The 102805-nt window shown below is 44.4% G+C and overlaps 2 protein-coding genes and 1 long non-coding RNA gene across 8 annotated transcripts; 1 reads left to right on the forward strand and 2 right to left on the reverse strand.

Annotated features, from left to right (window-relative positions):
• Positions 1-4192: 4192 nt before the first annotated feature.
• On the reverse strand, positions 4193-8032 carry LOC148685360 (uncharacterized). Its single transcript, XR_015950330.1, has 2 exons — positions 7458-8032; positions 4193-4828 (listed from the first exon to the last, which is right to left on the reverse strand). It is a non-coding gene; the product is annotated as an uncharacterized LOC148685360 (long non-coding RNA).
• A 10462-nt stretch (positions 8033-18494) lies between these two features.
• NCDN (neurochondrin) lies at positions 18495-36421 on the reverse strand. Of its 5 annotated transcripts, none has more exons than XM_088671086.1 (8): positions 36166-36421; positions 29777-29863; positions 29083-29218; positions 27706-28683; positions 26874-27115; positions 22545-22769; positions 21913-22055; positions 18495-20189 (listed from the first exon to the last, which is right to left on the reverse strand). In XM_088671086.1, the coding sequence occupies exons 3-8, from the start codon at positions 29206-29208 to the stop codon at positions 19753-19755; spliced, it is 2151 nt and encodes a 716-aa protein (XP_088527212.1). In that variant the 5' UTR covers positions 29209-29218; positions 29777-29863; positions 36166-36421; the 3' UTR covers positions 18495-19752. The 5 variants fall into 5 exon arrangements, with proteins under 5 accessions (XP_088527212.1, XP_034976864.3, XP_034976865.3 ...); XM_035120973.3 differs by lacking the exon at positions 36166-36421 and adding an exon at positions 35305-35660; XM_035120974.3 differs by lacking the exon at positions 36166-36421 and adding an exon at positions 34988-35650.
• On the forward strand, positions 35733-91869 carry KIAA0319L (KIAA0319 like). Of its 2 annotated transcripts, none has more exons than XM_035120970.3 (21): positions 35733-36148; positions 42080-42248; positions 52632-53326; positions 60117-60390; positions 63128-63229; positions 64969-65066; positions 65592-65679; positions 67523-67615; positions 68614-68746; positions 72314-72542; positions 74280-74403; positions 76887-77019; positions 77980-78128; positions 79697-79848; positions 80763-80901; positions 82453-82612; positions 84338-84483; positions 86489-86611; positions 88281-88371; positions 88526-88617; positions 89883-91869. In XM_035120970.3, exons 2-21 carry the CDS (start codon positions 42107-42109, stop codon positions 90068-90070), a joined length of 3351 nt encoding a protein of 1116 aa, XP_034976861.3. In that variant the 5' UTR covers positions 35733-36148; positions 42080-42106; the 3' UTR covers positions 90071-91869. The 2 variants fall into 2 exon arrangements, with proteins under 2 accessions (XP_034976861.3, XP_060131797.2); XM_060275814.2 differs by lacking the exon at positions 35733-36148 and adding an exon at positions 36349-36549.
• The last annotated feature ends 10936 nt before the right edge of the window (positions 91870-102805 follow it).

Below are 102805 nucleotides of genomic sequence, written 5' to 3' on the forward strand. Positions count from 1 at the left end.
ACTTGTATAGGCTTGCCCTGCTAGTAGATCTGCTTATCTCTGGGCACAACTGTTTGCCAGAAATTCAAATTCTGCTTTGATTGTTGATCTTAGCTTTTATTCCCACCTCCATGGGGGGGGGGATTTATATTTAATAAAAGGTGAAACTTCAATACTTGTCTATTCTCGCTACACATCCCTTCCAATCCCACTTCATGCAAACTCCTAAAACATCTGGATGTGTAAAAGTGCCGCTTTCACAAATGGCCAATGTTTCTTCCTCGAGGAGAAGGGGCATTTTATGTTATTACTGTATTGTCTTTTTAATGACAATACTGCGGGTTGTATCCTACCCAGAGCGGTCCCATTGAAACCAATGAGCATCACTAAGTTAGGTCCATTAATATCGGTGGCTGTCCTCTTGAGTATATTTGGTTGGTTACAACTTCAAATCCACTTCTGCATTTGTAAGGGGTTTGGCGACTTCTCCTTAAACTTCAAAGGAGCGACTGTGAAAGAGCGGGATGGATGGGAGAGAAGGACCCGAGCCCCACTAGAGCCTGCTGTGTCCCGGGTGGGCCGACATCTGGGGAACGCGCAGGGCAGAAGAGCGGCGTCCCCAAGACTCTCTTCTGGCTGTTGGTGGACGGGTGGGGAGAGCGGCGGCTTTCTACGTACAGCTCTTAGCTTTAATTTTATTAGGCCCAACAAGGTGATAATTCTGCCCCCACCTCCCCGCTCCCTTCCTGCTGCTTCTTCCGTATCAAAGACAGCAAGGAAAGCGAAGGCCCCGCAGCGATGGAAAAACATCGATCCGCCCAGCTAGCTCGCAGAAACTCTCAAGCGAAGCGCGACTTCCGCGGCTGCTGAAATGGACAAGGGCTTTGCTGCGCTTGGGAAAGCGCTCCAGTTTAGGACGCGTAGTAAGAGAGGTTGGGGGGGGGGGGAGTTGGAGCCTATTTATATTTATTTAAGGAAGGTTGGCTCCCTCTTGAAAACGAAGGGCGTTGGATAAACGGCATCCCGAGGAGAGAGAAGGGAGTTACCCTCCACTTTTAATCCACCCTGAAGTTGCTGCTGTTGGGTGGGTGTGTTTTAATCAGGCCATATTCCCTTTCACAGTCGTCCCCCCACAGCCAAAAGTTTGAAAAATTAACTCTCATCGCTGTTTTAATCGCATTGCACGTGGGAGCCAAGGCAACTGTTTTTCACGTGACGCGTTTTCAGTCCAGGGATTCAGTCACGCAGACTCAAGCGCGCTATCCGCTAAGTTCAGTGTAATTAAGCAAAGGCTGGAGCTGCTGGGGGTATTTAGGATCGGAGCCTTGCAGCAAGTTTACTCGGAAGTAAATCCCGCGGGGTCAGTCCCCGGGGAAACGACCCATACACACGCAATTCAAGGCCCCAATTTGGATACTGAGACGCTCCTGCTATAGGATTGTGATGGGCTTAAACCTAGGGGCGCGCCTCCTTCTCCCGTCCTCTCCACTTTCGGAAATGAATTTTAACATCGTTTCTTTCTCAGGTGGGTGCGAAGGAAAGGGGTGAGGGGGAGGATTGGGGTGGGCAGTTAAGGGTGGGAGGGGGACTGGAGTCTTTGCACATTAATACAAAAAGCGACTGTGACAATTTAAGTGCTGTATGTAGGGTTTGCCTCTGGAATCTGTGCCCGCAGGATGACACCCTTACAGTGCAACATCTTCACTCAGAAGGAAGTCCCATTGAATTCAGTGGCACTTGCTCCCAAGTGAGTGTGCGCTGGATTGCAGCCTTAAGATTTTTCTTCATTGAGTCCGGATCTTGTCCTGTTTGCGCCATATATACAAAGGCAGGTTGTTTTGAAAAGCTGCCCATCCAGAGAGTTCCGAAACGGTGCTTACATTTCTGACCGGAAGAACAAAATCGATGCTAGAATAACATTGGAAGCGCAGTTCCCTGGACGCTCTTCGCCAGCCGGGCGCCCTCCAGATGTTGGCTGAGGCTGATGGGCATGGGCGTAGCCAAGGGGGGAAAGAGGGGCAGCTACCCCCTCCCCAAATCAAGTAAATCAATAAAAATACTTAACTAACTGAGGTTCTGCTCCCCTTAACATGAAGCCTGCCCCCACCACACATAAGTCCTGGCTACGCCCATGCTGATGTGAATTGTAGTCCAAAATATCTGGAGGCCGCCACGCTGGCGAGGTCGTCCTTAGTTCCCGAGGACAAATCTGGGGGAAGGCCCACGATGATTATTTCTTAAGGACCAAAAGAAAACAGGAGGGAGTCCCAGTAGATCCCCGCCTTCCGTTGCAGGTGGCTTGATTGGCCAGCTCATTTTTCAATCTTGCAAATACCTGAGAAAGCCCAACTAGCAAACAGAGCATTTCCCCGCGCGCTGGTTAAGAGTGTCTGCCTGAAATATCACTACCGGTAGTATCAAAGACGTATCGCAGCATGCAGAAATTATCTCCGCACAGAGCAGCTGGAGCCCGAATCCCAGAATCCTTGGAGACATCCCACCCTCTGTAGAATCTATGACGCTTCAGCTAGATACAAACGTGTTTTTGCACGCACACACCCGCACGGGGGACGCTCACAACGTTTTAGGAGTGCGCAAGCTGTGTACCTGTGCGTTCAAGAAGTGTCATGTACAGTCTGTGTGCCTAATAGCTAAGTGTGCAAATGTACAATTTCACACAAGCGCCTGCACACAGGTAGACAGCTTGTACCTCGTGTTTCGTGTAACGTGCGAACACGCTGCGTATGTAACTGAACGCACGCGTAACTCGCTGGTTAACAGCCGCCCTAATACAGCGTACCCAAGAGGCGAGTGCCTCAGCTCACACTCGCTCCTGAGTAAAACACCACCGAAGATAGAGGAGCTTACCATTGAGTAAACGTGAATGGGATCCCGCTTCACATGTACTTCAAAGAGACACAAACCTGTATTCTCTGTCCAGAAAAAAACTATTTGTGACTATGTAGGAATGAACGTGTTAACCAGGCATTATAGAGGGGCGCGAGGGAGAGAGCGCCACAATTAAGCTATACAATATTCAGAAGGAACCTGAAGTATACTACAGTGCGTGCAAATAATCTTCCCAGCGACCTGGCCCTTCAAAGGTCCCCCTCGTTACTATCTGTCTTCTTTTCTGTGCAAGATCCCGTTCTGATGTGCGCACAATTTGCTTATCTACTCATCTATTGTATAAGCTGAGACTGTGATGTGTCATTTCACTGGAGAACTGCCTAGCGCCTTCTTCAAGCCCATCCACCTCGCCCTCCGTTTAGTCTCCTCATCAACACACGCCCTGCTCCCTGGCCGGCCAGGCACCCATAGGTGCCTCCAGGAGGCGCAGAAAGTTAGTCTCCTTCAGCACCAAGTCTTTACATACCTCAACACACGCGTTAAAAAGTACGAGCACGAGTGAAAGGCGAACGAGCCTCTCTCCACAAGAGCCACCTTCGCAGGATGAGACCCAAAACCCATTGAGTGGAAAAGCAAGGGCGTTCGTTGCAAGAGCGGCCCGTTCCTGGCACTCGCGCACCATACATGTAAAGCACCTCCCTGTCCCCTCAAAAAGAATCATGGGAACTATAGTTTGCTCCCCACAGAGCACCCTTAAACTACATTTCCCAGGATAATTTTGAGATGTATGCTTTTAATGTGCGATATGGTGTGTGCACAAAGGAGGTGATGGGCAGTCGTGGCCTTCCTTGTCGTTTTGCCTCAGCAGCCTCCGACATTCAGAGGTATACTGGTCCTGTACATGCAGGCTCCATTGAGCTATCATAGTTTAACAGTCTTGATAGACTTCTGTATAAATCAGGGCTTCTCAGGTTAAGCATGTGCAGACTACCCTGGGACTAAGCCTCCTTGAACATAGCAGGATTTGCTTCTTGGTAAGCACGCTGAAAAGTTGGCGCTGTTGACTCACGCGTCTCTTCCCACTAAAAGAAAAAGCTGCAAATGTGACGATCTGAAGCGCAAGTCTTTCCTCGGCTAAAGGATGGTGTTCCGGCCCTTTGAACGTTTCTTCCCCACCCCTTTTCTGAAATTCCCCCCAAGATCTACAATATCCTCTCTGTCTCTTTTTGTGCTTTCTTTCAAAAACAAAGTGAAGAGGACCCCGGGATTTGTGGACAGTTGGAAGCAATCCGAAAAGACCTGGAGTCGACTCCACCCGCCTCCCTTTGAGCTGGAACAATGGAAACAACATCTGAAGGCGATGTTCAGATACTGCCACCGTTTATTTGGAAGTTCAAAGAGGAAAAGAGGAGAGCATAACTAGGCCGTGTGTCGCCGATTTGGAGGAGGAACACTGGACTGATACTCGCTTTTTATTCAGGTCTGCGAAAACAAGCTGAGGTGGAAGGATAGCATTTTAGGACCAGCTTATATTTGCGGATTTGTTTTCCACCACCGGCGTGGACAGAGCAATGAAGGGCTCGTCCTAAAGCCGGACAGGGAAAAGCAACTTTTCAAAAGGGAAAAAGGAAGTGGGGCGCACAGTTCTCTACATGTCCCTGCGAAGACTCGCTGACTCCAAAACTTCTCTGGACACGTTCCATCCCAAGGCGACCGCTTTGAAATCTCAACCATGTCATGGTGGGAGAAGCGGAGGCTGGCGATACAGGTTTCCTTGGGAGTGAGCCTCCGGTTGAAGAACCCATGCGAAGATTTGCTTCTTCTGACTAGGGAGGAAGAGGCCTGCTCAGGACAGCGCGGGGAAGAGCGCGAGGGGGATTCTGCTGTCGAAACCAAACAGGACTAGGCGAGCGAGTTTTTGCGCGTCGAAGGAACTGCAGCAGAGTGAAAGGGGGTCGTCTTGTAGCGCCTGCATGCTTTCTTGGAAGTACCGTAAGTCCTGTGCAAACGGAAGGAAACTTTCTCCTTGGTTGCTGTTATTTATTTATTTGCAAAGGTGCTTAATATATTTATTTGATAAGATTTATATACCGCTTATTTTTTGGGGGGAGAACCAAGCGGTTTGCAAAAAAGCATCTGTGTGTGTGAGAGAGAGAGAGAGAGAGGAGAGAGAGAGAGAGAGAGAGAATGAATGAATATCCCTGGGGCCGCAGGCGCATAATCTAATATCGACTTCCTGGCAATCATGTACAGGATGGGGCTGAACCCGCGCTGCACTGTGGATTGAATTGCGCCCACGCATACCCAATGGAGATACCTATTTGTATCTTTAAAAGGAGGGAGGCGGGAAAAAGAAACAGAAAAACACAGCAAGCGGCTCCTGCAGCAGGAACATAACACACACCCTCCCCGCTTCTTCCTCTGCCAGTTGCCACTCCCGCCACTTAAAGTGGGCTTCATTCATTTGATGTGGCTTCTGAATCTCTTAGAGACCGTTTCAATAAATCACTGCGAAGCCTTAGGACATGGTCGCGTGGCATTTCTTACAGCTGGTTCCTTTTATTTGGGCGAGGGGGTGGGGGAGAGATAGGGGCAGGTGCAGGGGAAGGGAGGGGAGACAGGGGGAGAGCCTTCAAGGGGGGAGGGGAGGAGAAGAAATAACAACCACCACCACCACCACCACCACAGGCTCCAGTCAAATTTAGAAACACTCATAGCTAAGGTGCAATGCTCAGCAAACTTGCTTAGAAAATGTGGAAGCCCCAGGGATTTTCGCTTTAGTGCACGAGGCTAGGATCAGGCACCAGGTCCCATGAATTTCACCCGGCTGCAATTTTAGGCATACTTACCTGGGACTAGGACGCACTCAGCACAGGAGGGAATTATTTCCAAGTAAGCAAAGATAGGCTCAGGAATAGGATGGGGGAAAGGAAGCCGGAGTTTGGCTGGATCATGGCCATAAATGACAAGAAAACGGCAATAAACAAACAAACCATATTTGTTCCAGGAGCCGGTGCTGCCTTCGAAGCCTTAAGGAAGCTAAATGGAGAGGTACAACTTTAAATAAACACTAAACTAAAAATAAAAAATAAAAATACAATGTATTCTTTTAGCATTTCGATCAGGGTTTTTCAGTAGGGGAATATTTTTCGATTTTTTAATATGTGCGTTTGGCTATTGCTTTAATTGTGATGAATGCCAAGACAGAGAATCTATAGTCTTTTTATTATTATTAATGGTTCGCTCTGCAGGCAAATCAGCGTCACGAGACCACTAATATAGACGAGGACAACGATACCCCTCTAGAAGACAACCAGCGAGGGAACGTTTTTTGCATGGGGAACTCACAATTCGGATTACCAGGGCTTGGGGTGGGTTGTTGGCGGTCAGGAGGAAATGTATCCTGCTCTGATTGAAGTCGGTTGCTTTTAGGTGAAATATTGAAAGGGAAGAGACTTAAGAGGTCTTAAAAGGACTGCCGGAGGGAAAGGAAAGTTCAGGAGTCCTCATCCGGTTCGCTTTCCCATCCCTGAGCTTGCTCCTAGTTGACGTGCAAAGGAATTCCTCTAGAGTAAAAGGCACGATCCAGGCAAGGCACTGGTCTTCTAAGGGAGCTCCACTGATCTCACTGGGAGATGTGAGCTTTTCCCTAGATGCCTTCCATTGAGTTCCCTCCGTGGAGCTGGTGTCTAACTTGTGCTGGATCGAGGCCTTTAAAGGGACGCCGTTTTGCGTCTGATAGCTGCAGCATTTCCATAGTTCAGCTCCAGCAACCCAAATACTTCCCGCGCACCATCTCATGATCTTAGCCCTGCAAATATTATGATGTCCAGGTTACAGATGGGGGGCTGAAGCAGAGAGAGTTTGGCCCGGCACCCCTTGGCAACTTACAGCGCCACGCACACCAGCTGTCTTATTAGTTCAATGGAAATAATTACTGAGCAAATAAAAATAAAACACTGTTTTAGCAACTTACATTAATTACGAATAAATACAATAAAATACATTTTTGTAACTCTATTCAATATCTCCCTCGATGCTTTGGGCTCACTTAAATTTAAGCGCCAGTGACTCTCGAGGAAGTCCATGGCAGGTTGCCGGGCCTCCATCCTTCATCCTATGCCCACTTACTTGTCAGAAAGTCCCCTTGAGCTCAGTGGACTTACTTCCGAGGAATCGTGCACAGGATCTGGAGCAGCAACCTGAGCCTGTGCATGTTTCCTCGGAAGTAAGTCCGTCTGACCTTAAGGGAATTTACTCCCGAGGGGTCGTGCCTACGCGTTGGCATCCTTACGTGGAAATAACCACCGCGAACATACGTGGAGCTGACTCCCAAGCAAAAACTCAGGGAAGAAACAGGAAAGCGAGCGTTAAATGAGAACGCCGCTGCAAAAAGAAGGAAAACCGCCAGCCTTAACAGCCACGATCCTCTGCTGCAGGTTTGCGCGGATACAAAGCCGACTTGCGTGCAGCGGCGCTTCCGAGGAAGCACGCGCACCTTATTTGCGAGGAAGCAGCTCACCTCTCGCACCGGCCGCTGGCGCGCTTGCCTGACATGTCCAGCCAGCGTGGCTGAGCTAGGCAAGGGAGGGCTTTGGACCCAGCCAGGATGCGTCCTGCTTGCTTACCTGCAGGTAGTAGCGCTCCTCTTTGATGTTGCCCGACTTCCAATGCATCCCTGCGGTGCAAAGGTGCGAAGCCAAAGCGGTGGAGACAGGACACCCCCGAGCCCAGCTCTCCTCTGCCTCCTTCCTTCCGTCTTGCCACTCCTGTGAGATTCAGGCGAGTGTCTCTCTCTCTCTCTCTCTCTCTCTCTCTCTCTCTCTCTCTCTCTCTCTCTCTCTGCGTGTGTGTCTGAGTGGGCAGGAAAGTTGCACCTTGGAGGCGATTCGGAGCAGCCCCCCACGAAAGGGGCTCAGAGTCCAAGAGGCTGCGCGGAGCCCTGAGGGGGCAGCAGCTGCTCTGGCACATCGGAGGCTTCTTCTTCTTAAGCCCTTCTTCCTGGGTGCTGCGGGGGGATATTTGCTCTTCCAGCCCAGCCAGCCGCCCCCCTCCCCAATTCGGAGCGACACTTGCGAGAGAGATTTATGGCTGCAAGGAGCAGAGAGACGAGTCGGCCTTCGTGGGGATCGTGCAATCCAGACTTTTCGCTCTCCTTACAATACCCTTTCTCTTGGGCTGTTGAGGCTGCTGTGGCTGCTGCTGCTGTGGAAGTTGAAAACAAACCCTAACAAAGCGAAGAGGAAGCCAAGAGGCTAGGAGTAGATGTATTGGGCGGTGGGGGTGGGCTTAGGTGGGTTTAGGTGCCTTCCAGGGGCCTTGTGCAAAAATGAGCAGAGCAATACATCTGAGTTCCCTAAGAGCAGGGGTCAGCAAACTTTTTCAGCAGGGGGCCGGTCCACTGTCCCTCAGACCTTGTGGGGGCCGGACTATATTTTGGGGGGAAAATATGAACAAATTCCTATGCCCCACAAATAACCCAGAGATGCATTTTAAATAAAAGGACAGATTCTACTCATGTAAAAACATGCTGATTCCCGGACCGTCCGTGGGCCGGATTTAGAAGGCGATTGGGCCGCATCCGGCCCCCGGGCCTTAGTTTGGGGACCCCTGCCTAAGAGCACAAGAAGAGCCTGCTGGGTCAAGCCAATGGCCCATCCAATCCAGCGTCCTGTTCTCACAGTGGCTGAACAGTCACCTGTGGGAAAAACGCAAGCAGGATTCGAACACAAGAGCCTCTATCCCCTGCTGTGGTTTCCAGCAACTGGTATTCAGAAGCATTGCTGTGCATGGCTGGTAGCCTTCGAAAGCCCCATGGGCGTAGCCAAGGGGGGCAGGGGAGCAGCTGCCCTTCCTAAATCAAGTAAATAAATATAACTAACTAACTGAGGTTCTGTTCCTCCCCACCCACCGAACATAAAGCCTCCTCCTCTGCTCCTTTCATGTTTGTATACTAGGCTAGTTTTGTTCACACTCCAGGGGTAATTGCGCAAGCAGTATCACAGGTTCCAAGGACACATTGCAGCAAGGCAACAATGCTCAAGGAGGGTGCAAGGCAGGACTGGGGAGGGATGTAGTTCTGTAGCTGCTGTGGCCTCCGCAGAGCCCTGAGGGCTAGATGGAGAGGCTTGGCTCCCTGCCTGTAGCTTCCCCATCTCTGCTATAGTGGTTGCTTAGAGAACAGCCCTCACTAGGGAAGCAGAGCTGACTCAGAATGGTCCGGAAGACACACCCACTAACTTCTTAGCCCCGCCTACAAATCCCAGACATAGAATCATAAATGGTAGAGTTGGAAGGGACCACGAGAGGATCATCTAGTCGTCCAGCCCCCTGCAATGCAGGAATCTTTTGCCCAGTGTTTCATCCCTAAATAAATAAATCCCTAAATAAATGTTCAAACCCGTGACCCTGTGATTAAGAGTCTCACACTCTACAAACTGAGCTACATGTGGATGACGTGTGCATACCAGCAGCAGTTCAACTTGCATTTTCAATTGACTGTAACCACCAGCGAGAGAGAGCAGAGACGTCTTCATCCGATGCACACCACCAGGGCTGGCCCCCTCAAGTATTTTATGGGGGGGGGGCTGAAGTGACATCGGACCCTAGGAGTTGGCTCCTATGCACACTACAGTACTGTACTTGCTCTGTTTGCCTGTGCCAAACTTCTGTTCAGTGAAGCTGTTATCTGCGCATGTGCAACAGCTGCAAGAAATGTACACACCTCATCTTAACCGTGCCAGAAACTGGGCAGAGGGCCAGTATTTCCATCAGTAGCAATCGTCAAGAAACTACAGCAATACTTAGGGATGGTACCGGTAGCTAGCAATCAAACAGAGCACCGGCAGTGGAATAAATGGTAAATGTGTCCACAGCCTTTGAATATGCTCAGAAGCACTCTTGCCTCTTCCAGAGATGTAGGCAATGCTAGTCTGCTGCAGCACTGTTCTGACACTCTAATAACTGTGCCACACTGTTTCTCTCTCTCTATGACCTAAATTAAATAAGGTGGATTGCTAAACTTCAATATCATTGATTGGAAGAAGCTGGGAGTGGGGCTAGATCAAGCATTTGCTCCCCCTTATGACCAGCTAAGGGACGCGGGTGGCACTGTGGTCTAAACCACAGAGCCTAGGGCTTGCCGATCAGAAGGTCAGCGGTTCAAATCTCCGCGACGGGGTGAGCTCCCATTGTTCGGTCCCAGCTCCTGCCAACCTAGCAGTTCAAAAGCACGTCAAAGTGCAAGTAGATAAATAGGTACCGCTCCGGCGGGAAGGCAAACGGCATTTCCATGCGCTGCTCTGGTTCACCAGAAGCAGCTTAGTCATACTGGCCACATGACCCGGAAGCTGTCTGCGGACAAACGCCTATAGAGCAAGATGAGCGCCACAACCCCAGAATCGTCCACGACTGGACCTAACAGTCAGGGGTACCTTATGACCAGCTAAATGCTGGCTGTTACAGTGCCCAGGCAGCTCAATGGACAAGACTAGGAATAGCATAAGCAGTCAGCTACTAGGATTGTATGCTGCCCTCCCCCAAGCTATATTGACACAATGATATAAATATAATACTAGTCATAATAAGTATTTGCTAGATTCCCAGCTCCACCACAATGTTTGCATGCCATCTTTACCAGGTGTTTCCCATTGGTCATAATTATCGCCAGTTCCCTTTCCTCCCACCTTTTCATCTTGTGTTTGTGTTTTGGTGGTAGTGATACAATATTTGGGGGTACAGTAAGGGTTCCATGGGATACAGACTCCAATGGAAGTAGCAACAGGAAAGTATCACCAAGAGGATTTTCTAAGGATTTTCAAGATGAGTCCACTTTAGGATTTGCATGGCTCTTATAAGATTACCTCTACAAGTCTACATGTACTCTGATCGGGATTTTTTTTTAAAAAAAAAAATCTGCAGCAAGAAAAACTGAATTCTGCAACCTTTTGCAAATTAGATAAATCTGTATAACCATAGTTCACATTATGTATTCTGTTTCTGCTCGTTACAGGAAGGGAGAAGGAACTATGCAGGCCACTTGTTGACCACCGGAAAATTACTCAACTCTGTGGTTTTTGAGATTTAGCCAAGCATTGTCCATACACTCTCAAGCATATTATTGCAACCATGAGAGCTAGCTGGTTTTAAAAAGAAAAGAGCAAAAGCAGGAATTTTGCTCAGGAATTTCATACTGAATATGTGCTTGTGTGGAATGGGAACATCTACACAGCCTAGCCAAAAGCATACTTCCGCTGAAATTCTGATAACTGCAGCTTTCAATGGCTATGTTTTGCTTCTCATGTTGTTTTGGAAAGTGCAGATTTGATACATTCCACTTAAAATGCGAATATATGGTAATTTCCACACCATCCCTATTGGTGGGAGATGGGAGTCCAGCAGCACCAGAACCCACCATGTTTTGTGGACTTCTCTTTACACTACAGCAGATGTGGGGGGATCTATGGCCCTACAGTTGTTGCTGGACCCCAACTCTCTGCCAGCATGGCCGGTGGCCAAGGATGATGGGAGTTGTAGCCTAAGTCTAATAGGATCTGGAGGACCAAAGGTTCCCCAGCTCTGGTTTATAACAACAGCATGCCAAACTAGAGAGCTGATCAGAAATACTGATGCTTCTGAGAAATAATTGCAAGTGGTCTGAAACACTAGGAGTGGGGAGCCTTCCTAAAATAGTGCCACTTGCTACACAACTAAGGTCCATTAAAAATTACTCAGGTGTGGTCAAGAGATCAGTGCTCTCTTTCTAGGCCTCTCTGACTTCTGTTTTTTTGGGCAGGAGCTGCTGTTATACTAGCCTGTCCACTTCATTCCAGAAATCTGCCTGCTTGAAAAATGGGAGGGTGGGTCATTTGCGTGTGAAGAGAGTTGGGAGGGAGGAAACACTTTAGCTTAAACTGTAATACACTATGATGTGTGATAGACATTAACAAACAGAATCCCACATTAAATTTAATTTCATTCCACTCTTCCTGCCCGGAGCGATTGTTCCCTTCATTTTCATTTTTCCTCTGAATTCCCACAACTCAGGCCTCTTTGAATTCCAGGTTTAATTAACAATGCTCATTAAATGAATTTTTATTCCTTTCTTTTAATATTACTCTGCCACCTGTCTTTAGACATTGAGGGCTGACTGTTTATTCTAATTTATTTCTATTAAATATGGCATTAAAAGGAGCAATGAAAGCAGGGCGGGGGAGAGGCAGGGAAGGGGGGGAGGTAGAAGTGAAACCAGAGGAGCTATTCCTCCCTCCCTCCCCGGTTCCTGCTCTCTGCTCTGTCTCTAACAAAGACAACCCAAAATGAATTTCAAGGACACAGTGCCTGAAAGTTCTGTGGGATTGCATTTGTTTTCCACCAGATCTGTTTCATTTGCTAAAATTGGATCAGACATGCTATATTTTGTAGGGATTTTCCACCTAATTCTTAAAGCCCATTGCTCATCTAGTAGTCTGTGTATGATTCCAATTCTCTTTTTACAGGGAAAGAGTCAGAACAATGCAGTGGGGGCATAGCTGTCAACTTTTCCCTTTTCTCACGAGGAAGCCTATTCAGCATAAGGGAATTTCCCTAAAAAAAAGGGAGAACTTGACAGCTATGAGTGGGGAGGGTGTGGCAACTGTGGAGAAAGAAAGGTTGTGGAGATGTAGCAATGTGGTTTGTTTTGTTTAAAAAGCCAGAGGTGGACCATGAGAAGGAACAAAAGCTAATACTGTTCTCGGCTCATCCTGATTTGTCACCACTGCCCCCACTTGCAATGGATCTTCCATATACAGGGGGAGGATATCGCTGAACTGGGATGAACAACAGGAAGATGTTTTTGTTGTCGTCATCACCATCACCATCACCATCACCATCACCATCACCATCACCATTTATTATTTATACCCCACCCATCTGGCTGGGTTTCTTCAGCCATTCTGGGCAGCTTCCAATAAAATATAAAAAATACAATAAAACATCAAACATAAAAAACTTCCTCATACAGGACTGCCTTCAGATGTCTTCTAAAAAGTCTGGTAGTTGTTTTTCTCTTTGACATCTGGTGGGAGGGCGTTCCACAGGGCCGGTGCCACTACCGAGAAGGCCCTCTGCCTGGTTCCCTGTAACTTTGCTTCTCGCAGTGAGGGAACTGTCAGAAGGCCCTCGGAGCTGGACCTCAGTGTCCAGGGCAGAACAATGGGGGTGGAGACGCTCAACTTCATGTCCTACTTGTAAGTTTACAGAGACTGCTTGCTGACAGAAACTCAGTATTGGACTAGAATGATCTGTTGTTGTGTTCCATCTGAATACAGTGTTACAAAACATACTAGTGGAAAAGATGAGAAGCAGGATGATCCCATTAGTTCAACTAGTAGACTAGCTCCTCCTCTCCCAAACCCATTTCTATTTCAGTCATTCATTCATACATACATAGAGTAACTCTCATGTAATTTAAAGGATTGGTGCCTGAGTTGGCTCCCCCCCCTTCCTCTCTACCTCCTTTCCTTTTGTGTCATTTCCTTCAGGCTGTAAGCCAGCAGACAGGAAACTGTCTTCTTTGAATTAATTGCATGCAAGCCATTCTTGGAGCCTTTTGGCCTAAGGAGTAAGATTAAATATGCTCTTAACAAACATTCTTGGGGATGGCCCAGTCACATATTTCTAATAGGAGACAGGATTGGGTATTTGTTGCGCATGCTTATATAGCACATCTTCCAAATGCCCCACACTGAGCAAATCCTTCCCATGTAGTCTGTGCAGAGGTGGAGCTAGCTGCTCCGACACATGGAGCGGCGCACATGCTGCACACCCGGGGGCGGGGCTAGCCGCTCGTGGGGGCGGGGCTAGCATCCCAGGGGGGCACTGCCCGCAGCTAGTGGCAAGCGTCCCAGGAGGGCACTGCCCATGGCGAGCATCCCAGGGGGGCAGGAGGGTGATGTCAACCCCCCGGAATGACACTCGGGGCAGACCGCACCCCCGGCACCCCCTTCCTCCGCCAGTGAGTCTGTGACAACCACCAGTGCATCTGCCATACAAGTGTGTCCCATGGCAGTCTTGTGTTAACAGGGGTTAATGCTTTGCCACCTCAGCCATGATGTCCCCCCCCTTTCCTGACTGTGTTCATAAATGTAGCTGGGTGGCTGGGAGGCTTGTGCAGTTTCCCATGTAAGCGTCCATGTAAACATGTAAGCTGCTTTACAGAGAATCAGACAACTGCCTCAGGTGGACCATTGCTTTGAATCATTGAATCATAGAGTTGGTAAGGAGGAGCCCAACTGCCTGCAATGCAGGAATCTTTCACCCAACGTGGGGCTCGAACCCACAACCCTGAGATTAAGAGTATCAGGCTCCACCGACTGAGCTATAAGAAGCTTCAGGCAGAAACTCTCTACAGCCTGTCAGGAATAGAATTGGAGGTACTGATTCTGGTGAAACATGTGAGCTTTCTATATAATAATAATAATAATAATAATAATAATAATAATAATAATAATAATTGCCAGCAGTGCCCTTCAGCTCTCTATATTGGACAAAAGGGCCAAACCCTATGCCGAAGGATAAATGGACATAAATCTAACATCAGGAATCACAAGACAGAGAAACCAGTAGGTTTCAATCTCCCAGGACATTCAATACAGGATCTCAAAGCAGCTGTCTTATTACAAAAGAATTTCAATATAGACTTGAAAGAGAAGTTGCTGAATTACAACTTATTACTAAACTGGAAACTATGGAGAGACTTGGTCTGAATAGAGATATTGGATTATTGTCTCATTACACATGCTAAAGCTATTTTTGGTCATCTGCATACTGTACCTTGCTTTTTCCTGTAGGACTAATTGCAGTCTTTAACAGTCCTCTACAGGTTTACCATATCCATTGAGTCAATCACCCATCTCCTACTACCCTTCTGGGGGAAAACCCACCCCACTCTCCCACTATATATAAGGGTCTGGTGACTTCTGTTTCAGTGTATATAAAGAAGTGTGGATGCACATGAAAGCTTATACTTAGAACAAACTTAGTTGGTCTCTAAGGTGCTACTGGACAATTTTTTAATGTATTTCAATTTGTTGTTGTTGTTGTTGTTGTTGTTGTTGTTGTTGTTGTTGTTGTTGTTGTTATACCACCCTTCATCCATAGATCCCAACTTGAATATATGAGCAGGCAGGTTGCCCATCTAAATCATGAACTTGAGAGAAAAAATTCCTCAGGGAGGGCAAGCCCTTTTTTAACATAAGAGTGACCCCTAGTGGCACACCCTAAGAAGTACCCTATGTTTTCTTTCTCTACTGCCCAGCAGCACAATGCACCAACTATTCAGAGTAAAGCTTCTCTCTCTATGTCTCTCTGTCTCTATCTCTGTCCTTACCTGGGACTTAGCACCACAGAATTCAACAAGACTTAATTCCAAGCGGGGGATATGGGGGAATTCGATTCAGTTCACAGTTAAAGGCAAACCTATCAAATTTGTACTTTCCAAAAACAATTTCTTTTGAAATTGGCACTTTGCTTGACTGGAGAGCTGTGCTTCCACATTTTGCCATTTGTGCAAAAATGCATATATTGGGGTAAAGAGTGGATATGAATGCATTATATTAGCAGGCATGGCTTGCGAAAATGTGTGTATTTGTCAAAATACAAAAATGTGCTTATTAGAAGAAATGCACACTAAAATGTTGACAAATTGTAATAAAGCGTTGTTGTTTTCTTAAGGCAGATTGCCGCAGAAATGTGGAGAACTGAATTTAAGACTGGAGAAATGAGAGAACCACAGACGGACAGATTCATCTATCCCTGCTTCTGAGCAGACCTGGTTAGGATTTCCCTGTTAAGTTTCCTTAACCTACTTGCTCTCACTCTGCTCTTCCCATTCCTCCTCATTATTAAAGTACTGTCCTACTCATGTGAAAATACTTCATGTGAAATACTCATCTCTGGTAACAGCTCTAGGGTGACTTGCCCAAGAGAACAAGAAAATAAGATGCGGAGAAATTATACTGTCAATGAGAAATGCCTTTAGTCCCAGAAATGTCTATAGCCGCAAACATTGACTGACATTGTGGCAGTGAGATGTCCTATGGAGAGATAGTGGGGGGCAAAAGAAGACAGCCTGAGACAGCAAAAATGTAAAGCAGGGATGGGGAACTTGTGCGCCTCTGAATGTCATTGGACTTCCCCAGGCTTCCCACCCATTCTGGACAGTAAAGGGTTACCAAGTAGTGGAATGACTCCATCACCCAAGCTTGCCATTGTTGTCCTGTAAAGGATGGCCAAGGCTTCCTGTAGGGCTGGGACTTTGCCTGGGCAATAGCAGCCTTTGTCATCTCTTGAATTGTTTTCCAGTTCTGCCCCCAGGGCGATACACCGCCTTACACATTAAACTGATTCAGAGCTTGTTCCTTCCCATAAATGAAATTACACCGCACGCCTAGAAAAGAAGGCAGCCTAAAAAGGTTATTATATGCATGACTGTGTGCAGCACTGTTCTCCTGAGCAGGAAGTGATATGAGAACAGGTATGTAGTAAAGATACACTTTGAGCTGGTTATTCGTGTAGAATCCTTCTTATGAACAAAATAAAAGCTGCTTTATAAAGCCATTCCGCCGGTCCACCCAGCTGCATTGTCTATTCTGACAGGCAGCAGCTCTCCTAGATCTCAGACGAAGGTGAACCCATCCTTTAAAGCCGGATCTCAAACCTGAGACGTTCTGAATGCAAAGCAGATGCTTAATCCCTAAGCTATGGCCCTTCTCCTCCATGCAAAGATCATGGAACAAGGATGCTCTTTGCCAGGTTGTACCAGTGCAGCACCTGGCACTGTGATGCTACATCCACCAGCTTGAGGAAGAGCTTAAATAAAGGCAGAGAAGTCAACTGAACCATTGTTGTTGGAATCCATCTGTCTCAAGAGACAATGGAATGCGCCTCCAGGGGTAGTCAAACCGCTGCCCTAGCAGTGCTGAAGTGACCAAACCTGGGAAGTGTGTATGAGGTCCTGGGCTGCCCAGATAACAAGACCACCACCCCTCAGCCTCGCTGATGTGGTCTAAAGGAAAGCAGAGCAATACACTTGGCACCAGCTTGGCTGAAGCAACTGCTAGGAGGTGGCGGACAAGGTGCCACTCAACAATCTTAGGGAACCCCACTCGAGATTTGTGTAGGGTTTACTCCTTAGCCTTAGCCTTCTTCTCCTGGAGTGTATTCCTTCTCCCAGATGAGCTACCTTCCCAGGCTGATCTGCCCCTTAGTTCCCTGTACAGCACATGAAGAAACTGCCTCCTTGACCGTTGGACTCACTATTGGGTCTTGTCCACTCTATCTGCCGGTGCCTGTCTTTGTTTGCAGGGGAAGTCCCTAACTCAGCATGGGTTTGAGACCCATTGGCTACCCTTACCTGCTTTAGCCGACCAGTCAAATCCATTCCCAGGCTGTGGATGCTGTCACATTGGACACCTGCTAGGAGCCACAGGTGAGAGCCAAGAGCACGGCGAGGACCAAAGGTGGCCAAACTACCCCAGGAGCATGACGTGTCCTCCACCAGAGGTACTACCCCTCTCCTAACACCCCATGAACCCGTCAGCTGAAACACAACTCCCACATTGCAATGCCTACTCAGAGCTCTGAACACATCGCATCCCCATAGGTGCTTCCTGGTACTGAAGCGAAATATTTAACTGGGAAATAAAGGACCTTGCATGAACTTCCCTCAATTTGGGGGGCAGAAAAGAGGCAGCACGGTGCTTCCTGAACTCACAAGTACACACAGGTCTGTGATTAGGAGCAAGAGCAATGCTATTTAAAAGGTTTTATAGGCTTGGATGGGAGATGGCCGCCTTCATCTGCCGCTGAGAAACTGCACGTCATCCTGGGGAGCCTAAGAGTGTCAATGGCCCCTTTGTCCCACTTCATTCCACCAGTGCATAAACAAGAAAGAAATAGTCTGTGACCAGAACACTGAGAAGACTGTACCTGCTTCTTAAAAGGACTTTTCTTCCCATAAAGTTGAATTGTGCTTGAAGAACCAACCAGCTTCATAAAATTGCTCAACTGGCACGAAGACAACGGCCAGATAGCCATACTTTTCTCCATCAAGTGCTGAGTGAGTTCTAATCACTCTGCCCTCTCTTTGTAGGTTCGCAGTAGGGAGCTGCTACCCGACAGATCGGATGGATCTGGATCAGGGCTTGTGGCCATCCATGGACTGGCTGGACTCCAACTCCCATCACCAAGCATGGCCAAAGGGTTAGGGACGATGGAAGTTGTAGTCCAAGCCAACCGTGTAGGCTCCCCAGTCACCCGACCCAAAGACACACCACAGAAAATTTTTAAAGATCCAGTAGCTAATATGTATTGGGAGAAGCCCATCAACGGCTACTAGCCATGTCCAGAATCACTGGGACTTGGAATATTTGCTGCTATGGATGAACTGCAAAGGGTTGAGACCTCCATGTCCTGCTTGTGAACTCTTCATAGGACATCTGGTTGGCCACTGCTGGAGACAAATACTGAACTAGAGGAACCTTTGATTTGACACAGTAGGGCTCTCCCTCCCTCTCCCTTCCGCTTCATAGGGATTACAGGAGTGAATGAGGGGAAAGGTGACGCTTGCTTCAAGCAGACATCCATTTGGTGAACAAGACCCACACATCAGTAAGAACCAGGCATTTATTACAAGACAAAGCACTTTTATTGACTGAACTGTAAACACCAAGATATTAAGCCAAGGCCACAGCTTCAGGGGCTAATCCAGCCTCCAACTCATGAACATAATATTTACTGGCTGCATGCAAGAGCCTACATGCTGAGTAATACAGAGAAGCGAAAAACAAGCAAACGTTTAACACTCCGGAGAGTACAGATCCCAATACTATATATTTGGCCCTGGAAATCCCTCTTCCTTGAAATGCAGTTGATTCAAAAGGGAGTCAATTCTTTTTAACAGCAAAATAGCTTGCACCCTCCCCCTCATTGCCTGCCCCATCTCCCCCCACAGGGCCATCCAATGCCAACAGCCATGTGGGAGCAGGTAGGCAAGCAAAGGAGACCTTGGATCCTGCTCCAACTGGGGATGTCATCACTCCAGTCCAGAGTGAACTTCCTCCCTCCCCAATGGTTTAAATCACATTCAAACTGTCCCTGCTTTTTTAAAAAAATTGTAAGCCACCTTGGTGTTTTGTTTTGTTTTGTCCAGAAAGGCAGGTACAAATTTATTAAATAAAGACATCAGCTACCATGTGGGAAGGATCCCAAAGGCTTGTATGTTATTCAATACTGTTTCACTGTGATTTTATCTTCAATGTTACGTGTAAGCTGCCTAGGAAGAATTTGTATCCTTAAAAATTGAATATTCAAATAAATAAATAAATAAATAGGTAAATAAATAGTATCCTCAAGAAAAGAGCTCCAACAATGGCACAGTCCTGAGGTAATCAATAATTAGATGGCCAGAAGTCTATCCAGTATGCCCTTCATAAGGGCATTACTTAAGTCTATCCTGAAGCCTGATTAAGGTAGCAAAAGGACACCTTGGAAACAATCACTATACATAGTTAAAAACATTCCTTCCCTTCCACGCTAGAATGCCACCAAAGTTCCTTTAGCATTTGTTTACTCTCCCCTCTAGAGGAAAACTAGCTTTTTCCACAGTGCATTAGAGTCAACTGAACAGCACTAACGTGCACTGGCATACATTTGTGCAATTGTTTCATGTTACTCTACGATATCACAGAGAGCTAGGACACATGCTTTATGAGACATCATATTTTGTTTTAAAACTTTGTGCAGCCATCTGGGAAGAGGTGCCCGACACATCCCATGCCCTACTGATTAAGAGATCATCCATCTGCATGAAACAGGATGATAAAAAACTGCTTCAGGGAAAACATTTCCCCCCACCCGACCACAACGTGTTCTGAGCACTGCTCACTGCTCAGAGAGACATTGTTCCAAGGCAGCCATGCCATACAGGCTGGCCATTTCCAGACCCCGGTGCTGTTGGATCATCTCCAAACATGGCTGGCTAGCTCGGGCCAGCTCCACCAGGATGCCTTGGAAAGCACGGACAACTTCCAAGTCTACGGACGATGGCGCCACGCGGCCCAGCAAGGCCAGCAGCTCCTGAAGCCAGCCGGAGCGTAGGACATCCTGCGGCAGCCACAGGAAGAGGGGCACGCAGCTAGCGAAAGCCTGCATGCCCAGAAACCACAACTCACGGATGGCTGGCCAGGCTGCCTTATAGGTTGGAGAAACACTCATGGTCACCTTCTCCCCATCGAGGTCAGTCTGGGCTACGTGGGCTTCTGCCAGGAAGCGGATGGCAGCATCAAAGAAGCCCTCAGATTCCGCAGTCCCCTGCAGACCTGAGTGAAAAAGAAAGGAGGAGAAAGGGAGAAAAGAGAGAGAGAGAGAGAGAGGTAATGTGAGCATTCACCAACAACATATGCTTCCTTCCAAGGTCTGGGAAGGTACAGGAAGCAGTGATGGTCACCGACTTGGATGGCTTCAAAAGAGGATTAGGCAAATTCATGGAGGAGAGTGTTATCAATGGATACCATCCAGGATGGCTATACTCTGCCTCCACAGCTGGAGGCAGAAATGCTTCTGAATACCAGCTGATGGAAGCCGCAGGAAGGGAGAGGGCTCTTGTGCTTGAATTCTGCTTGCAGGATTCCCCACAGGTGCCTGGTCAGCCTCTGTGTGGCTTGGATGCTGGACTACTGGCCTGAGCCATCAGTCTCTTCTTAGGTTCTGACGGCATTGCCTTCCTACTGCTTCCTCAAGCTGAAACCCCTCTAGGAATATTTTAGCTTGAGCCAGGTCAGTACAAAGAAGAGACCCGAGTTCCCCCTTGACCCCTTCCTTGGTCAGTTTTCAAAACTGTGTTTCCTGAATAGGCCAAGAAGTGGTACACCACCCCCTCCCTTTTCAGCGTGCTAAAGGTGACACTAATCAGAACTGACTGCAGGAGTACATTCAGTGCCATAAGAGGGTTCACCATTGTAAGATGCAGTCCCAGCCTCTTACCTGGGAGGCCTGGGGCCAGACTCAGCCATGACTCTCACTGGCTGACCTCAGGACTAGCCAGTGGCACTGGGTACAGGAGGAGGAGGGGGCTTCAGCTCCCCCAATATTGAGGGGGTCGGCACCCTCTGCGCACCCCAGCCTCTGCCTGGCAGCCCAGCAGCCAGGAGGGGGTGGGATGAGCAAGCGCAGAGATAGCCCTCCGCATGTCCCGCCTTCACCCGCTGCCTGCTGGGCGGCATCACCTCTGGGACAAGCTGCTCTTTTCCAGCTTAATCTACCTCACAGGGCTGCTGCAAGGACAGAATGGGCCAGCCCCTCCATGTGCATTATGCCTAGCTTTTAGGAGGAGGCAAAGACACAATCTTAATACTTAAAATAAGTACATTTTAATTAGCCCAACTGGGATGGCTGTGTGGGCTTTGGGCCACTTGCTGTGCTGAGTGATCAGCGGCTTATTCTGAGGGAACTGCCTCTGTGATGCTTCTCTTTCTTGCACCCTCTCATCCCAGCTCTTTTCCTTCTCATTTGACTCCCCATATAATTAGAGCGCACTGTTTGTCAATTCCCAACTCGGGAGGGTGGTGGAGGAGGAAAGAGAGAGTCTCATGTTGGGCAACTCGAGAAAGAAAACGATACTATATGGAGTTGCCATGGAGATGGATGGTAATGAACCACTTGTCTGCCCACACAGGCCTAGCTTTCACTGAGCTAATAAACCTGTGCCTGGGCTATACCACTTCAGGCTACTGCGGGGGTGCTCACATGCTGTTCTATGCAAAAACAAAAAACTCAAAATAATCCCCACGCAGTGAAAAATTAGTGCATCAGGGAGGAGGTTTGGCTAGAACCCTTGTCTTATATGTCCTGGTTTTCTACACGAAAGGGTTTTGGCCTTTTGTTATGTAAGGAGAGCATTCAGGTCATGTGGGCACACACCTGCACTCTGAAGAGGTACAGCCTAGCAACAGATTTGCCGCTGAAGAAAAACTAGGGCATGGTTACATTTTGTTGACTTCCTACTCAGTTTTGGCAGTGGAAGCTGACAGCGCTATTTCTTGCCTGGGTAAGCAAACAGCCTCTTGGACATCATGAGTCCCAGTGTTGCCACATTGGCTGTCAGGCTGAGATGCTCTCTCTGTGGCAGCAGAGAAGGAAGGGACTTCAGCAATGTGTCCATCAAGGTCGCAAAGCAATCTTCTCGGCTGCAGGTGAGAGAGAGAGGGAGAGAGAGAGAGCAAAACAATAGATGCTTTCTGAGTTAATCATATCTGCAGTCCACCCTTCACCCATGGTACTCAAGGTGATGTTCATAAACTTCTCTATTTTTGTTCCCACACCAGCTTGAGGGGTTGGCTAGGACCCTTTGAGCTTCATAACTTGAGTGGGGATTTAAATCCTGGGTGAAGAATTAAACCATCATCTCCTCAGTCACGTGTGAATTCATTTGTTACATTTTTAGGTGTACATCTCTTACCAAAGAAATTCATTGAGCAAGAACTTGATGGATATTTTAAGTATTACATTACATGCTCTGCATTTTGTATTGTATTACAAAAATTATACATATTAAAATAACAACATATTTTCAAAAAGAATATGTGAATAAGAAGTCTGCATTTGGAAACAGAGGTTTGCCTCTGTAACATGTTAAGGTGTTGCTAACTCACTTGCATTCTTCCTCTACCCATTACCTGATTAAATCTGGAGCAGTCACAACCAAATTAAGGAAAATTTCACAACACGTCTGAAGGCTGGTTTCCACAGTGGTCGATGTAGTCAGGGTATCTGTATTTGAAATAAATATCTCCCACCGGTACAAGAAATATTGGCACAGGAGTACTGGCGCCCCCTCTGAAATGAGGATTCCACGGGGTCGATCCTCTGCAGTCAAGTGGCTTAAGCCAGGTAAGAGGAATCTGAAAGGGGACATGGAAGTGTTGGAACTAAGTTAAAGGCAGAGGGTTTGTTCCATTTATTTAAAGCATTTATATACCGCAGCTCTTAAGACAAAAGTCCCTCAAGCAGCTTACAACAATAACTAACTAGATAGTCCACGGTATCAAGCTTCTTACAGCAAAGTTTAACAAGGAAGTTGTTATACCTGAAGGAGCATCTCCACCCCCATCGTTCTGCCCGGACACTGAGGTCCAGTACCGAGGGCCTTCTGGCGGTTCCCTCCTTGCGAGAAGCCAAGTTGCAGGGAACCAGGCAGAGGGCCTTCTTGGTGGTGGCGCCCGCCCTGTGGAATGCCCTCCCATCAGATGTCAAAGAGAAAAACAGCTACCAGATTTTTAGAAGACATCTGATTTTTAGAAGACATCTCCCTGTTTAGGGAGGTTTTAATGTTTAATCGATTATTTTATTTTTCTGTTGGAAGCCGCCCAGAGTGGAGTTGGTAGTGGAGAGTAGAGTGTTAGAGAGGGATGCAAGAGCTGTATTAACAAGTCTGTGTTATATGAAAAGAAGATGATGAACTAAGAGTTTAAACAAATGAAACCATAAAGAAATATACATGTTCTCCAGTTAAATAAAACTTTCATCTATGTTGTGTCAAATTGGATGTTCGTCCTTATTCCAGCAACGTACCTAAACTCAAAAGGGTAGTGACTGAAGAGGGGAGATAAAACTAAGCCTGAGGAGCAGGTGGATAGTTTGCATCTCAAAGTCACGCACAGAGGAAGCAAGTGGAGGGAAAGTGTGCCTTGCAGTGGCTAAAGTGCTGAGGCAACAGCTGCTGAGGTGAAGCTGAGTTGAGAGGGAAACAAGATTGTTCCTGTAATATTTGCCTGGAGTTTTTAAGGATACAGAGCCACGTTATTTGGAAAGCTGGAACTGTACTCTATGCACTAGCAAACCCATATAAAAACAGGGAGTTTATTTGGGAGAAAGAAGGAATAGTGGGTTGTTTGAACAATAACTGAATTCCTTCAGCACACTGTTAGTAATAGAGAAGGGAGGATCATACCCAGACAGATGAGCGGGGTATAAATAATAAATTATTATTATTATTATTATTATTATTATTATTATTATTATTATTATTATTATATTATGACCATGGTGAAATTAAAATGCATTTCAACCTGGAATATGGATTTTCTATAGTAAAAAACCCAAGTCAGTTACAAAAGATTTGCTACTGAAGAGCTGCCATGTAGGTCAGCTCAACAACCAGCCCAACTCCATACCCTAGCACTGGCTACTGCTGAATATATTTTAAAAAAGGCCCAATAATTTTTGCACAAAGTAATGAGACCTGCTGCACCTTCTGCCAATTTGTCCAATAATGAGGCCTCTCCCATTACATTTGCAAAACATGATTGGGGGTGGGAAATTAAATATCAAATTAAGATCTGAAATGTTCAGACTGCTGACTATAAGGGGATCTGGGCATTTTGTCTTGTTTATCCCAGAAAGTTTATTTCTTGAAAGCATTTGTACCCAATCTTTCCTAAGTCTTTCTTTTCTTTTCTGGGCAGCTCACAATGATTAAAGCACAATAACAGACCACAGGAGGACAGGTTTATAAAGTTAGCCTTAGATACCCCTGGCTCCTTTCTTACACTAGTCAAAGTCCTGAATTATTATTTTTTAAAGGCGGAAATTATGTAAGTCCTAACAGAATGAAGGGAGAGGTAGTTGCATAGAACTGGGACAACTACCAGAGGCACCGCTCCATACCCCTGCCTCGCCACCTAAGCAGATGGCAGGTAGGTGTACTGTAGCTCGTGACATTGCAGCAGCTAGGCAGTATTACACTACACATAATAGCCTTATTGTAAAATGCAGGAGAAGAAGATCAAACCTCTCCATTCTTAAGGAAATCAGCCCTGAGTGCTCCCTGGAAGGACAGATTGTTAAGCTGAGGCTCCAATACTTTGGCCACCTCATGAGAAGAGAAGAATCCTTGGAAAAGACCCTGATGTTGGGAAAGATTGAGGGCACTAGGAGAAGGGGACGACAGAGGACAAGATGGTTGGACAGTGTTCTCGAAGCTACGAACATGAGTTTGACCAAACTACGGGAGGCAGTGCAAGACAGGAGTGCCTGGCGTGCTATGGTCCATGGGGTCACGAAGAGTCGGACACGACTAAACGACTAAACAACAACAAAATGCAGGAGAGCGGACCAGCTCCAAAAAATTCAAACAGCCTTAGAATACAACCATACAAGGGAGCTCGGGAACCTGGTTAAAGGTTGTAGGTCACCCAGAATGAAGGCCAATTTTGGAGGAGGGAACTGGGTATGCAGTAACTGTTGGGAATCAGGCATACTTCAGCAGGACCTGTTTTAACAGTCGGGAAACATGACAAGACTGCACATGGTTGGGTCTTCTCTCCCCTTCATTGATGCTAATTGGTAGGGACTCCATGCCCAATCCTAAACAGAGCCAGGACAACATTCTACCTTTGGTTTTCAAGAGACACAGCTGACCGCAGCTGAAGGGCTGGTTTCAACTCAAGAAACTTATTGCTCATTTGGCCTTCCCACAGCTTTTATTACTGGTCCTACTAGAGTGGAAGTTGGTGATCATTGGGACCAATAGGATAGAAGGGAGGATAATCAACAGCAGGCGAGGCCAGAGCCAACTAATTCCAGGTTTGCCCCCTGCTGAAGTATAGATGGTGTGACAGCACTGAGGCTAAGAAGGAGGAAGCCGACAACCAGTGCTGTTAAGTAAGAAGGCAGGCAGGCAGGCAGGTAGGGCTGGCTGAGGGGCAGGCTGAAGTTGGTGGGGCAGTGCCCCATTTGCCCTAATGAACCAGCCTTTGTTGCTTAAAAGATGGGAGCAAAGGAACTTGATGGAACTTTGCATGTTTAAAATCAAGGTGGATTTGCATCCTGGAAGCTGTTCATGGCTCCTACATATCCAACAAAACCAACCTCAGAGCTGAGACACTGGTGAAAAGAGGAAGAAAAAAGAAAAAGAAAAAGCAAGCAAGCAGAGAGAGTGAACTCAAAGTAAACTGAATCACAGGAGTCAATATTGATGAGTTGATTGTTCCATACCCAAGCTTGTAATGCCATTCCACATCAGGAAGGTTGCAAAGAGTTCTCCAGGGAACACAGATGACTCACTTGGGAACCTTTGTGTCAGGCGCCCACGAACAAATGCTGCTCCCACATGGTCTCGGGATTAGAAACCATCAGTAAGAGCTGTTGCATAAGCCTTTCTAGTGTTCATCATGCCATTGCTGATGGGTGGCCAGAAGCTGCCTTAGATAGACAAGAAGGCTTGGCAAGCAAGTAGCTTACCCTCAACAGCATCCTGGTCTAGGGTAGAGGGGAAGGGGGCAGCACTACTGAAGGAATCCTGTTAACTGCTAAGTTTTATACATTCTAATTGCAACAGCAAGAAGTTTACTGCTATCAAATACTTGGGCTTCCAATCAGCACCACTTCTGTCTTGCCTGGAATTCAGCCTCATTTTGCTCACCTGTAGCCAACTGATCACAGCCACCGTTGTTGCTCTTGGTTGCCTAGCTAAAATATACAGTGCTGTGAGTCATCAGCACTCTCCCCACAGTTTCATGTAAATGTTTAAAAAAGAGCCCTGGTGGCAATATAAGACCCCTGTAAAAACACTACACCTCTTATCTCTGGAGGAGAGTAAGCTGCCACCCCAAGATGGAATCTATTGCAAGTTATTTCCACACTGATAACCAAGATGACAAAAGAAAACCTTCATATTATGCTTTAGTTGAGATTCTTGCATTGCAGGGGGTTGGACCAGATGACTCTTGGGGTCCCTTCCAAGTCTACAATTCTATTCTGAGAAGAACGTTTCCAAAAATGTAGTAGCGCAGAATTTTATCAGTGTATCAGTGAGGCAGAGGTTTGCCTATGCCCCTCAAGGACTTTAATGTCCAAGCTGAAACTCCAGCCATAGTGTTCCTGATCCTCCGCTCATCACTTTGTTTAAGCAGAATAAACCTAAAGTGGTTCTGATTCCCAAACTGGAATCTAGAAGGGATAAAGCAGCAAAACAACATATTTCAACACCCAGTGCTGTAATTTACCTTATTGCATCTCCTTGCCAAACAGGAGGCTGGATGCTGCTTTGCCCAGCCTGCTCTGCCTCCTGCTGCAAACTACTTCTGACTCTCTTCTCCTCCTCAAACCGCATCTTGGCATAGTAGATGAGGAAAGGCAGAAGGTCACAGATCTCTTGCTTGAGGGAAGATGTCTCTTCAGCCAGCCAGGCCCCAAGGATTCGAACAGAGGCAAAGATGAAAGGGTCGTCCAGCTTCTTCCGCCCTACCTGTGGAACAGAGAAAGCAGTCGCAAACATGTTGTAAATCAGTGAGGCTAGGATGAGTGACATTGTGAACCAGACAAAGGAAAGTGAGCATGTAACCATCTGTTAAATCCAAGCTGATAAGCCACAGAGCCTGCAGGACCACAAGCACTTCAGCTACTTGGCCAAAACAGCAATCTGGGGAAGCAGATTCTTCCCACCTTTTCCACCATCCTTGATGGATTTCAAAGGCCTTGACTGGCTCCCAGTTCAGTCTTCCCCAAATAAACAAAAGTCAAGGCAGCCCCTGTTTCAGAGCTCTTTGCCCTGTTGTGTTATTCAGAACTTCCACATTTTCTTTTAGTCCAGGCACACCATTTCTATCTCCCCCTTTCCTCCTCTGCTCCTTGTCCTGTACTATGATTCATTTCCCTCAATACTAGTTTGGGCTTCCTACCCACAAGAATTGCCTCACTTGGACACCAGATGACTCCTACAAACCTGGCACAGTTGACAGCCTTGGACCTGCATAAAGGTAAGACTATTAACTGCTTCCTGAACTCCTGAGGGAGGCAGGCTTATAAGATTGGAAGATTTTGGGAGTCTCACTATACCTGTCTCAAGTAGTGTATGACAGCCCCGAAGGCTTCCTCCAGGATCCCCACCAGCTGCACTTTCTGCGTCTCCAGCAGCAAAGAACCTTTCTCTTTTGTGCACTCCACAATCGCCGTCTCCATCAGAACGTAGCAAGCAGCCATCAGCTCCTGCTTCTTGTCCACCTCTGCCAGATCCAGCTCCTCCAGAGTCAGGCGGACTTCGACACATGCCAGGTTGGACAGCAAGGCAAAGAACTTGCTGCCAGTACCCCCTCCTTGGATCCACTCTGAGCCACAGGCTTGTGACAGGCAGGCTGCCAGCTTCAAGGCAGGGTCCCGCTGGGAAGTACTCAACTTGCTGGTCAGGATGCTAGCCAGGCCTCGGTAGAGGGGCAGGAGGCATTCGGCGTTGGGCGAGATAAGGGAAGGGATGAAGCGGGGCAGCACTTCACACAGCTGGAATTTGGTCATGTCTTCAGCCTTCTGGAATTCTAGACTAAGTACATTCAGCACCCCCATGAGGTCAGCAGTGGCTCTCTGCCAGCACTTTGCTTCGGCTGAGATCAGAAGCCCCACAAGCAGCTTAAAGGCCTGATCAAAGCCATAGCCATGCTTCACATAAGCCCTGCACAGTGCTGGGACAGTGCCCCTGTTCACCAACTCTCTGGGACCCTTTGGAGTGGCCATGATAGCCCTGAGGCACTGATAAGCATCATCAATCAGGGCATTACAGGAAGCATCTCCTGGCTTGCAAGTTGAAATCACATCATTGAAAACCGGGATTTTGTTAAGGACCTGGGGATGCCGAGCTAAATCTGGATCGGTGCAGAAACAGGCCAACAGGGTGAGGCCCAGAGCTTGGAATGTGTGCTGTGTACAACCCTCAGGGGCATCCTTAGACGTCAGAAGCCTGTTTGGGAATGTGAAACCAACTGCGTCAAAGATCCTCCGGCGGGTTTTGGAATTGATTTCTCCAGCTTTTGCTGCTTTGGTCACCTGAAGGATAAAATCAGGAGGCATCAGAAGCATGCACTTTTGTGACATGGCTTGACTGAGCTAGCCATTTCCCTTCCTCAGCTATAATTGCTTACTAGGCCTCCCCCTCACTCAAGTTCCTCTTGCATGCCACAGGCATGGAAGGCTTTGCTCTCTCCTTGTCACAAGGATCTGTGTCCATCTTTAGTCTACAGGACAAGAGTGGATGCTATTATCTAACCCAAGTCCTTATCTTAAGCAATTATTAGTAATTATGACTCCTATTTTACAGGTAGAAGACTACTGATCACCCACCCAGTTAGCCAGTAATATGAATAGCTGGATTCAAAAAGCTTATCTTCATTCCCAAACTTGCTTCCAAAGCAGTCTATTCCTGTCAGTGCAAGGCCAGATTCTTACCAGAAGCAGAGCAGCAAACTGCTCGCTATCGTTGCTTGCATCTCTAAGCACATTGAGGCATCTCTCCAGTGTAGGATTCTTGCTGCTCTCACCATCATCAGGGACAATTCCCGAATTCGAAGCCATGATGTCAGCTCTGTACGTAAAGATCACCATTGTTTTCATACAACAGGATAGACAGAAGATCACCTATCACAGTGACATTGGATAGACCAAGATCCCCTACAACAGTGGCTGCTGTTACTGGCAAAGACACAATGCTCATGCCTAGAATTAATTGGCTAATGGCAAGGAAGAAGCCAAAACTTACTGAGCTTTCAGGATTCCAAAGTTTTAAGGCAGCTAACGGTAGCACAGTGTAGTAGTTAAGAGAGACTGAGCTATGAAGCTTGATGCTTACTGGGATACCTCAGTAAGATCAGTAAAAGTGATGGGCGAGCTTCCTGAAAAAGCATCTTGCCTTCATGCTTTTACAGCAATAGGCAACTGGGGTAACGTGCACATTCTTAGCAGGCAATATCTAATGGGCCTAACCAGCACTCCAAATGAAGTCACTTTAGATTTGAGGTTGCCAGCATGACAGCGGTGCATGCAATGGAACCCTTGAGGCCATCGCTTAATATTCACAAAGAACCCAAGACCCCACCCTCTCACACTGCAACTTTTGTCCCGAGATAAGAGTATGGGCAATTACCTTATTTTCCTCTTTGAAAGGTACAGAGTTGAATGAGGAATCGAGACGAAGTGTCGCTCTTTCACCTCTTAAGGTTCAGAACAGCACCTGGCCAGGTGAACAGAAAGCAGAGTGATGAAAATGGCCGGGGGAGGGGGCAGAGTCAAGGGAAGAAGGGGGAATGCTGCAGGAGTCCAGATGGGGTGTGGATATAGAGCAGGCACCTGTTTTTGTGGTGCTTGCAAGCACCAGATCTGTGGTTTCTACTGTGCCAATGCAAACTTTAACTTGATGGTGGTTGGGGGTGGGCGGACTCTGAGCAAAGCAATGCAAATTCAAGATGCGTTGCAGTTTTGCTTGATTTGACCGTACCCACACCCTATGTAAAAACAAATAACCTGTGTGCACTCTTGCTCTCTTTTATGTAGTGACCTCCAGGGGAGGGGAGAAGGAATGCAACTAAAAAAGATGGTGTCCATTCAAAACAGCAAACGTGCCGGTGGGCTCAAAAAGGTAGGCAATGTCAGCTTTAGACCATGCCCAAAATAGGGATGAGGAACCTATGGTCTGCAACATGTTGCTGGGACTCCAACTCTCACCATTTTCAAAGGAAAACAGGAGGACATCCATCTTTGGGTTTGGACAGACAGATTTCCATAGTTATCTACTCTTGCCAAGTGCCAGGGTAGATTCTCTCAGATTTTTTTTTAATGGCAATCGCTCTGAAATATTCATCTTCTCTCTCATGTGTGTGTAGGTTTAAGAAGGCAGTTAAAAACCCTAAAGTGCTCAAAAAGCAAGGCTGTGGTATTTGGAAAGACACACCAGAAACTAACTGTAAATAGATGAGTAACTGATTGACCTAACAGGTGAATTTAAATGCCTAGAAATTCAGAATTCAGTTTAATGATACATTTTCTTGTAAAATTTGTAGAGATGTTTCAGCTTCTACAACTTTGGACACCATATTAAACTGCTGTTGTATAGAAAGTGGTGTTCTAATAGACCCTGCTTTAAAGTGGTTTCAAAACAAGGTAATGGCTCAGATTTTTTTTTATAGGGCTGATTTTGTATAGGGCTGAAGTATCTATTGTTGACTGAAGAGTGGCTCCCTGCAAGGATAATGAGAGGCAATTTTTGTGTTGCTAGGAAATATGTGCACTTTAATTTTTAACCTCTATGAAAAAATGTTATGCTCTTTATTTGTTAGTACTGCCATGGACGGGGGGCTGGTTATATCATTGCTAATAATTGATTCCATTGGAAATGTTTATCCAAGCTTATTCTGGTTGATATATTTCAGCTTACTGATGTTAACTGATACATTTGTTTGATCATTTATTTTATAATTAGTTTAGAATGTTATAATATCCATATCATTAAAAGTGATCTATTTATTCGGATTGGCATATTCTGTTTTGAAATGAGTTAGCATTTAGACTGTTATAGTAATGATGCATTGTTTTGTGTTTTTTGCTGTCACATTGGGAGCTGCTTTGGGCTGCAGAAGCAGCATGCACAATGGAATAATAAATAAAGTACGGGGCTGGGATGCTTCCCAAATGTTGAAGCTGGAATCTTTACAGAACAGTTTCTTGAAGAAATTGTTGGCTCTGCCCTACTACTCCTAATTCATTCAGAAATACAACTTTCTTCAATCTTATCCAATAACCATAATGCTATAATTTATTGTTATAATTATAGACAATTCTTCAGGCTTTTAGTGTCGGCAGCTCCAGCTCTCTGGAACTGATGACCAGCTGAAATCACACAGAAGAAGTCATACAGATGCCTAGCATGAGACTGTGTAGATGCATTTTGAATACATTTTTGTTTAGGAAGCCTTTCCCCAATGTGTAACCCAGTCATTTATGAAAGATAAATTTTATACCTGGTAAAAGGTTTCTGTTGTTTTTAAGTTTATGTTTCTGTGTTTTGTTCTGTTTTTACCCTTTATGTCATGACACAGTCTATAAATTTGTTTACTAAAAATAAAATCTGTCTAAATTGATATTGAATTGCAAGGACTGGGTTTCCAGATATCAGAAGATACTCGGATCTTAATATGTTTCTACATACACTGGTCACCTCAACAGAGATGTCAATCTCGTCTGATAAAATTAATCCTCTGTAAAGAATGACCATGGTCGAGTTGCCAGTTTGGTTAAGTCTTATGTCTGCTAAACTCAGGCAAAGCTTTTCTGGCTCAATGTACCGTAGATGCTTTCATGCAATCACTGAGATAGAGGTTCTCTCACACTACTTTTAATTCTGTTCTTTATGCCTGGAATCCTGTAGAAAGATTTCCCTAGCCAGGGGAGGGCTCCCCCCCCCAACCCTGTCTTGACAAAACAAGCCAATTGAGAGAAATGCTGCCACCACCCTTTGCAAATAACTGCTCAAAGTAGATCCAGTGAAATTAATAAACTTAAATTAGCGATTTCCATTAACTTCAATAGGTCTGTTCTGAGTAGTAAAAGACTGCATACGACACATTTTGTTATTGTAGTTTTTGAACAACAACAACAACAACAATTTATTCTAGAGAATAATCTTTTGGAGAATATTCGATTAATGAGGTGTGCACATTTAAAGCAGCTGTGTAGACAACGCAGAATTTACAGTTTGTGGAGAATATTCTCCGGAGAATTATCTAGCAGAGAATATTCTCATCTCACATCACTATGGACAAGGATAACTTACATTTGTTAATTTCAATTGGTCTACTCTGAGTAGGACTCTGCCAACTAGAATGTCAAAGGCCAGGGTAAAGAGCTATATTGTCAGCATTCAAAGATATATATTGTGTCTTTTTTATGTTTGGATCTTTGCAGCAGTGAGTGCAAATAGTGCTTTCAAAGACAGCTATAAATTGTCATGGTAATGCCATGATTTGATGATAGTTTTATTATTTTACTGCATTTTCATTCCTTGTTTTTACTGTTTGTTTTTCTTACTTTTTAAATAATTGATTCTGGCTCTCATTAAATATTTTTAGTACCTGCAGTGGCAAACATGATTTACTGTGCACTCGTCAGCCTGTTTGAATTTCTGCAAAGGCCTTTGGTGATAAGCAATAAAAGTTTAATTTGGCCAACTCTCATCAGCCCTGGTCAGTCATAAAGAATGTTGAAAATTTTACTCCAGCAACATCTGCAGGGCCAAAGGCACCACATCTCTACCATAATGCATAAAGATTCTGTTCTGCAGTAGATTATATGGCAAACAAGTCAATTTTTGTAAACTGCTTTGAGTTTATTTGGTTGGTTCCCCCCATCAAGTGGTTTATTTATTTTTGTTTAATAAAATTCATATATGTGGCAATAAGGCACTATATAAATCACAAAGTTACATAAAATAGACAAATATTAGGTATTTAGACCATAAATGTTTCAAAACTACACTCCACAAAAACCCCACCCAAATTTTAAACGAATTTCACGTGGGGGCAGTTTTTTGCTTGCAATCCAGATTTCCTGGTTATTTTTGAAGACTTGGCTGTACCTCAGTGAAGAGAAGAGAACAAAAAGTCTTGTGACACTTTAACAAACCAACAGATTGTTTAAGTGGTAATAGTGACATCTGCTCATCAGTAACAATGTAGCACAAGACTTGGCGGTCACATTATGTCTGCCCCCAGTCCTGTTCCCCAAATGCATGCATGCATCTTCTTGTGTGAAAAATAAATGAATTTTTCATTAGCTGCCCTGCAGACATTAACTGCAGTGGGCTAGGAATGATAAAATTTCCAATATTATTTTTCCCATCCCACAGTTGGGGTGTGTATACATATCCTGTAAGCCCTGTAAGGGCTGGAAGTGGGGGGTGGAAGAAGGAAAACCAATGACAAATCTGTAACATTGTCCACTGTTAGTATACCCAAATTGCAGATTGGGATGGGTGGGGAGGCAGGAAAATGGCTTACAATGACCCATTACTGTTTTCTATGATTAGACCAATATAGCAAGGATTCTGAGGCAGGGACCCCTGTCCTAATAACACTGCACCCCTACTATTCTAACATCTATGGAGATTCATTACATTTATATCCCTTCTTTTCTCCAGGGTGACATGGTTTTCCCCACCCTACCATTTCATCCTCACAACAATCTTGTAATTAACATATTTCTATTCCCCCATGCAGAACAAGCACTCAGAAAGCCTAAAAATAAAAAAATTAAACAAAAACAACTTGTCAAACACGGGCAGCAATAAGATCTATAAAAAGCTTGGAAAAATAAGGGGACTACCTAAAAGCCATAATAGATCGGGGGGGGGGGGAGGCAATTTCATAAGTACGGTGCTTCCACTGAAAATGCATACTCCCTGATACAGACATCAGGCTGCTGGCCTGTTTGACCATAGTGATGGACCAGAATGCAGAACTGCTCTTAGCACCTGAGCAGGTTCGTATAGGAGTACGTGGTCTGTCAAATGCAATCCTTATCTGGATTTATGCCCCAGAGAAATCAACAGGGCATACTTCTAGGAAGGTGTACATACATACAACTGTGTGCAAGTTGAACCTTTAACCATATAAGTAACAATCTGTCTGCATTATCTGCAATTGTTTTGTGAATTACCATTGCCCATTATTTAATTATCAGCATATCTGTACTTTCTGCATTTCATTTCTCTCCAATCACACTGTGCACAATTCCTTCCTTAAACCATGTGGCTATATACCTGAATTTCAGATATGCATCTAATAAAGTAGTCTTGCATCTAATAAGTAGACCGCAGTCCACAAACACTTATGCCATAAGTGTTAGTCTTTGCCACAAGGTGTCACAAGACTCTGCTATTTTTACTGCAACAGGCTAACATGGCTAACCGTCTGGAAACGGGTAACCAACGCAACCAGTGAAAAATTGGCGAGATAAGATAAAACTGCCGAGCCCCTACAAGCATTCTGCTTCAGCTGAACTTTCTGTACTAAAAGCCCCCAGGAATTAATATGAAATAGCCTAGTCTCAGAGGAGATAGCTAAAAAGCTTTCACTAGGCCAGTCTTTGAGTGGGGATTTGCACCTGGGTCTACCCAGTGCAGGTCCAAAAATATTTCACTGCTTGCCCTTCCAAGGCTGCTCACAACATATTCAAACAAAAAAAAATGTTTGCAAGCTTAAAATATTTTCTGCAAACGCATCTAAAAAAATATTGAGAGCAGCCGCCGCAGAAGCAGTACCAGGAGCATAAAACAGATCGATGCTGCATTCCTAACCGCGCTTACCTTCATAGAATTCAGTGGGACTTACTGCCAAGCAAATACGATTAGGATCGCAGCTCTAGGCTCCTGCAAAAGCTGACCGGAAGTCTTCCCCAGGACACCAAACGGGAGATGCGAAATGCCACTAAAGACCCTGCGCGCGTGGCGCATGCTAGAACGCGCAGGCTCTGCCAGAGGTGCATTTGCTCCCTCCTTAATAGCGCACCCACAGACACCCACCCCAACCCTCAGCCCCCGCATACGTGACGCACTTCGGTTTTGCTCTCCTTAGAGACCCCCCCATCTCCACCCCCCTCATCTCCGCAAACACCGACACTCACCCTTTTCCTCCACGCGGGAACCGTCACTGGCGCAAGAAAAACCACTATATTATATCCCCTTCTCTTCTTACCTCCGTCTCACCTCCTCTCAGCCCCCGCACTTACTAGCCTCACCAGCCCACGCACGCGCTCCTTAACCAATCAACCTCCCCCTTACTACCCCTTTCGCCAATAGCGCTTCGAGTTCATAAGACGTGCCCTAAGAAGCCACCGCCTCCATGTCAGATATGGGCATTTTCCACCTCCTCCACAACCCCCTCTCTTTAAAAAAAACTAAATCGTGGTGGTTGGGGAGACGAAACACATTGTCCCCCGCGAAAACCTCGCAATCGTAACAACGGCGCACGGTCTTTTCCGTTTCCGGCCAACCGAGCCCTGATTGGCTGGCCGGCCTGGCCTGCAAGGCGTACCTTTTTGTATTTCCGGATGAGAGAGAGAGAGAGAGAGAGAGATGGGGGCGGGGCTAGGCAGAGCCGAGTGAGGTGCTGCTGCTGCTGCTCTAGGAATGTCGCGCTGACGTGTAAGCGTCTGTAGGCGCGTGCTGAATAGCCTCCGACACTGAGGTGTGCTGTGCTTTTTTTTTTTTGACCTGGGGGGCGGCTGCTGGTGAGGGAGCCTGAGGCCTACGTGGTTACCATGGTGAACGCGAGGCCTGCAGCCCAGACCTCCACCCTGAGGGGGGATGCTGACAGGGTGACGCCCCCTCCCCTTACCTGAGCCTGTCAAGCCTACGACGCCCTCCTCCGCTGCTCCTCGACCCTCCCCTCCATTCCCACTCGCGGGGCCTACGGACCCTTCGCCACCCCCAGTGGGCAACTGAAGAGGACTCCGCCATGCACCTCTGGTAAGTGCCGCTCTTACTGCGTTTCCTGAAAGTAGGGCGCGGGTGGAGAACGGCGGAGACCGAGGTGGGGCCTCCTGCCTTGTCCGTCTGCAGTATCCTTTCCTGTGACAGGCATGGTCAGCGCGGAGGGAAGGGGTCTTGGCTGCCTGGACGGCGCCAAGTGCGCTGCAGTGGGGGGTGGGGTGGGGTGGAAGCGGCGCGAGGGAAATCCTGTAACTAGATGGCGTTGGAGGCTTCTGAAGCACTTGGAGCAGCTGGGCTCCACTCAAGAGTGGCGGTTTTCGTCCTGAACAGCGAGATCAAACTTTTATTGGGGCTGTAGGAAGTGCAGCTTCGGTTTAAATCCTTTAAGCAGAAGAAAGAAAGAGAGGAGGACCTGCAACCTCATCTATGCAAAACAGGTACTCTTGAATTATAGCCTCTTCCTGCAAATAGAGATAAAAGTGGCACGGAGAGGGATTTGTGGCCTGAAGCTGAGCAAAATAGTACCAATAAGTGGCGAAACAATGCTCATAAGTTGGGAAACCATAGCTTATTTTTGTAGCAAGCCTTTGTAGGTGTGCCAGTGAGTGTGGCAACCTAGTTTTAAGGACCCTCTCCTAGCCCAATCCCTCAGTTAACCCCAAGATGAGCAGTTAAAGTGAAAGACTTGATTCTAGCCTTGGGCAAGGATTTGGTTTGTTGGTCCTCTCGGTACAAAAGTATCAAAATTGTCCCCCTGCAAGTTGTTTGCATTAGGTATTATCTTCCTACTAAGTTCTCTGGCAGGGTGTGTGTTTTAAATAAATTCTGTAAGCTTTTGTTCTTGTATTTTAAAAACTTCCATGATTCTCCAGAGGAGGAGGAAATCAACCTGATTTATCCTTATTTGTGAGCCTACTCATGCCCCATAAAAATTTTGAGGGGTAGAGATTAGTAACCCTATAGATATCAGTGGGATGCATTTTATTTATGTATGTTTTGAGGATTACAGGGGCACCCTCTGCATTTTAGTTTGGAAGTTTTTGTCTAGATAAATAATAATAATATAATAATAATAATTTATTATTTATACCCCACCCATCTGGCTGGGTTTCCCCAGCCACTCTGGGCGGGTTCCAACAGAAATATTAGAATACAATAATTTCTTAAAGATTAAAAGCTTCCCTAAACAGGGCTGCCTTCAGATGTCCTCTAAATGCTAAGGAATCTTCCAGTACTAATTTTGTACCAGTTAATTCTACTTTGAATCTGCCTTTTCTCTTAGCCCGGTAGTTCCTATACTGTTTACTGGGATTGTTGTGAACCTAAAGTAACCACCTATAAAGGAGATTGTCCATTATATCTCTGTATTTTACTGGTGTTTTGATTTTGCCTCCTTCCAATCAGCTTCAGTTGGAGACAGGTATTCTTCATGTTGAGAAAGGATGGGATCATTTCTGATGTAAACACATATCAAAATTACCCAGCAAAGCTGTCTTTTGTGTGACTGTATGGGTTGTTACTCTGGTCTTGCCATTTTCCCATCAGGAGGCTCATGCAGAACTGTGACCTGCACAGACACATAGGAGATGGACATCTAAAGGATAGTGATTTTCATTCTAACTGTGAAAGTAGAAATTTTGAGATAAAAATGTGGCTCCAGTTTTAATTCTGAGAAAAAATCAACCTCAGGTAGCAAAAATTTGGAAAATAGTGTCTTGGCCTTTAAAGAAAGAAAGAAAGTCAGGAAGAATTGAGGAACCTTGTTGAAAACACCTCATCAATTCAAATGTTTTTTCTAATGCTGTATCTTATCTTTTGCAGCTCTAGTTAATCTGCTTGATCAAGAGCATAGTTGCAAAATAGAATTTTTAACTATACGAAGTAGCAAACATATCCAGATTGAGTCAAGTGAGCTACAGTGTGTCTAGTACACTTTTAGACATTGAGTGAAAGTTTTAAAAGTATGCATATAAAGCAGGGGTCAGCAAACTTTTTCAGCAAGGTCCCTCAGACCTTGTAGGGGGCCGGACTGCAGATATATATATGGGAGGGTGAATGAAATGAATTCCTATGCCCCACAAATAACCCAGAGATACATTTTAAATAAAAGCACACATTCTATTCATGTAAAAACACCAGGCAGGCCCCACAAATAACCCAGAGATACATTTTAAATAAAAGGACACATTCTACTCATATAAAAACATGCTGATTCCCGGACTGTCTGCGGGCCGGATTGAGAAGGCGATTGGGTCACATCCGGCCCACGGGCCTTAGGTTGCCTACCCCTGATATAGTGGGAACAACAGCTTTCAGTACATGCACTTAAGTTGAATGGTTTAAATCTTATTTGTGTTGGAGAATGGAGAATGAAAGTACCTTTAAAAAGTATAAAGAAAGTTTTCTACTGAATATGAGTAAGTTGTAAATTCTGTAGGAATGCATTAGATTTTGAAAGCTCACTAAGAAGAACTATGTACCTTGTTAATAAACTATTTGAAATGCCATTCAGTAAGTGCATTTAATAACCTCTTTGATTTAGCACTGAGTACAATGGTTTGTGTCAAGGAACCCTTGGGGAGCACATAGTGATATAGAAGGCTATGCTTAATTTGCACTTTTAGGGGCAGCTAATTAATGTGTGTGTCATTTGTAAATCAGATGGAGGCAAAGCTGTAGCTACTAGGATCCTCATCTAATCTTGGAGCCAAACTATACAATGTGTCAAATGTGTGAAAGCATTTAATGTACTTGTTTTGTTCCCCTTTTTATGCATCACTGTTAGGGCTTGCATGAAAAGCTACAACTGCCAAAATTCCCTCTTCTACACAACTATTGAAGTTGGAGGAGCCCTGTCCACTTTTTCATCTTGCCACTCCAGTCATGATACCAATGAACTTAAGCTGCTATTTGCTCCAGAAGTGAAGCTGCCTTGGTGTCAATGTCAGCTTTCTTTTGGGGCCAACTTTAATTGAGAAAGCAGTGCAGGGTGAAAGGGCTAAATTCATGAAGGCATTCAAGAGGAAAATGTTTCTTTGGGTTCTCTTTGCAGTTTTATTCCCCTTTGGCACATTTTTTTACCATCACATTATATACGTACCCTTTTCTCCATTGTATTGAGAGCCAGACACTGAAATAAAATAAACCTAGCTGGATGTCTTACAGTTAGTCATAGCACAAGCTGGTGTTTAAACTTTAATTCTCATTGCTCAAAGTTTCCTGGATATTTGTTCACAGTTCATAATTACTATTGCCTACTTCATCCAATTTTTTGGGTAAGAACTCCTTATTATAGCAGTTGAATAACCTGCTTCACAGCTTCTTGATCAGAAAGCTATTCATTGTTCTATGGAAATGGACTTTCAGGCCTGTAGCTGACAGAATTGAACTTTGATCTGTTCCTGACTCCTCAAAGGGTGTTATTAAAGACTTGCACAACAGCAGCAATTTAATTTAATTTGTCATCCTACATAGGTGTTCAGAGCAAAACCTGAGATTAGATGCTACTCATAGGCTGATCTCAATGTCAGCCCAGTGGTACAGAGTGACTGGGCAGTTGACTGACACAATTTAGTTGGTGCTAGCCATGCTGGAGGTAGTGTAGGTCAGGCTGTCATGCTTCTTCCAGAGTTGCTGGCTCCCAATATGTTGTTGTTGTTGTTTAGTCGTTTAGTCGTGTCCGACTCTTCGTGACCCCATGGACCATAGCACGCCAGGCACTCCTGTCTTGCACTGCCTCGCGCAGTTTGGTCAAACTCATGTTCGTAGCTTCGAGAACACTGTCCAACCATCTCGTCCTCTGTCATCCCCTTCTCCTAGTGCCTTCAATCTTTCCCAACATCAGGGTCTTTTCCAAGGATTCTTCTCTTCTCATGAGGTGGCCAAAGTATTGGAGCCTCAGCTTCACGATCTGTCCTTCCAGTGAGCACTCAGGGCTCCCAATATAACCTGGAAATATGCCCTTAGAATCCTTTGCAACATTATGAAGGGGTTTTTAGGTGTATCTTCTGTTTTTATACAGTATTGCAGAAGGTTGGGCTTTTGCATTGCTTCCTGCATGGCCAATTCCTTCCTTGTGCAATCTGAGGATATCCCTAGGATCCTCTTTGATGGAGTTATGTAACATATTTCCAGGTCATATGGGAACACCTTTATCTTTCCCTTCCTAGGATAATGCATGGCACTGAGAGAGTCCTGACCCCCACAGTCACTTGAATTTGTTGCTCTGTAGAGTCTTCAGGACCCACTAGGAGCACAGGAAATGCATAGCTTGATATCTGCTGGGCTAGTAGTATTGGTACTGGTGGCATGGTCCAAATGATAAAGTGTCTTGGGATTGTAATTGCTCCATGTAATTTGCACAACTTTTGTTTACATAATTGTTCCCTTGCTTCCCTTTTAGTTCCAATTCTTGGATGCATCCTGGAGTGACCTGTGCTAATTAGATTATAGAGAAGTAGACATTGCTATGAGGAATGGACATTGCTTTGGAGAATGGATAGATTCAGGTTACATCAAGAGGTTCTAGTTGCACTGCAGTTTGATTGACAACTGAACAGTTATCAAATTGAATGCTGCTGTCTGCATGGTGACAATTGCCAGGCAAATAGGCTTGCACCATAGAGGAGAGTACTGTATGTGCATGTCTGAGGGGCAGAACAACTCTCGCCCTCTGTCATGGTCTGTCTACTTTCAGTTTGTTATGTGAAATTCAGAGCTCTGGCCTTTTCTTCACTAGGGGTTATGCAAACTCTCTAGAGACATGAAAAACATACCCACTTGAGACTTTTAAGGGCTTTGTTCTGTTCGTGTGTCTCAGAACCCTTGATAAGACACAATAAGCAAGGGAAATCCCACCCGCCCCCAAACCCAACATATTGGTTGGAGATGATTTTTAGAAGTACACTACACAGAGAATCAGTTCTGTTCAAATTAAGTGAACCAGCCTAGAGTCACTGGGACTTTAAAAGGTGTGATCCTGTCCTCACTTATTTGGAAATAAATCCTTTTGAATTTTTGAGTAAAGAAGTAGAGACCTATGCTGTTAGTTACCTGGTCCTGTACACATTTACTTGGAATTACCGGTAAATGTCAGTGTGCTCAGTTGGGCTTACTCCAAGGTAAGTCCCCATAGGATTGCAGCTTTAAATTTATTCTCTATCTGAACATTTGTTTTCTTTCTCTTGGCAGAGCAAAACAGCTCAACAGCTTGTTACACCAATAACACTGGGCTGTGTGTCTATCAGAGCAAAGTGAATGGCTGCCTGAGAAGCTTCTCATTGGCTGTTTGTGTGGGCTGTGCAGCTCCTGTTCCCCTTTTGTTTTCTTACTGGTGCCAGGCAGTGCAAAAAAGCAATTGCTGATATTAGGTCCACCTGCTCAGCAGCTGGGCTGTATTTATTGGCGTTCAACACACCCTAGGTAGAACTGATTGTCACCTCTGCACTGGAGACTTTCAAACAGAGTGTCCAAAAGATCCACCTGTTTAAAATTCATCAGCTGAGCTCTGTTTGCTTGGAGTTTGGTTCATATTGAATTGAATCCTGGAAGCTGCTACAAATGTGAGCTTGCTTCTGAGCTGTCTGTTCTAATGTGTGAAAGCAGCTGGCCAACAGTAGACAAGTGCCAAGAAGGCAGCTTTTTAGGTTTGTGTGGGCAACTGCTGCGGATAAACGAGGTTTGCTCTCATCTCATTCTGTTCAAAGGCTAACTGACTTTATAACTCACAAAATTTATCCAGAAAATTGGCATATATTAAAAGTTGTGTCCTAAGGTACAGTTGGGAGAATTTTGTGATAATTCAGTAACAAACTTTGAGGCTTAATGGTAAACTGTGGCAACTATTCGTTTCTGCTCTGTGTGCTTAATTTTACGTACCCGCATGAGAGATGTAATTGCTTTGCATAAAGTGGTCTCAATTCATCTTTCCTGAAGGTGAACTGTGTCTCTTGTGTATTTTATATTTAGAGAGTTCTGGGTCTTCCCACAAAGGCCATGGAGAAAAGGTTGGAAGACAATTTCAGCACCAGCTCTCTGAACATATTGGGAGACTTATTTAGAAAAGCTGCCAAGTGCCTGGGCCATCTCCATCTTCTCTACATGTGTGCCTGCCTCAATGCCGCCTGTTCATATGCAGGTAACCGTTCACAATTCTCTTTCTGATAATGTTTTTTAAAGATTGTGATGGTTGGGGTTACCATCTATCAGAGAAGCTGTAGCAGCAAGATTCCTGCACTGATCAGGGACTAGACTAGAATATGGTGCTTGCGGGGTGTTGCTCAGTCCCATGGAGTCTCTAATGTGGGGTTCCTGGGTTCAGTATTATCCCACATGCTTTTAAACATCAGCATTATTATTTCTTTTATGAATTGCTTCCTACAAATAATCTCAAAGCAATTTCAGAATAAAATAAAGATATGTAAAACACTTTCCGATATAAAATACTTATAAGAATTATATATAAAAAAACCCAGTTTTGAATCCAGGGCTGATACAGCCGTGACTGGCATCATCCAGAGTTTTGATGTATGTTGTCATCAGTATGCTGATGTCACACAACCTTTACATCTCAAGTGGGTGTGGTGGTGCATATGCTGGATCAGTGCCTAGCCTTTGTAATGGACTGGATGAGAACCAACAAACTGAAGCTCAATCTAGATAAAGCACAGGCACTATTGGTACCATTATTTGGATAGATGGAATGCATCCTGTTCTGGATGGAGTCACACTTCCCTTGAGATGGTTCACAGCCTGAGGCACTCTTGGATCCAACATTGTTACTGTTGTCACAACTAGTAACGGTGACAAGTGCTGATTTTGACCTTGTACTGCTTGAGACCTCTATACCAGGGGTCTCCAAACTTAGGGGGCTTCGGTCGGGGAAGGGAGCGCGCACCCAAACGCATGCAGGTATGCTATTTCTGGCACACTTCCGGGTTGCAGGAGCACCGGAAATAGCTTGTGCGCATGCACACAGGCCTCCTCCAACCCAAAAGTGCACTGGAAATGACGCTTGCGCATGCGCACAAGTTATTTCTGGTGCTCCTTGGATCTGGAAGTGGGCAGCCGCGCCGCGCCGGTAAGAGTGGGCGGCAGCAGCAGGCGGCGGGGGGGGGGCATCGCAGGTCGGGTAAATGAGCCCTTCGGGCTGTATCCAGCCCTTCGCTCCGTAGTCTGGGGATGCCTGCTCTATACTTAAAGGACCACCCCCCCCCCATTTGAACCCTGAGATGAAGCCCTTCTTTGTGTGCTTCCTCCAAGGGAGGTCCAGAGAGTGGTGATGAGAGAATGGGCCTGTTCTATAATAGCTTCCCATTTATGGAATTCTCCTACCAGGGAGGCAACCTGGTACCAAATTTGTCTAATTTCAGTGGCAGGTAAATCTATTTTCATTTTCCTTTGCATTTGGACAGCAGCAACAATTGGATTTATTTTTTTTACTCTGGCTACACTTTTAATTATGTTTATTACTACATTTTGTATTTTGCTCTAAATTATGTTGGGACTTTTATTGCGAGAAGCAATTTATAAATGTAATAAACTAAACTAAAATAACCAAGAACATTTGAAACAGGTGAAAGCAGGAAAGTGTAGTGGAGTAGTTTGTTAAGGCCTCTCAAAGAGTAATTTATTTCACAGATTTCTTCTCTCTTAATTCCCCGCTGCTTTTTGCCACTTAAAAAGTTTTTAAAAAATAACCTTTCCAGCTGGCAAACTTGTAACATTTACTCTTTTTTTAGAGAATAGAGGGATCACTTATACTGACTCAGTTGCATTTGATCTCAGTGGGTTAGTACTATAGTTAGCAAAATCTCTGCCTTCTGGACAGGACTGCTGCTGTAATCTCCATAATTACCCTGTGCTGTCTCTGACGTTCGGCAATTGGGAAATTTGATTAAGCTGATGTGCAGTAAGTGAACCGTTAATCTCCAGCTTGTCACACACAGTTGATTTAAAATTCATGTTTTATTATATTTTTAGTTGTAGAGAGTAAGTAGTAATCATTACATGTTTTAAGTTAGAATGGACCTGCTTTTTTTCCTTTTTTCTTTCCTTGAGATTAGTTTCCTGTTTCCTGAGCCTACCAGAGTCATGTTTCAAAAACCACTGCCCTTTTTCTTCTTTTTAACCATAGCTATTATATTTTGGGTGGGTGGGGGCACTTTGAGGCTTCTATGGTGGAAGGTATTGTGGCCTTGTTTGAATGTAATTCTTTACAAACCTACATTTTGCCAGTGAAATGCCTACTTCAGTGCATTCTGTTCCCACTTTTATACACAAAACAAAATAAGTCCCAAAGGTTTAGTAGTAGGATGATTTTGGACATTTTTAAAATAACTTAACGGAATTGCTTTATTGGAATCTAGAATTATTCTTCCAGCATACCGTGTTTCTCCTAAAATAAGACGTGCCTCTAAAATAAGCCATGGCACGATCTTTTAAAGGCAAAAATATATAAGACATCCCCCCAAAATAAGACATGTTGGGGGTACCGGTACCTACCCGACCCAGCGGGAGCCGGCAAATGCAGCAGCGCGTGCCGAGCCCCAGCCCAGCGGGAGCCCCAGCCCAGAGACGCGCCGAGCTCCGACTGAACGGGCCCCAGGACCCGGCAGCGGGCGGCGCACAAAGCCGCAGGACCCGGCAGGAGCCGGCAGCAGCCCCAGCCGCGCCGCGCCGCACCGCATGTAGCGCGAAGTCGCAGCAGCCGGCAGCAGCCGGCAGCAGCCCCAGCTGCGCCGCGCCGCGCGAAGCCCGGGGACCCGGCAGCGGGCTCAGCGGGCGGCGCAAGAAAGCCCTGTACCATACTTAACAATGCTGTACCATGCTCAATAAAAAAATAAGACATCCCCCGAAAATAAGCCGCAATGTGGTTTTTTAGAGAAAAAATAAATATAAGACGTGTCTTATTTTAGGAGAAACACGGTACTAAGCTGTCACAGTCTGTCTCTTCTTAACTCCCCCCTCCCACCTTCATAATGAATATTCACATAAGAATGAAATTCTTCTTTGTTCCATACAGCTTTCTATTCAGTAGAAAGTGGATATTGTCTAGCTGTTACAAATACTATTTTTAAAAAGCCACCATTGTTTTCAAACAACAATGTAATTGCAAATTGTTGCAGTGAAATTTTCTTTCTTTCTTTCTTTCTTTCTTTCTTTCTTTCTTTCTTTCTTTCTTTCTTTCTTTCTTTCTTTCTTCCTTTTAGTTTGTTACCCTGTCAGAGTTAGTTGCAATCTCTTGAGAGAGAAAGATTCATGAATGTGGCAAAACTGAATTTTCTTTGTGCATAATGGATTTTATTCCAAATTGGAGGCAACATAAGTATAATATAACTTGCTGTGGTCAATCTGAAGTGAGCAACTGGTTCACTTCTGAGAGCTACATTGGAACATCAAAGATCTGTAACTGACTTCTATATTTTAAGCCTGTAATAAATATAAGGTAAATAGTGTGAGCTACAATAATCTGTGTTACTACATGTAACAAAAATAATGCTTAAACAGCATTTTTAAGGGCTCAAAGTACTGCTCATGGTAATGTTTACAACAACCTGATAAGGTTAGCCCAATATTGCATTACTCTATCTTACTAATGGAGGACAACCAGAGAGTTTAAAATGAAGACATCTCAGCCCATGTTCTTAGCTATTATGCTGATAAAAACCTATGGTCAATTCACAATATCTTGGAATTGCTTTCATTGTATGTTGACATTTTAATTATTTTAGAAATTCCAGAAACCACCTGGGGCATTTTTTGGCTGGGAGAAACTCCCATTATCCTCAGTGGTATCTTGTCTTCCTGTTCTGAATTGGGACAGCAGTAGGGGGCAAAGGGTTAAAGCCATACACCACAGCCTCAATCTGGATCCCCACTCTACAACTGCTGTTTGTGAAAGTAAAAATATTGCATTAGTGCTGCTCCATCATAAGCATCCAAGCAACTTTGACTTTTGTTCTGTGTGTAGAGAAGGCCTGTTTGATGACAATGATATGGGTCCTTAGCAGAGCACGCTTTCCCCCTACTCAGTTGCTGTTTAAGCAGTTCGGCTGGCTGTCATGCAGTCACAGTGCTTGTGTAAGAAAACTGCCTGAGCCATTTGTAAGGGTTACGAAACCTTTAATGAGTGTGTGTATTTGGATAAGAAAATAAATACTTTGCAGTTCTTGGGCTGGTGAATTGTTTGCTCTGTTGTTTTAATAGCAGTCCTCAGGTTTCTCTGGAAGGACCCACCCTACAAACTTTTGAGGAAGTAGCGGTAACTGAGGCACAACTGGGGCATGCTATTTACTTGGTTGATTCTACAGTATTTGTGTTCTACCTTTTTCAAAGGAGCTCAAAGCTGTGGTTGTTTCTCTCAGAGTCTAGCATACCCTCTCCATGTTAAAGAAAATTCTTCTTGTTGACTCAACAGTGTTGAGAATTCTCAAGGCTTTCCGCAAAAAGGCAGGAAAAGTTAGATAGAAAATTCCCTCTAACCCCCCCCCCCTGAAAACTACTAATCCCCCTTCCTCTTGTGGTGAAACTACTCCTGGCTGCCTTTCCCCATCTTTTGTTTCTCTCCTTTACTCCCTTTGTGCTTATTTTCCTTGGGAATTGGGAGGGGAAGAAGCTGGGTAAATTAGCTATTAAGACAAGTGTCCACATGTCAGGCATTCCCAGTTCAAGCTCCAGAGTACCTTACACTTTGGATGCTATCTTTGTTTTAAAATTTTAAATGGCAATCTCAAGGGGTAGAAAGGGAACCAGAGTAGGATTAGAATCATGATATGTGGTGAGAGCAGCTAATCATTCCTCCTTCAATGAAGCACCAGTGACATCTCCCTCAAAGCTTCAGTTCATGCCAGGAAGGATACTTCTGTTAGCCCCAGTGGAGACATCTCTTCCAGGGATGTTAGCAGCTTCAGGGAAGCAATTTTCATTTGGGACCATGGCATAGGAAAGAAGGTTTAACAACCCACCCACCCCTTGGTAACATGGATATGGATGTTGGAAAATTGCAATGGAAGTGGGAGTGAAAATAACGAATGTTTGTTAATTTGTCTTATGTTCAGAATAGAAATGAGTTTGGCAAATATTTTCAATATTCACTGTTGTTTCCAGTCCACAAACAATACATGATTGATGACATTTTGCCCCTCTCATTTGCATTGTGTTTCCTTTGCATTGAATTGAATTGTGTGGAAAAGCATAATGAAATAATTTCGTAAAATTCAGTCACATCAGTCAGTGAGACGAATAACGTTTTTGTCGGAAGCGGAACTGCAGCAGAACAGAAATAGCGCAGCATGCAGAAAACCTAGGATGGAATGGAAATCAGTGCCTCACCCCTAGGCATGGCCTCAATCTCTCACTCCTAACATGGTTTCTATTTGATATGTAAATACCAGATACATGAAAGGCATTACATATCTCGTGTATGACCTAACTTGGCCCCTAGTTCTCTCTGAGACTGCTTCCTCCCCAGTGTCCCTTAAATCATTCAGCTCTATAAAAAGCTTAATGATGCTACCCTTGCTGCAAGAATGCACAAGGCCATTTCTGCTCCTTAATTATGTGGTTTCTTTCCCTTATATGTTTGCCAAAGCTTGGGCATTCTTAAGAAGCACAATGAGATGTCTGCTTTGGCTGACATTTGGTGACTAGGCAAAGCATTTAGAGGATTTATTTAATATATATGATAAGGAGGGAGACAAATGCAAATAAACAAAATGTAAGTACAGCTTGAATGTTTAATGGAAAGCAGCTGGCAAGAAAACATAATTAGGAATATTCATCTTTGCCCATCTGTTTTCAGGATTCAAAGACTCTTCCAACCATTTCCTCCCTCCCATTCCATCTCAAAGCTGGCAGGAATACTGTGCCACCTATTTTAATTATGCTGCAGTGAATTTTTATGGTGCTTGGCATTAATCAGCACACCAGACCAATACCAAACTCAGTAAGAATCTAAACTGTGCTTTGCTTCAAATTAAATTTAAAACATACACACACATGCTTGAGAACCTGTCTAAGAGATCTCCAGGGATCTGCTGAAATAAACCCAATAAAGTTGGCCACCAGCCCCCTTGATCCTGTTTATTTTTTCCCCTTTTAGGTGAACTTTGAGGAAAGCCTCAGTTGTTAAATCCACATTTTGTAAGACCAATCCAAACATAATTTTAATTTTTCTTTAAGGCTGCCAGCACTTCCAATTTGCTATGGAAAATGTATCACAGAAACATTTGCTTTATGGACCTCATACCCTTATTATGACACCTGTCCTTTCTCAGCCAGTGGTATTGGGTGCTCAGCCCCTTTGTTCCAAAATGAGGTCCAGCTGTGTGCTATACATAGAATGATTTTTGGAATACAAGACTTTGCAATGCAGGATGTAATGAGGAACAAAATATTTAAAACACCCATGCTTTTCACTCCAAACCTCATACTATTCTCAGGATCCATTCATGCCAATATACACAAAGATGCCAGACTGTTCAGTGACCAGTTGTGATGTTAGTAACAAGCATATTAATTGCTGAGAACTCTTCTGATGGCAGATTTTCTTCTAGGTCCAGTAATAATATTTTGTAATATTTTTGTAGCTCTCTCAGCCAATAATGCGAGATGAGTGCCACAACCTCAGAGTCAGTCAGGACTGGACCTAATGGTCAGGGGTCCCTTTACCTTTACAGACACTATGACTGTGCTATAGAGAGAAGAAATGAAATCCAGAGTTGATATACAGAATAATGCCATATATTGTAAACCTACCATACCTTGATAAAGACTATTAGGGTAGGAAAGAGCTACATCAGGAACATGGAAGGAAAAGAAAGAGGTAAAATGAGGGTCAAAACATTTTAAAATAAGAGGAAGTGTATATGAAAGCCCAACCCAATTCTGTGGCCATTGAACTCCTAGGGAAATATAAAACCATTAAGCTTTCAAACAAAAGCACAACAAGCACATCTCAGATTTAGAGGGAATTATCAGTGTTTATTTAGAAGAAAAATATATGACATAAAAAGATCATGGGAGAAAAATAGTCTTCTTTGATGTGCAATAATTAATTCCTTATTTGATGTGATAGCTTTATTGTGTTCTTTACCTTCTCCCTATTGTTGAGTTTAAACTAAATTCACTTAAGGAATTGGTAACCTTTCTTTTAATGGCACTGTAGCAGCTAAGAACATACCATGTGAATCAAGGAGTTGCTTTAAGGGTCAGGGCAATATGACCTGGTTATAAATTAATCTTGCAGAGACCTATTTTCCCAGTCTAGTCATCTCGCAGAGGCTAGCTGTCTATTTTAAAGTGTGCTTAATCCCTGGAACTTTATATATAAGGCTCTGATCACTGGTGAAAGCAGGTGACAATTGTATTAAAATGAAATCCATTAGCATAGTAATCATAAGAAGCATTTCTAGACTACTTTTTTAAAAATGAGATTGCACTAAACACAAGAAATGTTTGGTATACCAGTTACAGAATTAATAAGATCAATCAACTTCAGTGCTGGAATACCATGCACAGTTTTATCCTATTGCAATGTAAATGATCCCTTTTCCTTCTCCACCTAATTTTATGTCTGCCTTAAACATTGTGACAACAGCTGCCCAACGTGGTTACAAAAAAACCTCAGCAGTTAGAAAATCTTGAAATCAGATTTTCTATTCCCTGGTATCCAAAAAAACCTCACCTATCGAATGAGCAGCCAGGCTGGTTCATTTTGCAGAAGAGTACCTGCACATTTTGTTTCATAACTTCCTTTGTAGGAGGGCCAGACAGTTGAGTTAAAAAAAAAAGTCTGTCTGTAAAACACTTATATGTAGAAGCTTTACATTCTCCATTTTTCAGCAGCATCTTGCCCCCATTCTCCCTCTGAAACCTGCCTTCAAAGGTTGAGCGAACCTCCAAAGTGATACTTCATGAGACATTCAGAGTTGCAATTGCAAAAGGAAATTGCAGACATACTCTTGTAGAAAAATTTTCTCCCACATGCACTGGGCTCCAGATATTATCCTTTGAGTTAGGATAGCTCAGATCTTCAAGAATACTTTGAAAAGGGCTTTGGTACTTTAAAATTATTATCCCCCCTCAATAAAAACTATTGCAACATCTTGAAAATGAGAGTGGGTGTGCGGATATGGCTATTTAAAAGTTAGGATAGAATCTCAGCCAATAATCTACTCCAGTGTCATGGGAGTAAAGCACACCTTATGTAGTTTCATAACTGCCCTTGGGTGGTGCTGTGCAGTTTTGGGCTCTTCAGGCCTGAACAGATGGTAGTTCCATCATTACCAGTGGTGTTAGATGTTTGCTCTGTTGTGTTTCCATTCAAAAACTCCTCTGTAAAAGTCAGTCATTAAAAAGCACTTTAGGCTAAAATTTGATAGGCAGGCACCTTGTGGTATTAGCCATTTTTTCCACCCATTGGGGAAATCTTGTAATCGTTTGAGCAGACTTTACTGTGGATGGTATTTGTATTGGAAATAGTCCTTTTCTGCTGTATGTTCTTGCAGAAGATCTTTGACCTTGGAGCTGTTAATACACAGGCACAGACTACAGGCCCCCAGACATAGTCATTTGGTTTTCAAGGTAGCTGTGTTTCCTTGCCAGACTCGGCACCTACCAAGGGAAGGGGGTGTTGTTGTTTAGTCGTTTAGTCATGTCCGACTCATCATGACCCCATGGACCAGATCACACCAGGCACTCCTGTCTTTCACTGCTTACCGCAGCTTGGTCAAACTCATGTTCATAGCTTCGAGTCCCCTTCTCCTAGTGCCCTCAATCTTTCCCAACATCAGGGTCTTTTCCAGGGAGTCTTCTCTTCTCATGAGGTGGCCAAAGTATTGGAGCCTCAGCTTCAGGATCTGTCCTTCCAGTGAGCACTCAGGGCTGATTTCCTTAAGAATGGATAGGTTTGATCTTCTTGCAGTCCATGGGACTCTCAAGAATCTCCTCTAGCACCGCAATTCAAAAGCATTAGGGAAGGGGGGTAAGGTCCTGGAATCCAGGCAAGGCTGGATGCAGTGAGGCAGAGGCAAAGAAGAAGAAAGACAGATCTGTGGCAAGGAGCAGCAGAAGAGTTCTTTCATTGTCTGGAGCACAGGTGGGAACCTTAGTCCAAGGACTGCATTCCCTCATGGGCAACCTTGCAATGGAGGCCACATGCCTGTATTGGCCTGGGCAAAACTGGGCAGAGCAATTGATGTGACTCTTTCCTTTGTACAGTAGACTACATTCTAGCCATGTAAAAGTCAGGGGTTTATATGCACGCACATAAAAACTTCTCCATTAAGGCAGGCAAGAGATGTTTCAGTCAGGCAAAAGCACTCAAGGAGGGTATGGAGCAGGACCGGTAAAGGGTGGGACATAGCCAGGGGAGAGTCACAAGGGCCACATTGACCCCTAGGACCAACCTTCCTCATCCCTGGTCTGACCTGGACGAGGTAGATTTGTTCTCCTCATAACAGATTTATTTGAGTGAAATAAATACTTTAACCAACATCCATTAATGAAGTTGCAACAAACAACTTGTTTCCTAAGTTTCTTGTAACTTCTCATTGTTCTGCACATCATAGTTATACAAGGCAGCTCTGGTTCAGAACTGTGTGCACTGTTGACTGCATGCTGCTGTTTTATAGGGCAAGGGAGCCTTCCCAGATTATAACAATGTAGAAAGAGAGAATCTTACAAACAATTGTGTGTGAATGAGTTGTTTGCCAGTACTCCTTTGCTTGTACTTCTGACCTAGCCAAGATGATTGTCTAGTCTTTGGCAACAAATGGTAATCGTTTTAAGATAAAAACACTTCTGATTAAACATATTAGTATTTAAGGCAGCCATTTAAAGCAGCCATTAGTATTTAAAGCAGTATTTAAAGTACTTCACATGATTCCTGTTTGTAGGGTGTTTAGTCTTCTATTTTTAGATCATAATCATCTAGCAATTTAGATTTGGGTGGGTGGGCAACTTCATGCTTGAAGGAAATAGATTTCTGTACTCATTTCATTCCAGCTTCAGGCCTGGATATTAGGATGGAAACTCCATTGATCACCCTGAGCAATGACCTGTTTCGGGAGAAGGACAGGAGGAGTGTGACTCTTGTTAATTCTCCTTGACTGCACCACAGCTTTTGATACCATTGACCATGGTATCCTTGTGGACTATCACATGATTTTGGGAGTTAGGGATAGTGCATTGCTATGGTTCTTATTTATTGAGGTCTGGCTCCAGAGACTATAATTGGGTGGCTACTGCTTGGCCCCATAGGAATTATTTTGTGGGGTTCTGCAGGCTCCAGTCCTGTAACCCATTTTGTTTAATACATTTTGAAGTTATTGGGAGCTGTCATTGGGGGATTTGGAGTGAAGTGCCTTCAAAATGCTGATGACTCCCACCTCTGATAAGTTATGTTTATTTCTAGAGAGTAGAAAAACAACAACAACCCAGATATAATTATTTCCTGGATTACATCTATGCTGTTGGATTCTTATTTAAAATTGTTATCATTTTATTTCTCTTTGCTCAGATGCAAGCTGGACTAGAGGCACTTGCCAGACAGGGAAGCCTCTCCAGGGAGGCCATTTGAGGTCACTGGATGGTGTTCACCTCCAGCTGCTGGAAGGATTTCACTCTGTCCAATCTTGTCAAGCTACTTGCTGTCAGAGCACTACCTGTGATGCCTTTTGGCTCAAGGGAAAGATGTGCATCCAGGTGAACTGTATCAAGCCTCATTGGTGTCAGGCAATCTGGACCAACACCACTGACTCGATCTTGGTGTTTGTAAAGAGATCTGAGCATACGATAAATGCCCAACCTGCAGCAGAGAGGAGAGGTTATCTTCCTAAATGGCTGGACTGGAGGGAAGGACATCAAAGTAAAACAAGGATGAGAAGGTCCTTCAAAGAGTTGCTGGCTTACAGAACACACTTGGCAGACATCAGGGGAAGCTTTCTTAAGAGGGACACAGGCTCCAACAGCGGAGGTCCTGTAGTCCATCCTGCTCCATCTCAGCCCTTGGATAGTAAATCCACCCATAATGGTCTGACAGAAGCTCCTTCTTCACATCAAGAAACAAACCTACCCAGAAACCACATTGATCCAGAAAAAAACCCGTTGCCAAACAGTGAAGACTTGAGAATAACCAAATTCAAAAGCTCATCTCCCCCCAGCAGCAATAATGTCAACAGACCAAGTGACCTTGCTGGGAGTGGCCTCATGAGGGTAAGTGCAAGATAATATTGTTAATGTCAACACTAATCCAAATTCTGTTATGTAAATGTTTTATAATCCTTTTTTATTGCACAATAGCAGCAACATACATGACATTGTTTGGAAATTCTAAGAAATAAAAAATCAAAACAGTTTTGAAAACAATGGTTAGAATCAGGGCAGTTTTAAAAGGTTCAGTCCACTGCCTTGATGAGAAATGGTACCCAAAGGTTCACTCTTGCATTTGTGGATCAATGAACTGATAGGTCTGACTTGCTTGAAAGCCCACTTCATTGATGAGGAACCTCAAGCCCAGAGACTGAATGCAGCCCTCCGTGCCTCTCTATACAGCCCTTGGGACTCTCCTCAAGTCACACTCCTCATTGGCTTTGCTCCATGCTCTTCTCAGACAATTTTGTCTGGCTGAAATATGTCCATGAATTGTGATGATGCCCCCTGCCTGAATGGAGAGATATGTCTGTTGAGTCAAAAAATGAAGTTGGAAGACCCCCCCCAGCTTTTTCCTTAGGAAAGTTGGGAAGGGAAGAGAGCTTGTCAGCCGGGATGCCTCTGCCTGAAGTGTCCAAGGTACTTCAGACAGAGGGAAAGTCTGGCAGAGAAGGGAATACACTGCCTTGGACATTCCTGCTTGAAGGCAACTCAAGTGCCTTTTCTAAGAGGAGTGCTGGTGGAGAGGGGGACCATTACAGTTTAGACACAACTGCTGAAAGTCTGACCTCCCACACACCAGATTTTATGGTGGAGAGCATTCCAGCATGGGCACCATTAGGCAAAGCTGGTTGGATCACTTTTTCCTAGAGATTACCCCTCTGCCTGCACTGACCTTTCCTGTTCTGGAGCACAAAAGGCTACAAGTGCTGATTTAGCCTTGCATAGCCAAGGCTTTCCAGGCAACTTGGCCACAGAGCTGCCAAACATCTCCTAGTCTTTCCCCTTCATAGTTAGGAATAAAACTGGTTGCTTATAACTTCGTGACAAGTGCAGGGAACAGAATGGTTGAACTCAGCATATGTGTGGGATGTGTACCAAGTGGACTTTTTTACTCGCATCCAGGCAAGGGTGCAACAGAGAGTCTACTACAGCAGACAATTCAGTGATAGAACTCCTATCAGTGGGGTCTATCTCATTTTTAGAAATCCCTTGCTCAACTTAGTATGTTTTCAGTAGATTGTGGTTCTTGAAAGCTGTTACAGTGGTACCTTGGGTTGCAGACCCGATTAGTTCGCACCCCGAAAAGTCTGCAACCCGAGCAGCACTTTTGCGCATGTGCGAAAGTGCAATAGATAGCTTCTGTGTATGCGCAGTAGATAGCTTCTGCACATGCGTGCATGACGGAACCCGAAGTAAACACTTCCGGGTCCGCCGCGTTCACAGCACGAGAAAACCCAACCCGCAGCGGACGCAACATGAGGTATGACTGTATTCTCATGTACTGTTTGCAGATTTTGCAGTCCCAGGTTACATTGCAGCTGTGATATGAGAACTGCCAACCTGGTGGAACAGGATGTGGCTCAGAGCCAAAGGACACAGCTAGGAAACCTGGAGCTAGCCTAGTTAGCATGCAGAACAACCGCATGGTTTAACTTTGCCTTGCTGACTCAGCTGTCCCTCAGCCCTTGACTTCTTAACAGTCACTTAGGAACTGCTGTTTGGCTCCTCTGTCTCAGCAATACATCAATAATGATGCTTCCCTAAAACCGTAACCATCTGGCCTCTCACAAGAGACTGTCACTCAGGAAGTGATCCAGTGTGGTAGAGACTGCACTGCAATCCCTCTGCTAAGATTGATTTTTGCTTGCCCTAAGTGATAAATAGTAATGTGTCCCTAATTTCCCTGCTGATTTCAACAACAGGGTGTTGAGCTCTGAGCTATCAGATTCTCTTCTAATGCTCCAGCTGAGCAGAGAATGTAAAATTAAGGCTGTAAAAATAAATTCTCTGAAATCTGATGTTTTGCTGCCATTCCAGACCACTTCCCTAGGGTTACCACTAAAGACCCATCTGTGATTTCTCTCATGGTGAACTTACAATTTTGGATTTCCAAGTTATGGAAAGGCAGGTTTTGCAATAACTGAAGGTCGACCAAAGGACAAAAATCTTCATAAGAAAAAGAGAATATAATTTGCACAACAGCCATCTTAAGTTATCACAACCACAAGTAGTCCCACAACCCACGTCCTCCTACAAGATCTAAGTGTAGTTATGTACATTTAAAGATTGATGCAAGATGCTTATTTTGCTTCTTAGAGTAATTTAAAAGGGGGACTTGCAAGACAGTGTTGCTGTATATCCCCACCCTCTCAGGCATACTCCTGTTCAGGGCTCCAGTCAACCAGAAGCAGGAGCCTTGCAGTGCTTTTCAGGGTTGCGGTGGAGATATTCAGGAGTGGGAAAGGGATAGGGCACACACACTGCCGCCCAGCAACCTCCTGCATTGCTATAGAGCTCCCAGTCCCAACCTGGCATTCTCCCTTGGAAATGGCATATTTTTAGAATATTTTGCTTCTTATAGTTGTGTTGTAGCTTGATAGATAGATAGATAGATAGATAGATAGATAGATAGATAGATAGATAGATAGATAGATAGATAGATAGATAAATAGTGGATTTAAGACATATTCTCATAGGATCAAAAAATGTTCTGAGGGAAATGAAGTGAGAAAATGTTAACTAGAATTTGGTGTACCCCGGCTGTTGTCTAAGGCAAGCAAGGGGAAAATACCACATCTTATTCTTAGCACTACATTGCATTAAACATAAACTGTATCAGTGTACTGCCACATAATGAGACTGGGGCTGTGGAAGAAAGGGAAGCCGTGCTGTGTGTGAGATGCAATAATGATAGGGCAGGAATTATTAATTACTGGGGATGTCTAAGGATGTCAGAGAATTCCAAAGAAAGCAGAAAAGGGAGCAGGAATTATCAGCATTCACTTTTTTGTCCCGTGTCTGGAACAGAAATCAATCCAGTGAATATAATTGGTATTCACTGTTGTTGTTTTCAGTTGGCAACGGATACATAACTGATTATGCTCCTGCCACCCAGTTTGCATTGGGTTCCCTTTGCATTTAAATGAATGGGATGGAATAACATAATGGCAATGTAAATTATGTAATTATTTAAATACTTTACACAAGTTGTCAGGGGATTGTTGCGGCTACTCTTGAGTGAAGGCGCTCCAGTCTGCACTGTCTTTAAGTGTTTTATTGTGCATGCTATTTACAGTGCAGAAATAACAGAAAACATGACCGCCTAGTCCGATTCAGAGTCCGGCAATGGCTACCGCCAGCTTTTCGGCCAGCATAAAACCCTAGGCACCCCCAAAACACGCCCCTTCGCCCTACGTGTGGGTGGGCGCCGGAAGGAGAGCCCCCCCTCTTGCTGGCTGGGGCGGCGCCTGGGCTCCGACGTCTCGCTGAGTCCCTCATCTGCTGACCCTCGAACAGAGCAGAGACAGGGCTCTGACACATCTCTGAGCCCTTCCTGCACGCTCTGTTCTCCATAGCGTTGCCAGGGCTCAGACACCTCACTGAGCCCTCTCTCCAAACCGCTCCATTCCTCATTCCCTCCTCCTGACTCGCTGCTTGTGCTGTCTCTGGGCGAAGCGCTGGTCAGGATGAAGGGGGAGGCTCCCTGTAGGTAGACAAACTGCAGCAGAATAGAAACAGTACTGTATGCAACAAATACAGGGCAGAACAGAAACTAGTGTCATGTAATGTCCATAACGATGTTGCATGCACTTGTCTGTGGACCTGTCTGTGACATTCATGTATCTATTATCCAAACTGTTGTAACAAACACACTTGGTGGGGGAGAAGGAATTTCATTTTGCCAATACCAACACACTGCATTTCCCCTACAACAGAAGTACAATGTTGGGGGAAGATAGTCTCACATTTACTGCTCATGTTAAAAATGTTTGAAAGCCCCTCAGGAGGACAATTTGGCATATGCTCATGAGAGTGAGTGAGAGTCTGTCATGTGCCAAGTTGCAGCCTGGCTCCATTGCCAAATTAGTGCCTTTGTCTTCAAGTGTAATGCTGTGTATTTGAGTCAGACAGTGATTGACTAGTCAAGAGAAGTATTCAAGTACAGCACTGTTGATTAAGGGGTCTGTTGCTGCATCACTGTGGTATTCTTGCAGAAGCAACCCTATAAATAATGCACTTTTTTCAAATGAAATTCTTACAAGGTTAGTGTTTCTTGACTTCCACTTTGACTGTGGTGTAGCTGAAATGTCTTTATCCTTGGCCAGTGTTTGCTTGCCTTGGTTACTGATCATATTTGCTGCATTTGCACATTTAGGTCCTGTGACTTCTGCAGAGTGATCAGAGTTCAACATTGTTCTAGATATATTAGAATGTGACCCCCTATCCTAAAAACATAGGGATTGACACAGAAGGCTGTTCATCAGCAGAATATGTGGAGGAACCAAGAGGGAAGAAACCAGAATTTGCCAGTAACAAACCTTTGAATTTTGAGAACTGTTTCATAACAGTTACTTATGAAAAGGTTGCACATATTAAAAATGTATGTGCCTGTGTCTATTTCTAGACGATTGATGGGCAAACTACACTCCCTGGCTTGAATTGGCTCAGTGCAAGCTTTCTTGGTGATTGTCCTGAAACAGAGATCTGTTTTAAGAGAGTCCCAGATAGTTCTGTTAGCACATGTGCAGTGATGGTGCTGTGCAACGTGCACACAATTGTATATTACATCTTGAAAAATGCAGTTTGATCTCTCTTGCTGTGCACCCCAGCCCATTGAACATCAGCTATTGTGGAAAGGCCTCTCAATCTCTCACTAAAAAAAAAACCATGCAAGAGAAGAGAGGGTTTGGGGTCTGGATGGGGAGGCAACCACCACATAAAATCTTTGCAAGAAATAATTGAGATAATTGATTTACACAATTGGAGAAGTTGCTTGCCAACATGAGCCTGCTTGTTGGTTTGATGATTTGATCACATAGTTCACAACAGTAAATGAGAGTTCCTTGCATATGAGGCAGCAATGTTGAAAGAACTTCTTTTCATATGCCTTTAAAGCAACTGGCTTTGTAGTTTTGCAACAATCAGCAAGCGTTTCATTGAGAGTCATGGGTTAACATTAAATAAAGTTTGTGTACATTGTGGTTTGGGGCACTTGGTCTCCGGGCTGTACACCTTCAGAATCTCATTTAACATTCCATACCAGAGAATAGCTTCTTGAGGAAACGAGGCTTGATCCAAAATGATATGAACATTACCAGCCTATCAAATTCATATACAGTACTAAACCAGATAACTAGTGCTGTCACCAACATTTCATAATCCAGATTGACTCAGTCCAATAGTATCCTGTGGTCTCTCTCCTCATCTATGAATTGAATGTGTGTTTTGATCATCCCTTTAAATTCAGCTGGCACCACATCTTGAACAGAACAGCACTGCAACCCAAAATTATTTTATAACAGGGGCCCTGAGCCCAGAGTTCAAATCCAGAGCTTTATGTGCTGATACTCACCTTCCCAAATTACATAATGTACATGATAACAGAAGTCATGAATTTCTCGCCCTTAGCTTGACCTTTTAAGTATTGCCATTTGACTGTGCCACAAGAAAGTGGACTATGATATTTTTGTTTGTTATGAAAATCAAGTCCAGGTTGTTGATATTTCTGTGTGCTGTGATTTAAATGTTCATCTTATGCTATACAAAGATCAACTGAGTAAAATATGTAGCATATACAGATAAGCCCAGTTAAAGCTGAAATGTCTGGTTCTGGCTGCCTCAGGCTAGCCACTGGAATGAGGAGGGCCTGGGGAAGGAATTTTCTTATGAAAGAAAGGAAATTGTTTTCGTCTGTTCCTTCGTCTTGTTTACATTGGTCTGATTAGTCTCTCACGGCACTCAAAAGTGGGAGAATTTTATAAGTGAGCAAAATGAGCTCGTCACCCAAGTTCTTGACCATAAAACCAGAAATTATGTTTGCACAATGTGCTCCTTTTGAACAGCATCTGAAATCCAGTTCTCTCATGTGGCAGAGGCTGTTAGTTAATTTACATCTGCATAATCCCATCATTTTTTTTGCCATTCAGGCCTATTATTATTATTTGCTCCCTTCACCAGCAGGTCCCAAGGCAGGTTACAACAATTTAAAACACACCTCTTGGGCAAGCAAAGGCCAGCATAAAGCGCTAGCTGAAAACTGTATAGTGAAGGTGCGACATGCACCTCTGTAGGGAAGGAATTTTACAATTTAGAGGAATGTAAACTAAGTGGTTAATGTGCATACCGGTAACAGCCAGCCACTGTGCATATTCAAGTGTATATAATCATTCCATGACGAAGGAATTATGCACATTTCCTAGTCAAGATACATAATCTGTAATAGGCCTTGGGAAATGTGCATATACTGACAGAATTTTATACCTTCTCTGGTCAGGATACCTGTTTAAAGTACAATGACAATAAAGTATCTATCTATCTATTTATCTATCTAACCTTCAACAGGCCCCTGGGAGTGTGCATATCTCAGTTGCATTTTGTACATTTTCCAGGCAGTATGCACTTTGTCCAGTCAGCATGCAGTCTCCAGAAATTTGATTTCCCCCGCTCTCTTTCTTGTCCAGAAATGTGCTATTTGTGCACGTGCACCCCCAGCTGTTTCTAACCAAACATGTTTTTCTCAAGTGATATGACACATACATTAATAATTCTGGTGATGATAAGAGTTAGGTTATAAATGCCATTTTGGATGTTGTGGTCAGTGAATGCTTTCTCGCGTTCTTGCTTTCACTAGGCCCCTGCTGGAGCCTCCACTTCAGAACCCTCTCTGGCAGCTGCATTCCCCAGTCCTGTTGCGAACGCTGAGAAAGTCGAGCCATCCAACAACACTTCTACCCAGCCTTTCTCGTTGGAGGATGCCATTCCAACTTCTAGCAGTCTTCATGGGAAGAGTATGGAGAAAACGCAGCTGGTTACTTCTGTTCCAACTGGCGCCCCCACCAATAATAGTAATCCTGTAGTCCCAACAAACCCTGCTGTGCAACCCAGCACTGCTGCCCCAACACCAGGTAAGAGCAACTGTCGGGTGAGGAAATGTTGTAAGCCTGCCTTTAAATGCTATTGGCATAGTTCCACCATCTCAGCTCTTAATCTGACTGTTCTTTTGCCAAACGTTTTGACAGAAGTTTTCTTCTAGTGCTTGTTTAAAACATCACATCTTGCTATCTTAGTTTGGAAGGGGGAAAAACATTTTGGTGATATTGTACAAGATCTAGGAACATATCATTCTGGTTTTGCACTTTTCCACAGCTACTCTTTTATGTTGTGCCATTGCTTGAATAAGTGAAATAAACGTTTTACAGGTGCTTGGCCTCGGATGAGAAATAATTACAAAAAACTATATACAGCTGCCTTTTCTGGGACCCACCTCTAACTTCAACCTTCAGTTTGAGATCTGCTTTTAATTTTTACATTTTACATCTCTGTTTTCTATGTTCTCATTCAAACTTTGTCATTCTCCTTCTCTGGCAGCCTGGCTGGGACTTTCATACCAACAGCTGGTGGCTAAGCCCCCAGAAGCATCAATTTCAGATTTCTCCCTTCCGCACACCTGTGCTATTCCTGGTTCTCCTCTTTCGCACCCAGTTCCTGTCAATCAGCAGCAAACAAAACAAAGCTCATTTTTTTTAAAGAAAAAAGAAAATGGTGGCTGTTGGTACCACTCAACTGTGCTCATCATTATAATAATTAGCATTTATCTAACACATTTCAAGTTTTCAAAGAACTTCACACTCATTTATCTTATGAACCTTTGTAACAGTCCTATAAAGGAGGCCAGTAGTCTTCTCCTCATGTGGAGTGTGTGTGACTGATAAAGTAATGGCTTGCTTACAGTCTCTTAGTGGGTTTGTGGTTGAGATGAGGTTATTTTGCAGTCGCTCAGTCTTCGCCTCCATGCTATACCTCTTTTCCAAGTGTATTTTGAGGGAAGGGCTCATGCTTTCTATACAGAGGCTCCAGGTTCCATCCCTTGTATCTCCAGGTAGGACTGGGGAAAAGCTCTTGTCTAAACACTAGAGAGCCACTGTCATGCAGTGCAGTGGTGGGGAACTTGTGGCCCTCCAGATGTTGTTGCACACCTGTTATTGGTCATGCTGGGCAGCACTGATGGGAGCTGCAGTCGAACATCTGAAGGGCCACAGAATCCCTATCACTAATTTGGGCAATACTGAGCTTGAGGGCCTAGTGTTCTAACTCTATATATGGTCTATGGTCATATATGTTTTTCTCCCCTCTCTGTTTTTTTTAAATATGAAGGTGTTCTACTGTTCCATCCTTCCCACCACCCCTTTTATTCTGAAGCTAAAGTGCCATGTTTGTTGCAAGGGGGCAATGAAGGGCTGGTCTGTTTGAGAAGAACTGGAGTGCTTCTAAAATTTAAACAAAGCATAAAGATCAATTTCAGTGATACCACCCCTTTTGCAAAGGTACAACAAGTACCAGAGATTTAAATTTTATGGGATCTGCATACTTACTTGGACCTTAAAATGCTTCTCAGTTTCCAGCTCAGAATAGTGTAAATTCTTGCCATGTTTGTAAAAGGCTAAGCTTACAGTTGAATAAATAGAGGCTCTTGTCCCTTTCAGTTTGAGAAAGAGCAGCTAGATTGTCTCCTGAAACATATCTGATTCAGCTCTTCTCATCTCTACTGCACCTGGCTGACATCTCCCTTCAGTACAGAGCACAAAGTGCATGTTGAATTTTCCAGAAAGATAGAAAAGAGTTTAATTTCTGTATGATTCTGTTGGTTTGTATTCACTTTCAGTTTAAAATCTCAAATGGCACCTAAGTTTAAAGGATGGGATGTTATAGTTTAATAATTTGTAGCTTGTTATTTCTAAAGCTTTGCAACTAAGGGCTTGTGGTGCACTTTAATTTTGAGACGTGGGATGATTTCTGCAAGCAATTTGTGTGCCCGGGGTTATTACGCACAGCTTGCTTCTCATCAAAAACATGCATTTCCGTATTCCAGGCTCCAGAATATTGAAAACTGCTGTAGTTAATTGAGAAGCATATGACTCATTCACACAATGGCTCCTTTTGGATGTAACAGGTTTAAAACTGTTGGTTAGCATGGCATGCACAACAAACAGCAGCAGCAACCCTTAAATTTAGTGTGGGTGAGGGAAGATTGGAAGCTTTCGCTTCTGGTTTAAAACAAACCAGAATTTCTCATTGTATCCAAACGGGTTGGGGTGGAAGACTCTAGTTTGTTCAAACATGTCAGGATCAAACCAGTTTAGACATAATCAGTGCCTTTTTCCTTGAGGGACGCAAGGGGATGCATATCCTTAAACATTTTGTGAATCTAAGTTTGGCTTCATTGAGGGGCTGTATTTCAATAGGAGTAGGAAAATGAGAGTACCCCAAAGCATTTTTTGTAGGAAAAAAGCACTGGACATAATGAGAATCTCTGGTTAGTTCAGAATGGAAAGTGGATGCTTTTGATCTCCTCCTACAGTCGTGCCTTGCTGCATCTCTGTGCTTTTAAAAATGAATACATAGTTCTCAGTGTGTTCTACTCTCTCATGCTTTCCCCTTCTTTTTGAAGTGACAATGTCATATCCTTTTTGGCTGCTGCAAGGAGGAAATGAAGGGCTGGCCTGCATGCAAAGTTCAACCATGAGTTACCATCACATCCAAACTGAGCCAATACTTCTTCCACAAGCATCTGGGTATATGAATGGAAAAATGTAACATGTGAAATGGCCTTGTCTTTTAATTTAAATTCTCTCTCTCTTACAGTTATTAAGAAACTGGCAGTTTCTGCTGGAGACAGTGTTGAAGTGACACTACCAAAGAATGAAGTGGAGCTGAATGCATACGTCTTGCCTCCACCACCTAAAGGTAGAACCCAGGGGGCTATGGCACATAGTACCGTATGTGGTAGCAAACCTGAGTTTGCCACCTTGATAGTTTTGCTGGAAGAGATGCATGCTCCTTTAATGTCAGCTCAAGATAGGCGATGAAGCTGGAAATGCTCAGTCAAACCTGCTTGGTAATCAACAGGTAAAGCCTGTTCACATGAGCATGGCAGGAAGAAGTTCATCTGGGCTAACTCCAAGATACACTGGCCAGTTCTGAGCCAGTTGTGTGTACACAGCCTCCACACACTGAATTCCGCTTTGAACAGCTTTTTATATACCTTGAGAGTGCAAATATTTGCAAGAGTCCAGGGGAGGCTCTTTCCTGAGCAGAGATGGTTGCTTAGATGGGCATAGAACTGACTCAACTTTATATATTTTGGGTGCAAACTGTTACCATTTTGTGAGAGGTATTAAAGCACATGCCAAATTAAGTTTTCACAATTAAGGTGGAATAAGTGCTCTGTTCATAGCTGCCAAGTTTTCCCTTTTCTCGCGAGGAAGCCTATTCAGCATAATGGAAAATCCCTGAAAAAAAGGGATAACTTGGCAGCTATGGCTCTGTTGCCCTAACATAACAAATCCACTTTAAAAAAAGTTTTACAGTTAGGTAAGTGCAAAATACACTGAAAAGTGTGGGATGAATGAATTATTAATAGGAAGATGTGTAAACTCCCCAAAATCAAATCAGAATGAATGCATGATGAATGGTCATTTTCATATAACTATCCTGTAAACAAATCGGAGCACATGCTCAACAGTCATAGTCTAACCACCGTGTTATCTTTGTAGAAGTAAATCAGGAGTAATGCTACATAAACAGGTCATCTGGAAGGGCTCTATAAATACTGTTATATATATTTGGTGTTAATTTCATTTTATTTATAAATAAATTGCCTTGCAAATAGAAATATAGATGGTTAGTTGGAATAAGCAACAATTTCTAGTCCGCTAAATAAGCATGTTATGCTGGTAAAAGTGTGCAGTGGTGAAGCTGCATGCTCCGCTACTGGGGGTGGAGAGCAAGCGGGGCCATGGTTGGCTCGCCTCCTGGGGGCGTAGCACGCCACCTGTGGGGGGCATGGTGCACGTTCTGGGGGCGTGGCATGCCACCTGAGGGGGCGCAACATGCGTTCTGGAGGTGTGGTGCCTGGTGCGGGGGGGGTGCCATGATGGCACCCTACCGGAATAGTGGTGCCGGGGGTGGTCCACTCCCTCTGCACCCCCGTTCCTCCGCCAGTGGAAGTGTGTGTTTTATTTTGCAGTATTCAATACATGCCTTACACTGCAAGGTTTTTTTGGATGGGATGTTTTAAGTGTATAGTCTCCCTTCTTTAATTCTGGTGCAGTTAATTAGATTTCATATACAGTAACAGGATATTCTTATATTTTACTTTCCCACTCTGCAGTGATGGGAATGGACATTCTTTCCCAAGATTTAGCATGACATATTCTGGCCATAATCAGTATGAAATTATTTACTTTTTTTGTTTTTCAAATCTCAGGTTATATGAGGAATCCTTTCTATTGCATCAGTTTCACTCCCAATATGTGCTGGACCCACCACATGTGGATATAACACAACTTAGTATTCTGAAGTGACATTAGTGTGAATCTTCAAGATAAGGCTTAAGCTTCTGAGATGCTTTGATCTTCTCATTCAGTTTCTTTTGATAGTGGGCTCTTCTAACCTCTGGTTTGTTTGTTTGTTTGTTTGTTTAGGGACTAGCTACTCCTATGACTGGAGGCTGATCACACACCCCACCGACTACAGTGGAGAAATGGAAGGACAGCACTCACAGATTCTCAAATTATCCAAGGTGAATCTCTTGCTTTTTGGCAACTCTTAAATCTAAAATCTCAGTTGTAGGCTTTTGCACTGTCATGCTGCAAGGTTAGGGGAAGCAAATGTTACAGTGTGTATTAATATATATACTGAAGCTGCTTTATGCTGTCAGACCATTGGCCCATCTAACTACTGTACATATTGTAGTTCTCTGGGGTGTCGGGTACAATGAAACTGTTAGTGGCTTTGAGTTCACATCCTCTCCTTGCTTTTGTTGAGTTGCTGAGACCACAGTAGACAAAAATAAAATAAAATAAAATATCCCCACTTCCCCCTTAGCACAAGGCCCAGGTAATGCAGGATGTTAAGGTCCAAATAGAGAAGGGGTTTATTCTCATCTGAGCAGATGGCATCAATGGCTCATGTCTCTCATAATTCAGTATATGTTAGTTGCTTGCTATGAGGTACTAACATCATTGTAGTGATCTAATTTTGGGGTGGGGGCAGGTAGACACAGCCTTGCCCATGTCTAATGTGCCCTGTTCATTTTCTTTGCTAGCTCACAGTTGGCCTGTATGAATTCAATGTGATAGTAGATGGTGATAATGCTCACGGAGAAGGAATGGTGAATGTGACAGTTAAACCAGGTATGATTAGCAGATACATTTACCAGCTTGTAGGTTATATATTTCCTTTTGTGAAAAGCAATCTCCACAAAAGCTTGAAAGCTTGAGATGCAAGACAGCTGGTGTGTGTTTGTCTTCTTCATTGCCTTGTTTTGTCTTCTTCATTGCCTTGTTTTGTCTTCTTCAACTTTTGTCTTCTTCGTTGCCTTGTTTTATGGTGGGTGGCAGCATCAGGAGTGCTCCTCTTAGTGCCTGCCATTTTCTTGCCTGTATGGCATAGCTTTGTGATTAGGCACACCTAACTAATTCACACTTCCCAAAACAAATTGTGAGCCAAAATTCACTCCAAATTGGGTTGCTACTACCAAGGCTGGACACGGCTAATGTTTTTTGGAAGGTCATAGGATAGAAAAGGGGTAGGCAACCTAAGGCCCGTGGGCCGGATGCAGCCCAATCGCCTTCTCAATCCGGCCCATGGTCAATCTAGGAATCAGCATGTTTTTACATGAGTAGAATGTGTGCTTTTATTTAAAATGCATCTCTGGGTTATTTGTGGGGCATAGGAATTCGTTCATATTTTTTTTTCAAAATATAGTCTGGCCCACCACATGGTCTGAAGGATGGTGGACCGGCCCATGGCTGAAAAAGGTTGCTGACCCCTGATCTAGTAGAATAGTAGATGGTCCTTGGAAGGATTAGCAGCCAGGTGCTGCTGCTCCCCAGGGAGTGGTAGGAATACCTTTACCAACACTGTTGCCTTCAGAATGTCACAATGGCATATAAACAAAGATAATTGATGAGAATGGCCATCCAAGTAAAAGAGCCTGTATTTCACTAGCCATAGATCTCTCAGATCTTCTTTGTCCATGAAAAGGGAGGAAGCAGGCCTAATGGTTTCTGATAGCCAGTGATTGACTTCTAGAATGAAAAGTACAGTGGTACCTCGGGTTACGAACGCGATCCGTTCCGGATCGCAGTTCGTAACCCAAAAAGTTTGTAACCCGAAAAGGGCGCCTTGCGCGTGCGCAAATGCGCACGTGCCGAAAATACTTCCGGGTTTGCGCAGTTCGTAACCCGGGTTGTTCGTAACCCGGGTTGTTCATAACCCGAGGTACGACTGTACCAAGATTCAGGTCTCTGCTAACTAAGAAACCCCTTTTCTCCCTAATTCCGGTTGTGTGAGAGCTGGTTTTGATTCCTCAGGCAAAGGTTTTGATTCCAAAGGCAAACTATGTATCATTATTCTTGGCATAGTTATTCCTCCAAATACCACTAGGTGCTGCTAGCAGGGCTTAATATGTTCCAAGGTTCCTCAGAGCTCTGTACTGTAGCAATAGAAGGAAGGCAGTGACTTCTATTGATTGTGTGGAAAGTGCCACTTCCTGTAAGCACTCAAAGCACTTCACCAGCTATATATCTGTGATCCTTACAATAATCCTGTAAAATAGGTTAGTGGTATTATTTCCATATTGCAAACAGGAAGGTTGAGGCTCAGTGAGTTCGCTTGCCTAAAGTCACCTAGGATGTCCCATTTCTAAGGCAAGTTTTAACCGCAAGTTCAATAATATATTAATATGTACAATTTAATATGTGCAATTTATGTAGCTGTTTGCGAGTGTTCAAAGTGCTTCTTGTTTATTGTTTTAAAATCCTTATCCCATGTTGCAAATTGAAAAGATGAGGGGTATTTGCTGAGGTTGGGAGAGACCATCTTTCCTTAAGGCCATTTAATGAGTTCATGGCAGAGGTGAGGTTTGAGCCCTGGACTTCCTGATTCACAGCTCCATCTCTTAGCTACAACGCTGCAGTTGACTAGGATGGTAACTTTCTATGGTGGCTGTCATAGTTCTGTTTTTCATCACAGAGCCTCGAGTGAATCAGCCCCCTGTGGCCATTGTGTTACCCCAGTTCCTGGAGATCTCACTACCAACTACCTCAACAGTCATTGATGGCAGCCGTAAGTACCTACTAAAACTACTGCAATCTATTCCTGCAAGCCTTAGATAAAAGTCATGGAGGAGACTGAGCAAGACTGTCTATTAAGGAATGGGATTCTAGAGCAATGTCGCTGATGTATCATTAGGATCAGTTCAAATCGGGCACTGACTGTTGATCAATTTGTGGGCACATGTAGATTTGTAGCTACTGGTCTTCACTGCCAAATGCATTAGTAAATTAGGGTAGCCCCAACTCAGTACAAGGAAAACATCTGCTCACTGGACTTGTTTAAACATATGAAGCTGCACCACAAAGATTCAGCCTTCTGGTCCCTTTAGCTCAGGGCTGGGGTATCTTTTTCAGCTCAAGATCTGAGCTTATTATTGTAATACTGATAGTCGCCCCCTAGAATCTCAGCCAAGGATCTTTCCCAGCCCTTCTACCTGAGATGTTTTTTGCTGAAGTGATGTGGGATATAATCTGGGACCTTCACATTAATGGTGCATGGATTCTACCAGTGTGTTCATTCTTATTTTCATTCAGCAATCACATTTCTGGGGACTAGTTACAGGTAGGTAGCCGTGTTGGTCTGAGTCGAAGCAAAATAAAAAAATTCCTTCAGTAGCACCTTAAAGACCAACTAAGTTTATATTTTGGTATGAGCTTTCGTGTGCATGCACACTTCTTCAGATACACTAGAAACGTGTATCTAGTGTATCTGAAGAAGTGTGCATGCACACAAAAGCTCATACCAAAATATAAACTTAGTTGGTCTTTAAGGTGCTACTGAAGGAATTTTTTTATTTTATTTCTGGGGACTATCATTCATATTTTAAATACTCTTTCTTTTATCACATGACACATTAAGCATAGCTTCACAGTTTAAAAAGAAAATTAACTCTTGTCCCTTGTGAAAGTTGCTATACTGGTAGTATGGCCTTAAGCTACTTTGTAAATAGATTTAAATTCCTCCTGAACTTACTGGGAATGTGGCTTTATCTGTTTTCATTGAATCAGACAGTACTGATGATGACAAAATAGTCAGTTACCACTGGGAAGAACTGAAGGGGCCTCTACGGGAGGAGAAGGTATCAGCAGACACTGCGATTCTGAAACTGACCAATCTGGTGCCAGGAAATTACACGTTCAGGTAAGACAAAGAACCTGGGATCATAACTCTGGTTTGGATTTTCTAGATCTAAAGCATAAGATAGGTGACACAAACCAATTAATGAAATCAGCCCTTAGTATGTTAAAGAGCCAGTTTAGCCTTTGTTCACGTGAGCCAAGGAAAACAATGTATCAGCTAACAATTTACAAAACAAACCAGCAACAACTTTTTGCTACCTAGTCACATTTTATAGTTTCCCTGACCGTGGAGGTTGAGGTTATTCATAAAATTGTAATCTCTCAATTTAAACTGTTATATGTGACTAGATAGCTAATGTGAAGGGTGGGGGGAATAGTGGAAGGAATGCATGTGCCATATAGCAGAGCTTATTTTGCCCCCAGCTCTAAACCATTTATTTTCACCCTCTCTCATTATAAAAATGGCATTGGATTTGGCATATAACTATTGAATATGTCACTGTGATTTTTAGTTGGGGATAAAAGGTCCAGGAATAAATTGATTATTCTAAGGCCCATCTGAAAAATGAATATATTGGGTAAGAATATGTTTAGATGAGTTTATAAAAGGTTCAAGGTAGCTCAAGTAGAGTTCTCCTGTAATAATTCAATTTTCTTTTGGTTTAGTGTAGCCGACCTCAGCTTTATAGTTATGGAATGAGGGTGATTCTGTGTGTGTCTGCCATTTGCTTCATACTTGAAATATTCAGTAGGTTGAAAAATGAAATTGTATTGCTGTAGAGGTGCCAATACTAAGCCTAGCAAAGAATCTTTTTTAGTATACAGTACTCCATGGTTAAACTGTGTGTCTCAGCTTTGTGTTCTCTCCCTGGAAATTGGGGAGCCAGTAAAGTGCTTTATCTTCATTCACACAAGTTCTTTGGGTACCCAGAGAGTAAATTGTGGTTAAGTTGGTCCTCCCCAATTCCCCTGCTGCCACACTAGCCAGAACTAAGCTGTGGTTTGGCTTAGTGTTATGTGTGAATTTGAGCTTGTGTATTGTCTTCTCAAATCACAAGTGGTTAGCCTTGGTTACTGCTTGTGTTTTGGTTGGGAGCAAGACAAACCAAGAGCTCAGGTGTGCATGTAATGCTCATCCAAACCATGGCTTAGCCCTGGGTTGTGCAGCAGTAGGAAGACCCGGAGAAAGGAAAAGCAGCTGCGAGTTTCCTTCTGGGTATCCACACACCTGCTTGTTCTTGCTAAGCCAGTGTGAACTGGGTTCTTTCCACCTCTAAAGGTCTGTTTCCTCTGTTGCTTTACCAATGATTTTAAATAATTAATGACTTGCACAGCCCCTATTACAAGCCTGTTTTTAGAAGGGGAAGAAGTTGGGAGTGTGCTGTACAGCAAATGATCCAAATTCTGGTTGTAAAGATTTTTGTGCTTTTACTTGTGAAGTCTGCACACGCATTTGATTATCTCAGTTGCTAAGCTCTCTCTCTCTTTTAATCCTTAGAAAGAGAGTTTTGTTAATGCATTTTGAGAGTTTTTTAAACAGATATTTTGGCTTCAACGGTGAATACCAGCTTTAAAATAAACTGTTTTAATTGCAAGCAGGACTTACAAATCTGTGGGTAGCCTCATTCTATTATTTTTAATGTTTTTTTTTTCCAGCTTGCAGGTCCTGTATGGGTGACATTTGATGAGAGCAATTACAGAACCCACTAGCATATAATAGGAAATTGTCTGAACTGTAAATTATGTGTTTCCCTCCTGTCCACACACCCCCAGCAAATTATGACAGGCTATTCATGCATATTGACCTTATCAGCAGTAATGAGGCCAGGAGAGATACACATATGAAGTTGTCAGACTGTTGGTCTGTCTAGTGCTGCACTGCATACTTTGACCTGAGATCCTTTTAACTGTAGAGCTTGATGCTCATCCTGATTGGGACCCACTAGACACAAAGCATGGGCTCTGCTTCTGACCTATGACCCTGGTAAAAAGAGCTTCTGGATGAGGGGCTTTAGTGTTACCATTGCTGCTTCATTTCCAAGCCTTTTCCTTTCCATGTGGCTCCAACCTCCCCTTTCTCCCCATCTGTAAATGGAAATAAATGACAGAGAGACTCTGTGAAAATGTTTGTCACACAGTTGGCTAATTAACAGTGCTTTCCCAAGGAGCACTTAATACTTTACCGTAGGGCCACTTCTCATACAGCATGTTAGAGGTAAACAAAAGGAAGTACAGAGAAAACAACTTGGCCTGTGTAACTCATTGCCACAGGATGGTGTGATGATATCCATTAGCATACATGTTTTTTTAAAAAAGGGTTCAGTTGATTCATTAATTAGGAGCTATTAAATGTGAGTGGCAGAAGACTGAGATGACCTTTCAGAGCAGAATACTTCCAACAGTCAGACTTCAGCAGTAATGGGATAGATACAGCCATTCTTTGTTTTTGTGAACTTAGGCAGACAAAATGCAGTTTATTGGTCTGAGCCAGTTCTCTTATTTGTTTAGCCATTGCCCTAAGAGAGAGCTGGTTACACTCATCACTTGATCCCTGGCACATGTGAATGGGTTGCCTCAGATATAAACCACACATATAACTTTCAGTTCACCTGCTTTTCAATGGAATTAATTCATAATTTCAGCCACTAGTTATCCTGTGTAAAGAAATTTTATTATGTCATGTGTGATTTTGCCTGAATAACTTATCCATGTGAAAGCAGGCTCTTCAGAAAAGCCAAAAATGATATGCAGTCGTTAACAGTCGACAACAGGTTTACCACTCCTATCAGCCAATAACCCACTCCCACCACCCTTCTGAGTAATACCCCTCCCCACCCTCTGACTATACATAAGAGTCTAGTGACTTCTGTTTCAGTGTATCTGAAGAAGTGTGCATGCACACGAAAGCTCATACCTATGACAAACTTAGTTGGTCTCTAAGGTGCTACTGGAAGGATTTTTTTATTTTGTTTTGACTGCGTCAGACCAACACGGCTACCTACCTGTAAAAAATGATATGTGTTATCATTTATTTATTTTTAAATACAGTTTTTTGGGGGGAAAGTACATTATTCTTACATATGTAAAACCAGTGCTCTGTCAAAAATAGGTTTCTATTGGTGAATGAATTCTCACCTCAGCAAGAGTGAGAACACAAGATTTTTAAAAATAGACTTTTTGGATCTGTTTGACACAGTTTTGAGTTTATTTATTAAAGGTGATTTCTATACCACTTCATAAAATAATATTTTAAGGTATATGGCAAAATAAAATACACAAACATTACAAAAATCTACAATAAAATCATTATTTGTGAATAGACTTTGAGTCTGTAAATGTGTATCTGGCATTGTGATTTCTTTATTTTCTTGTTATAAATACGGACGTGTTTGAATGTAGCTTTAGTTCCATGTTGTACATTTGTTTAAAATAGCATCACATTTTGATATTTGCATGTTTCCCTCCTAGTTGTTCCAGGCATTCGTCTTTGCCCCCCCCCCCAAGTTTATACATATTTAGCTTAAGCCCTGTTCCTTTGGGGCTGGTGGGGGGAGATTACTACTCAGTCTCTGCCAGTGGCTCCCTTTGAGCTTTTCCCTTTGAATTATCTTCCTTCCTTCCTCTTCAGCCTCACTGTGGTGGACTCTGATGGTGCCAGCAACTCCACCACTGCCAGCCTGACTGTGAACAAAGCAGTGGATTACCCACCCGTAGCAAATGCAGGCCCTAACCAGGTTATCACTCTGCCCCAAAACTCCATCACCCTCTATGGGAACCAGAGCACAGATGACCACGGCATTATCAGCTATGAATGGTCCCTCAGCCCTAGCAGCAAAGGGAAAGTGGTAGAGATGCAGGTAAGATCTTGGGGCTCCGCCTTGAGAGGAGTCAACACACTTCAATAAACATTTCCTATTATGTTTAAGTTCATGTAAATCAATTTGTTTAATCACCGTAAACACCTTTGACCCAACAATTACTTATCTAATCAACATTTTAAAAATGCAACGTGTGTGCTCAAACATTGCACACCTAGTAATTTTGGAAGGGCATGTCCCTTCTGTCATGTCTGGCGGCTAATTTTGTTGCTGAGCTTAATTTACTGTATGCACTTTGGGTACATGCTCTTTCTATATGTCATTTATTAAATTCTGTGGGATTTCCAATATTATCCTTCTAGCCCACAGCAGTCAGCCTGATGTGGATCAAAAAGCTCACACACAGGACATGAGGGCAGTAGCACTCTCCCACCTGTGTCCCTCAGTATCTGATATTCAGGAGCAGGCTGCCTTTGATCCTGGAGGTGTTACGTAGACATAATGACTAGTAGTTCTTAGCATTTTTCTCGGTGAATTTGTCTAATCCCTCTTTTCCAACCTGGCAGCCACATCATGTGGCAGCGATTTCCCTATCTGCTATGTAAAAATAAATAAATGCATTTATATAAAGTTATATCACACTCTTCAAAGTCGTTTACAGTAAAACAATATTCCTGATTCCTGCATTGCAGGGGGTTTGACTAGGTGTCCCTCGGGGTCCCTTCCAATTCTACAATTCTGTGACGAAGAGTCAGTTTGATGTAGTGGTTTGCATGTTGGACTAAGACCTAGGAGACTAGGGTTCAAATCTCCATTTGGCCAGTGTCACCTTGGGCCCATCACTGCGTCTCAGCCTAACCTACCTCACAGGGTTGTTGTGGGGATTAAACGAGGGGGGGAGGAACCACGTACACCACTTGGACCTCCTTGGAGAAGAAGGTGGAGAATTGTAATAAACAAACAAACAAACAAACAAACAAACAAAATGGGCACAAAAGTGTGATTAAAAGTTGTAACTGCTTTTCTAAACCCAAGCAGTGAAGAAGCAATGCCAGTGTCCTGGCCTGGAGTTCCAGAGGCAAGAGGCTGCCGTAGAAAAGGCTGTTTTGCATATTGGCACCTTAATAGCTATGGGGACAGTGAAGAGCTCAATTCTTAAACAGGATTGTATGGTGGATAGTAGTCCTTTATTAGATGATCATGGGCTCCAGTATTACAAAAAAGGGAGGAAAAACTCCCTATTCCAGGCATAGTAGCTAGCATGGTGCCTTCCAGATGTTGGTGGGGTACAACTCTCACTGGCTATGCTGCCTGGGACTCATGGGAGTTGTAGTTCAGCATCATGTGGGGGGAGGGAGCCATGTTGGCTATCTATGCCCCTATATTGACTTTCTCCTGGTTCTGCATGACTTACACATCTCTTTCTTGTCCCATCTTCTGTTTTTTTCAAAACCAAAAAACCCCCAAGCATCTCAAGGTAGATAAATTACTGGATGGTTCCAAGGCATGATTGGAGGGCACATAATGCAGCAACTTTGTGGAAGCTAACCACATCTGGGGCTGGTCAGTAGCTAGATAGGAGACCACAAGCACATGCCTCATGTATGCTCTAAATAATTTTATTTATTTCACAAAATGTATAAACCACTTGTTTAAAAAACTCCACCTGAAACTGTCTTATATAACTTTGCAATGAATGGTGCATTTCTTAAGCCCCCTTTTATTTTATTTCTTTGTGAATGGGAACTTAAATTCTTGGTATTTGTTGTTTCCAAGGGAGTGAGGACTTCAACTCTGCAGCTCTCTGCAATGCGTGAAGGTGACTACACCTACCTGCTGACGGTGACGGATTCTGCTGGCCACCAGTCCACTGCTGAGGTCACAGTGATTGTGCAACCCGGTACGCTTAGTAAGGGTTTTTGTGTGTAAAACTCCCCCCATTATATATGAGAAGCCCATATTTGGCATTAATATATGTGGGACTAGGGTTAAGGGGGGTGAAGAGATAGTGGCTGCATACACAAACATTTAAAGCACATGACTCCCCAACCTCAACCTCAACTCCCCAAAAATAATCATGAAGACTGTAGTTTACCCATCAAAGAGATATAGTTTCCAGACCCCTTAACAAACAGACCCCTTAACAAAGTTCCCAGGATTATTTAGGAGAAGTCATGTGTTTTAAGTATATGGTGTATGTGCAACCAGTGTGTGGGGCTGGTGGAGAGCAGCTGGTTTTCTCTTTAACCTAGATAAATGTCTGGTAGCTAATAATGTCCAACACTGGGACAATCTGAAAATAAGCCGCTGCTTATCCATGATCCAGACAATGGAACATACAGTACTTCTAGGTACCATTGATTTCAACCATTGAGACCAATGGGTACTCCAAAGCACATAACTTTGGATCATTCCCTTGATTTTTTTGTAAAGCCTATTTTCCCAAAATAGCAGTGCCACCCACTCCCTTCAATTTCAAACACAGCTTGCTGTACAGCACAGATAATTGCTATTCAGAAAAAAGCAAAAAGTCAAAGGCTCTGCTGGACCAAGCAGAAAGCTAGTCTTGCAGTTTTCTAGATTGTATGCCCTTTGATTTGTGTGGTGCCATGAAAATGTCGGCCTGATTTCTGAGTCCTGTGAGCTTCCATTTTGCGAAGAGACACAAACCTATTGTCAAACTGATCCAGAATGGAAGACACTGCAATTTTTAAGCTGGTGGGAATCTCTTGTGGTTAAGATCTCCACTGCCCCATGTCTTAACTAAATTTCCTGCTTAATCAGATTTCTTAAATACTGTTTGAATCTGGCAGAGAGCATATAAATCTGTGGCCCACTCACATTCTCTGTTGCATATGCATTGACCCTTAGTGTATGAGGCGTGTTAGGATGCTTCCAAGCTAGTGGTCGCTAGTACTACCTAATCCAGGTATGGGGAACCTTTGACCTTCCAGCTGCTCCTCAGATGGAACTCCCATCAGCCCCAGCAAGCATGCCCAGTGGCTGGGGTTGACAGAAGTTGTAGTTCAGTAACATCTGGAGGGCCAAAGATTCCCCATGCCTGGCCTAATAATTGCTCTTCTATTGTAAGCTTTATGTTTGACTTCCTTGTTTTATTTTGAAATCTTTAAGATAATGTTTTATCTTAAACCACTGTGATATTTTGTTCTTAAAAATATCTACAAAAGAAATGAAGAAATAGATCAGGCATCCCCAAACTGCAGCCCTCCAGATGTTTTGGCCTACAACTCCCATGATCCCTAGCTAAGAGGGATTATGGGAATTGTAGTCCAAAACATCTGGAGGGCCAAAGTTTGGGGATGCCTGAAATAGACAAATACGATACAAACACAATTGTAATTGGGTTCCCATAGTTTGTGAGCTGTGCATCTCCCTATGTTCCATCCACACTACTTGGTGTGATGAAGCCATGTAGATGGAGAAAGGACCGTTTAGTTGAGCATGCAGGGTTGTTGTGTTGTGGTTGGTTTTTTCATTTTTCTGCTAAGCTTTTCTTATTTAGGCTCTACTGTGTCGTTACTTTAATTTTTTTAAGGCTAAAAATTATCTTAATGCTAATTAAATGTGTTGGAGCCAGGGACACTGCTAAAACAATGCTGACCACAATGTTTTGAAGTTAATCTTGTATTAACGTTCTTTTCCATTAGTGTGGATATATAGGTAGGTAAGGTAGGTTGTTTTAGTGCATCTTAAAAAAATAAACATGCTGATAAAATGACACTGACTGAAAAGCTAATACTGTAGTGAAGATTTAGCAAAGTATGAATGCAGGGCAATCGGTTTTCCAGCCTGATGTGTTATTGCCCGAGTCAAAACCACACCCCTTAAAAAAAAATCCCTGAAGTCAGTCTATGCCTGTAGAGAATGTGGTGCTGTTGTAATCTTGGTACACACACTGATTAGATTTCCTGAAGTCTGGAAAAAAAGATAGGGAAAGTACAGGGGAAACACAGGACAACAACAATATAATGACTATATCATATATATATACCTCATAGAAAAGCATGGCATTTCCAGGGTATCTTCTAGTGTGGGAACATCCTTGGTTTTGTTTTACTGAGGGTTTATGAAGGATTTGTAGCTCAACGGTTAACATATGCTTGCATGTACTGTACAAGGTCCCAGATTCAGTTCCCAATCTCTGTGATTAAAGGCTCTCAGGTAGAAGCTGGAGAATGCCCCTGCCTGACATCTTGCAGAGTTGTTTCCAGTCAGAAGAGGTAACACTGGGCTAGATGGACTTGCTTCAAGGCTGCTTTGTATATTCATGTGAACTATGCTTGCCTGTCACCTTCCTCATAAACATCCAGTTCATTTCAAGAGTGCCTTCATTTCTCTCTCATTTTGTGAACTTTTGCTTAGAAAACAACAAGCCTCCCAAGGCAGATGCTGGTCCAGACAAAGAACTAACTCTCCCTGTGGACAGCACCACTCTGGATGGCAGCAAGAGCTCAGATGATCAGAAGATTGCATCTTTCCTTTGGGAAAAAACACGGTACATTTCTCTGTCTCCCTCTTGCATACACATGGCCTTGCACATGATAATGCAGAACTATGTATCATACTCTAACATGCATAGTGCATGTAGAATCTTAAAAAACAAAACAAAACCACTATTATCCAGGCCAGCCTAACCCAGCAGGCAGTAGTTGTGCCTCCTTAGGATGGGAGAATTGCAAGGGCTCCCAACTAATCATATTTGGGGGGGGGGGAGGAATTGTGCCCCCGCCTAGTTTTCCTGAATACACCTCATTTCCCCTGCATTCCATACAAGTGAATAGGGGGAAAGCTTTTTCATTCCATTCACTTATATGGAATAGAGAAGAGGGGCTGTAATCAGGAATAGGAATGGAATAGTCTCTCAATTTCAGTTTGCTCATTTTCCCACGTTTCTTCAGCAAGTTGTGAAATTTTGTTTTAAAAAAATCCTCATGAAACTAAAGCTAAATCCTCAGTATTTTAGCATGAATTTTCCCCTAAAAACCACATTTTTTGCATACAGTTTTGCATTTTTGTATGTTACTTTCACTAATTTATTGATTTTTATGTATACTGTCCCCATATATTTGCATCTTTGTGAACATTCTTTGGTTTGAGAACTAGGTTGCAAAATTTGAATGTGTGCGGATTTTGATGGATGTCTGTGTTTCACTTCCCATATTGTTTTGGAAAGTGTAAATTGGACAGATTTGGCATTACATGAGAACTGAATCAAATTTCTAGTCCACTCCTAGTCAGGAAAACCCTTGAAGAGAAAGCAATACCCCATCCCTGTAATATACAACAAGATACAGGGAAGAATAAAAAATACTTTGCCTACAGCACAAATTATCTTGGCCTAGCCCTGTGCACCTGGGAGCCTAGCATCTTGGCCGAGTGTTCAAAGAATATTCCTCTTCTTTTCTGTGCAAAAGTTTGACATCTGCATGCTGATTATTTGGGGGTTTTTGGCCAGGGGCCCAGATGGTGTGAAACTGGAAAATGGCAACAGCAGCATCGCCACAGTCACTGGGCTTGGGGTCGGGACGTACGAATTCACGCTGACTGTCAAAGATGAGCGGAACTTGCAGAGCCAGAGCTCCGTTAACGTCATTGTCAAGGAAGGTGGGTAGCTGGAGGGAACACAGCCTTTGGCTAAGAAGGTTCCACGCAAGGAAGCTCTTCTGTTCATTGCAATCCCTTGGTGATGAAACAGAAGGTAATATGGTCTGGGGTAATAAGCAGTGGTGGAGTAGGACGAGGGAGACATGGGCTGAAATTCCTTCTTGGGCCAGAAAGCTTACAGGGTGATGATGCGTCAGTAACAATATCTCAGCCTTCCCCAACCTGTTACAACTCCCATCGGCCCCAAACAGCATGGCTCTGCTGGCTGGAGTGATGGGTTGCAGTCCAAAACATCTTGAGAGCAACATGTTGGCCAAGGCAGGGCTAGCTTAACCTCACTGGATTGTTGTGAGGTTGTTGTGTGATAGCCCTTGTTTATCCCCTGAGCAACTTGACAAACAGACAGGAGGACATTATTCTTGTATTCCCTCTTCGGTCAGTCTTGGATTCCATCACTCCCCAAACCATGTGCCTCTGTGTCTCCAAACGGCCAGATGATCCCATTTTTTCCCCTGGGGCTTTCTGCAAGAGAATGAAATCCAAGCACTAATGCCTGTTAAAAAGCTTCTACTGTTCACTTGCAAAATTAAGCTTTTGAAAAGAGGCTCTACCTGAAGGCTTCAGGAATTTGATCATAATTGCCCCTCATTATTACTCATTGCTCCTTCACTACATTTCAGTGTATTAAAATCTGGTTTTTATCTTGGTTATTCCCATGACAACCCTGTGAGGCATGGTACAAATCTCCAGCCTGAAGCACACTTGGTTCTGTCATGCCTACATCCACTTCTCCCAGCACTAAAGTGGCAGGAAGCCTGAATCATTGAGCCATGTGATGCATTTGAATTTCCCTGCTATGCAGGTGAGGGTAGGCAGTCAAATGAATGTAAGAAGAATCCTGCTGGATCAGATGGAAGGCCCATGTAGTCCTGCTCTCGTCACACAGTGGCCAGCTTGATGCCTGTGGGAAGCCCACAAGCAGTACATGAGCATCATAGCACTTTCCCATTCATGTTCACCAGCAAATGGTACTCAGGCATGCTGCCTCTAATCCTGCAGGTGCCATATAGTAATAATGACTGGTAGCCATTGATAGCTTTATCCTCCAGGAATTTGCCTAATCCCCTTTTGAAGTCACCTAAGCTAGTAGCTGTCGCTCAGTCTTGTACCAAGTTCTGTCTTTTAACTATACATTGTGCAAAGTTCTTCCTTTTGTCTGTCCTGATCTCCTACCTTGCAGCTTCCTTGGATGCATGTGTGGGTGGGTGGTTGATATAAGTACCTTCATTTTAAGGTTCAGGGTATCCTGAGGAAGGCCTCAGATGTGGGGCAGGCACCTGTAGTGCGAGTGGAGCTCAACCCAGTGGGCTACACAGCCGAGCAGGACTTCTGGCCTGGATTTCCCAACCAGGTCACCTGGTATTATATTCTTCATTGATTTGTCCAGACATAACTAAGCGATTAGAGTTGATAAAGAATAATTAGTCAACTTTTCCTTAGTTATGGATGGGTTACAGTTTGCTGAAGCTCCTTTGTATTCTAATCCTTTGCTCTCATTTCATGCTCAGAGATCAATAAGCCACCCACAGCAAAGATAGCTGGGAACGTTGTCATCACCCTTCCTACCAACACAGCAGAGCTTGATGGTTCCAGATCCACAGATGACAAAGGAATTTTCACCTTCCTTTGGACTCGGGATGACATCAGCCCTGCGGCTGGGGTGAGTAATGCTGCTATCTATTCTGCAGTGTTTACTTGTGTGCAAGTGACTCATCGAGTTTCAGTGAAGCTTGGAAAGTGCTACATGAATTACTGCACTCAGCCAAGAAGAGAGAGACCATCCAATGTACTGAATTTTCTTTTTCTTCAGGGCCTGCTTAAATCTTTCTAAGTCCAGTTACACAGAGGTGCTTTTTGGAGCAAAATGTCACAGGGGAAAGCACGTTAGTTTATTATAGCAAATGCAAAGAAAGGGTTGGTATAATGAAAGCTATGCCTCTGAAATGCACTCAGTTTTGACTTAATTTTTAAACCTCTTCTTCTGACTCACGACCCTTTGAAATGTCCCTGATTTTTTTCACTATACCAACAAATGTGTCTTGTGACTAGGACTCCATGTACTTACTTTTTCTTCTTCAACATTCTGAATTGTGCTGCATGTTCTTAGAGTTCAGATGTTGAAAGTCACAATAGTCTCAGTGCTCCAAAGGCTAGTGATTCCTTCAAAGTCCTGCTTACAAAAGGGTATCTGGAAGAAGATGGCTTTTCTCTTAAGCTGTTGGCTTAAAAAACAGCCTAGCTTGCTTCTAACGCTCCTCTGCCTAGGGGAATCTGGTACTTGTTACAGTGAGGGAGGGTATGAAATGTTTCAGGAAAATGCAGCTCTAGAAGAGGTCACCCTAGACCAGAAGTGGGAACCTGTGGCCCTCCAGATGTTGGTAGACCCCAACTCACATTAGCCCAGCCAGCATGGTCAAGGAAGATGGGAGTTGGAGTCCAGTAACATATAGGAGGCTATAGGTTTCATACTCCTCCCCTAGGTCTCCCTGGGACCCTGCACTTCTGATATATTCTCTTGTATTTCACAGGATTGCAAGGTGCATCATCACCCTTGTATGTTTTTGTTAAATGCAGGAGGTGTTAAACAACTCAGACCACCATGCAGTGCTGTTCCTTTCCAACCTGGTAGAGGGGACATATTCATTCCATCTCAAAGTGACTGATACCAAAGGGGAGAGTGATATGGACAGAGCCACAGTGGAAGTCAAACCTGGTGAGCTACACATACACAAGCACACACTCATACACTCACATGAACTTGATCTTCTGGAAGAGAAACTTGCTAATTAATCATAATAATTAGCATTTATATGCACACTTTTAAAAGTATTCATTTATTGGTTTTCAATAATATATGCACATTCCTTGAGTGTTCAGAGCACTTCACAAACAGTGCCTTAGTAATAATGGTCTACATATTGTAAAGATTACTAACTCCATATTATAGATGTGGAGGTGGAGATAGAGACATAGAGAAGGGGGCACCCATAAGCCCTCCTTAATGGGTGAGGTGAGATTTGGACTGAGGACTTCCTAGTAGGGATGCAGGAGGCGGGGGTTGGTTTGGGTATGAAACTACCTTACTCTCACTCTCATTTCTTGAAACAGTATGTGATTGTGAACCAAAATGCAACTATCCTTCAAAATTCACACTTCTCCATATGTTGTGAATTTTGTACAAAAAACCACATGATTGGGGATATTGCTTGCAAAAATGTGTGTATTAGGAGAAATGCACACCAAAATGATGACACATATTCAGGATGACTTTTTAAGAAAGCAAACTGAAGGTAAATAGACTGGTCCTCCCATCCCTACTTCCCAGCTCATACTCTTAGACCTTACTTTACACTACCGGTAGCTCTCGAGACTAAGGCCCTGTATCAGTCTGAATACATGAGAAGTATGATTGATCCTCTACAAGTTTACTCGGAAGCAAATCCTGTTGTTAGACATGCAGTACACTGGTTAAACAATACCAGATCCCTCTATAGCTTCATATATGGCTCTCTTTATTTAATCTGTTGATATCTTTTTATAATCTTTTTTTATTGATTTTTGAAAATATAAACCATCAACCTAAATCAATACAAAATCCAAATACTGTATCGAGATTACTCTGAACCTTCTGACTTTCCCCCATCCCTTCCATGGGTCCTTTTGATTATATTTTCAACTGCATGTCAGTACTTCTCCAATTTTCCATCTTCCTAAGTTTACATCTGATGATATCTTGACACAGTTGTAAGAACTGGAATCCTGTTTGTAATTGGATGCAGTAATAATTGTTGCAATACATGCATGGGAAAGGTTTTGTGACTGCCGAACAGTGAGAAAATGGGTGTAGTATCTGTGGTACTCTTTTTTTTCAATAGCCAGAGGGTGGTGCTAACAAAGACCTTTTTTGAGATGAGATTTGGAGGAGAGGTGTTAAGCAGAATCTGATGGGGAGCATCAGGAAATGGAAGAATTTGGGGGGGGGAAGAGGTCAGGAGTTGGTTCAGCATGTGATTATAAAACAGTCTAGTTGCTAGAAGCTGTGCACTTCTCTTGGAGTTTTTCCAAAGTCTGAATCTCTTGGATGCTCTGCACAACCTGTCTACTTGGGTTGGCTTCTGTGCCAAGCTGGGGATGCAATGATTCACACAGCATGTACATTTGCTCATATTTCTATTTGAATAAGTGTTGTTGGGAATGGGGCAAGCCAAAATTTTCAAATCAGCTGGAATGCATCAATGAGATGGTACTTATGCATTCTTTTCAGATCCGAGGAAGAACAACCTTGTGGAGATGATACTAGATGTGAATGTCAGCCAGCTGACAGAACGGCAGAAGGGCATGTTCATCCGTCAGATAGCCGTTTTGCTGGGAGTCCTGGATTCAGACATCATCGTACAAAAGATTCAGCCTTACACAGAGGAGAGGTAGGAGTCCATGGAGGGGATCTTAACCTGTCTTAACTCAGACAACCTAGTTGTACTCTAGAAGGCACCACCTGCAATTTGCTCATTTAAAAACATAGGAAAGTGATAAAACACAGTACTCCCCTTTGAGCTGAGTGCTGGAGGTTGATTTTTAAGATTGGAATATTTTGTAGGTAAGTTTGTGTGCACTTGAAAAATAGTAATTCATAATGAGAATTTCATGGTGTGTACAGACATAGCTAGAATGCACTCAATGCATGCCTCATGTCAACTTCTCCACAGTATCAAGCTCAGAGGAAACCTGCTTTCCCCCAGGTTTGCAGCAGAAGCTGGGTTTGAACAGTGCTAGTTCTCTGACCTTCATATCTGCCATGAAGCCGCCACTCCTCTCTCCCCATCCTCCCCCACTTTCTTAGAACATTATTTAATAAAGTGTAAAAACCTGAAGAGAAAGTGCCAGGAATTTGAGCCACTGACCATGCAGTTGTTTGGAAACCAAAGCTAAGGGAGATAGCCCACATGGAGGAGAAGGAGCACCCCACATTCATTTGAGAGCCAGTTGCATATGTCCATTGAAGACAAAAGGTGGGGGAAGGGGCGCTTAACTACAGCCAAAAAAAAAAGGCTGCACCTAAAACTGTTTTCAGCCTTAAAGTGCAAGTTCAAGCACCCTGTGTGTGGATATGTTTTCATAAGTTTATGTTGTCAACCTTGCTTCACTGCAAAGCAAACCTCTTCAGAGAATAAGGACTTAGGTTTGGGGGCAGGAGGACAAACCTTGGAGCCCTGGATTGCATTGTGGATCCTCATGCCCTAGGTCTTCATGCGTCAGGATGCTCTTGCCTAACACAGAGCTCTTGCCTAAGCTTGTGCTTGATTAACCCTGGTGCATTACCCTGTCCTTTCAGAAATCTGGGCATCTGCACTTCCTGCCAAGTCTATCCAGACTGAATCTTCTGGTACCTAACTGAAGTGTTCACTTTTCGTTAACCTTGAAAAAATTCTTTTGCTTAATGACTTGAGCCAAGAAACAGAGGTGCTCTGGGCTTTCAGTTCTAACCCCGTCTCCCCCACCTCACATCATCCCAGTCGCAGACCAGTCATTTACCGTTCTTCCTCCAAGCAGAAGAGGAAGAGGTTTGCTTCTGATCAATATATATTTGGCTGCAGTTAAGAAAGCATTAAGTAAATGGAATATGGCCGCATTTTCTTTTTTTATTTTCTTTTTTGTGCTCCTCCCTCTCTCTCTCTCTTAAGGAGCATTTTTATCTGTGCCAGGTGGACAGGATTGGGTTTTGCATGGCTGGATTCTGGTGCTGTTGCTTTGATTTGCTGTTAAGAGAGGGTTCCGGGGGGGGGGGGCTGTTTCACATTTTGTCCTTTTTGAGCAGAGCCATGCATATTTTGCTCTGGGGAAAAAATCTGAAGTCTGCAATGGCAATAAATCATGCAAACAAAGCAGATATATGTGTGTCTGGTTCCTTGGTTTTGCATAATTATTTTGCTTCCAAGAACTGACTTCTCAAAGAACATAGATTCACTTCCAAAGAAACTTGAGGAATTAATGGAAAGGAAGGCTTGTAAGGGTGAGACCTGCTGAAGATTTTGTATTATGGAAATCTTTATGTTCTTGCCATTCACCCATCCCAACCCCCAGTAGTTGCAGTTTTCTGGAGAGAAACCTATTTATGCTTCTTGTATCCCCAATTTTCTTGTTAATTGCAGCACAAAGATGGTGTTCTACGTGCGGAATCAGCCTCCTCATCAGATCTTCAAAGGGCATGACATTGCTTGGTCACTCAAGAACGAGCTGCGGAAGCAGCAGCAGTCAGGTTTCCTCATCTTCCGAGTGCTGGAGATCAATACAGTCAGTAAGTCAGAGGAACAGCTGATGTGGCTGCTGACCATTTCTTGTCACCACCTCCTTCCAGTGAGAAGTTTCACTTTCCCTAAGGCCATTGCATCTGTAAGTGCACCATATCTGGGGTGCGGTTGAGGATCACAGTAAAAAAAATGACTGCTTCTGACAATGGCACCTAAAAAACAGCCTTATATGGAGCCTATCTCAATCAGATTTGTCAGCACTGAATGACAGTGGCGCTCCAGGGTTTCAGACTGGGAACATTCCCAGTTTCACCTGGAAATGCCAGGGATTGAATCTAGGGCATTCTGCCTGCAAGGCAGATGCTCTGCCACTGAACTATGACCATCGTAGTGGAGCCCAATTTTTCCATATAGATAAATCCCAGAGAGAATGAATGCTATGTTCCATCAACAGGCATCCTAACAATAATGTTTCTGCTAGAAACAGACAGTGATGGTTCTTTTCCTACCAAGCTGAAGAATGGGAGAAGATATGGTTGCTTATAGCAGCCTTCACTAACCTGGTGCCCTTCAAATGGTTTGGACTACAACTCCCTCAACCTCAGCCACCATGCCTGTTGTTCTGATCACTTCATGTACGTTATCTCAGGAATCATTGCAAACAGGAGCCCAGTAAATTAAACCAGAGTTATTCTCGTTTATTGCAGGTTGCAGGGTGGGGGTGGGATTACAAATCTGCCTAAAGCCACATAATTTGAATCTTTCCCTGGGCATTATCTCATTAAGATGTTGCTTTTTTTAAAAAAAACCTTATATGATTGCTTCTTACCTCCTTGAAATGTATATGATGCCTGCCCCCAGTTGTATTGGTACCACTATTGCTGATCCTTTCTTCTGGGAGTTCTTAGACTAGTTTTATGCCAAGTTTTCTGAGCTATTGCATTTTACTACCATGGTTCATGCCATACGAACCAGCAGCACAGTGCTATTACTGTTTTGATAGGAAGGGCTTCAGTCCTGCATAACCACTTTAGCACCCTTTTCATCGCCTTCCTTCTCCACCCTATATTTGACCTTGCAGTTGATCTATGGGAAGAAAGAAGGTTTTATCCTCCATTCTATTCCCATTATCAGTCTTTTTTCTTTTTCTTTTTGAAAGCTACTTCTCATTGTGCACTTCTAAAAGTTTTCAATTAATAATGCTGCTTTCTTGAACTGATGCAGGGTGCATGCTGAACTGCTCCCACTTCTGGGGATGGCACAAGAAAGAGGGAATTAGGCATAAACATGAGAAGCAATGCGGAGCTGTGTCTTTGTGAAGGAGAAGCCAAAAGCCTCTCGACAGCTGGCCGCCTCTGCCTTTGCCATTGTGACACAGACACCCACCCACCATCCTGCTAACTCTCAGTTGCATTATGGGATTTATGTTCTGCAGGGAGTTTACATTATGCACATTGACTGGGGTTTGGCATCTCCCTCAGGGGCCATTGAGGCTGAAACCAGAAGTTGACTGGGTGCTACTCATTGACCAAGAACAAACAGTGATGTTGTATAAGGAAAAGGCAGCCCTACTGACCATTATTATAGAGCTGGCACTCAAGCTTGGATTCAGCAAAAGAGATCACAAATGTATTTTTGAAACTTGGAAAGTGACAAGAAATGACATTGGGGGCAGGGGAAGCCCCCGGTGTTTGCACATAACTTTCTACACCAGTGTGCATATGTTCGTGCATGTATTTAGGGTTTGGGGGGGGGGCTTTCAAACATCACTAGATGTTTTTAGTGCACTTCTCAATGACATGTAGCACAGACTTGCCTTATGAACAAGGGCCTGCTGTCATGATATTGATCAGTGTCCCCCACAAGCAAATCCAGTACATCCAAGTGAGATGTGTGCATATTACCATGAGCCCAAGATAAGGAACAAAATGGAGCTCTGAACCGGGCTGTCTTGCGAATCTAAAGTCAGTGGGGAAATGTTTGAATCCTCATCCCTTCAAGTTTGACTGTGAAACTTAATTGTGGTGTCTGACTGGGCTCTCCCTCCTCCAGCCTGCCAGTTGAACTGTTCAGAACATGGGCACTGCAACTCCTTCACCAAGCGCTGTGTTTGTGACCCTTTCTGGATGGAGAACTTCATCAAAGTGCAGCTAGGTGATGGCGAGAGCAACTGTGGTAGGAACCACTCTCTCTTTCCTTTCATGGTTAATAAGGCAACAGCCCCTGCAAGAGGCTCAGTGCCTAAATGCAGAAAGTGTTTTGTTTCTGTGTCATGCCCCACTGTGGAGAAGGAGCCCTCAAAGGGAAAGAAGAACAGGCAAAGGGTATTGGGTGTTGGTTCGGTATAGCCAGGGAAGCGTATATGTTTGAGGGAGGGGATTAATGGCCTGATCACACTGAATCTCTGCAGAAATCAGCAGCTGTGCTATATCTAGTGTCTTAAATATTTAGCAGCTTCTGGCCTCATCTTAGGTGATTGGTAGGACAGGGCTTAGTGAGGGGATGTCAGCACCCCACTCCCACATTAGTGGCCAGTTGAGACATCAAAAGATGTATCCTGTATCTCATTCCACTATCCCACTTTGCTTATAGTCCCAGCAGAGGTACCTGAGCCAGCCTGGTGCAGCATGCAAATATAGAACTGTAGAGCCACTTCTTGAGGGACTCCTTAGCATAGGCGCCAACTATAGGGGCCCTGGAGGCAAGGGCACCCACAGTACGGGCACCGATGTGACTTCTGGTTTCTACTGAAAGTTGCGTCGCAGGCCCATTGCGACCCCCAAGGCGATGTTGGAGATCCTGCCAGACCTGATGTGACTTCTGGTACAAACCAGAAGTCACGTCAGAGGCCTCATATTTTTTTTATTTTTTTTTATTTCTATACCACCCTATACCTGAAGGTCTCAGGGCAGTTCATCTCCAAGGCCACACAAGGTCTTGGAGATCACCTCTGAGGTCCTGCCAGGCCTCAGAAGCACCAGTGCAGCACACTGATGTAACGTGACATCACGACGTCACATTATGTCACAGAAGCCATTGGGCACCCATAACCTGGAGCCCAAGTTGGCACCCCTGCTCCTTAGCAAATCCCTCGGGGGCCTGTGCCTGCCCTGCCCTGTCCTCAGTTCAGCCTGTTAATTGTTCAGTTATTTGTACCCTACTCTTCTACACATATGCACTCAGAGAAGCTGCCCCTATTTGGATTCCACCTCTGTCTCCCATGGCATCGGGAGCATAATTCAGCCTGCTATTATTCTAAATGTCCTAGTTCAGACGATCATCATGGTCAAATTGATCCAGGTTTGTTTTAACTAATTAGAATAAATGACAGTTCCCTCTATTGATTCAGAATAAGAAACTGTGGTTTGTTCTAAAATGAAAGAGAAACTTTAATTTTCAAGTGTGGGCGTCAAAGGCTTGATGTGAATCATTGATAATAATCTAAACTTTGGTTTCAATTATTGTCTAAACTGGGCCAGTGTCAGCTCAGCCAGGGCAGCATACAGTTATACCCCTAGGCAGACCTGAACTGTGAGGTCTACAACCCATAGTCCCTGAGATCAAGTTCTGAGAGCTGGAGACAGATCCAGGGCCTGCATTTCAGCCTGAAGTGTAGCAGGCAGAATGTGCTAATCTGTTCTTGGCCAGGCAAGGCAGAAGACCAGGTTTCAAGGCTTGGCCAATCCAGGCACTTTATATTTCCTGCCAGTCACAGAGACCAATGTCATATATATCTGTTCCTCTTTCTGGGCCTGTTGAAGACACTGGTCATAGCTCCCAGAAGCTGGATCCGAGCCCCAGCCCCAACTATGATGCTGAGATTCTATCTCTGTCCTTCTTACAGAATGGAGTGTGCTCTACGTTGTCATTGCATCGTTTGTTATCGTGGTCTCCTTGGGGATCTTTTCTTGGGTGGTGGTCTGCTGCTGCAAAAAGTGAGTAAGGCCCTGAGCCCTTTCCAGACCCCTCTTCCCTTAACAGTTAAGTTAACTACTCTTACTTTTGGGTTAGGTGCTCATTCTCTGTGAGGGCCTCACACTCCATCTAAGCTTCAATCTGTTTCTTTCTCCCCCCCCCATTTTTTTTAAGACGTAAGGGAAAACCCAAAAGGAAGAGCAAATACAAGATGTTGGATGCCACAGATCAAGAGAGCCTGGAGTTAAAACCAAATCCCAAAGCAGGTAAGACACCAGAAAAGAGGTTAGCATTCACAGAATGCTGACACAGGCTGGTTTCTATTCTCAAGGGTTTTGAAATCACTGCATAGCATAGGGGAAGCTTGTAGCTCTGTGGGTGTTTACTTGAAAGCTGAGTTTTCAGTGACTCAGTTGTGTCTGTTCCCCTCAGAGTTGTGTCCAACAGGGCATGTCAAGATGCTTGCCACAAAAGCAGCAAAACGGGGGTCACCTTTCCCCCATGTGCTAGGAGCACTTTCGGCAGTAGAGGGTTTCCGAGAGGAATTCAGCATAACTTCTACATTATATCTGTCTTTCAGTTTGCCTTTTTAAAGTGCTCATTAGTTTTGTGTGATCTTCACAAATAGGGCCATAACTATTGTCTTATGGTAAGCATAAGGTTGTCAAGGCTGATTATCTCTATAATTCTGTCTTATGTTGTGCTATCCACGCAAGCCATTTTGGGTTAAGTCCCAACCCCAGCAATTTCCCAGAATTCAAAATTTGCCCACTGGTCTAAAAAGGTTGACAACCCCTGATCCATTCTTTTCCGTTTATCTCAATGGAGGTGGGACTAAGTCTCATTTTCCAGGTGGATTTTCAGTTAAAATCCACCTGGAAAATGAGACTTAAAGATATTTCTGGAAACACACATTGAAAAACACAGTTTAAAAAAGTACTAACAAGGCCATCAGAGGGTTGCATGCTGCCTTTGTTTCTGCCCCCCCCCCCAAAATAGCTTGTTTCACCCCTACACAATTCTGCCACTGGAGTGATTGCTCCTAAGGTGGAGCTTGCTCTTATATTCATTCAAGGCACATCATGGCAGATAGCTTTGTTCAGGCTGTAGGCAGCTAGGAAAGAGATTCAAAGGGTTTTAAGGGGTTTTTTTAGACCAGGACAGAGCAAAACCCACCCACTGACTATTTGTGTTATGAAAGCGGCAGGAAACACACCTATTGCAAACAAAGCAGTATGGCCACCCCAAAACTTTTGCAGGCACAAATAGTATTGGAAGCAAGATTGTGTAAAACCGTCCAGACGCTCTGAAGTGTGGCCTCGCAGGCCAAAATGGGACCAGAACGGGACTGCCTGTGGACTAGAGTTGCTCCACCCCTGATTCTGAGCTAGGTGGACCAGCTTCTTATGCTGATATAAAATATGCAGCAGAAGTCTCTCTCTCTCACACACACACACACACTCAGAGAGAGAGAGAGATTCTTACTGAATAGGTTATCTTACTTTTTTTGTTTGTTTGTTTATATTTGAAGGCAGCAAGCAGAAAGCCCAGGCCCAGAACACTAGCCTGATGCATTCAGAATCTGAGCTAGACAGCGACGAAGCCATCTTTACATGGCCGGATCGGGAGAAGGGAAAGCTGCTGCACAACCAGAACGGTTTCCTGCGCAATGGGCAGGTGACGCCGAAGCCGAAGAACCAGCGGGAGGAAATCCTATAGCCATGGACTGGCACTCGCAAAGGGACCGCAAATGACGCAGAAGCCTGTTCTGCTCCTCAGTTGCACAAGGAGCCTCCAGAAACCTGCTGTGTTGTGGATAGCACTGCTAATGTATTACATGGACACTTTTGTTTACTGCAGATCTTTCTTTTCTTAAAAAAATATGAACTGCCTCTACTTGAATCTGGGCTTCAAGGGAAATTTGGCAAAAGAAGCTGTGAAACAAAAGACTGTGAAGGGTAGGCGCTGGTTCCGAAATGCTGCAGGATTTAAAACCACTCCTGTGGAACTGTGAAAAGTGCCATCTTGCCCAGGACTGCAATACAAACCCTATGCTACTCACCCCAAAATCTGCTTGCCTCGGGGATGGCCATCTTCTTCACATGCTCCCTCTTGTGGAGGGTGACAGTTCTGACTGCAAAAAACACAGCTTTGCTCTAGCCAGGATGCCTTGGACTGTGTTCTTTTCTAAAGCACTCACTTCAGCTGCAGAAAAGGACTGTTGGGTCCCTCTCCCCATCTCTCACGGACTGTATTTTATTTCCAAAAAGGAATAGGAGGCCGAGCTTGCAGAATGTGAAGCACTGCTGTCTCCAGGGCATGGGAAGAATTTACCCCATGGGTCACATTTACAATTGTAAAGTGTCCCCCTCCCCATTTTGTGTGTGTGTTTAAATTATTGTTAGTCTTGCCACTGGCGGGAACAGAAGTGATACCTCCACGTCTATGACTCCCCTTATCCCCCTGCATTGTTCAAGAGCACTCTACACATATACTGGAAGCCTTCCCTTTGTGTAGTCAGTAACACTGTAAGACAGCAAGTTTCTCTTCCACTTGAAAAAAAATACCTTTGATATGCTGTCTATCTTACAAAGAATATTTGCACAGTTTGAAAGCGGGGGTGGGGGAGGTATTGGAGACAAAGGCGGGGGTATCAGAGACAAAAAGATTATTCCCTCTGATCCCCAATTGATGAATGCCTCTTCTCACTCCCAATTCCCCTTCCCTTTATTTGTCGTTTGTTACATGTTCATTGTCTGTTTCTCACAAGAAACACCGGTTGTTCAGTCACCAAGGGGGTTCATAAACTTTTTGTTTATTGAAAGCAACCGCAGGAGCCTCCCTTGAGCACCTAATTTGATATAGAGATTAAGAGTTTCCACACTGTACAATCCAGCTCCCCACTCCCCTTTTTTTAGTATGATGGTAATGTTTGTGATTTACTTTCATTTGCCACCTGCATTGTTCTCTTCACCAACACTGTTAACCAGCTTCATACTTGGCAAACCTTGTCTCTCCCCCAAAGGTGAATACATCTTTGACAGACACTCCACCCCCCACCTCCGCTGCTACCATCATCTAACACTGAAGGGCAACTCTTCAAGACTTTTGACCTTTGATGATGAGGGCTTTGTTTTAATTTCCAAACTGGAATTTCAGGCTCTCCAAGTCAGGAGTGGCCAGTTGGCAATCCAGAGACCAGATCCAGCCTCAGGTTGGCAAACCAAAATCAAATAGCTTGCAATACTAATTGTGGTCTTTTATTATTGTAATTGGAGTGAGGGTAGCCAGATGAGAATGCTACACACTTAAGAGGTCATGAGCCACTCTTTAAGGTGGGTTGGTGGTGGCTACAATGGCCTCGGAGAATGTAGAAGCTGGCCATCCTTGATTCAAGTGTGTAACAAGTTTTCAAGTTCTCCTGAATTCTGTTTACATTGCTGCACTACTGATTTGTTGAAGGTGATGATTAAATATGCTGCTCAGCTTGTGGGGGCATCTCTCCCCCTTGAATTGTTGTTGATGGTACTGTTGTCGTCTTTTTTCACCCCTTCCCCTTCTGTCCAGCTGAATGACAGAAGTTGAGTGCTGGCTGCTGCTTGCTTAAATTGCAACCAGGAACTGAGTTGTTCCCCATCCCTTAGTGAAGCAACATGCCTAAATGACACCCTTGGAAGCAGGCCCAGAGGTGTAGGCTTGGGTCCTCAAGCCTTCCCAGCACTGTCATTGCAATGCTGCCATGTGACTGCAACAACAGTGCTGGTGGAAGTAGGGCTTTTCAGTTCCCCAGGTGTGAGGAACCTTTGGCCCTCCAGATGTTGCTGAACTCCAATTCCCAACACCCCTGGTTGGTGGCCATGCTTTTGGGGGCTGATGGAGGGCTAAAGGCTCCAAATCTGTGCTACTGAATCAGAGCCCATGCTCTTCATAATCCCAGTGGGCATGAGAAGCCACAAACTGTGGTCACATCCACACCATACATTTAAAACACATTTATATCACTTTGAACTTTCCCCAAAGAATCCTGGGAATACTAGTCCCCCCCACACACAGAGCTACAATTCCCAGCACCCTTTACACCAGGCATTCCCAAACTTCGGCCCTCCAGATGTTTTGGACTACAATTCCCATCATCCCTGACCACTGGTCCGGTTAGCTAGGGATCATGGGAGTTGTAGGCCAAAACATCTGGAGGGCTGCAGTTTGGGGATGCCTGCTTTACACATTATAGTTCCCAGAAATCTATGGCACGTTCCCGGGGGAATGGGGAGTTTGTGTGTCTCAGAGGGAGAGAACAGGCCTATCACCAGCATGCAGCAACATACTTTGCCATAGAACTTGCCCCAATCAGAAACCTATTGTGTCCACTGCTTCTGTGACTACCCTGACACTTGCTTGCCCATGACACCAGGTGGTGGGGACTGGGGTAGGGGCATTGATTGGAGCTTGAGGCTGCACAGCCAGTCTTGCCAACCCCACGTCAGTCTCTGTATGTTGAGATCAGGTCAGCAGAATTAAAATGGGCTCACCAAGTTTGTGTGTGTGGCCCAGAGCTCAGATTGGTGTCACTGCCAAACCACAACTAGACAGAAAGACAGGCTGTCTCCTTCTGGGCAGTTGGGACAGAGTGGGTAGCCTGATTGTGGCACTGATTGTCGGAGCTCTAGGTCACACACCTAAACTCCCTGGGGCCACCAACTTATTTATGCTGTGCTCCCTAACATAAATGCCTTGGGGGTGCAGCCTGTGTAATTCAGAAGGCAGGGCTGGCAGGTTGTGGGAAGCAGCTTAGAAGTTAGAGCTACCATTACAGGAGGAGCCCACCCATAAGATAGCTGGGGGGTGGGCACTAAGGAAGCCTCTACTCCCTGGAGCCAGGCCTATGCAGCTAGTTAGCTGTTCCCTCTAGTTTTACGCAGGACGTGGATAGGAAGGCTGTCAGTGACTAATCTAGGGATGAGGGAGAAATTCAGTTTTGTTTGCCTTTAAATGTGAACCTGCCTAACCCACCCTTCCTAATGTAATGCACAAAGTGAGACACACATACCCTTCAAAATCCACCGTTCAGATTTTTGCCATGCAGTTTTCCAGCCAAGTAATGGGTACAAAATTCATATTCCAGGATAACGTGCATAAACGTGCAAAATGAAACCAACATACAAAATGCATTCTGTTAAGGGAAACTGCATGCAAAAATGTGTAGATTAGGACAAATGCATACTAAAATGCACACACATGAAAATATGGAGAACTGAGCTGACTGGAAAAAATTGAAACTGACAATTGCATCCATCTGTAGTGGCTACTAGTCATGATACCTGTGTACTACTGCGGCCAGTGTCAGATATGGTATTCCTCTGAGTACCACATGCTGGAAACTGCAGGAGGAGAAAATGCTGTTGTGCTTAGGTCCTGCTTGCAGGCTTTCTAAAGGCATCTGGTTTTCAACTCTTGAGAACAATAAGCTGAACTAGATGGGCCTTTGGTCTGATGCACGCATCCCCAAACTGCAGCCCTCCAGATGTTTTGGCCTACAAATCCCATGATCCCTAGCTAACAGGACCAGTGATCAGGGATGATGGAGATTGTAGTCCAAAACATCTGGAGGGCCGAAATTTGGGGTTCCTGGTCTGATGCACCGGGGCTCTTGTGTTCCTTTCACAATAGATATTTTTTCTTACACTTTCCAGTTCTTAATGCAACAGTTCTTAATGCAACAGTTTAAAAAACAATTGTAACCCCCCAAATGTTCCACTAGGGTCCGAACTAGTAGTTCAGCAGCTACCTGATCCTGAGCCTAATTCAGAATACAGTGGTAGCTCACTAGATGAACGCTTCGCGGCACACAAAAAATCGCAAGACAACATTTTGCGATTTTTTGGTAGACTCGGAAGACTGGTTGGGCGCGAGGGTCCGGCTGCTGGGGAAGGAGGGAGGGAGCCTCTCCCTGGCCCTCTTCCTGCTTCCCCCTCCCCAGAGCCTTAAAAACTTCCGGAGCGGCCATGGCGGGTGAGTCGGCGCCTTTTTTGCACTCCCCCCCCCATAGGAAGCCATTGATTAAATTTCAATGCATACCTATGGGAAACCGCACTTCGCAAGACGAAATTGGAGGAGGAGAAATCTGGCTTCAAGGTAGGTTAAAATAAACACTGGTATATAGAGCCTTTTAAAACTTCAAAGAGGGATATTTCTTATACTGTAACAAAGAGGACTGATACCTGACCACCTAAGCATTATTGCACACTTCCACTACACACATTTTTCAGGAGGTCCATGAACACAAAAAATACGTTTGCTTTTAAGATGCTATTAAACTCCCCCCCCCCCAGCAATATAAACACCTTATGGTTACCAAAAGCAATAGTATAGGGGTGGAAGACCTGTGGCCTCCCAGATTTTGCTGGACTACAACTCCCCTCACCACTGGCCAGGCTGGCTGGGGATGCTTGGAGTTGGGCACCCAACATCTGGAAGGCTGCAGGTTCCTCTTCCCTGCATTAGTGTTAGGTCTACCAGTCCCCTCCTCCTCCCTCATAGACTTTTGTATCCTTATTCCTTTGCTATGCAAGCACCTTGAGCCTCTTTTGACCTTGAGTCCTGTTCTGCATGGCTATGCATTGTGATTTCCCAATTAGAGACTCTGTGGTTGCAATTTCCCCATGTGTGGAAACTAAAACGTAAGAGACAACTGCTTTGGTAAGCTGTGCCATCCTTGGTCAGAAATCTCTTTTGCTTCACCACAGTTCCCAGAGTTTGCTTGTTCTTAAGCCACTCAGAGAATTGTAGCTCATGAGGGTGGAGGAATAGGGGTCTCCTAACAATTCTCAGCACCCTTAATAGGCTACATTTCCTGTGATTCATTGAGGGAAGCCATGACCGTCTGAAGTGATATGATATTGCTTCAAATGTGTAGTGCAGATGGGGCCTGAGACAAATGGGCACACAAGCATTGGCAAAGGGCTTTGAGTGAGGTGTGGGGTGCTGAATTGTCCACCTGCTAACACACACACACACACACACACACTATTCTGAATGATTTTTTCATCAGTCAGGCTCTAGTAGCTAACATGAGCATGGCTGGAAGGGATTGAAAGATCGGGGACCATGTCCCTCTTGGGTGTGTGTTAAAGCACCCACTGATAGGGATGGGGGAGGCATTCAGTTCAGTTGGCAGTGTGGTGTAATGGTTAGGTTGCAGGGTTTAAGCTAAATAAGTCTAAAACGAAGGTTTTAGGGGGGAAAACCTTACATCAGAGGAGAAAAATAAGATACAGGAAATTACTGGCTTGAGTTTCGTAAAGAAGGTGAAGTACCTGGGTGTTAACATGACTGCAAAAAAATTAAGCTTATATAAAGAGAACTATGACAAAATGTGGAATGAGATTAAGAGAGATTTGGATATATGGAATAAGTTGAAGCTGTCTCTGATGGGTAGAATATCAGTTATTAAGATGAATGTATTGCCGAGAATGTTATTTTTATTCCAAGCATTACCGATAATTGACAACACAAAGTGTTTTAAAGAGTGGCAAAAGGTTTTATCTAAATTTATCTGGCAGGGGAAAAAACCCAGAATAAAATATAAGATTCTAACACAGTGTTTCTCAACCAGTGTGCCTCCAGATGTTTTGGGACTACAACTCCCATCATCCCTAGCTAGCAAGACCAGTGGTCAGGAATGATGGGAGTTGTAGTCCCAAAACATCTGGAGGCACACTGGTTGAGAAACACTGTTCTAACAGATAAGAAAGAGAGAGGGGGATTCTCCCTGCCAGATTTGAAACTTTATTTTGAAGCTGCAGCTTTATGTTGGATGAAAGAATGGTTTTTGTTGGACAATACAGATATATTAGATTTGGAAGGATTTGACAACGCTTTCGGTTGGCATGCATATATATGGTATGATAAGATAAAACTACACAAAGGTTTTTAAAATCATATAATTAGAAAACCACTGTTTAATGTATGGACCAGATATAAGGATCTGTTAGAACACGGGTGTCAAACACAAGGCCCGGGGGCCTAATCCGGCCCGCCAGACCTCGTCATGTGGCCCGCGTAGCCGCCGCCGACAATAGCCGCTGACAGTAGTTCTGGAGCCTGCGATTGGCCGAGGGTCAAAACCGGGGGCAGGGCTGCAGGCGGAGGCCAGGGCGGTGGAGCCGCACTGACTGCCTTGGCCAGGGAATTTCAATTTCGAATGAGGCTGAGGGAGGCGGTGGCACAGCGGCCAGACGGGGAAGTGAGATGCAGGCGGAGGAGGAGGAAGCCCGTTGAGGAGGTAGGAAAGCCCTACAGGCGGCGCCGGCAAAGTTGGTGCCGGGACGGAGCAGCGCTGGATTTTTTTTTTGCGGGCTTTGCTGTTGTCTCCGAGAGCGAGTGAGGCGGCACTGGGGAGCCGCCGCCCGCCGCTTCCCTTCCTCTCCTCGGCTGCATCCGGGAGGTGTGCGAGCGAGCGGGCGAAAGGGACGCGGAGTGAGCCTGAGGGGGAAGTAGGTGAAGCGCAACAGTTGCTCTCTTGATGGAGCCGGGTTTCTCTTCCCTCTTCCCCCGTTTTCTCCTCATAGACACTCGGGAGGGTGCCTGGCTTTTGCTCTGCCCCCCACCCCCGAGCCGCCCTTTGGCTTCTCAGTTCCAGCGGAGCTGCTCCCGGGGGGCGGCTGGGAGGGAGGCGGCAATGACGGCACGGGTTCCTGCTCTTCCCGCTCTGCCGCCGCCTCCTCTCAGCCCCTCGTGATGTAGGGCTCCAGATGGAGTCGCCTCGCGGTTTGAGTAGGTGGGAGGGGAATTTTTTTTGGGGGGGGAGGTTTTCAAGCCTCCTCTGCCTGCAGTCCCGGTAGGGAGAGGCGGCGGCGAAGACGACAACAGTGCGGGTGGGGGGAAGAGCAGCTCTGAGGCGAAGATGCACGTCCGCTGGGGCTGCCACCGCCTTCCTCCTCGGGAAATCCGCTGCCCTCCCTCAGCGCGAGGGGAAGGGACTCTGGCGCTGAGGAGGGAGGATGCAAAAGCAAGGCAGGGAGTTGGCGCTGCACCGCATGTTCCTGCTCCTCTCCAAAGCATGGGGTGGGTTGCAGCATGTGGAATCCTGCCTAGCGGGGTTTGGGTGTGCGCAGGGCGGGAGAGGGAAGCCCTCTTTCCATCTGCAGGTTTTTAATCCCAGCAGTGGCTTTCTCCTTCCTGCCGAAGGTTTAGTTGAGCCCCCCCCCCCCCGGAAGCCGTCGATCCCCACCTTTTGTTCAAATTTCCCTCGTTTACATCCCCTCCCACACACGCGCCACGACGCAGGAATGTGATCCGCGTGGGGGCGGGAATGAGCTTACATTATTACAAAAAACAGTAATAATTGAATGCAGTGACAATAATTTATGATAATAAAGAGTGGACACATAGTCCTACAGACACAACCGGCCCTTTGAGGGTGAGCAAACTGCTGATGCGGCCCCCGATGGAGCCCTACATCACGAGGGACTTAGTGATTGGCTCCAATACCATAAGATTAATGAGGTTTTTAAAAATGATTAAAAAATAGATTTTCAATTGGAAGAATCCAAATTGGAAACGCTGCTATTGAATTCGAGATCAAAAAATCTTTCCAAGATGTATAACTTGTTGCTGGAGTGGCAAACAAAAGATGAGCTAACGAAATCAGCAATGATTGAATGGGCTAAAGATGTTGGGCATAATATAATGATGGAGGATTGGAAAAGGCTGTGGAAAAAATCTATTAAATTTACTGCATGTAATGTATTGAAAGAAAATGTTATGAAAATGATGTATAGATGGTATTTAACTCCAGTAAAATTAGCCAAAATGTATCATACATATGATAATAAGTGTTAGAAATGTAAAGCAGTGGAAGGAACCTTCTATCATATGTGGTGGACTTGTCCCAAGATAAAGGACTTCTGGGAAAGAATTTATAATGAATTGAAAAAAGTGTTGAAAAACACTTTCATAAAGAAACCAGAGGCCTTCCTATTGGGACTAGTCGGGAGCGAAATACCTAAAAAGGATACTACATTCTTTTTATATGCCACAACAGCAGCGAGAATCTTGATAGCGAAATATTGGAAGATGAAAGAAATACCGACGGTGGAAGAATGGCAGATGAAGATGATGGAATACATGGAACTAGCTGACCTGACCGGGAGACTTCGAGACCAGCGAGAAAAAACGGTGGAAGACGACTGGAAGAGCTTCAAAGACTATTTGAAAAAGAACAATATTGAAATAGAGTAATAAGAAAGGGTTTTTGATAGATATAGGGAGCTGTAGCTTACGAAAATAGATTCGTGTTGAAGGAAAATTGTAATATCTATTAAGGTTTTGGATGGAGTAAGGTATAAATATATGGGAATCAAAGTTAAAAAGGGACATGAAGTAGAAATTGCTAACAGATAAATATGTAATGAATCGCAGTAAGGAGGAACCGAGGAAGTCTAAATACAATGATTAGGGACGAGGTTAAGATCATGAAATTCTTGTCTGTGTGTGTGAGGGTTTTGTTTTGTTAATGTTGGGTTTTTTTGTTTTGTTTTTTTGAAATGTAATTATTGTTTACAGTGTTTGGTTATTTCATATTTTATATGTGTTTAATTAAAAATAAAATAAAAATCGAAAAAAAAGGTTGCTGGATTGGAGCTGGGAGACCAGGGTTCAAATCCCCATTCAGTCATCGGAAGCTGCCTGGTGACCTTGGGCCAGTCATCATCTCTTAACTGAACCTACCTCACACTGTTGTGAGGATAATATGGAGGAGGGAGAGCCATGTCTGCCACCTGAAGCTCCGTGGAGGAAAGGTGGGATATAAAAGGCAAAGCCAAATAAATAAATCGAATGCAAACCCATTGAATTCATACTTCCTGAAAATGGCCCTCACACATTAGCCCCAATGATGAAAGTAGGTGTGTGTGTGTGTGTGTGTGTGTGTGTGTGTGTGTGTGTGTTTTCCTCCACCTGCCAGAACTATCACATCTGCAGACAGAGTATTTGGCCAGAATTCCTTAAGAACTAATATGGGACCTCTTCCCTTTCTCCATTCATATATGCTAACATCATACCTTAACATGCAAATAGCACCAAAGGAAGGGAAGCGATGTACCATGCTCATGCGGGGCTCAGCACATCTTTTTGACTGACCAACTGTTTTAAATTATATATAGATAACTACAGTGCTTTTTTCTGGGGGGATGCAGGGGTACGCATACCCCTAAACATTTTGTGGATCTAAGTTTGGCCTCATTGAGGGGCAGTATTTCAATATGAGTAGGAAAATGAGGGTACCCCTAAACATTTTTTAAGGGGAGGAGCACTAGATAACTACAACTCCCCAAACATCTGGAGGGCATCAGGTTAGGGCAAAGAAAGATATAGATATGTCCTACCTTATCCCCATAGCCTTGGGCTAGGCAGTTAAACCTTTTCAGCAGAATGGAACGAAATGTAACCAAGTTCAGTGTCTGGTTTCTAACTTGAGTCATCAACCCAGAGTTCAGGTGGGACTCACAGCAGTTGTGAAAGAGTCTTTGGACTGGACTGGACTTTGGCTTATCTGCCTGCTCAGAGACAGTATCATTAAGAGTATAGCCCTGGTGAACCTTTTAGGACTCCAAAGTGGGCAGAAGCGAAAGAGGGATTCTCTGCAGTATGTTCAGCCTAACCAGTTTAGAAATGCAGATTTGCCTGGGCCATCGTGCAGACTAGATCAGAGCGAGCAGCATTGCAGGTGTTGTGTAGGTTGCAGAGTTAAAGGTATGCTGCATACCCAGGGGGCACACCCAGATTCTGCGAGGCTCATCGGAGGCCTTCCTCATGTGCCCCTTCCATGGGAGGTCCAGAGGGTAGCAACATAAGAAACAGACTTTTTCAGTTGTGACTTGAAGCTTGCAAAATGCTTTCCCTAGGGAGGCTTGCCTGACGCCACCATTACGAATCTTTAGGTGCCAGGCAAAAACATTCCTTTTTAACCACACCCTTGGCTTTTAACTATGTATGGTCTTTTTGCGTGGGTAGGATGCTTTAATGTAGAGGTTTTTTATTATTATCATTTAACGCTGGCTTTCATGTGTGCATGTGTTTTCTTTTTGCTTAAAATATTGCAAGTCGCTTTGAGTTGCTGTGGCAAAAAAGGAATTAATACATTTAAATGATAATAACAAGAACTGTAATTAATAATGCGAGCCCTGCAGCAGGGGTGGGGAGCCTATGCCCTTCCAGGCGGGTCTTGGACTCCCAACTCCCGTCATGCCTCTTAGTTTTTGCCCCTTTACAATCTCAAAGATCGAACCAGCTACACTCCTAACCATACCATCTACCCCTGCCCTATGGTGTAGCTTTGCACTCCATCTACTATGTGGGGCTACCCTTGAGATTGGCTCAGAAACTGCAGCTAGTGCAGAATGCCGCAGTCCGGTTTCGGGCCAGGGCTGTTCCACATCAGCATATTACACCAGTGCTGAAAGTTCTGCATTGGCTGCCAGGACATTACCAAGCTAACATCAAGTTATTACTATGGGTGGGTAAAGCCCTGCATGGCCTAGGACCAGGTTACTGGACATCAGGAATCACAGAGAAACCAGTAGAACACTTCAATCTCCCAGGACATTCTATACAAGATCTCAAAGTAGCTGTCTTATTACAAAAGAATTTCAGAAATAGACTGGAAAGAGAAGTTGCTGAATTGCAACTTATTACCAAACTTAAAACCATGGAGAGACCTGGTCTGAATAGAGACATTGGATTCTTATCTCATTAGATAAAGATAAATTTTAGTCATCTCACCCCTTGCTTTTTCCTGTAAGACCAATTGCAGTCGTTAACAGTCATCAACAGGTTTACCACACCTATCAGCCAATCACCCATTCCATAGCTGCCAAGTTATCCCTTTTTTTACAGGGATTTTCCCTTATGCTGAATAGGCTTCCTCGCGAGAAAAGGGAAAACTTGGCAGCTATGCCATTCCCACCACCCTTCTGAGTAATACCCCTCCCCACCCTCTCACTATATATAAGGGTCTGGTGACTTCTGTTTCAGTGTATCTGAAGAAGTATTTTGTAATGAGTTGGTGGTTTATTAAAAAAATGTTAGTCTGTGACTGATGAGAGCTCTAAGCCTGATGAGGAATGGTTGAGGGAGTCTATCTATCTATCTATCTATCTATCTATCTATCTATCTATCTATCATCTATCTATCTAAAAATGTAAAAATCTTGAAAGTGTCGGCCGAACTTTTCTCCGTAACCGCTTGACCAATCGTCCTGAAATTTTGACACAACGATCCAGGCCACTCCCCGACCGTTTTGGAGACAAAAATCCCTGACATCTCACATCTGGGCAGGTAGAAACCTGGTTTTCCACCAAGTCAAACAGCGCCCTCAAGTGGCGTTCCTGCCAACAGTTCCAGGGACAACAGAGGGAAGGGTATCCTACCAAAACACAGGGATGAGGGGCAGGATACGTCATGGATCGGGACAGGGTGGGGGGGATCACAGGAAAGAACCACAGCAATGTGTGGCCGGGTCAGCTAGTAGATTCATAGAACAGTTCACAGATTCATAGAAACATAGAGTTGGAAGGGACCCTGAGGTAACCCTCAGGGTCTAAGGCAGGGGTGTCAAACTCAAATTCATCGGGGGCCGCATCAGCAGTTTGGTCACCCTCAAAGGGCCGGTTGTATCTGTAGGACTATGTGTCCACTCTTTATTATCATAAATTATTGTCACTGCATTCAATTATTACTGTTTTTTGTAATAATGTAAGTAATAACTAGCTCTGAAAGCAGAAACAGTCAGAATAATGGCAAGTAGGTATTCAAATGTACAATTATTGTACAATTTATTGAAAAATGATTTTTGGTAACTGCACTGGGTGGTGGAGGCTCGCTAGGGTTTCATGCAGGACCTTTGCAGAGCTACTAGTACCTGGAGATGCTGGGGTCCTTCTGCATGCAGGACAGATGTTCTGCCAGTGAGCCACCAAAGGCTGAGGTTGACTCACCGGAGCTGCTCTCCTGGTCATGGGCGTACCCAGGATCAAAACTAGGGGGGGCAAGGGGAGGAGCCAAGGCACGGAAGGGGAGGGGCCACAAAGTGGGCGGGAACGGCGAACTCGCGCTCCGCCGGGCTGTGCCCCTCCCTAGAAGCAGGGCTGGTGGGCGGAGGCAGAGCCCAGCCCAGCGGAGCGCGAGTTCAGCGTTCCCGCCCGCCGCGCCGCGCTCTCTGGTTCCCCGCCGCGCTTGGCCTTGCCAGAGGGCGCGACGGGGAGCTGGAGGGAGGGCGCAGCGCGGTGGGCGGGAACGGCGAACTCGCGCTCCGCCGGGCTGTGCCCCTCCCTAGAAGCAGGGCTGGTGGGCGGAGGCGGAGCCCAGCCCAGCGGAGCGCGAGTTCGATGTTCCCGCCCACCGCGCCGCACTCCCTGGTTCCCCGCCGTGCTTGGCCTTGCCTGAGGGCGCGCCGGG

Source organism: Zootoca vivipara, chromosome 6, assembly GCF_965207765.1.
Source record: "Zootoca vivipara chromosome 6, rZooViv2.hap1.1, whole genome shotgun sequence".
Classification (NCBI taxonomy): Eukaryota; Metazoa; Chordata; class Lepidosauria; order Squamata; family Lacertidae; genus Zootoca; species Zootoca vivipara.

Bases quoted from the DNA above. Each gene is read 5' to 3' on its own strand.
- NCDN (XM_088671086.1), bottom strand. From the start codon at position 29,208: ATGGCTTCGAATTCGGGAATTGTCCCTGATGATGGTGAGAGCAGCAAG. The intron at 28,684-29,082 runs GTAAGAATCTGG...TTTATCCTTCAG, and splicing joins AGTTTGCTGCTCTGCTTCTG to GTGACCAAAGCAGCAAAAGC. The intron at 27,116-27,705 runs GTATAGTGAGAC...TCTGTTCCACAG, and splicing joins TCATACACTACTTGAGACAG to GTAGGGCGGAAGAAGCTGGA.
- KIAA0319L (XM_035120970.3), top strand. From the start codon at position 42,107: ATGGAGAAAAGGTTGGAAGACAATTTCAGCACCAGCTCTCTGAACATA. The intron at 74,404-76,886 runs GTACGCTTAGTA...ACTTTTGCTTAG, and splicing joins CACAGTGATTGTGCAACCCG to AAAACAACAAGCCTCCCAAG. The intron at 78,129-79,696 runs GTGGGTAGCTGG...TTTCATGCTCAG, and splicing joins TAACGTCATTGTCAAGGAAG to AGATCAATAAGCCACCCACA.